This window comes from Chionomys nivalis, chromosome 22 (assembly GCF_950005125.1).
Source record: "Chionomys nivalis chromosome 22, mChiNiv1.1, whole genome shotgun sequence".
Classification (NCBI taxonomy): Eukaryota; Metazoa; Chordata; class Mammalia; order Rodentia; family Cricetidae; genus Chionomys; species Chionomys nivalis.
This window is the reverse complement of record NC_080107.1, coordinates 40,895,014-41,001,076: the sequence shown is the minus strand read 5'-3', so window position 1 is coordinate 41,001,076 and position 106,063 is coordinate 40,895,014. Positions and strand designations below refer to the sequence as shown.

Below are 106,063 nucleotides of genomic sequence, written 5' to 3'. Positions count from 1 at the left end.
CTGTTGCTTAGACTGGCACAATCCAGTCCCAGAATTAGGAACAAAGGGAGCCCTGTGGCTGGAGCTAATCCAATCAGGGTGAGGCTGCTGAGAAGGGCTAGTCCCCACAGTGTTCCCAATGCACAGTGACATGCCTGGCTTCTGCTCCACATCTCTGGAAAGCCAGGACCATGAAGAACAGCAGAGAGTGCAGTAGGCAGAGGATGCAGCAAGTAGAGGCCCAGGCCCTAGCCCCCCATTGCTAGAGGCAGCAGGGGCGGGCATGTTTCTCATGATCTCAGACGGCTTGTGTGCTGGAGGACACTGCACTGGACAAGCCCAGCCCACGGCCTGGGAAGGCCGACCGACACAAATTCCACCAGAAGCCACACTCACTTGGCAGACGTTTTATTTCTGGGTAAAACCAAAACGTACCTCTCGGGTTGGAAAGAACCCGTGGATAACATGGCAAACACGTGTGAGCAATAAATACGCATGTACATTCAAGTATGCAGGCGGCCACTACGTCCCGCCCGAGACCCTGTGCTCTGGTATTTGTTCCTGCCCTTGGGGTGCTGTTGCCTCTTAAGAAGATGGATCACAGGGCTGGCCCTTCAGTTTCCCTTACCCTGGCCCCCTCCTAGGCTGCAGGGTAAGAGGCCCTGGGTTGTACAGAACCCTCCAGTAGGGCTACCTGCAGGATCTGCAGGCAAGAGCTGGGACAATAGTCCCCCAAAGGTCTGTCTCGTGGATGCTCCAGCAGTCCAGCCTGAATCTCCACCCCAACTGCAGTGCCCTGTGTCCAACTCAGATGTTGCAGCTGGACCCCTTGAGGAGAAAGCCAAGGTACCATTTCCCTAGTAGAAAGGGGTGTGTGTTCACTGAGGGGACTGGAGGATCTAGCTGAGCAGATACCTCGTGAATACCCACTGCCAGCCGGCAGGACAAGTCCTCCTAGGACAAGACCCTGCCTGTGTTTTTGGCTTGGAAGCTTGCCCTGTCCCCTTGCCCTGTGCCCTTGCCCTGTCCCCTGCTGGAGAAGGTCATCTTTCTCCAAAGGCCAGGTGCAAGGCTGGGGACTACTTGGTCAGGGTGTCTGGACTTTGCGGCTGTCAATCTCCTGCAGCAGAGTTGGGCACAGACAGGCCAGGATAGGCCTGCCCTGGGGAGATGAGGCAGAATACAGAGTGTACCTCCTGCATAGCCATCCCAGGACCAGCTGGGGGACAGAACATGCCGTGCCACTGTAGCCCCCAGAAGAGTCTTTGAGGCTCCCCTGGGGAGCTTGGGGGAGTTGGCAGAATTTCACATTTGGCAGGGCAGGGCTTGAGGGAGAAGGGTCTGGACAGCACCGGGGCTTGGGGCCAACATGCTGAAGGCCCAGCCTGGAGCAGGGTAGGGCGGGGTCTGCAGGAAGCTATGGTCCATATGGGGTCAGAAGCATGCCCTCCCCCATACAGCAGCTCTAACCTGAGCCCACCACCCTGGGATGGGGGTTCCTTGAGGGCTGGGTGCCCACCATCTGGCTCAGTGGGAAGGGGTTGGGGGCTGAGCTGGCTCTCCATCATGGCCTTGGGAAGATTTGGCTTATCAAGGGGTTATGGCCACTGTGGACAACTGAGTCCCCAGAGTCCAGGGCAGGGCATGCCTGGCTGGAGGGCTGAGGCCTTAGCTGGCACCTGGTGGACACTGCTGCCGGGGCTCGTGCAGCCCACTGGCCTCCTGCTCCGGGCTCCCAGCAAGGTCCACACGCTGCTCATCCATCCGCTTAGCCTGCACTCTCTGGATGAGGCTGAAGAAATCCTCATCAGGCATGGTGGGGCCTCGGGGCAGCACATCTGGGGGTGGGCAGCGCTGGTCATCAATCCTAGAGGACTGGGCAGACACAGTGGAGATTGATGGTCTTACATTTCTTAGGCCTTATCCTAGCACTGGGTGGGCAACGGACTTACTGAAAAATCTAAGAGTAGCAAACACTGGCTCGAGAAGAGTAGTGTACTCCAAGTGGGACCTGTTTTCAGTCACCTCTTACCTCCTTGGTTCTGGGATAGTGTTAGGAACCCTGCCCTAGCAATGTCTCTTGATGACATCTCCCCAGAGCTGTGGCCGGCCAACCAAACAGAAAGGGCTAGATAATATATTCTGGGCATAGAGCAAGCCAGAAGCTACTAGGCAGCCCTAGGGCCAACTCCCGGAACCCGTTGATCCAGGGACTGTACCCCTAAAACTACCCTGGAACCTAGCACAACCCTGGGCTGCCTTGGGGGCCACAGCTCAGAGCCTGTTCCTTGGAAATCACCCCACCCCCCACCCCGCCAAGAGTCTCCTTTGGATCAATCAGCTGACACCGCGGGCTCTGTCTGCCTGTCCCGATGTGGGCCTGAAAGGTGTTTGTTTTTTCTTCAGAGCCTGGAGCAGAAGGGACTGGAGCCGGTGCAGCTGATGGCCCAAGTATTGGAGTGGGCGGGGCTTCTCGGGAGGAGCTGACTTAGAGGAGGTTGTCTGGACGCTGTTGGGGTTCTGTCTCTGTGAGAAGGAACATCAATCTGGAAGCTTAGCCTGATGCAGAGGTGGGGTGCCGGCCCCCGCCCTTCCTGCGTCTGACCAAGCCCCACCACATACATACGGCTCCAGCTGGAGGGCAGCTGGCTCAGCCCAGCAGCACCCTAACCCTACCCCATCCCATATACCGAAGCCCATCCCTGGGTAGCCCTACCCTGGTTCTGTCTTCACAGGCCTGGGCTCTCTGTTTTACCTGTCAACCCCATAGTGGTAGCCATTCTTGCCCCCTAACCCTCCAGCCAGCTGTTAACACCCCAGCTCTTCTTCCCTCCCAACTCCAGGGTGTCACTTGACCCTCAGCTTCCTCTGCCCAGATGTGGAAGCTGAAGTGGGCATCCCTGGATTTGGGAACCTGGCAACCCAGGCTGACCTCTGGCACCAAAATGTGCTGAGGCTGGTGTCTCAGGACATGCTCAGTCCCTTGGCAGAAGGCGGGCTTCGGGCCTGAGCTTCTGCGGGGTGGTCCCTGACTCTGGCTGTTCCATCCTCATCACCAGCTTGTTACTATGTCTCCCTCCGGCATCCCTCAAACAAGGCAGAGAGAGAGAGAGAGAGACCAGAGCTTGCTGTGGGCCTGCTAGATGACTATACTGCAGCGGGCAGAGGACCACCAGAAGGCTGGCCTAGAAGAGACCCCACCCATTGTCTCCTGAGTGCAGGCCCACCTGGTACTTGATAAGCATGTTGAAAAACTCATCCCCTGGCTCCTGAGGGTCCCCGTCGCCTCGGAGGTGTTCCACATTGTTGAGGGTGATGCGTAGCCCAGGCAGGCTGCCCACGCTAGCCCTCTGGTCATCCAGCCGACGGCTCTGGGAGCTAGCAATGAGCTCAAAGAACTCCTCAGTCTGTGGTGAAGCTGTTACGGAGGGCTGAGCTGCAAGAGACAAGCAGAAAGCGAGGCCTGGAGAGGCGACCACTGGGAATGCTGGCACCTCGAACTGGCCCAGCTCTCTTCAAAGGGAATATGGCCCAGTAAGTCTTCTATGTCTGGGGCTGCTCCTAACCATCCTGCCCCTGCCCTGCCTCCCAGGACTTCAGGAGCTGACAGGAGAAAGCTTTGGCCTCCCACACGCTCAAAGGCTGAGAAGCATAGACACTGTGTGTTCTTCAGGGTGGGGTAATTACATACTTCCCAGGATGCCGCTTCAGGGACAAGTGTGGAGGGAGCTCTGGGTGATGGGGGCACTTTGCAGCTGGCCTCCCCTGCCCCCCAGACTAGCTTGTTGGGGGCTAACAGGATTAGCGCTGGGTCTGGCTGGTGGGCTCACCTAGGATCTGTCCTCACCTGCCCTCTCCTCCAGGGTTGGGGCAGCTGTAGCCTCAGCAGCCCCTGCCTGGCCTTCCTCCAGGGGGCAGCGCTGGTCATCCATACGACTGCTCTGGAACTTACTCAGCAGGTCAAAGAAGCACTCCTCGTCCGAAGATGGGGCCCTGGGAATACCCTGGATAAGAAGGGAGGCCACAATTTAGCCCTTGGTGCCTCAGTGTCCTAGACCCACTGACAGGGCTGCCCACCCTAACTATACACATTCCCAAGACGAGGTCACAGGACCTTCCAGGATGCCGCCCCCATGACACAATGCCCCTAAACCTGCCTGTCTCCTGTCCCCACTTCTGTGGCTGTCTGTCACCCCTGCAGCCAGCCTCAGTCACTTCCTGTCTTGCTGCTACCTTAGCCTGGGCCACCCCTACCCAGCCTCAGCCTGGACTTTCCCCAAGCTGACCCAGGTCAGAAACCACCATCTTCAGGAATGGATTCCACCCCAGAGGGCCCTGTCAGTCATACAGAGCTCCATTTGTACCTGGCCCCCAATCCTGTCACCCTCCAATGTCCAGTGAGCCGGCCTCTGCAAGCATGGAGCCAGGATGGCCACTAGCTATGTGACCTCAGTGGCCAATCTGGCTGCAATGATAGAAGAATCCATAGGTTTTATCACCAAGGGCATGGAGACCCAGGTGGGGAGATGATGGTCGTCTTGCCTGTTTCTGGGCTTAGGCCACACAGAGATGGTAGACCAATGTCCAGTTCAGAAGACACCAGTGGTGTGGGGGCCAGTGTATAAGGAAGACTTAACACCCCTAGGTCTTCTGCGAGCTGGCTGGGGGGTGGGAAGGGCCTGGGGTTGAGGATGGGAACACTGCTGAGAGTTCCTTCCTGAAGAGAAAGAACTTTCTGGAGTTCGTACTGGACTCTGGATCTATTCTTCAATATATGGGTAGCTGAGTGGGGGTCTAGTCTAAGGCCTAGGTCATGGGTCACTGTCCTGAGTCCAGATAAGTCATGGGGGTCGGGGAGGCTACTTCCAAACAGAGAGTTTGGTTCTGTGAATCCTCAGCATCAGGTGACTAGAGCAGGCTGCACCATCCCAGATTCAGCTTTCACAACCTTGGATGGAAAGGCCTACTCTGCAGGGTGGATCTCAGAAGCCTGGCCCAGGGTCCTAGACTAGCAATGGACGGAATGGAGGTCCAGAACCACCTGCTGCAAGAAGCTGGAACCTGCCTCTAGCCCATCAAAGTCCACACAGAGCAAGGAAGCAATGCCCGGGAAGGCCTGATTCTACAAAGCTGTGGCCTTCCGAATGCAGGAAGATTTCTACCATAAGGGGCACTTTCCACGCCTGGGATTGCCCAGTCCATAGAGGCACAGGCACAGAGGTTGTATGGCCTCCCCAAGGTTACACAGAGGTAAGAACAGAACTGAGACCTGGATATAAGCAGACTGGGTAGACAAGCCCAACACAGGACTAGATTCAGGACTCCAAAGGCAATGCAACCCAGTCACGGGAGCTATGGACAGGGCAGTGACATGGCAAAGAGACCCTACTGGGACCTCAAGTTGACCTTGCTCTCCTTCAGGCTTTGTCCTAAATGAGCCCTGCAGCCCAACACTGTCAGAGCCAGGAGAAAAACCAGAGCTGTAAGCAAAGGAAGGCTAACATACACAGCTCCTGCCAGAGGACAAGCAGTACTTGGGCTGAGCCAGCACTCCTCCAGGAGTAGGGGCTACACAGTATGTCTGGAGAACTGGATAGCTGCAGGGTCCAAGCTGCAGTATAGAGTGGCTCCATGCTATCCCCCCGTTCTTACACACACACACACACACACACACACACACACACACACACACACAGAGAGAGAGAGAGAGAGAGAGAGAGAGAGAGAGAGAGAGCTTGAGGGAAGCCCCTGAAGGACTTGCATTTGTTCTGAGACTCCTCTTGCCCTCACTCAACTGTCAAGATATAGTAGAACCATATCCAGGATGGAGACTTGGGACTTGGGCTCCCTTACTTACTGCCCTGCTTTCCCCCCATACCCCTCAGGAGCATGATCTCATGTCTGAGAGGGTCCTGTGAGGACTGTAAAGGCCTCCCTGTCCCCTGTCCCCTGCCCACAAGTCTCTGGCTCTTTCCCAAAGGTCTGACTGCAATCTCAACTACTTTAGTTTAAGCCCAGGTTCTAGAGATGTGTACAGCTCTAGCCCAGCCCACCCCTACCCTGGCTGACCGAAGTCCCGGCATGCCCGAGGACCCACACTCACACAGAATCACAGGCTCCCTCCAGCAGCAGCAATCAGGAACTGTATAGGCACCAGGCCACGTGCAACCCAGGCAGGATGCCAAGGTGCCAGGCACAGTCGCCACCACCTGCCCAAAGTGCCAAGTGTCTCCTCACTGCCGCTGCTGGGACCCACGGTGTTCTCCAGATGCTTAAATAGGATCCAGGGAGAAGGCTGGGCTCTCCTAGTACCCGCCCTCACTGCTGCAGCTCACAAGTGGTTGAATACACTCTCTCTCTCTCTCTCTCTCTCTCTCTCTCTCTCTCTCTCTCTCTCTCTCTCTCTCTCTCTCTCTCTCTCTCTCTCCAGGCTCCAGGGAGAAGAAGGCTGGGCTCTCCTAGTACCCACCCTCCCTGCTGCAGCTCACGAGTGTGCAAGCTCCGTCTCTCTGTCTCTCTGTCTCTCAACAATGAGCTGGCTTCCCCCAGCTCAACAGAGCACACCCCTCGAGGCCTGTGGGTGGGCAAGCTAAAGGCTGTGGGGGTGGACAGCTTATTTGAAAGCCCTTTCCCACCCAACCCCTTGGCCCCTGGGCTTCCTTCCAAAGCTAAATCTGGGCCCCTGGGAGAAGCAATCTCTCTTCCCTCAGCTTTGCTCCTGAGGCCACCCCAGGTGGACTTCACTCTGACCTGGGCAGCCCCTGACATTTGCAGGGTGGCCCCTTGGCTCTACCACAACCTTCCTCTAAGCCCCATGGATGAGAGGCTATGTGTTTCCTTCATAGCTCCCCTCCAAAGCCTCCCTGTGATTGCAATAAAGTGGGCTGGAGCGTGGGGTTGAAGGCAGCCGCCCCGGCAGGAAGGGTGGGCTCCAGGCACTAAGAATAACCAAGGCCCCTATGCAGCACAGGCCGCCAGAGCCTGTGGCAGAGTGAGGGTGTTTAAGCTACTTCCTAGAGCCTCAGGACCTGAGTGCCCTTCACAGGGACTTCTAAGCCTAAATACAGACTCTCTGCCTCCGGACCTCTGCCAGCTCCCAGTGCCTGGAGATACTGCCCAGGCACAGTGGGGACCTACTGGCCCTGACAGGCCCCACCTTCCACCCGCTGGCCACCAGTCTTGTAACTGGCCATTGAACCTCCCATCTTGCCATCTCTGTGTGCTGCCAGGAATGCTGAGTGCTCTCAGATCTGAGCATCCAGGCTGTGCTGTGGGCTCCTGCGGGACCACACCAACCCCCTACCGGGTCTCCAGTTTAGCTTTGATCAATACTAAGCCCAGTTGGAGTAGGTGGCACCTCCCAGCCCAGACCTGTTGGAAACTGGGCAGATGCTAGCTCCCTGCTGTTCCTTCCACACCTGGCTCCACAGCTGTGCACTGGCCACCCAGCATGTCCTCCTACATGATGCCACTCCCCAACTCCAGGGATGGCGCATGTGCCCCCTCTCACACTGAACTGCCCCTAGTACTAAGGTCTTTTCTTTGGGGACCTGCCTTATGGGCAAGCTTGGGGACTTCCCATCCATCTCCAGCCACCTCTCCCGTCCCTCAGCTCAAGGCCACCACTCCCCAGGGGGCCTCTTAGACTCTGAGCAGTACAAGCTGTACCACTTGCGCTCGAAGCAGACGACTCCCCCACTAGAGCCCCTGTGTCCAGGCACTCTGGGGCCTCTAAGGTGACTGCTGAGGTACAGAGGTAGGCTGAATCTCTGAAGTAAGCTGTATAGTCCAGCTCCGTTAGCTTGTACAGCCAGGTATCAAGGGTCCCAGTAAGGCAAAGAAGGGGCTGTGGTACAGAGGGGGGTCACCTGAAGACTGGTGACAAAAGTGGAAACTTAGCCCCAGAGACAGAGTGCCCATGGGGGCTCCCCAAGGTGCGGTTATGAGCTCTGTACCCCACAGAGTGCCTGAACTACAAGGCCAGGTGGAGGGCCCAGCAGCTTACAGCTCTGCCTCCCCAGTAACGGGTTCAGTGTTGACCCCACCCCCACCCCAGGCTGGATGGTGGGAGAAAGGGAAGGGAGGGCTCCGTGTTCACAACTGTTCCCTCGACTCAGGCGGCACCTACCGTACGAGGCACCTGGACCCTCACATCAGCGCTGTCCAGTGGAGAGTGGCTGCCCTCCCGCAGTCTCCTCTCAGTGGCATCTGACCCTTCCTGGTACTTCCTGCTCCTCACGGGAAGGGGGAGCGAGTCCCTGCCTGGCCCCCTCCAGTCCCCTGTGTGGTGGGTATCTCCATTCTGCTCCTGGAGAGGGAAAGGCAGGTTGGACATGAGCTAAGGAAACTGGAAACCAAAGTCCCCTCTCAGCAGCTGGCCCAGCTGCCCACCTTCCTGGATACACACAGTAGGGACTCGGTCTCTGAAGGACGGAATACGAAGCAGAGAGGGCACAGACAGACATTTGAGGCGTGTCAGCTTCCTTAAATGTCAGCCCTCGAATGCTAGGCAACAGAGGTGACCACAGGTGTTCCTGAGCTTGAACTCATGTTATGCCCCAAGGGTTATTTACAACTAGAAGATCAGAGAGTCCAGGCCATATAATACCCATACTAGTCCCCCCCAGGTTTGACAAAACCCACCAGCTTCTCCAACAATAATAGCTGTGTCCCCTGCCCCAGACTCAGGCCAGTGGCAGGGAGCAGACAGGAATCCTGGACATGCCACCCAGGGAAAGCTCATGCTAGAGGGTAGAGTTGGAATACCCACAGGGGAATGATGACAGATGGGCTCCCTGTAGGGTCTCGGGCTGCTGGGGGAGGGACATTTATCTCCCAGGGGACAGGGCCCTTAAGAGGGTGCTGACAGCTCAGCAAACACTGCACACTGGACTCGTTAACCTAGAGCCCACATGCTGACCATGTCTCCACTGCCATCTGCTCCTCAGGCCCTGGGCCACCAGCCCTGATCCCCAGCTCACCCGGTCCAGGGGGAGCCGCAGCAGGTCCCAGGTCTCGGCGCTCAGCCTCTGTGTCCTCTTGGGTCTAGCTCCTTGAAGAGATCACAGCCCATCAGCCTGAGCTTTGAGGTCACTAGCCAAGCAAGGGACCCGGGAGACCAAGAACACAGTGGTACCGCGCCCTGGGGCTAGAGTTCATAAATCCCCTCTTGTGCAGGGAAAATATAGTCTCTGAGTGTCCACTGGGTCATGTAAAAAACTAGGCTGTGGGCACCAGACAAGGCAGGCAAGGATTAAGGACAAATGTAGCCCCGAGAAGGATGTAGCAGGGGTAGTTTTGGTGTCCCCCCCAACAATCAAGGGATTTTTCCCTGTCAAGCGATGCCCCATGTACCGTTCCTTCTTCCCGGAAGGCAGCCTGTGTAATCCATAGCATCCCTTCCATGAAGCCACGCTTGAGCTCCCTAACTGACCTTCTGCACCCACATGGGGATGAGGCAGAGAGGAACCTCTGGGTCCCTGGGGCTCATGTGGGCCACCCAGACTGGAGCAGCAGTGACGTGCCTCAGGGCAGTCCTGCTGCAGGGGACTCTGGACACTGAACAACCTGGGGCGGGTGGGGGGGGGGGGACACGGGACGGGACGGCCTGGCAGATGATTTGAACTAGGCTCTGGGCGCCCACAGGAGACAGATCACCAGCCCTCAAGTCCACAACCACAGTTGGGTGGGAAGGAGCAACTACCTGACCCCATACTGCTTAGCGCTACCACCAGCCCTAGGGGTCCCTGACCTTCGTTTCTAGGTGGGGTCGGGAGCTACTTCACCCTGGTCTTTCCCAGCACAGTCAGTGATGAGAAGACTGGGAAAGTGAGCCTGGTCTGGGCAGCTATTGGGAGCAGTGAGACCCCAGATCCTGAATTTGTTGTAATCCCCTGATCTGAGTGCCTACAGCTGCTCTGAGCATGAGACCTTCAGGAGTTCCTAATGGCAGGAGAGTGGTTTCTGGTGGGTTTGGCTGGGGCGTGGCTATCTCTATATAATCTGCCCCTGAACACAATAAAGGGGGCATTCTTGGGGAATTCAAGGATGACCCGTGTCACTGTCAAAAAAAAAACAAAAACAACTGTCTGTGTGTGTCTGTGTATTTGTATTTTAACCTCCAGCCCCTTGCCCGAAGCTCGGTAACTGGGTGCCAGCGCACAGAGCGCAGACACAGAGCGCAGACACTACCTGCAAGGCCCAGGTCTTGGGAGAGCCAGCCAGGTCAGCCAAGCCACAAATGGACAATTCAAGGGGGACACTGGGTAAGGGCCAGTATTGGGAGGACCCAGACCCTGAGGGGGTGGTGAGAAAGGAGTGTAGTGAGCCTGGCTATTTGAAGATGCAGCCTCTTTCCTGCCCGTGATGTACCAGTTCTCAAAGGACCTGTTGGCCTGCTGCAGAGAACAGGACCTCATTAACAGTCCAACATTCCAGCCACCATTCCCACCCCTCGCTGGGTCTGCCAAGCATCCTTCAGTCACCGGACAGGTGCTGGACACCTACTGCTCGTGAGCTCATCATACAGTGCACGAACATCCAGGGCGGGGCTTGTGAGGCAGGGAGTGCAACGACGAGGGGTTAGTACAAGGCAAGCCAGGTCTCCAGCATGGTTGCTAGGCCTTTAGTCAGAAGGGTCCAGACCACCTTCAGTGAAAGCACAGTGCATCACACACCCAGTGAGATACGGAAGGCCATCAGAAAGGGATGTGTGACTCCATCCGCTGTCCAAGATGGGTTTTTTTTTTTTTGAGGGAGACAACCTGTGTCCTGCTCTCGAGTGGTTCAGAAATAAAACATCCCAGGAGGAAAAGCCACTGAGAAGGACGTAAGGTTGGGGGTTGGGGGGTGGGGGTGGGGGCATGACACACAGTCTACAAACAAGTGACACATAGAGGCATGGCTCTGGACATCCAGGAGCCCCCCCAACCCTGCCACTGTCTCTACTGTCTTCAACACAGCCTCTGCAACTTTAGGCACAGGGGCAGTTACAGCAGCCATGGGCCCACTCCGTGTCCAGGTTAGGAGAGAAAGTCTAACGCACAGAGCACAGAGACATCCGGGTCCTCATGTGTCCTGATAGGACTACCAGGATGAGTTCTCTGAAGAGCAGAGAGGGCCCTTTCCTGCGATGCTGCACGGGTGGACCCAAGCTGTGGCAGTGACTAAGCAGTCCTTCTGAACCACAGCACACAGCTGGCTCAGGACGGGCATCCTCCTGGAGACAGGGTGAGGCCCACTGGACCCAGCTAAATGAATCCTCTGTCTAGAGTCAAAAAGGTCAGGTACGGCCAGTACTAACGGCCAGGCCTCCTTGGCTGTGACACCTCCACCAAGGCCTCAGACCCTAACCCCTCCTTTAGCTTCCTGTCCGCCCCACCTACAGTACAAGGTCTCGAAACTTCTCTATTATGTCTACCCACACAAGGTGGACAGTTACTGTCTTGCGAAGGCTCCTGACCACTATGTCTGAGGGAAAGTCATCCAAACGTATGTGTTCCTTGTCCTAGCCCTCCCTACAAGGGAAGGTACCCCATTCCCTGTTCATGGTGGCTGCTAATGGTAGTTTTACCTCCACACATAAAGACTGGCTTTCTTCCAGGCAGACCTACGTCAGTCTCTCACCTGACCCTGAGTGTCTTCTCCATGCCAGGGAGCACAGTGAGCCCCTGGTTAGATCTGCTTCCCGTCTACCGAGTCTGCAGGTCCGTAGGTCCCCTTCACGGCTCCCAACAGCTGCGGACACATCTGTGCAGCAGACTCGGCACTCTGGAGATTTGCCAGGCTGCCACTCTCAGCAGGTCTGCCTCCCAGACAGGGCAGTGACATACAGGACTATGGCAGCCAGGGCCAAGGCTAGAGTCCACAGCCTACACCGCCCCTCAGACACCACACCAAACACAGCACATCCCTGACCGTGAAGTGGAGAAGGACCTCTAGTGCATTTCCCAAAGTGAGCTGCCGTGTTCATACCACAATGCTGGGCCCAGAGGACGAGAAGGGCCACAGACCATCAAGAGCAGAGGGCTTCCACCATGTCACTGTGTGCACTGGGTAGCCCAGGTCCGTCACACCTGGCAGGGGTCAGGACTAGCTCCCTTTCTTCCTTGCATGCTCATCGAAAGGTCACTGGGAAACTCCGCCTGAATGCTCCCCATACCACTGTATTCTGGGTGGCATGGGCAGAATAGCCAAGTATGCTATAAGGGTCTCAGACAGCCACATAACCAGAGGGACTGGGCAGTGGAAGCAGCTGGCAGGGTAGTGCCCCACCGACTAGGGCAGTCTGGGGCTGCTGCTTTGCTGGCTGAGAAGACACCACCAAGGGGAGGTAAAGGGATCTGTCTTCCTTGTTTATGTCCATCAGCTCTGGAGAGAAAACCTGAACCTTTTCCTGCCTCGAGCCCCTGGCCACCATTACACCTACAGAGCACACCATGTTCCAAACACACACTACTCAGTTCAAAACACACATGGATCACTGCCCAAAGCCCAAATGAGCGTTTCCCCCCACAGCCCACTCAAATCACTCCACTTTCGCAAGGCCACAATGAGTACCTTGTGCTACAGTCCCACAGGCCACACCCACACGTAAATACCACACCAGATTGAGTTTAACAACGGAAGGCTACATCTCCCCTGGCTGTGACTTCCCTCCAGCCCTAGCAGAATGAATTCCCCAGGCCCAGGAGGCCACCTATCCCCAATCCTGCTGGGTCTGTGCCCTTTGGGGTGTCCACTGAGCCTCCGAACCAGAACTACTGGGTAAGCACCTGCCTAGCTCCTGGTCAGTTTATAGGAGGCAGGGCCAGCCCTTCTCAAGCGTCTCAGCTGAGTCCAGCTTTCTCCTGGCTTCCTTACCCTGCTCCTTCCTTGCTCACCTGAGTTGGGGTCTCCCTCAGGGCCACCCAGACTCTCACAGTGCTGGCCTGGCTTCAGCAACTGCATCCCAGGACTTCAGGGCACCAGCTCCCTCTCCCTGATGTCCTCCTTGGAGGATAAACTTCTCCAGTGTCCAGGGCCCGGGCCTTTGGCTGCAAGTAGCCCTGTGGGGAGGAGACTTCCGGGGGCCCCAGCTGGGAAGGGTCTGGCATGCAGGGCAGAGCAGAGAGGCCAATGTGGGAAGGACAGAGCTGCCTTGTCCCTGGCCATTCATCGTGACTTACCCGCCCCCCCTTTTCCCTTAGCTTGGAGGAGGAAAAAGAGTCAGGACGAGGAGCTGGCCGCCTCTGTGGGACTCTTTCCAGAAGCCGCCCAGCCCTGCTCAGGGTACACAGGCTGGGGGCTGTGCTAAGAGCTCTATACAGAGATATTTACTCCAGGAAAGCCCCCGCCATGGGCCCACACCGTCCAGTTCCATCCCACCCCATTCCCCGCTGCATCCCTTGCCACATGGAATGGCTTAGGGTCCCAGAAGCCTTTGCTCCTCTCCTCTCTCCCCAGCCTCCTAATTCCACACCAGGTCCACTCTGAAAACTCCCAGGTTTGAAGCACTAGGGGCTCTCATGCAGCAAGTATCCCTTCTCGACATCCTGAGAGCTGGAATCAGCGGGTGCCCCTGGGAAAAGACCCATGAATAGCTGGGGCTCCACTCCTGGCAAACTCAAGAAATGGGGTGTGGGGGAGGGGGCAGCTACGAGCCTCCAGAAGCCAACTCAGCATAGCAGCCTGCATCCACCATGCCCCTCCTTTGTTCGTATTAATGTATTTGCTTTGTGGAGAACAGTCTGTCCTTCCATTCACTAAGTGTCTGACCTGCAGGGGACAATCATCAGTCTGAATGAGGTCACTGAAATGGCTTTGCCTGATTAGTACTCCAGGCAGGCGCTGACTGGCTCCCTCCAGCCTCCCAGAAGCCCCTCCTATAGAGCAGGATGATGGACACTCTGGCTGCTGGGCTGCTTGGGAAGGAGCCATTTCCTGCCTTCTGGCCATCAGCCGTGTGGTGCTACCAGGATCAGGGAGGGAAGGGCTCGAGGAGACCACAGGTCCTCGCTGTCTCAGGGAGAGTGCAGAGCAGGCCACCATCCCTCTGTCATTGGTGTTCCTGGCTACTGACTAACCTTTTTCAGTTTCCCCTTGGAGTGGGTGGTTTGAATGGGAATAGACCTCAAAGGCTATTTTTATATGCTTATTGTTAAAGGCTATGTTTGTATGCTTGGGCCTAGGTAGTGGAACTGTTTAAGAATTAAGAGCTGGCCTTGTTGGAGGAGGTATGGCCACTTGGAGTGGGCTTTGTGGTTTCAAAAGTCCGCATCAGTCAGGCGGTGGTAGCACACGCCTTTAACCACAGCACTCAGAAGGCAGAGGCAGGTGGATCACTGTGAGCTCAAGGCCAGAGAGAGGAGTTCTAGGACAGTCCACGCCTCGCCTCACAGAGAAACAACTGTCTTGAACAAACAAACAAACAAACAAACAAACAAAAACAAACAAAAAACCAAAGAGAGAGCAAGAGCTTCAAATCAAAAGCCCAGCCAAGTCCATTTGCTGGACACACAACTTTTAGATCAGGTGTGCACTCTTAGGTGTTCACCCGCACCACACCTGCCTGCCTGTCACCACACTCCCCCACCGTGATGGACAAAGCCTCTGAAACCGTAAAGTAGCTCCCAATTAAATGCCTTTCCCCATGGGAGTTGCCTGGGTCATGGTGTCTCTTTACAGCAACAGAACAGTAACAACTAAATTAACACTGGTTTACCCCAGTGGGGTCTGTTTGAGCCCCAGAACTTTGGACACCCTGTCTATCCCCCACATCACAGTGCAACACAGTTCTGTGTCCACTTGTCTCTCTCCTAGCATTGTGAGCTCCCCGGGGCAGTGGGCAGTGGTCTCCCCTTATGGAGCAGCTGTAGGTGCCTCCCTTTCTGGCAGACCTGTTCCCTGAACCAAGGGCCAGTCCTGTTGATGGAACCCTGTCTTTTCCCCTGAGTTTCTCTCTTGCCATACCCCTGCTTGGATGGATGCTGCTTTGACTGTCCCTCAGGCTGAAGCCAGAGCCCACGAAGAAGCAGACACCAGCCCTCAGGACCAGAACTCACCTTGTGCCTCGTAGCCAGCCAGATCTGGCTTTTCTGCCGCTGCTGGGCTCGTCAGCCGGCCCAGCGCCAGCTGCAACTGGGCAATATTCATGCGAGCTGTGAGCTCTCCGTTCCGGTCTCCGATCTGAAGCAAGCGGGGGTGGGTAGACGGACAGGTGAGGCCTGGGACTGTGCTCTGGTGGTGGTGACAGGGCTCCAGCCACCATCCTTGGCCTGCCAGACAGCCTAGGCTGACCCCAGACCCTCGGGTTTCTTAGAGAGCCAGTCCTCACTAGCAGAAGTTGATTCTAGAGGTCGATTCCTAGGTGTTCTGGATGGCTCTAGCCCACCCTAGAAGTACTCAGGGTCTAGGGAGATAACCTGTGAGCCGTCAGTTTGTCCTTGCCCTGGGCTATACCTGTCTCAACTCCAAGGGCCAGTCTCTTAGGCTCCATCAGTGGGGCCCTTCTGAGTACAAGCCCAACATGAGGAACACAGGGAGTCACAGTCTTTGGCGACTTCTGCGTGCACTTCTGGGGATGGGGGGCTGGTCACCCTGTGGAGGTACTTCCAGACAGGCTCTCTTCTGCTCTAGACCATCCTGGCCTCCCACCTGAACCTGGGCGCCCAAGAAGCTCCTTTTGATGCTGTGGGGGCTTGAGGCCCACCCTTAATTAGGAAGGGCAGGTTTCTTGGGATATCTCTGCACTGTCCACAGTAGGTGACTGAGCAAAGAGGAGGGAGACTCAGCTTCCTAGGGATGTGTCCAGGGAGTTCCTGAACAGTAGAACCTCTGTCTCTCTGGTCCCCCTCCAAGAGGTTACTCCCAGCATCCCCATAATCCAACACTGTCCCACACACAGGGGACACCAGCACTCCAAGGATGGGAAACAGATCCTTGCTTCTCCATAGACCCACTGACCCCTGTACACATGAGTGGCAGTTGTTCATTCAGGGACCCAACGTTCAGAAAGGCCAGTGGGGTCCCCCAGAAGGAGATGACAGGCTGCTGAGGCACCAGCAGAGGCCTAGGGGAATGGGCCCAGCTCACCTCCTGGGAGATCTGCAGATGTTTCTTGGCAAATGTCAAGGCCTGTGCGGGGCTCCCCATGGACACGTAGGCGTTCCCCAGGCTCCAGCATGCCCGGCCCTCTCCCACCCTACAGAAGGTTAGACAATCACACCTGCCTCCCAGGACTGCCTGTGGCCCCAAGTCCCTGACAGTCTCCCAACCCTGGTACATAAGGTACCAACAGCACAGTGACTCCTCGACTGCCCAAGGGGCCCATGGGCCCTGGGCACAACCAGCTGCACTTTCATTCTTTCTTGCTGAAAGAATTAACTTGATTAACTGAATTTGTGACCAGATTACCCTGGGGCCAGCTGAGGCCTCCATAGAGCCCTCAGGACTCAGCCTTTGGGTCCTCTTGCTCAAAGCCTGGCTCGCCCCCTAGTGGCCAGCAAGGTAATATCCCCTGCTCCATGCTCCCTCACCAGGGTCCCAAGTGAGTCATGACTTTAGCTGTTCCCATTGTTGTACCGCCACTATCTAGTTCTAGGACACTTCCATTATTTGCCCCTCCCCGGGGTAGAAAGTCCTGGGGAAAGGGCAGCTCTTGGAGAGAATCCCCCACACTATAGCTGGCCGCAGGCCTGTGGCCCCGAGACCCTGCCTGGTACAGCGGATCTGCATCTAAAGCTGCTGTTTCAGAATTGGAGGCCATGAGATTTATGTTGCCACGGGGAGAAGGATGCAGGTCTAAGCGATGGAAAAACCTTCCTCCGTCCCAGGTCCTGTCAAGGGCCTCTGCAAGCCTTGGATTCACCTGTTTGCTTAAATTGTGTCCCCGAGGGCTAGGCTGAGGGCCTGGGTGGGAGGCTGCTCTGACCTCGCTGTCGTAGCAGGGGAGCAGGGACTCACACCCAGGCCGTCACTGTACCAGTCCCGGCCAAGGCCTCTTTGGCACACACACCTATCAGCCAGCTCCTGGGCAATGACCAGGTGCCGCAGGTGGTACTCAGCAGCACGCTCGTAGTCCTGCAGCAGCGTGTAGGTGTTGCCCAGGCTGTAGCAGGCCTGCGCTTCCACTGCCTGGTCCCTGAGCTGCCGGGACAGCTGCAGCGTCTTCCTGTGCAGAATGAGAGAGTCAGTACCTAGGCGGGTGGCAGTGTCTCCTTTCCTCCCCGGGAACGCCTCTCTTCAAGTGGCCATAGCTTTTCATTCGCAGTCCCAGATGTGCGTGGGTGTGTGGGTTAGGCTAAGGAACGGGTAAGGCCACTGATCACCGAGCTGATGACACTTCACAGGGGAGCCAAGACCAAGTGTCCACAGCTCAGCACCACAGATGAGCACATAGGTCCCACAGTAGGCTCAGTCCTGAAGTCCCTGTTACGTCTAGAGGTCACCCTCTACCCAGGAAGCAACTGACTAAATACAGCAGCAGAGGTCGGGAACACCTATGAGCTTCATGAATTGGCCTTTTTCAGGGCAGCCAGGGTCCCCAGTTGGTTCCTGGGAATGCTAAGTAATGAGTGATCCCCCTGGAGCACGGGAGGGGCATCTCTGTAGCCTGGTGGTCAGTGCACCCTGGGGCTGCCCTCTGGGATGGGCATTTCTGTGTGGTCTGTCATCCAGTGCACCCAGGGCTTACTTGTAATGTTCAGCAGCCACATCAAAGCGCCCCAGGAAGATGTGGGCATTGCCCAAGTTGCTGTAGGCCCTCCTCTCAGCCGCCTTGTCTCCAAACTCCTTGGCAATGGCCAGGCGCTGCAGACAGACCCAATCCCAGAGATCACCACATAGCCCTGGAACCCTAAACACACAGCCAGGGATGCCTTCCTGCCCAGGGTGCTGATTTGATCTGGGTGTCCAGGGGAGCAAATGGGAACCCCAGGACCAAATACAGTAGGAGCTGGGGGATCAGTGGGGCTACCCGGTTGTTGAGGACTCTGAGGAGGTAACCCTAAGCCTTCCTGTTGTAGCATCCCTGCCCCAGCACCCAGGCCCAACTCACCTCTTTGTGGAAGGTTGTGGCCTCAGTGAAGTTTCCCAGTAGGTAGTGGGTGTTACCCAGGTTGCCATAGGCCCTGCCCTGGGCTGCGCGATCACCTAGTTCCTTCACCAGGGACAGGTTCCTCCTAGGGGGACCAAGTCTGTCTGAGCTGTGCCCTTCCAAACACCAGAAAAGTAGCTTACAGTCCCCCCCTCCGAGGTCGGAAAGTACGGAGGGGTCCTCCCAGAAGACAGGGTGGCTCAGGGTGACATCTGAGCCTCAGCCTGGATTGGTCAGACAGGTGTGTGGGAGGGGAAGGGTGGCCACAAAGTGTTAGGGCTGATGTATGTGGGGATATTTTGTGTCTGGGATCCTGCCCGGTCCCTTGCCTGGCACATATTGGCTCAAGAAGTGTCTGTGGAACACAGGGGCGTTCAGACAAGCCTGACGCCAGCAGTTCTCGCCCCGTGACGCCGGCCCTCCCCATTCACTCACTCATAGAACTCAGAGGCCCTGTGCAGCGTCTCGCGGACGTCAGGTGGCAGGTGCCCGGGGTCCTGCGCGGCATTCCAGGACAGCTGCTTGCCCTTGGCGTGGTACACATTGCCAATGTTGTAGAGGGCCCTCGCCTCCCCAACCTGTGGGCAGCAGCAGGGTATGAGGGCATGTTCTATAGTCCCCCAGAGAACTCACCCCGAAGTACACCTGCAGGGGTTGTAAAGTCCCCTGGCCTGCTAGGTCCCTGTGGAAGGGCAAACCCAGTTCTACCCCCTACCCTTTCTGTCCTCTGCCAGTTGGGTGGCAGAGACGGCCGGGGTCACTGCTCTGTCTGCTAATGTTTGAGGTTAAGAGCCCCAGCAGGAATGGGAAGGGCAGTACAAGGGGCCAACCACCCACCTTGTCCCCCTGCTCCTGGGCAATGTCCAAGTGTCGTTGGCAGCAGACGATGGCCTCATCGAACCGGCCTAGGACCTTGAGTGTGTTGCCTAGATTCCCGCTGGCCTTGGCCTCCCCCATGCGGTCGCCAATGGCCCTAGAAGGCAGCAAGGAATGAGGAGCAGACAGGGGTCTAGCTGGTCCCTGAGTTGAGCAAGGGCCAAAAAAGTCTTAGAGAAGGCCTGGCAACGGAGAGTTAGCTCAACATGCCCATCAGCAAATCCTTGTTCAGGCTACTAGCGCCAGACCTGGACCCAGTGTTGAGGCCAGGATGGGCTCCCTGGTGAGCAGGGCTGGCAGGATGGGCTGTCCCCCAACCCCCTCCCTGCCCCCCGCCCCATCTAGGAAGTCAGGGTGGCTCTGAGGTCTCAATAAGGAGCTGGGCTGAATGTGGAACAGGGAAGGGCCCTGTAGGACACAGTAGAAAATAACAGTCAGGTTGGATAAGACTGGAGACATCAGGGTAGAAACTCAGGAATGGTGGGAAATTTGAGCAGGGTGTGTGCAGGAGGGAGATCATAGACCTTTTTAAAGGGGTTAAAGTTCACAGGGAGAGCAGGGAGTCCCTGGGGGCAAGACCACCAACAGAGGAGATGGCAAGGAAGGAGTAAATCTGAACTCAAGACCACAGAAAAGGAACATAGGCTCAGGGAGAAAGAGTCCCAGCAGGCGCAGGTGGCCAGACAGAATACATGGACAGACACATGTACACACACACACACACACACACACACCATGACTTGAATACAGACCTCTAAGAGGCCCCCAGATACCCCTTCCAGGTCAGGGCCACCTGCTGGGCTCTGCAGGCTCAGAGAGACCGGCACCTTCCAACCTCCTCAAGGGCAGGGAACCAGGCTAGTACCATCAGGCCAAAATTCCCCAGTACTTACCGTGCCAGCAGGAGGTCATGTTTGTGGAACTGCAGGGCCCGGGCATACTCCTTCAGATAGAAGTAGGCATTGCCCAGCTGGCTATAGATGGCACTCAGTGTCTTCAGGTCCTCAGTGCCCACCTGAACGGCAGCCTCAAAGAAGGCCACACCTGCCTTGAAGTCCCCCGCCTTGCACAGCCGCTCGCCTTCCAGTGCCAGCTCCAGACAGGACGCCTCCATCCTGGGCAAAGAAGGAGTATTACGGCCCATCCCTTGGGACCTTCTGTGGTCACAACAGAGACAGTGTGCTTCAGCAGCTGTTGCCCATGCCACAGCTTTGTTCACCGATACGCCTGCTGGGAATTCATGCCTCCAAGCAGATACAGTGCCCCAGCTGTTCAGTTCACTCTGACCACATCTTTTTGTTTTTTTGTTTGTTTGTTTGTTTTGTTTTTTGTTTTCTGTTTTTTTTTTTTTTTTTTTTTTTGATTTTTCGAGACAGGGTTTCTCCGTAGCTTTTGGTTCCTGTCCTGGAACTAGCTCTTGTAGACCAGGCTGGCCTCGAACTAACAGAGATCCGCCTGCCTCTGCCTCCCAAGTGCTGGGATTAAAGGCGTGCGCCACTACCGCCCGACATCTTTTTGTTTTGTTTTTGTTATTTTGAGACAGAGTTTCTCTGTGTAATCATGGCTGTCCTGGAAATCACTCTGTAGACCAGGCTGGTCTCAAACTCAGAGATCTGCCTGCCTCTGCCTCCCAAGTGCTGGGACTAATGGCGTGCGCCACCACTGCCGGGCTTCACTTTGCACTGTTGGAGTCGGAGTCACTCTATGCTATCCAGGCCCAAGCAATTCTCTTGCCTTAGCCTTCCCAAAAACTAGAATAAAAGACACGTAGCATTTGACCCAGCTCTGATTGAATAATTTGTTGTTGTTGTTGTTGTTTTGCTTTTTCGAGACAGGGTTTCTCTATGTAACAGCCCTGGCTGTCCTGGAACTTGCTCTGTAGACCAGGCTGGCCTCGAACTCACAGAGTCCACCTGCCTCGGCCTCCCGAGTGCTGGGATTAAAGGTGTGTGCCACCACCACCAGGACTGATTGAATAATTTTAAGGTCAACTTCAAGTGCCTTGTTGCCCAAGATGCTGTCCCCTCCTCTGTGTCACAAGAATCAGTCAAATCCAGAGCGATGCAGGGAAGGGATGAAAAATGGGGCTGGAGAGATGGCTCAGTGGTTAAGAGCACTGGCTGCTCTTACAGAGGTCCTGAGTTCAATTCCCAGCAACCACATGGTGGCTCACAACCATTTGTAATGAGATCTGGTGCCCTCTTCTGGCATGCAGGCATACATGGAGGCAGAGTGTTGTATATATAATAAGTAAATAAATCTTTAAAAAAAGAAAAGGGCTGGAGAGATGGCTCAGCGGTTAAGAGCATTGCCTGCTCTTCCAAAAGTCCTGAGTTCAATTCCCAGCAACCACATGGTGGCTCACAACCATCTGTAATGAGGTCTAGTGCCCTCTTCTGGCCTTCAGGCATACACACAGAAAGAATATTGTATACATAATAAACAAACAAACAAATAAATAAATATAAATATTAAAAAAAAAAGGGAAAAGGAAAATCAAGGACAGAGACGCGAAGCATTTTAACCAAAGGTTCTTTGACACAAACTGCAAAACACAGTCTCTGTATTCTGTGTTATCAAGAAAATGGAGTGTTTTGAACTTTCCTAAGATAAAAATGTCATGTGAATGGATGAGAAGCTGGCCCACACACCTCCATCCCTGGGCTCAGAGTGCTCTAAGTCCCACCCTGCCCGTGCCCACAGGCCAGTATCCTGGGAACCATGCTACAGTGTCAAGTCCCTTTAGTGTTATCCCAAAACCCACAGCACCTATGACTTCTTTTCTATAGTATAGTCACCACTTGTAAGGTCCTTGACTTTCCAGAAGCCAACCACTGGCTGTCCTGCCCTTCTCTTCTGACACCAGAAGAACAGGTGCCTCCACTCTCCCCAGGGAATGGAACGTGAATTCTCAGGATGGGTGGGCAAGACCTTGTTTCCTGACTCTCAGGCTTCTGGTAGCTGCCTTCGTGGTCCAGTCTGGGGTTTTATTGCTAGGGCATCTCTGGCTATCACCCAGTCTGCTTACCACACACTCCTGCTGTGCCAGCTAGGACCCTGTTCAGTGTGAGGGTCACTTTCTGGGTCTGTCAGGTCTGTCTGCCATAGAGAGACTGTGGAGGCCTGCCCCTTCTACACACAGTCCAGACATTTCTTACCAGGGCCGAGGCCCAGGTGTGACATTTGAAGACAGTGACATAATCAGAAAGGGGTATGCAGGACATTACAAACACACCTGGCATCAGGGAGAATGGGCTTCTGGCTGAACCGTGGCTCAAGGATTCCCCCGCCCCCCCACTTCTCTATTTCCTCCCAGAGACCAGCAGAGCCCTGTCAGGGAAAGGCATGTGGCCTTGACACCAGGAAGTCAGGCCCTTGGGCTATTCACCTACCCTGCTATTTCAGTGACTCCCATCCACACTTGCTGAACTGCCCAACAGCCACCTTACCAAGCCCTCTGGGAAAGGCCATCAGATGCCACGTTGGCCACAAGAGGCATGGTTACCGTGGCAACCAGCCACAAGCCATCATCTCTCCTGTGGCCAGTGCCAAGTTCTGGATTCTTAATTAAGGCCTATCTGTCCCTGCCCCATGGTTCTCAGCAGCCAGATACGGCTCCGTTCTGCCGTCCTTCTAAAGGACTGCACAGGAGTGTCTGCTACATGGGCGTACTGCTGACTGTGGGGAACTGCCATCCCACCCTGCCATCCAGAGATCTGGCACCCAGAAAGGAAAAGTTTGGGAGAAGCTTGGGGCTGAAGCCCTGGAGAATATGCCAGGAGGGGCATCAATGTGGTTACTTTGTACCAGACAGAGAATTGACTCGGGTCATGACACAAAGAGCCCCTCCCCACAAGACACCCCTGAACCATGCCAAGCACCCACCTTGACACCTGTCACCTGTCCACCTTTTTCTCTGCAGGTTCCTGTCCCTCCCCGATTCCAAGACCCAAATTATGCCTGGACCCACCCTCTTTTTGGGAAGCCTGGTGCCTTCCTGGTCCCCACCTCTTTCTCTGTAGGTTGCGCATCTTCTGCACATACAGCCACAGCTCCAGGCCCACAGGCAGTAGCAGGGGGCGGGGGCGAGGGGCACCATAGACCACCTTGCACACAGCCTTCTCTGCCAAGCTCAGGGCCAACGGCTGGCCCTCTGTGGTGGCAGCCTGCATCACAGAGTTCTGGCTATAGTCCCAGGAGATGTGCCAATCTCAGGATCCAAGGCTTGGTTCCAGGAGACCCCAAGCTCTTCAACAGCACCTCCCTCCTTCCCTGACTATGATGTGGATCAAAGGATCAAGGGCAGCTCAGGCTGGATGGATGAGCACTATGGTAGATGGGGGTGGGGCGGAGAGCCTGAGGTAATCCTCTATTGCCCTTCTGTCCTCCTTGGGGGCTGGGCAGCGAGCATGGCACCAATCCTTTGGTTAACTTTTATGCAGGTCAGACCCAGGACCCAGGGACTTCAGGAGTGTTAGGATTGCACATAGCTTCTACTGACAAAACTAGAGGTGAAAGATGGTTGGATAGTGCATAAGAGCCCCCAAATCCAGCTCTGCACCCCACCACATGCTGACAGAGGCTGGCAGAAAGCCGGAGCCTCCCACCAGGGAATGCCGGCTAGGAGAGCCTGTCCCACGGCTGGGCAAAGCTAGGACTCTGGACAAGGTTGGTACTTGGCCTCTTCACTCTCTCCAGCCCCTGGCGTTTGTTCTGCCCTGGATCCTGGCATGGGCAACTCATCTGACCTGGAACACAGAGTCCTCTTCACCCTGCAGGACTCCTGCCTGCTGTTACACTCGTCCAGCTCTTTAAGGTAAGCTCCAGGTTCCAGGTCTAACCAGGGTGTAGGGCCACGCGGGGTCTGCAGAGGCTGTTTCCAGGGAAGCTGAGATTTTCCTCTTAACTTCTAATTTCCCAGACACCTTCTCAGTCCGACCAGAGCAAAGGGAGGGGCTCCAAGAATGGAGGGGAGTTACCAATGCCCACCTATGGATCTATTGGGCCCCACAGGATGAGGGCCCAATCCAGTGCCTGGGGGCAGTGTGCTGGTGGGCTTTCAGAGGCCTTCTGCTAGACCACTGCCCCGTTTTGGCCTCATCCCAGTGATGACAGGACCACCCCCGGGAAGCCCTCCAGCCAAGCTATAAGCCTTTTGGCTGTGGAACCCAGAGAAGGGGTATAGCAGCAGTCACAGGAGATTGGACAGCACTTTGGGCTCTTAGTCCTGGAGATAGAAACTCCAGGGTGGAGAGGTCCTCTAGACCCTGGGTAACTCAGTTCTGCTCTGAGGCTCTGTAGAGACAGGGGTTCCATTCATGGAATACCTTGGCCAAGAGTATCAGGGTACAGCCTGGAAACGCACCCCCCCGGGGGGGCTCTCTTGGGTCTCCCTGCCTCCTCACTAACATGCCCGCTTTGCTTTTCACTCTCTCCTGTCCTCTTGGGGCCAGCCAGACTGATGTGGCTGGGCAGAGAAGTTCCTGGAACCTCTGTGTTCCCACATCACCTCTCAGACCCGCAAGGGACTGTTCAGCTGTCACCCGTCAGGTGTCCATATGCCCAGGTGCTACAGCCATTTGAACAAACAGATGCTGGGTTATCTGAGGCCTCTGAAAGACCTGCCTGCTCCAAGGGTCACCTAAATTACTACCCCTGAATTTCTGGATCGAAGTTTAGATCGAAGGGGTTTAGATCTTAGTGTCTCCCACCAGCCTCACTACCCCAACCCTGGGAGTGAGCAACTTCTCCCCGGGGTTTGTCGTCTGGCTAGACAGACCTATTGCTGAACAAGTAAACAGCAATCCTTCACCTCACCAACCCAACGGATCCACCTCCACACTGAGGTCCTGATCCCAAGCCATGTCACCAACCGAGCCACTTTAAAAGATCACAGCCGTTCCACTTAAATATACTAGATCACAACAACCGGGAACCAGGTACTGCCTGCCGTATCCCAGCCGCTGAAGCAGTAATTGACTCCCTAGTGGCCAGACACATTCTGCCCATGTCGCCCTGGCCTTCTGATCTTACTTGCCTGTCCCCTTAAGGCTCCTGGTGTCCTCTGGTACCTACAACCAACTGGCCCCTTAGCTCTCCAGTTCTAGCTACCCGATCTTTGTCCTGCCTCCTTCATCAGAGAGCAGTCACCCAGCAGTGGTCCCTGGCCAAAGGCTTAAGAGCCACTTGCTACTGCTCAGTCCTAGAAGGAAGCACCACCACTGACCCTCCCTCAACAGCCGGGGAAAGAGGGAGAGAGCAAGAAGCAGAAAGGCTGGGAGGGAGCGTGGCGGGAATAGGAAACTGCTGGAGGGGAAGGGAGACCTTCAGGAAGGTACCGTGATCTGGGGCTAGGATAGGGAATGGTCCTGTCCGGGACAGTGCTGGGGGAAAGACACAGAAAGAGGTGGTAGGGTGGATGGGGCCAGTACTGCTTGGCCATGCAGCCACAGAGGATTTGCCCATACCTAGGGATACCTTTGTAAGGCCACCCCAATGTATGTTCCCCTTCCACCCCTCCTCCCAGCCTCTCTTGGCACTTAGCTATGTGCCTTCTGGGTCTGGGAGGCCAGAAGAGGATTTGCAGGGATTTCCTAGCTGCTCGTTCATTTCTCTGGGAACCCTCTATCCCAAGCCCCTGCGCTGGCCCCAGTGTTAGTGGACCACGGAGTCTCAACAGTGAGCCTCCCTCCTCTACCCCACCCCTCGCAGTGTCCCTGCCTCTCCGAGCCAGCCCCTCTCAACACTCCACGCGGAGTTGGTAGTTCGGTGGCACATTTGTGGCTCTTCTCAGCTCCTCAGCCCCATCTCAGACAGACGTCAGTGAGAGTGGGGATGCCTCTAGGAAGATGGATGCCATCAGCCCAGAAAAGCCACAGGACTTCTTAGACACGGTGGATCCAGTTCACCTAGGCACCCATGTACCTGAGCAGCCACAGTCCTGGCTCCTATGTCAGCATGCAAGCTTCCCTGGTCACCCTGGGGTTTATGTGGGAACAGGACACGCATGGATTTCTTTCTTCTTAGTTCCAGTGGCCACAGGTTGTTGGGCCTGATGGCAGAGGCTTTTCTTCTCAGACCCCTCTCTAAGACCTGCTTCAAATCTTCACATCTGCCCAGCCTATCAAAGCCAGGGACTGGCTGCCCAGGCCTGGCTGGAACCCCTACATGGAGACCAAAGAGCCCATGGGCCTCCTGGAAGGCCCTGTGGGAAGATCTCTTGGCTGTTCAAGCTTAAATCTGGTCCCAGCTCAACCCTCTGAGCTCAGCTTGGGTTTCAGCTTGGAGGGATGCCAGGTTGAGCTCAGGGCCTCAACCAGCATCCTGAATACTGTCCCTAACCAGTGAGAGCTACCCAGGGCCTGGATTCTGCCTAGTGAGTCACCACAAGGGAAAACTGGGGGCAACTGACATGGCTTGGAGCCCTGTGCTCTGAATAGTGCCCCCCCCTCTCTCTCTCACACACACACACACACACACACACACGCTGCCTCATAGCACCTCCTCCTCACAGGTGGCTGGTCCTGAGATAAATGTGACCCTGTACAGCTTCCATTCCCAGGGGACTCTAGGAAGAAGCTGCCAGCAAACCTCTTACCCCTCCACTATAACCAGAAGGCAGAGACTAGGGCTCAGGCTTGATCTCAACACCACACAATAGGGATACTGTCTCTGAGCTGCAGCGGAGTGGAATGGGGAGGGGCAAGCCTCTCTTCACCAGCCACCAAACCTTCATTTTGATCTTTGGGGGGACTGGGTAGAGCTAGCCGATAGGCCATCTCACTTGGGGCAGATGTCTTCAGGGTTGGCCCCTAGCAGAGAGGCCCCAGATCTGGGGAAGGGTTAGAGGAGGCGGGAGTCAGAAGCTCACAGCAGGGAGCTGGGCCTTCCTCGAGGGCTAGTGACAATCTGTAGACCCTGCCCAACACTCAGGCCCTTCCAGTTCAGCCTGAGGCCAGAGTGAACTGGCAGCACCCCGGCTACTGTCCACTTCTGGAACCAACACCTTATGGGGAACACCCTCATCAGGACGGAGTCACCAGGGAGGCACGCAGCCAGAAGCAGGGCTATCCTGTCATCCCCAGTGGGCGTGGGTACAGAGCACACACCGCTGGATCACCTGTGAACCTGCCTGGAAGGCAAAAGCCTTTGTGAGGAGGCACACCCACCTGCCTGGCCGAGGCCCAGGTCCTGCTGGCCCGAGGCTGGGGATAGTTAGTGAAGGCAGGGCCCCATCATGACAGCCTGGATCGTGGCCATGTCACCCCAGCACCGGGTCATGGCAGTCCCAGGCTTGAGAGGCAAACTCCTCTGGCAACGAACCCTGCCATCTCTGGCTATTCAGGGGCCCGCAGAGCTCGGTGGAGGAGTGCCCCCCTCGTAAGCCCTTCTGGCACCGGGACGGGTTGCAGGCAGAACCCAGCCCCCAGCCCCTCTACCGCGGGGCCGATCTTTGGGCCCCGCGTCCCCTCCGCTCTCTGCGCAGAGCTAGGGAGGCGCGTCCTCGGCCACGTTGCGCGCCACCGCCGCAGCCTTTGTTCTGGGCCGGCAGCCTCCCGCCCGCACCCGCCGCTCGGGTCCCCGTCCCCATCCCGGTCCTCGAACTACCTGGAGTAGAGGCGCCTGGCGGCCGGGCCCGGGAGCTCGTCGGCCGCGGGCGGGGCTGGGCTCGCCATGAGTCGGGGACGCGCCGAGCAGGAGCACCGCCCCGCGCTGCGGCCGTCCGCCCGCCGATCTGCCCGCCTGTCCGCGCGTCCGTCTGCCTGTCCGCGCGTCCGCGAGAGGCGCCGAGGAAGTGATGTGCTGGGGTGCCACCGCCCCTCCCGCCCGAGCCGTGATGTCACCGCCGCCAGGCGGAGGGAGGGTGGGGAGGGGCAGGCGCCCACCGGCCACCACTGCGGCGGTCCCGCCTTCCGCGGGGTGGGCGGGGCCCTGTCTTTGAGGTCCAGTGCAGGGAGCTTCCTAGGCTTAGTGAGGGCAATGCTGGATGCCCTTTTTTGTTGTTGTTGTTGGCAGAAGACCTGGTAAGCCCCTGGAGTGCCTACATGCTATCCCCCTTTCTTACACCACACACACACACACACACACACACACACACACACACCACACACCACACATTCACTACATCGTACACTCTGGTTTGAGGTGTTGAAACCTCTTTTTTGCCTTTGCTGTCACACACACACACACATCCTGTTCCTTTCCTGTCACCTCTTGTGGGGTAGGCGTCACGCAGATGCACCCAGGGCTAAGGAGAATTCAGGTCTTCCTGACCTGGGGGAGGGGGATGCTGTGGGGCCCTGGGCAAGTCCCTACCTTCCTAGTGCTTTTACCACCAGACTTCATGTTGCCAGTACCTGTGAATGCAACCATTTGGAAAGCATACTGGTAGAACACCAGGGGCCCACCAGGGAGCCTGGTACCATTCATCTACCAGTCCTCCTGGGACTCACCTAGCTCTCTGCTCCGCTCTCCAGCCCAGTCCCAATATTCTTGGAAAAGTAGCAGCGACCCTCAGTGGTACAGGGTTGAGTCAGGGTGCAGTAAAAGGCTTACCTCCTGGGCAGCTTTTCTTCATCCCTGGCCCCAGGCCTGAAGAGGGACACCATGCCAAGGTCACCCTAGACAGACCCTGCAGGCGCAGCCCACAGTGGCTTCAGGCAAAGAAAAAAACCGGCAACAAAAACAAACATGAGATAAAACGGGTCTGTTGGCCCCGAACTGGTTTGTTTTCCTAGGAAAGAACAGGCAGGAGCAATGAGAACCATCTGTGCCTGGGGCGAGGAGGCTCTGGCTGACTGCTGTCCCCACACCTCCCCCTAAGACCACAGGAGCCAGGCCTTGCTCTCACTTGGCTGAGGTAGGGTGGGTGTTGTGGCTGGCCAGGAACCACCCACGGTTGCTGAAGTCTCCAGCATGGAGGCCCTGGACTGCAGGCACTTCCTGATTTCCCTCAAAGGGCACCAAATGGAAGTAGCTGCTGTGGTCCACTGGGGGTCAGGCTGGACTTATATCTCCAGCTCCTGGCTTTAGGAGGCCCTTAGAGACACACTACAGCCATACAATCCCCTGTGGGTCCCCAGCTTTGCCAGGGACCAAACCAATAAGCCCCACACATAGTGTTACAGGGTTCTGAAGTTAAGGGGATATGTGGGCTGCAACATTGTCAAGAGGTACCAATTGGGGGCTGGAGAGATGGCTCAGCGGTTAAGAGCATTACCTGCTCTTCCAAAGGTCCTGAAGTCAATTCCCAGCAACCACATGATGGCTCACAACCATCTGTAATGAGGCCTGGTGCCCTCTTCTGGCCTGCAGAAAGAATATTGTATACATAATAAACAAATTAAAAAAAAAAAAACTATGATTAAAAAAAAAGAGGTACCAATTTCCTTCTTCTTTGAGGCGGGGCTGGGGGGCACAGGTTGTGAGAGTCCATATTTGCAGGGATCCTCTGAAGCATGATGGCTGACAATTCTGGCTCTGAGTGAGAAAGACCTGAACTTTTTTTTTTTTTTTTTTTTTTTTTTTTGGTTTTTTGAGACAGGGTTTCTCTGTGGCTTTGGAGCCTGTCCTGGAACTAGCTCTGTAGACCAGGCTGGTCTCGAACTCACAGAGATCCGCCTGCCTCTGCCTCCCGAGTGCTGGGATTAAAGGTGTGCGCCACCATCGCCCGGCTTGAAAGACCTGAACTTGAAGGCTACCTCTGTCCCCAGTGACTAGAAACAAGCTACTTTCTCTTAGTTTCAGTTCTGTCCCCTGCAAAGGGGCCAACCCCGTCCCAGTCGGTGTAGTGCATATTTCCTGGTAAACAACGCACACTGCTGGTATCAGAAGACCATTACACTTGTACTGGACTCTGGGGAAGCCCTGCCCTCACGCCGGGCACACCCTCCACTACACAGACAGGCTAGGGTAGCTTCTCTCATCAGGGGCCTTTTCAGGTGGAATGTGGTAAGGGATGAGGGAATAGGCTCAACCTAGGGGACTCTCATAAAAGAGGGCAAGGTGGGTTTATGGCAGGAGGGATCCTTGGGGTATCCACCCACATCTCTGCCTGTCTCCTGCTAGCTCTGAGTACCCCCTCCCATATCTGTTCAGCCTGAAAAAGAGCTCCTTTCTCTGACCCCTCCCCATCACCGTTTCCTTGCCTGTGCACAGCAAGGAACCTAGTTACCTCCACCCGTAAAGATTCTGGAGCAGCAGAATGGAGAATTCTGCCTCAACCTTAATGCTTGTATTTCCTCCCTATGGAAGATTTGAGGAAAGAAAACGATTTCCCATTTGGGCATATCCAATAGCTATCCTACTGATGCTGGCCAAGGGTGGGTGATGGGTGGCTTTGTCATCACCGCGTGTCAGGTGAGCGCCAGGGGGTTCATGTCAGCTCCAGTCATCTTCACACTACACCACCAGATGACTTCCTGTGGTAGTCACCTGATGGCCTGTGTCATGCACAAGGTGGCAGTAGTGACTCATTCCAGGTCTTCTGCCAGACTTGGGTTTCTCAAGCCTAAACTTGGTCTTGTCCTGGGCCTGTCACCCTCAGTCAGGAGTGGATTTGAATACCCCTGTGATAAATATCTAGACCCTGTCTTCCACCTGCTGCTTCCTCAGGCCTCTCCCCCAGCAGAGCTGTTTCTTCAGGGTCTTAAGGGGGCTGCGGCTACCCCAGAGGCCATTGGCTGTGCTACCAAGTCCAAGTCTTTTTTTTTTTTTGGTTTTTCAAGACAGGGTTTCTCTGTAGCTTTGGAGCCTGTTCTGGAACGATGGAACTAGCTCTTGTAGCCCAGGCTGGCCTCAAACTCTGCCTCCCGAGTGCTGGGATTAAAGGCGTGCACCACCACCGCCCAGCCCAAGTCCAAGTCTAACTGAGGACAACGGCACCTAGACAGCCTCTGCCAGATATTCCAAACTGATGTGTGTGAGAGAGAAAGGAAGACATAAGTGGAGAAGAAAGGAGACATGTCGGAGAGAGAAGGAAAAGAGAGCTCGCCTGCAAAAAAAGTGTACTCAATTTTACCCTGGTCTCCAAATAAGTGCACTGGTCTGAGAAAAGAGTTGATTTTTTAAGATGTAGGTCTGAATTATTCTTTGCTGTCCTGATCAAACACACACTCCCATGACAGAATCACCCACTGATGGTCGTTGGGGTCTTCAAAGCCTTGGGGAGGTGGAGTAGCAAGTAGATAGATGGGTCTATGTTATTTTTCCATAAGAGCCAAGAAGGAAATGGTCTGTCCCACCCACGAGAGCCTCAGGGAGATGACATACCTACAGACACACACTCAGGAAAATAACTCCAGCCCCACGTGAGACTGAATGCCACTGCCATCACGAGACACCTAGTCACACAGCGTTCCTGGGGCTCTCACTGACTGTTGTAAGCTTTGTCACCTAGACTGTCCCTGAGGCCTGCAGGAGCAGGTGGAACACGCAGGAAGTGGGCCTACACTTCCTCATTGTCTGTGGGTCTTGTCCTTGTCCCGCTTCCCGCCCATCTGCGCCCTCCTGGACCTCACAGACCAGTGACGTGAGTGTGTCCGAGAGTAACACACCCAGGGATGCACTCACCAGGGCCTGGAGGCAACTGGCTCATGAGTAGTTTGAGATGCTCCTGGCTTGGGGTGTATGGTGGGAAAGACTTGACAGGTGCCTAAAGCCAGAGGAGTCAGGAAGGTGCATCTGCTCTCCCCACAAATCCTGGACACTCCCCCCCTCCAATAGCAAACAGAACCCAGTAGGTTTCTCCTTGTACAGACAGGCTCCGGATCCCCAGGCTTGGAGTGGGATGATGGAATACGAACTTGAAGCTTACTAGAAGTGGGATTGTGCAATGAGCTTCATATGCCTGCGGGCCCTCCTGTGTGTGTGGCCACTAACGCACCACCCAGCTCTTATTCTGACCTCCCAGAATCTTGAGATGGAGTGCACGAGGGTGGTGATGTAATGGGTAGTAAGTACTCATTAACTGTGACCAGGAAGAGGCATGTGCCTCCACATGGTTGTCTCAGGGCTGGTGCAGTCAAGGACCGCAACTGGGTGGCTTAAAATAGATATTTATGTCTCCACAAGTGCTGGAGCTAGATACCCCAGATCTGGATGGCAGCAGGACCTGCTCCCCACAATGTGTGCTTGCCCGGGACATGCTCCTTCCAGAGATTCAGAGCAGAAGCTATCTGCATCAGGTACAGTTTGGGGCTCTGCAGACATCTCTGGGCTTGTGGCCCCACTTCTCCGTGTGGCCTTCTCTCCTCCCTGTGTCTTGTAAGAAGACATGAGCCAACCAAATCTAAGATGATCTTATCTGGAGATCCTTCATTATATCTGCAAACACGTTTCTCCAGGGGGTGTCTTCTGAGGTGCCATTCAGGGGGTACCATTCAGCCACTGCGCCCATGGCTCAGCCTACTCACCTACAGTGGCTGCTATAGAACTTGGGTCATATAGTACCTACCGATATGTATCCCTTTTTATTTTTTTTTACTTCTTACACTATACTGTTATTTTTACCCAGGTTTTGGATCAAATCTGTACAACCTGATTTGACAATACTAAGAGAACCTGGAACTGGAGAGATAGCTCAGCAGTTAAGAGAACTGGCTGTTTTTTCAGAGGGACCCTATTCAGTTCTCAGCGCCCACATGGAAGCTCACAACCATCTGTAACTTCAGTCCCAGGGATCCAATGCTCCCTTTTGGTCTTCATGGACAGTGAACACACATGTTGTGCATGCATACATGCAGGCAAAACGCCCATACACATAAAATAAAAATAGAGAAAGAGGTGGGGCTTGTGGGATATTACTGAATCAGAAAGGATGGATCCTTCCCCATCAATAGGACTTAGCCACACCACCAAAGTATTCAGGGGGGCCAGCCATCATTTGGCTTTTACCCTTCAGCTTTCACCATGTGAACACAAGAAAGTGTCGTGTTGGAAGCAATGAGTAGTTCTTGCCGGAAACCAGATCTGCCAGCGTCTTGAACGCAGACGTCCCAGCCTTACTACAGTAAGAAGTAGACTCGTGTTATTTGCAGATTGTACAGGCTAAGGCATTTCGTTCTAGCAGCTGAAATGGACAAAGATTCATCAGTCTGAGCAAAAATAATAGGGGCCAAAATCTTCTGCACTTTGTGTGGGTGCCTGCTGTGGTTGCACGGCCAAGCCTCGAGGGTGGATCCAAGGCTGGCTCCACCTGACCCTGTAGGAGCCGAACTGAACATTCCAGAGCACAGCAGCTCCCAGCCCAAAGCGGACGTGCAAACACTCGCTGAGAGCAGAGCCAAGCTTTCTGTTTGGACAGTGTCCTGCATGGAAGGTAGAAACTATTGTCTCTGCTGTCCCTAAGCTGTGGGGGATCAGATTCCTGGGCTTAGCATCAGTGCCATAATTGGGATCACTTTTCAACCATGGCATGAAGATGACCTGGGCATTCTCTCTCTCTCTCTCTCTCTCTCTCTCTCTTCGAGTCTTGGCCAGGATGTTTGAAATCCTAGGTTGTGTCACTCTGAGAACAGGCCGGGAATCTTCAGGACGAGTGGTGCATCAGAGAGAGCCGGGCCACACTAATGCGGTCTATCTGCTAGAGAAAGGAACAAAATCAGGAGGTTGGGCCAAACCCTCCTCAGCTGTTACACAAAGCCCATATAGCTTTGCCTATAGCCCCACCCACAGACTCCTGTGGGATTCATCGGCTTATCTGTGTGTTCAGGGGTTACAACCCCCTCAGGGGCAGCTACTCCATTTGATAGAAAACCCCCAGGGAACCTGGGCACCTCTGGAACTTCCAGCCTGAGAAACAGGAGTCCTTTGGTCATAATCCTGGAAAACTTCTGAGAACACAAGGAAGTCCTCTGGTCCCTGGTCCGCCCATAACCACCTGTCTGATCTCACGTAAGCTCTAGCACCAAGTGTTTGAGGACCAGAGTCACTTTGCCACAAGATGGGAACTTGGCGTAGGTGCTGAGTAGGGTGGCATGTTCACCTTGTTGGGGACCCGTAGGGACGTCTGAAGGGCTGTGAGCAGGACCAGTATTGCAGGAGACAAGGAGACAAGGTTCTCAGAATGTAGCCAGGATGCTCATTATACCTCCCTGGACCTCCAAGATTCAATGTGCCAATGAATCCAATGTGTGACTGGCTGTGGACAGTCTCTCCCCTAGTCATGTGACAGGAAACTTCTCAGCTGTTCCATGTGCCTTATTAAGTCCCTGTGCACCTCCTTCTGATTAACTGACCTCCAGAGCGAGGACTTGAACCCTGTCTCACCTCCAGAGGGTCTCTCTCCCGAGTCTCTATCCACCCCACCCCGCCCACCCCCAGGCCTGGTGACAAGCTTCTGGCTGTCCTTTTCACAGCGCCCCCCTGGCCGCTTTCCTTCAGCTTGTTCTCAACGTAGCAGTCAAAGTTGGCCGGCTGGCTTGGTCTTCAGTTTTCCCCTTTTGTTATACTGCATGGGATGACCCCATAGGCTCACGTGTTTGAATGATCGATACCCAGTTATTTTAGGAAAGATTAAGAGGGGTGGCCTTGTTGGAGGAGGTGTGTCCTAGGGGTGGGGGTGGGTATTTCTGCATCCCCGGTTGCAGAAGTGACCCCTCAGCTAGCTGTTCCTGCTGCCCTGCCTTTGCTCTGCCATCAAGGATGCTAACCCTCTGAAACAACAGCAACAACAAAAAGAATCCAATTAAACACTTTATTTTATAAGTTGCAGTGGTCATAATGTTTTATCACAGCAATAAAAAAGTAATTAAGACTTTCTTCCTGCAAAACCAGGGTACCAAAGCTTACAGGGGGGATTCTGCAGCTGGACAGAATTGGATGTTCTTATCACAGATGATGACATCCCAGGATCTAAAGCCAATTAAAATGTGGTCCCAAGTGGAGATGCATGAGGCTGAGGGCACCTTGCCTGCCTATGAAGTTTTACTTCCAGGCCAGACTTCCTGACGCTTTGGAAACACCATTGAAATCACAACAACAGTTTGTTGGCTTTTTAAAAAACTAAACTCATTCATTCTTTCATTTACACACACACACACACACAGAGGCTCGTACACAGTGTGTATATATGTGTGTAAATAAAAGAATGAATTAGCCGGGCGGTGGTGGCGCACACCTTTAATCCCAGCACTCAGGAGGCAGAAGTAGGCGGATCTCTGTGAGTTCGAGGCCAGCCTGGTCTACAAGAGCTAGTTCCAGGACAGGCTCCAAAGCTACATAGAGAAAGCCTGTCTCGAAAAGCAATAAATAAATAAATAAATAAATAAATAAATAAATAAATAAATTTACTTTTTAAACTTATAGCCCATAAGTTGTGTGGTTTGTTTTTAAATGATATACCTACAAAGACCAGAGAGAATGGGAGATGGGACAAAATGACTTCCTCCTGTGAGTAGGAAAGCTGAAAGAGTTCACAGGCTGAGTCACCTCTCCAAGCCCCTGTTCTCTCTCTCTCTCTCTGAGACAGGATTTCTCAGTGTAACAGTTTTGGCTGTCCTGAAACTGGTTCTGTAGATCAGGCTGGCCTTGAACTCACAGAGATCCGCCTGCCTCTGCCTCCGGAGAGTGTTGGGTTTAAAGGCATGTGCCACCACCACCAGGCCTGCTAGTTCTTCTTATAAGAGCACTGACCTGGCCGGGCGGTGGTGGTGCACGCCTTCAATCCCAGCACTCGGGAGGCAGAGGCAGGTGGATCTCTGTGAGTTCGAGACCAGCCTAGTCTACAAGAGCTAGTTCCAGGACAGGCTCCAAAACCACAGAGAAACCCTATCTAGAAAAAAAAAAAAAAAAAAAAAAAGAGCACTGACCTGGCAGACTGGGATCACACCCTTAGGACCTTTTTTAATTTTTAATGACTTTCTTGCAACATCAACTTGGGGGATACATTCAGACGATCACAGTGTGTGAGGTTTCATTGCTCATGTGAGCCCCGAGTCTGGGCTGTGATTCTCTGTCTGGAGCTAGACACAAACCCATCCCTGCTGCATTCCCATGTCCACCTGCCACTCAGACAGAAGCCTGGCCTGCTGGGAGTCTTTTCCAGTGCTAGGCCATACTCAAAGTTGGATGCTTCTGTCAGTGTGCAGATGGTCAGAGCACGTCACTAGTGTGAACTGTACTGCCTGTCTAGTCTGAGCAGGTGGCCAGATGCCAGTCTCCTCTGTCACCACGGAAGATGACTTCTGCTGGAGAGGGGACGCCCAGAAACACTTCTGAACACTGGCTCTGGAATTGGTAAGGTCAGGGCTTCAGGATCTCTGAGTCTGCTGCAGTCATCATAGCTGGTGAGCGTCAGACGGGGATCTGTCACCTGAGGCCACCACCCTTAGTGTGTGCGGTTCACGGAGGCCTGCTGCTCAACCGGCCCGGCAGCATTTCTCATGAGGAAGCCAGTGGCTATGACACTTAGAAGAATGCTTACACAGCTGGGCAGGAGATCGAAGCCAGGTCTGGGCAGGGCTTTATGGAGCCCAGCTTCTTGCAGGGCCGTGTCTTGAGAGCAGTGTGCCAGATGGGCCACGCACACAGCCACACAGCATAGCTTGGAGGATGCCTTGGAGCCTTGTCAACCTGAGCAGTGTGACAGCATCAGCCTGGGATTAAAGGAGTGCGCCACCACCGCCCGGCTCCCCAGGAAGTTTTGTCACACAACATGGTATAAAGACCATTACCTTCTGGAAGTGAGACAGGAGGCTGAGTCGGGACTGCTGAAGATGAGCCCCAGAGAACCCAGGCCACCCTGAGAGGTGCCTCCATCTTGTTTTGCTGACTTGGGGACTTCGCCCATGCTGAGAGAGTTGCTGCTGCTGGGGATGACCCAGGATCTCCCTCAGGAATATTTTGGGTCCTCACAGATTGGCCTCTGTCTTAGTTAGGGTTTCTATGGCTATGATGAAGCACCATGACCAAAAACAAGTTAGGGAGAGAAAGGTTTACTTGACTCACATATTCTGAATCACAGTCCATTATGGGAAGCCAAGGCAGGAACTCAAAGTGGGTAGGAACCTGGAGGCAGGAACTGATGCTGAGGCCATGGACGGATGCTGCTTACTGGCTTGCTCCTCATAACTTGCTCATTTTGCTTTCTTTTAAACCCAGGACCACTTGTCCAGGGGTGACACTGCCCACATATGAGCTGATCCCTCGCACAACAATCATTCATTCATTCATTCGTCTTATTTATTTGTTGTTTTTTTTTTCCAGGCAGAATTTCTTTGGGTAGCCCTGGCCATTCTAGAGCTCGCTCTGAAGACCAGGCTGCTCTCAAACCCAGAGATTTGCCTGCCTCTGCCTCCTGAGTGCTGGGATTAAAGGCAGGTGCCATCACTGCCCAGCATCAATTATTAATTTTTAAATATGTCCTGCAGGCTTGCCTACAGCCATATCTTAGGGAGGTATTTCCTCAGTTGAGGGTTTCTCCTCGCAGATGACTGTAGCTTGTGTCAAGATGACATAAAAACACTAGCCAGCATAAGGTTTGTTTAGCGTTTGGGTCAGAGGATGTTTTGCTTTTCTGACATCAAAAAGTCTGAAAGGATCGGTATTGGCTCAGGACACAAGACCAAGTTCTCAACACAAAGGAGATTAGTTTGCCCCAGAGGGACAAAAGGCAGGGAATAAGAGACAAAGACAGGAGACAGGGAGAAGGGAAAAGGAACAAGGGAGAAGGGAAGGGTTATTTGTTCTAGGGGTGGGTGTGGGTAGGGCAAAGAGGAGACAGATGCAGGCCATAGGGAAATGGTGGTTTATATCTGTAAAAGGGGGGACCCCGTGCTAGGATGAGGTGTTTAATTTTAATTGGGCATGTTAATTAGGGTAGCCAAAGGGGACTCTTGTTGCTGGACTCAATACTTTGGTAGCTGGAGCTTGGTAGTCAGCCTCAGGATGGGGAAATGACCAAATAAAGGGCCAGAGCTTGGGGGCTAGCTTTAGGAGCGTAATCTAACGGTTTTTCACAAGAGCAAGGCCTGCCAGAGCCATGTTTGCCTTGCTGGGGCCGTCTAGTGACCCTTCAGGGTCACCTCATCTCCAGGGACCAGCACACACCTGAGGCCTGTCCACACGCAGGAACAAACCTCAGATGTTGGGGCCAGGTCTTAGATAGACTAGGGTGATCGTTGGCATGTCCCCAGAACTCTAGAACTATGGGCTACAGAAGACACGTTTTCAGGATTGCCTGACTAGTGCCCCGTGAGAGCAACCTAGAGTGTGGTCTTGCTGCAGATGGCGGGGCTATGCCTGGTCAGCACTGAGTCTCTACCCACTTCCCGGCCATGCTCCTTCTAGGGAACAAGGAGTGCCCTGTGTATTCCAGGGGCAAAGCCATCTCCCAGTCTTTGTCCTAAACCGTATTTTTTTTGGACACCCAGAGGAATTTTTTTTATTTATTTATTTTTTTTTTTTTGAGAAAAGATTTTTTTTTTTTCCCCTGGAATACTTTTTGGGTGAGAGGGTCTCTTTTTGCAAATGGGACTGTGGGTGGCAGGAGTGCTCTGCGTCCTTCAGCACCACCTACTGGCATCATTGGGAGTTGCAGCTGGAGAGGAGCTTCATCAGACCTGGAGTCCTAGGAGCAGGGAACGGAAGTCGGGCTAATAGCTCCCACAGCTGAAAGTTCAAGCGTCACGGCCTTGGGAAAAATGTAAGTTTTTTACTCCAAAGATCCAGCACGTGCAGAGTCAAAGTAGCAGTGTGTAGGCGGAGCCTGAGTCCAGCAGCTTGTCGCCCCAACATCCTCCTATCACTGCTCCGAGAGATGCCCATTCCAGCTACAAAAGTGGCTTTGCAGGCTTTGAGTTTGGTATTTTCAGACCCGGGAGTCTTGGGACTTTGGACCACGTGGGTCTGTCTACCCTCCTGAAAGGTTCCCGGGCTGCTCTCCAGGCCTGGTTGTGTCCAGTCTGCCTGAACCCACAGTTCAGAAGCTGTGGGTTAGCAATCTGGAGTCCTGCAGGTCTCCAGGCTGCTGCTGCCGGAGGAGGCAGGGATTGAGGGTGTCTGCAGCGGGGAGCATACAGGAACCAGGAGCTGAGTCAACATCAGAACCCGGGGGGAACCCTGGACCAGGCTGAAGATACATCACCACAGCCTTGGGGTGGGGAGCAGTGGGGTGTGTACAACCCTTTCCTTTATCTCTCCTTAGTGACTAATGGGGTTGAGAGGCCCAGGTGTAAAGCCCCACCCGCACACCACCCACAATCCCGCATGGGGCAGCAGCACAGATAAGGCCCCTCCCGGACACTGAGTCTCCCAGGTGCTGAACAGGGATTTAGGGGGAGGAGTCAGGGTTTCTCTGGCAACTGGTGTACTGGTCTGCCTCCCTCCCTGACTCAGCCCTGGGCTCCAAGACTCTTGGCCCTTCCTGGCTTGGCTTCCAGTGAGTGAGTACCTGGCAGGGGATCCTAGCAGATCCATGTCCAGTCTTTCCCAGGTTTCTAGGGGAGGGTCCGGGAAAGGGTGGTATATGACAGAGGTGGGCAGGAGGAGACTTCGGTTTCTCAGCTTCCTCAGCCTGAAGTATTCTTGCCCCTCCATTCTGCAGGTTTGCTCTTCACTGGGCTCAGGCCCCACTGTTGGGGACCCCCCCCATTGTCATGTCAATTGGAGGGCTCTTGGCTGAAAGTCCTGCTGGAATGCCCCCCAGAGGGCGGGGTTCTGTGTGTTGAAGGCTAAGGGAGCACTGGATGGAAACCCAGAGCTGTGCCTCCCAGACCCCTGTTCTGACCCTTTCAGGGAGGGTCGCCCACAGGCTTCTTTCATAGTATGCTCCCTGGCCAGGACCTGGCATAGTCAAGCCGCTAGGAGCAGAGCTCTGAGGGCTGCCATTCCAGGAAGTGGTATGGAAAGTGGATCACGGCTAAAAGCGAGGAGCCAGAGCCTGGTGACATGCTGAAATAAGTCTGAGTGCCCCAGTGGTGGCTGCTGAGAACTGTCGTCAACAGTAACCACTGAGGACTACCAGGGGCCTGGTCAGCAGGGGCTACTGCTGTGGGCTATGAAGGTGGGGCAGAGGACGGGTACCAGTACTGGAGGGGCCGGCAGGCCTGTGCTTCCTGTGGAGCAGGCTTGTGCTGGTGCTGGGTTGGGGTTTCTTCTTGTTGCCTTCTTCACTCTTGTCCACATGGGTCCCCAGTCATCTCTCTCCTTGGCCGGGCAGGGATAGCGTCTCCAGAGCTTTAGCGGGGCTGCTGTGTCACGGTTGCTAAGCAGAGGGTCTTTGCGGGAGCTGGGCTCTAGGGGTGGGGGCTGGAGGAGCATTCCTGGCATCTGTGCCTGCATCTCCTGCCAGCCACCTCCTCTGAGGAGAGGACAGCCAGGTGTCCACTCCCCTTATCTGCTTCATCTCCATTCTTTCGGCGCCTCCTCCTGCCTGTTTAAACGGCAGCATCCTTCCCAAATCATCGCTATTGTTCTGGCTCCTTTCCACCCTTGCAGCTGCCTCCTCTGTGTGGCCTTTGTCTCCTGGGGCTCAGATCAGACTGAGGCGGCAGCTGACTTCCCTGGAGAGCAGTCGGTGTTGGAACAGGCTGGGGGGCTAGAAAGACAGACTCACGGGATTTAGAAGTGCACCCAAGTCAGACACTTCCATCCTATCCCCAGCAATGGAGCCAGCTAACCCTCGTGTGTGTGTGTGTGTGTGTGCGCGCGTGCGTGCGTGCGTGCATCTGTGTGCTATGTGTATGTTGTGTGTCATGGAAGAGAATTGTGTTTATACACAGGGTGCCCCTGCCATCTGCCTGTTATTCCCAGCTGTGACCTGCTTTGGCCTGCGGAAAGTAAGATGCTTTTGTTAGAAGCCTGAGGCTCCACTCCTTTTCCTTGCCTTCAGCACTCTGGTGTGTTCCAGGCAGGGCTATGGCAGCCAGAGGTGTTGATCCGGCTGTAGTCCAGGCGGTCATGTTAGCAGTTGGGTGCCATGCCAACGTGAGGACGCCAGACTTGAGTCAACGTTGCTGCTGAGTGCGCTGTCAAGCCCTAGGGGCCCCCAGGGTGGTGGGTGTGGTGCCCTGCTCCCCTTCACGGTTCACTGGCTGCCCCCAGACTGCGCTGGGTTTTGCTCTTCCAGGGAGGAGGCGGTGAGAAATAAACAATGGGGCTAATTAGAGTCATTGCAGGTTTCCAGAAGAAAGCCCCTCCCCACCCGCTGCCACCTGCCCACCCAGACTGCAGCCTAAGCATAGCATATGCTGCGAGCTGAAGCTTGTGTACTTTTCGCAGTCGCTGGGGACGGATGGGAGGGAGGTGCCTCTTGGGCTATGCTGCTGAGTAGCTGTCACGCTTAGCTGTACCAACCGGACAGCGAACTGGGTCCCGGCCAGCATTCCTGGTCCTGGCATGTTTTCAGTTATTATCCTATGCCCAGCCAGGTGAGTACCTTGTAATCTGTGCACTTCTGACCTCACAGGAGCCCTCCTAAGGCTCGGCCCACTCTTCTGAGGAGCATACTTAGGCCGAGAGCTATGAATGACTTCTTTGAGGTCACTGGACAGAAGACTATTCTGCTGGATGTTCCTATCCCTTCCCTGACAAGTAGCTGCTCCTCAGGTGAAGTTCTGCATGGTCCCGAGGACCCACAGGTGGCTGCTGCTGCTGGCTGCAAGGGTGTGGTGGGTGGACTGTAGCGAGGATTTAGTATTCTGGACTATGGCCGAGCCAGGACCTTTGAAATATGACTTGGTCCCTCTGTTACAGTGAGCTTCACAAGGCTGTCAAAGTATGATGCAAGATCAAACTCCCCAGTGGCTAGCACAGCCCCTCACAGGAGGCTCTGGGATTGCTGTAAAAGGACCTGGCCAGTCTGGCGGCTAGCAGGGTTGTGCTCATCCCTAAGGGGGCCCTGCCCTTTGAGGGAAGCAGAAGGGGATGTGGTCAGTAGGATGGCAGGGCACCGCCCTCCCAGAGAGCTGAGGGAGGATGCAGGAAGGATGGGGACATGTGGCCTCTGAGACTTCACAAGCATGGGGACAAAGGGAATGGGAAGTACCAGGAGCCCAAGAGCAGGGTCCTGAGGTTCAGACCTCCAGGCCTTGCGATGTGTTTCCAGGTTGGCTGGGATGCTGCTGACACTAAGAGCAGGCGTGGCCTGGGTGGGGAGGGGCGTGTGCCATTCTTTTCCTGGGCGATGGTTTGCTCAGAGGCCACAATGCCTTACCCATAGATCCCCTATGGCAGACACAGTACAGTTCTGTCCGGTCAGCTGCTGGAGCAGTCCTGGGGCAGGACGGGCCGTCTATGGATTTTATCCTGCCATGGACTGGATATCGGCCGAGGGCACGCTGACTTTGACCTTGGCCTCGGAGCTGCAGCTGAGGCCTCGGGGGTGAACCTGGTCACTGAGAATGACATGGTGGCAGCCTCCATTGGGCTGTTTGCCAAGGCTGAGGGAGTCAAGGGAGGGCAGAGTGCCAAACCCGTGGGGTGGCATGGGAGACAGAGGGATAGGCACTCCTGGCCTACAGCATGGTGGCACTGCTCCCACACAGTGGGTGGGAGCCAGCCTGCAGGGGCTGCTGCTGCTTTTGTTCACTGGGTTTTATTTTTCTGCTCACCAGGGTTTTGCTTTAATAACTTAGTTGGAAGCAGCAGTCAAGGACTTGCTACGGCTAATCCGCTGTGTTTACGGTGCGGTTTCTTCCAGACAAGAAGAACCCCAGTTAGTGGAAACAGCTCAGCCCCAAGGCAGCTTCCTGTGGGTGGGAAGTAGGGATGCTAGTCCAGAGAGAAAATACTGTCTCCTGAGCTCAGAACCACCCTGTTCCTCTGCCTCTAGGAGAACATAACAGGACCTCATGGGCTCCCTGGTGCCAAAGGTAACCATGATTCAAGGGTGTTGTGTGTCAGATCTTTTCCTGGGGAGACGCAACACTCACCCCTGATAGGGAGCCCACGACAAACCAAAGTAGGGATCTCACCCAAGTTCAGCTTGAGGAAACAAGGAGTTTTACTGGGGTTACTTATAGGAATATGGGTGAGGGGTGACTTACAGGAGCAGAAATGACTCAAAAACAGCTAAATTACCAAGGCTCTCCTCAGCATAGCTGACAGCTCACACAGTCTGGGAACCTGGAGCACACTGCACAGTCTGGAGGCAGCGCAACAGGCTGGGGAATGTCCTTTCCAAGTGACTCTTGTCTAAAACTCTTCTACGCTTCTTGGCTGGTTCCTGCTTTTCCCAGGCAGCTGTGCATTGAAGTTTGACTTCCCTGAGAGAAGTCTTTTATTGCTTACTCTGACATAAGGGGCCTGGTAAATCTGGTATGTTTCAGGGACTTCCTGAATCTATTTTGAGTTGTTTGCCTTCCTGTCTAGAGAGCTTCCCTTCAGTTTGTAATGTTTCAATATTGGTAAAAAAAAACTGTTACATAAATCTGGTTTGTTGGTGGTAGCACAGGCCTTTAATCCCAGCACTCTGGATGCAGAGGTAGGCAGATCTCTGTGAGTTTGAGGCCAGCCCTGTCTACAAGAGCTAGTTCCAGGACAGGCTCCAAAAACTGTAGCGAAACCCTGTCTTGAAAAACCAAAAAGACAAAAACAAAAACAAAAAGCTGTTACATAAAATAGTTCCAAGCCCCTGGAGATTTGATAGCCCTAGTACTTCAGGGCTGCCCACCCCCCAATCTTAACAGGCAGCAAGGTTAGGGACAGGATAGCAAGGCTGCAGAGGCCCTTCTGGGAAGGCTCTCTGGAGCAGAGAAGTCTAAAGCAGAGTTCTCTGAACCCCAAGGGTGGTGTGGTCATTCCCTGTTATTTTGCTTCCTCATGTCCTGGCTTGGGCTAGCATGCCCCAGTCTGGCATAATCCTCGCTGGCTCTCTAGTCAGAAGTACATGCCACCTCTTGGAGCATGTTTGAAAAAGCCTAGAAGGTTTACATGTTTTCCAGACATCTAAAAATACCTGATGCCACCCTGCAGTTTGCTCATAGAGACCACTGGTCTCTTAAAAATGTCATCTGGAACACATGAATGGGGTTTGCTCCAGGTCTGCCGATGGAAGCAGATAAGCCCAGGCAGGATGACTCTAGGCCAACAGTCAAGGCAGAACCATGTAGTTACTACTGCCAAGAGGAATATTTGACTGTTCTAGTAGACCTGGGCCCCCAGGTGGCAGGGCTCACCCACCACATCCCCTTGCCTCTGTCCCAAAGCAATGTCAGACCCCTGTCATGGGTAATGCTGCTCACCTCACTAAGGGTATCACACCCGCAGACCTTTCTAGAAACAGCCAGCTAGAACGCCTCTTCTCCCTCAGCCCTGGGAAAGCAGTAGATGGAGAAGCTGGCACCAGGTCTGTCCAGGGCCCTGGGACTCAACTCTGGGTCCCATCTTTTCTGTGCCAGAATGTCCTGGCTATGAGGGAGAGCCTAGGAGTTGGTGGGACACAGGTAGCCTCGGCTCACAATTAGGCAGTCAGTCCTTGGATTGCTGGCTTCAGGGATTTGTGTCCCTTTCCCTAGATCAGCCCCATTAGTAACAGTCTTAAGGATGGAGTATAGCTCAGAGGTAGAGGCTCACCCAACATACGCAAGCCCTGTAAACCATCTCCTGCACCGTTAAGGAACAGAAACATCAAGTCTTGGATATTTTTCATGCTGTGGTCTTCTGTTCTCTGGGAACTCTTGGGAAGAAAAGCCCCAAGTCCAGTGGGAGTCCTGATTCTGTCCGCACCTTCCCTTCCCAGCCAACAGGGAGGAAGGAGGCAACAAAGGGTCTCTGGGTGGGGCGTGGTCCCGGTGTCCAAGGTTATCCTGCTTAGAGCTGGGCTTTGAGTCCTTTGTTTGTGGAACTGTGCTGAGCACAGGGCTTACCAACCTCAGAACCCAATCCTTCCCACCATATTAACTTTCACAAGTCTCTGTTGAATGTGTGCTCCCCAGAATGTCAGGGGCAGCCGGATGCTGGCTAGAGCCACACATAGGGGTTGATGCCCAGGCCGTCACTCAGTGACACGGGGTTATTATGCTGTCATGGGTCACCTGGAATTCTCTCCCACCCCATGAGAAGCAGCCCATCAGGAAGTCCCACAGCCATTGTCTACCCAGGGCTAATACTCATTGTCCCTACCCATCTCTAATGACTGTTCTGAGGGCCGGAGGACCCATACTGGACAGTACCCAGAGCAAGGCAGTAGCCAGTCCATGATGGGCACTGGGTGGTAGACCTACAGGCTACCATGTGACTATACCGTTAGACCTGGGCCCCCAGGTGGTGTGGCTCCTCATCCATACCCTCCTGCCTTGGTGCAATGCCAACACCAGCCATGGGTGTGCTGCCCACCTTCCGAAGGGTAACCTGGCAGACCTGCCCCAGGGACAGCCAGCAAGAAGGTCTCTACTCCCCCAAGGCCTCAGGGAGAATGGCCAATGGGAAAGCCACCATCAAGCCCAGGTAGTGTTTGTGCGGACGTGACAAAACTATCAGCACTGTTACTAGTCCTGTGGTCACCTTCCCCCAGGGGCGGCGTCTTTGTGGGAGGTGGGAAGATGCTGAGGTCCAGTGTGTGGGTCTCTGACCAAAACCTGCTTGTGCCTTTGGCTTGGCCTGGCTCCTCCTAACCTCAATTTATTCATCCATAAATTGAACTTATCATGATACCAACCTTAAAAGTGAGTTAGAATGTCAGGGCATGTCCACGTGGTGGTGGCATTTTTCGGTCCCTCCTGTCTTCCTCAGGCTTGAGGTAGAGATAAGGAGAAAGGGGTTCTGGGGATCACAGGACTCTACCTGAGATCTTCCTCTCTGACTGGCTGTGCTGTCACTCTCTCCAAGGGAAGAAGAGTTCCATCCTCATGCAGCCAAGGACAGCTTTCTGAGGTGGCCTATGCTTTCCCAGAAGCTGGGGACTCTTGGGGCAGCTCCCTCTGTGGCCTGGTCTGATTGTATCAAGGAGCCAAGCCCCTATATGAAGACCTGCAGCCTGCCCGTGTGGTCTCCGTGCTTGGACACCAGGGATGCGAACAGCTCAGTGTCATCTGGCCGACTCTCTGGCTCCTCAGGGGGGCATGATTCATGCGCACTTTTCCATGGGCCCTGGAAAGAAAGGCCACCCCTGGTGTTGGGGCCCCAGCGTCAGCCCAGGAAGAGCAACCCTCGTCTGGAGCAGTTGAGGGACAAGATCCGGGCCCAGGCACAGTGGCAGGCTAGCTGTGCCTCCCTGGGCACCTCTGTCCCCTCTAGTGCCTCGTGCCTCTACAAGACCTCCTCAACAGGGCTCCAGAGGAAGACCCCAAGGATTACAAATGACCTTCCGGTGGCTGCTTGCCCAGGTCAGTGGCTGCTTTGCCCAGCGGGTGTGGACCACAGACTGTGGGAAAAGGGGAGGGCTGGTTCCAGGAAGGTAGTGTTTCAGACCAGGCTATGGTGGTGACCGAGGCACATGGGACAGACAACCCTCGAGACAGACAACTGGGAGCTACATGTTGTATGGGAGGGATGGAACCTTGGAAGACAGAGACCCAGAGGGCCTGTGGGAGATGAAGAAGGGACCTAGTTTCCTGGGAGTGGGATCTTTGTTTTGTCTCCGCAGCCTTGGGGGCTGTTTAAACAGACCTGGGCACCATTAGGTGCAACCAGCAAAGCCCACCTACTACCCACAGCAAGACAGGTTGTGTTTTCTGGAACGGGAAAGGCGGGTAGCAGTTAAACAAAAACCTCAAGAGCTTCCTGGCAGAGACACTGGAGGCCAGGCAGCTGCTTAGGGCTTCTTAGGGAAGCAGTGGCAGGCAGATTTCTGTGAGTTCGAGGCCTGCCTGGTCTTCATAGTAAGTTCCAGGACAACCATGACTACACAGAGAAACCCTGTGTTATTATTTTTTATGCGGGGGTGTTGTTCGGGAGGGGGAGACACGAGACGCGCGGGGTTGGGGAAGGAGAGACAAGACACGCGGGGTCCCACGTGGGTAAACTTTAATGGGGGAGGGTAACGTACAAGGAACGGGAGTGAAGAGACAAAAGGGAAAGAGGAGGGGAGAGCGCGAGAAAAGAGAGAGAGGGCGGGTTGGAACGCCCATTTTTAAAGGGCTCTGGGCATTTTGGGGTTTGTAGTCCACTTGGAGACTGTATTTTCTGTGCATGTGTGGCCTTGTCTCCAAAGGAACAGCATTCCACCCTTTTGGTTTTATTAAAAAAAATTGAGGGGGGGGGTTGAGGGTCTTAACGGGTAGGGAATAGGGGCGTAGCCCGGTCTCTCATGACTGCTTCCTGCTGACTTTGGGCGTCGAGGGGTCCGGGGAGCGTCCGGTTGTCCTGATGTCATATCGATGTTTTGTCCGCTGGCATCAAGTGGCTGATTGAAGAAATCGCATCTGTCTGGAGATCGCATCTGCCTGGAGATTGTATCTGTCTGGCTCTTGAGTGGCTGGGTCACCGTTAGGATGCTGGAAAACAAAAGTTGCATTAGTAGAAAGAAAAAAAGTTAGAGGGGAGATTTGGGGTGGAGGGGGTGGGCTTCAGGAGGCCAGGGGTTAAGAATAAGAATAAAAAAGGTAAATGATACTTATTCCGTTGATTGAATGATACTTATTCCGTTCTGCTTGTGTCTGCTTTGTCCAGGTGGGTCCGGCTGGTGTCTTGGAGCTTAAAGAAAATGTCTTAAAAGAAATAGATTTTAATCATATATTCCTTAACATTTTAGGGGTCACTGCTGCAGTCAGTGACAAACCTGTTATGTCAGGAACTTGGTTAAGCATTTGCTTATCACCTGAACCTCTTGGCTCTGTGTTTGATGATGATTCCTGTAGAGACAACTGGATGGTTATTTAGGAATTTAGAAAAAGGGGGGGTGTATTAGCACAGGAGGAAAAAATGAAAAATGAGACCGTTGTTTTCCTTAGGCTGGAGTAGAGGGGGTTGGACCTGTTGTCCTTTGGAACTTGAGGGAACATGGTCCCGTCTGAGTTACCGTGTAAGGAGGATTGTTCTGAGCTGTAGGGATGAACGGTTTCAGATGTGACAGGTGAATCCAGTGAGGAATTCCCTCGAGCTTGGCAGCTGTGGGAGTTAGAAGAATTACCCTGAGAGGACCCTGCCATTTAGGGGAAAGGGGTAAGGGACGTTGACCTGGAGGTGAGAATAAAACCTTATCTCCTATTTTAACCGGCGGTGGGCATGCGTTGGCACATGGTTGAGGTAGTGAGTGATCCGTGAAGTCCCACAGCAGTGAACGTAGGTGGAAAAGGAGGGGAGTGAGCAGGTGATCAGGAAGGGGAGAGGTTCCCGATGGGAGGCCAGGGGTTAAAACTGGCCGCCCATACATGAGTTCAAAGGGTGAAATGAAAAGAGGGCCCTTTGGGAGAGCCCGAAGCCTGAGAAGGGCTAGAGGCAAAAGTCTTACCCAGTCGAGGTGTAGTTCTTGTGACATCTTAACGAGGGCATCCTTTAAAGAGCGGTTAGTCCGTTCTACCTTACCTGAAGACTGGGGGTGGTATGGTATATGAAAATTCCAGGGGATTCCAAGTGCCCTAGACAGATTCTGAGAAATCTGGGAAGTAAACTCTGGGCCGTTATCTGACTGAAGAGAAGTTGGGAGCCCGAACCGCGGAACAATTTCTCGGAGGAGGATATCAGAAACTGTCTGGGCTCTCTTGTTAGAGGTGGGGAAAGCTTCAACCCACCCAGACATTGTATCCACCAACACCAGGAGATATTTAATTTTTTTAACTGTGGGCATATGAGTAAAATCCAGCTGCCAGTCAGTTCCCGGAAGGGAGCCCCTGGCTTGGTGAGTAGGGAAAGGAAAGCTACGATATTTGGTCCTGGGATCTGACTTTTGGCAGATCTTACAGGAGGCAGTCAGTGGTAGCCTTTAGGAACCTGATGTCCTCAGGGAGTGAGCGAGGCGGCGGGCGGGAGTGGAGCCGCCTCGGAGGAACTGGGCGAAATCCCTGTAGATCCAGAACGGGAGCTTATTGGGGAACTAGACGGAGAACGGTTAGGTGACCTGGAGGAGGATTTTCTGTGCCTAAAAGAAACTTTGGAGGAAAGGGGAATGGAAGAACCATCGTTAGATCTGGCAGAACGGGAAGGAGTAGCCCCGCGAGGCCGGGGAGGTGGAGGTTCGTCCGCAGGGTCCATAGCAGGAGCAGGAGGTTCCGGGTGGGGCGGCATTGCTAAGAACATGTGAGCAGGTGAGCACTGAGAGACAGTAGAAGGATTTGTTTTTAAAGCCATGTAAAAGAATGCCATAATATACATCATTTCTTTCCATTTAGCAGAACGGTGGCAAAAGTTAGCTAGTTCCCGTAGAATATCGGGGTCAAAAGACCCGCAAGATGGCCATTTAAAGTTCCCCTGTAGGCCGTAGGACGGCCACCTCTTAGAGCAAAGGCGGATGAGTGTAGATAATTTAACAGAAGGAATTAAGGCGTGGGGCTGTAGGGCTTCCAACAGCTGTCCCAGAGGAGAGGAAGGGGGAATTGGTTTTGAAGACTTAGCGCCCATGGCTAGAACCGTGAAAATATCCGCAGAAGGCACCCGAAGATGCCCCGAACACAGTTGCTCTGGACACAGGCGTCAGAGTACCCAGGGGACCGTGCTATGGGCTAGCTGACCCAGTCCTAGTTTTCGACGGGAGACGGGGGTCTAGGCTAGGAGGGGACAGTTACGCCCGAAGGCTGCCCGTTGCAGCCGAAACGAACACCCAGGCCCTGTGAAAAGGCGTCCGATTTCACAGGGGGGGGTGGTAGGACCTTGGCTGAGTCGAATTCAGCCAAGGTCGGGCCGCACCGTAGCGGCGGGCCGCACCGTAGCGGCGGTCACGATGAAGAAGAAGAAAGAAAAGGAATGAAACAGAGGACAGAGAACCAAAAGCCCCGGGCTTTTGGGCGCGGATAAAAACAGGTCTAGCCTAGGGCGGAAGGTCGGGGGAAGAGGGGGGGTTAGCAACCACACCCAGGACACGCCAGAGGAAGCCGGGAGCTCGGCCGGCCTCCTCCAGGTGAGAGGGGATGGTTAGCCAGCCCAGGTAAACTCACGAATTAGCCGCTGATGGTTGGAGAGGGAGGGCCGTGTCGAGATGGCTGGAACACGTGGAGTGGTCGCAGGTCGTCCGGTTCTGACCTTGTCCCGGGGGAGGCCCCGAGCTCCAGGAGGCGCCAAAACCCAGAGCCGAGGCCTCAGGTGAGGGCCCCGGGGCGAGAAGGTCCCCGAGCAGACGGCACCAATGTTATTATTTTTTATGCGGGGGTGTTGTTCGGGAGGGGGAGACACGAGACGCGCGGGGTTGGGGAAGGAGAGACAAGACACGCGGGGTCCCACGTGGGTAAACTTTAATGGGGGAGGGTAACGTACAAGGAACGGGAGTGAAGAGACAAAAGGGAAAGAGGAGGGGAGAGCGCGAGAAAAGAGAGAGAGGGCGGGTTGGAACGCCCATTTTTAAAGGGCTCTGGGCATTTTGGGGTTTGTAGTCCACTTGGAGACTGTATTTTCTGCGCATGTGTGGCCTTGTCTCCAAAGGAACAGCACCCTGTCTTGAAAAACCAAAACAAAACGAAAAACTTAGGCGGAGAGAAGGATCTCTTTTCTAAGGCAGTAGGTTTGTTTTCAAAAACTGTGGTAAAGTACAGAACATAAAATTAGTCATGTTACTGTTTAAAAAATTGATTACATTTATTTATTTGCATGTGTATGTGTGTGTGTGTAGGAGCGTTGCCACAGCCCAGCTGTGGAGGTCAAGAATGGCTTGCAGGAGTCAGGGGCTCTCCTTCTATCATCCATCCTGGGAATGGAACTTAAGATGTGGGCCTTCCCAGGAAGCACCTTCACCTGCTGAGTCATCGCGCCAGTCCCGTCTTTACCATTTACAAGTGTTCTGTTCACTGTAGGCGCCTGCTTCTTGTTATGTAGTCATCACCACCATCCTTCTCTAGAATGACCCATCCTTCATTCCAGCCCCAACAGCCTATCCCCTTCCCAGCCCCTGGCACCTGCCTCTTTCTACTTCCTGTCTCTATGGGTTTGATGACTCTGGGTACCTCAGAAATGGGAGCCCAAGTGACTTGTCCTTCTGTGACTTTCTTTCAAGGAGTACTTTTTTTTTGGGGGGGGGGAAGTACAGTTAACTACAGAGGAAGCAACAAAGTTCGTCACCAGTCGCCGTGTACCTTACCCCCACGACTGCCCTACTCTGCTCTGAGATGCATGTTAGTATACACTGTGACAAAATATTGGGGGAAAAAAGAATCTAGAAGAGGAGGATTTTCTTTGGCTTGTGTTTCAGAGGGCTCTGTCCACGGTCATCTATTGTTTCTGCTATAAGGCAAGAGCATCATGGTGCAAGGGCATTGCAGAGACACCCTGCACACGTGGTGCGAGGGTGTGGCAGAGACACCCTGCACACGTGGTGCGAGGGCATGGCGGAGACAACCTGCATGCATGGTGCGAGGGTGTGGTGGAGACACCCTGCATGCGTGGTGCAAGGGTGTGGTGGAGACAACCTGCACACCACGTAGTGAACGTGAAGCAGAGACAGAGATAAGGACCCAGGGATAAAATGTACCCTGCAAAGACATACTGTGTCCTCCTATCAGGTTCCCCTAGACTATTTGGCTAGAAACCCATCAATGGATTAACTCATTCCTAGAATTAGCATCTGGTCACCTCAGATGCTGTCACCATTTGGGATCAAGCCTTCAACACAGGAGCTTTTGAAACCTTTTTTTTTTTTTAATTAATTTATTATGTATACAATATTCTGTCTGTGTGTATGCCTGAAGGCCAGAAGAGGGCGCCAGACCTCTTTACAGATGGTTATGAGCCACCATGTGGTTGCTGGGAATTGAACTCAGGACCTTTGGAAGAGCAGGCAATGCTCTTAACCACTGAGCCATCTCTCCAGCCCTTGAAACCTTTTAATATCAAAACCATACCATTCTGCCCTGGACTCTGAGGTCTTACCTCAGAGCAAAAATCCACTTAGCCCATCTCCAAGAAGCTCAAAGTTTCTAGAATTGCTAAAAGATCCAATCAAACTTTCCTCTGAGACTCAAGGCAGAAAGTTTTGTTTTTCTAAGATACAATGATACGGGCCAAACACGTCCATTTCAAAGAAAACAAAGAAACATCAAGGAGGTCTTAGGCCAAACTGAGATTGAAACTATCAGGAAAATATTATATCCTATAGCTTAAATTTTTAAAGACATAAGTAATGTTTTGCCTGAGTGTCTGAATGTGCACTACATGTGTGCCTGGTGCCCACGGAGGCCAGAAGATGAGCTCATATAAACACATCAGTATGAGGTGCCTGTAGTGGCTGCTGGGAGCCAAACCAGTATCTTCTGCAATAACAGCAAGTGTGCTTAATCACTGAGCCATCCGTCCAGCCCCTGTAGTATGTAGTATGTAGTATGCACGGGAACATGGTGTGAGCTCCAAAGGGCTTGGGCAGTCCCACCTCTAAGCCCTACTTGCTGCAGCCCCCGCATTCTCTCTCCTGGGCTGGTTGTGCTGCTGATGGCAGCTTTCCTCAGCACATCTACTGTCCAGGAAGCTCTAACTTTCTGGGGTCTCTTTTGCAGCTTAGGTTTCACTTTCGGAGCTTCATCCTTCCAAGGGCAAACAATTGCAAAAATCTTGACCTTGCCTCCCAAGACTTTGCTTTGAAATCTCATCAGGAACCCTCCACAAGCTCATTATCTCTGTGTTCTCTGTACCTCAAAACTAGCGTCTTATGGACAACGCTAAGGTCTGCCACCAACCTAGTTGTAAGTGGGCCCACTTGGACTTTGGCTTCAGTGGCCTTTGAGTGCCTAGGTATCCCTCGGCCAGCAGGCTGCCCCAGCAGCTCTCTGCTGAAATTAGTCTTCATGCAGATCGTCCTCGGCTCCGACTTTGCGAAAGGCTCTTTTTGGGCCAAACCGAAGGCTTTTCAAATCCTTCTCTGCTTCTTGCTTCTGATTTTCACTGCAAACCTGGCTAAAAGCCAGCGATACCCATGCTATAGCCTGAACACCAGGTTGCTTGGAATTTTTTTCTCTGAAATTAAATAATTCATCACCTTTAAACTCAGCCTCATACACAGTCTCAGAGAGAAAGCAAAGTGGAGAGTTCTCTGCTACCATACAACACACGAGGTCTCAAATCAAACTCCTTGCAGAACGCAGACTCTCAAGAGCACAGGCTCTGTTGTTTGCATTGCTGTCAGTACTGTGGCCTCTGTGTTTATGCCAAAGTCACCTCGTGTGATGACTAATCTCACTTGTCAACTTGATGAGCTGTAGAATCACCTGGGCAATAGGCTTATGGGAGATGAACTTTAAAAAAAATAATAATTTTTGGGTTGGAGAGATGGCTCAGTGGTTAAGAGCTCTGAGGGCTCTTCCAGAGGTCCTGAGTTCAATTCCCACCAACCACATGGTGGCTCACAACCATCTGTAATGAGATCTGGTGCCCTCTTCTGGCCTGCGACCATACCTGTAGGCAGAGCACTGTATACATAATAAATAAATAAATAAGTAATCCTGCCGGATGGCGGTAACACACACCTTTAGTCCCAGCTCTTGAGAGGCAGAGGCAGGTGTATGTCTGTGAGTTCGAGACCAGCCTGGTCTACAGAGGGAGTTCCAGGACAGCCAAGACTGTTACACAGAGAGGCCCTGTCTTGAAAAACCAAAACCAAACCAAAGCAAAACAAAGCAAAATCCTCTCTGTGTGCATGATGTATGTGTGTGGTGGCATGTGTTCCATGACAAGCGTGTGAAGGTCAGAGGGCAACTTTGTGGCATTGATTCTCTCTTTCCACCGTTATGAGGGCTCTGTGGATTGAACTCAGGTTACCAAACTTACATGGCCATGTGGTTTTACCCCCTGAACCATCTCGCTGGCCCTAGGATTATCTCAATTGTATTAATTGAGTTGTCCATGACAGGTGGCACCATTCTCTGGGCTTGGCTCCTAGAATGTGTAAAAGGAAGAAAGTTGGCCCGTTCGAGGGCTCTGCTCATAGTTGGCCTGAGAAAGCTTCCCGGGCCAAGATGTTTGTGCTGGCTTTGATGAGACTGGGTGACTTCTTTGCTAGTCACTGTAGTATGTGTTCAGATGGCCTTGTGGGATGTGTTTTCTGGCCTGAGGTGTTGAGCAGAGGAACAATTTAAAGGCTTCCAGGGGCTCTAAACTGGAACTCGATTCTGGAAGTTACTTTGCTCTGATCTCTTCTTTCCATTCTCCTGGCTCAGGCATTCTTCGTGCAGCTGAACATAGAAGCAAAGACCGGGCACCTCTCAGCCTGAGACGGGGGCCCTCAAGGATTCCCCAGCACCATGCTTCAGGTGAGTGGCTCTAGGTTGGACCCTGAGACTAACAAGGACGCTTGTGGTTAGAAAGGACCCTGGCTAGAAAGAAGTCAGTCAGGGAGTTGGCGACATCCTGCTATGCTTAGGAGCTTGGATTCTTACTCTCTACCTCTCCAACGGAGGAGTCACGGTTGGAATGGAAGCAGGTGCTATCTTCCAGCAAAGGCACCCTTTGTGCAGAGAAGAGCCAGGTCCTTCCTACAGCCTTATAGGCCCACCCCGTTCTGAACCCACACCTCTAGATCCCTTCTAACCTTGAGGCTTGTTATTCCATTTTGTAGATGGAAGGCAGTGCTCAAGATGACCTTGCCTGGCCCTGGCGGTACTAAAGGATGGGTGGTGGGGCTGAAGACTTTTAGATTCCAACAGCTATGGTTTTGCTCAACAAAAAAGGAGCCTGGATGGAGAGATAGCAGGAGCCTCAACCCTATCTGAGGATGTTGGGCTCAGGGGCTGCTGCTTAGACTTCATGTTAGACTCTGTGTAGACATTTAGGAGGTTTTGTAGATGCAAGGGAGGGGATGGAGAGGGAGGGGCATAGGTGATAGCTAGGGTAAAGGCTGGTCAGTATTCCTGCTGGCACCTCTTGGACAGCAGGCACAGGTGTATTGGGGCACACCCTGCCTCGTGGTTGCGAGTCAATGGCAGATGTAGGCAGGGTCCCAAGCTGGCTGATGGACAGGTCAGACAGGACCTCCTTGAGCCTTGCCCTATCTTCTCTTCTGTCTTCCACAAAATCCTGTTCTAGCAGTTGTCAGATAAGCCATCTTTTCTTCCACACCATGAGTGTGGCTGCTAGGCTACAGGCCAAGTACAGAATGCAGAAGTCACAGCCCTCCCAGGCCCACTGGTCCCCAGCTCTTGACTGTCACACTTTCCTTTCCTTTTCCTCTGAAAGCAAGAGATTCAGGAAAGCCTCATGCCTACTCTTCCTATCTCTGTAGCTCTGATGACGCTGGGCATGTCACAGACAGGAATCCCACAGGACATGTCCTCCTCCTCCCCGCTCTTCCTCCTCCTGCTTCTCTTTTCCTCTTTCTCCTCCTTTTGGTCCTCTTCCTCTTTCCTGTTTAGCTAGGACCTCACTGTGTAGCTTAGGTTGGCCTTGAACTTGTCCTCCTGCTTCAGCCTCCCAAGTGAACAAGTTCACTCTACTTGGCCACTGAACTTGCTGTGGAGCTTTGGAGAGGCTCTCCCCCATCAGAGTGATGCCAACATGTCTGTCAATCAGAGTGGATTCTTCATTTCCAGCCTCCATCTTCCTTCCCTGGTAGGAATCATGTCCAGGGCAAAGATGCTATACCTGGATTTCCTTGGGGCTTGGTTTATTCAATCATTCATTCACTCAGCAAACACTAACCCAGGCCCTGAGGTCAAGGTGAGTGTGTTGCCTGCTTGCAGGTTGTCTGATTAAGGTTCCCCGCACCCTCTCTCCCCTTCTCCTCTCTCAGTTCCAAGGACAAACATCAAAAGGATCAGAAGTGCTTCTTACAAAAGAGAAACTCCAAAGTCATCTGTCCCCCGTAAAACTGTCAAAGGCAGAGGTGAGATTTGCTACTTGGGACCACAGAGTCTGTGATTCTAGCTGGTGAGGGTGACACAAGGCTCTTGATTCTGTGCTGGAGACATGGCTGCCAACTCTATCACGTGCAAGGAAGCTTGGGGGTCTTAGGATCTGAGGATTCCTTATTGTGAAGCGGAAGTCCACAACTACCCAAGTGATGTGAGCTGTCCTTGAAGCCCCTGTACAGGATGGGAATGACATAAAGCCATTTGGCCACACGCCAAATGTTGTCACCCTGCTGCTCTCTCAGTAACATGCTGAAAGATGGGGAAGGTGGAAGCCCCGGCTCTCCCCTTTGTCTGAGGTGTGTGGACACTTTGCTGTGTGCCTTCCCGGATTTGGGATCCGGGATTATAGGTGAAAGCATGTCTGGGCAGTGGGGGGTGGGGAGGCTCTGTGAACTGCCTGCAAGGGTTCCGCCCTGACCCATGGGGATGGCTGTGAATTTTATGGCAGGTCCTCAGGGGATCGAGATAGTGACCTGTGGGTGGCAGGTGAGCCCGGTGGGCTTCTATCTAGGGCACCTCCTTTATTGAGCTTGGATCCTTTTTTTTGTTGTTTTTTTTTTGTTTGTTTGTTTTTGAGACAGGGTTTCTCTGTTTCAGTCCTGACTATCCTGGGACTCGCTTTGTAGACCAGGCTGGCCTTGAATTCACAGGGATTTGCCTGCCTCTGCCTCCTGGAACTAGCTCTGTAGACCAGGCTGGTCTCGAACTCACAGAGATCCGCCTGCCTCTGCCTCCCAAGTGCTGGGATTAAAGGAGTGTGCCACCACTGCCTGGCCTGAGCTTGGATCCTTATAGATACCCAGCCTCCCAATCAGAGTGCTGCCTCTATAGCTTGTGGGGGTGAACCGAAGGGTTCCCTCCATCTAGCTGGATCCATGAACCCCAAAGAAAGGCCATATGTGAGTGTTTTCAGATGTTGGGGGGTCAGGAAGAATCTAGGATGTCTTTGAGACTTGCTGAGAGAGAGGTAGCTTGGCTCCCATTTTGTAGATGTGGGAACTGAGACCCAGGGAGGTTTGGCAGCCTACTCAGGGTCACAGGGGCAGAGACCTGGGCTGGGCCTTGACCCATCTAGCTCCAGGCTGTGCGCCCTGCTGGAGAACCAGATGTATTTAGAAACCATGCCTGAGCCCTTGTCAAGACCTCCTGCTCCAGCATGGGCTCAGCAAAACCATTGAAACTTCCCAGGTTCTGCAGATCACTTCCCCCAGGGGTTGAGGTCAGTTTGTCAGGACTAAACATGAAGGCCACACAGGGCCTGGGAGAACTTTCTTCCTGCCTCAGTTTCCCCACCCCTATGAAGTCACCATTCTGGAGCCACCAGCATGGGTAGTATGGGCTCTGTGTACACCTCCATTTCAGCTCAGGATCCTGCCGCCTCTGCTCCCAAGCAAAGCCGTGTCTTCTAGGATAACGAGTCTCTGCCTAGCCCACTGCGTCTTAGCAGAGGATACACACAAGTCTTCCAGAGATGATACAGGGTGGGGAGGACAAAAACCTTTGGCACCCAAGAGTGAGAGACACGGAAACTACAAGAAGGTTCTGGAAGGTGCCCTGAAAATGCATAAAATACAACCACCTTCCGCATCATCATCTTCTATCCCCCCCCCCCCCCCCGCTTTCTGTTGTTTTGTTTTAATGGCTTGCTTGAAAAATGACCTGCCGTCTGCCTGACACAGGGTCAGAGGGCGTGCCACCAGCTCCATTCATCATCGTAGTCACCTTGTCACCCTGATGGTAGTGACCATTAGTTTCTGTCAGTGACGAAGCCACAGCTGGGCTAAGGAGAGATGAGTTTAGGTTCAGGGGTCAGAGCCACAGGACTTGGGAATTGGATGAATTAGAAATTTGCTGTAGTTAACAAAAAATTAAATCACAATAGATATAAAATATTCATCCATCCGGGCCAAAGGAAAATGAAGCCTGATATTTAATTTCAGATTATATCACCTCGCTTTGCATTTTTTATCATAGATTAGGTCGGTCTGGAGCTTTGACAGGGCACTTGGGGACTCCATCCATTTCCACAGATTAAAAATCCTCCCGTAAAAAAATTAATTGCCATTAAACTGCTCAGCAGAAGAAAAAATGTGCCCATCAGGACCCATTTATCGACCAGGACTCCTCTGGTGGGCTAATGGGGAGGCTGGATGAGTGTGAGAGGCCAGTGGGGGCCGTCTTCCCTACATGGGGCCTCTGGCCCAGTGCCTGGCAGAGAGAACACATGATCAGGTGGGTGCGGCACATAAAGGCAGGACTGAGATACTTCTTCGGAAGCTCAACCATCCCCCTCCCTACTGAAACCTGGGTGTGACCAGCCTGGCCAAACACCTTACCCTGAGACTGCAGAATTCTGCTTTTATTCTCACCGGCCTGAGAAGGCAGGAACCATGCCCTGTCAGGAGGCACTGTTAAACACAGTCCCCTCTTATAGATGGAGAAGTCCAGGCACTAGCCCTATAGCCATGGCTGATGGACAGCAGCTGGGATTTGCCCCAGGTCTGGACTATGAGGCCCCAGGGTTAACCTTTCTTGGCCTGGTGTCCTGTTCTGCAGCAGACCGTCTTAAATGGTCTCTGTTAAGTTATGCAAGCATCCGCTATAACAAAAGCACATTTGCATGCTAATGGATGCCTTGCTTATTTATTTGCATATTTTGCATAAAGGATTAAATCTCTCCTGAATATTTGATAACGCAGGATGCGAAAGCATCCTCAAGATTTTTCAAACTTGATTGATTTTCACATAAATATGTGCCAGGAGTGTGCTTAGGGCTTTTTCAGAAATCGTTGGAAATTCTGTCCTAACCCCCAGGCAAAATCCACTTGACTGTTGTTTTAAGTCTGTATATGAGTGTTTTACCTATCTGTATATATGCACCATATACATTCCTGGAGCCTCTGGAAGCTAGAAGAGGATTGCTGATACCCTGGAACTGGAGTTACAGACAGTTGTGAGCCACCATGTGGGTGCTGGGAATTGAACCCGGGTCCTCTGGAAGAGCAGCCAGTGCTCTTAACTACTGAGCCATCTCTCCAGCCCCTTAAAGATTTTTTTTTAAAGTGAAACTCAAGTCAGCAATTCAAAGAGCAGTTTTTTAATTTTTTTTTTAATTTTATTGACCTATATGTTTTTTTCTGCTTCCTTCCCTTTCTACCTCTCTCATGGTCCCCATGCTCCCAATTTACTCAGGAGATTTTGTCTTTTTCTACTTCCCATGTAAATTAGATCCATGCATGTCTCAGGGTCGTCATCGTTGTCTAGGTTCTCTGGGATTGTGAATTGTAGGCTGGTTTTCTTTGCTTTATGTTTAAAAACCACTTATGAGTGAGTACATATGATAATTGTCTTTCTTTTTTTCTTTCTTTCTTTTTTTTTTTCTGTTTTTTGTTTTTGTTTTTCGAGACAGGATTTCTCTGTAGCTTTGGAGCCTGTCCTGGAACTCGCTCTTTAGACCAGGTTGGCCTCGAACTCACAGAGATTCACCTGCCTCTGCCTCCCGAGTGCTGGGATTAAAGGCATGTGCCACTGATTTTTTTTTTTTGAGCTAGTCTTGTTTCCTGTTACATAACTGAAGGTGTTTATGAGTTGTAGAAGTTCCTTGGTAGAATTTTTGTGATTGTTTATGTAAGCTATCATCAGCAAATAGTGAAAGTTTGACCTTTTCTTTACCGATTTGTATCCCCTTGATCTCCTTTTGTTGTCTTATTGCTCTAGCTAGAACCTCAAGAACTATATGGAATAGATATGGAGAGAGTGGACAACCTTGTCTTGTTCATGGTTTCAGTTGGACTGCTTTGAGTATCTCTCCATTTAGTTTGATGTTGGCTGTTGGCTTGCTGTATATTGCCTTTATTATGTTTAGGTATGTTCCTTGTATCCCTGCTCTTTCCAAGACTCAAAGAGCAGTTTTAAAGATCAAATACTCTATGGGGCAGTAGTGGCACACACCTTTAATTCTGCACCTGGGAGGCAGAGGTAGGGAGATCTCTGAGTTAAAGGCAAGTCTGGCCTACAGAGTGAGTTCCGGGACTACAGAGAGAAACCCTGTCTTGAAAAACTAAATCACTCTAACATAATATAATTCAGCTGTACTGATTTGAGACTCACATACTGATGAATGGTCATAGGGAAATACAATTTTATAATAAAACCACTTTGTCTCTAGAAAGACGAAATGTTTTGTGAGTATAGTAAAATCTCTGTGGTTTATGAGATGCAATGGTCTGGGATCTTGCTGAGGCACTTCAGGTATATCTGTTGGAGTTGTGTGGAATGACGTCATGCACCGTGTGTCTGCCATGGGTTCAGAACTGAGGCTGCTGTGAATCTTTGTGACGTATCATGGGGAAGCACTGCCAGAAACATCCTGGATTCATGATGCATTGGATTTTTTTAAATTGATTTTGCACTAAATAGGGTTTCCATTGCTGTGAAGAGACACCATGACCATGCAACTTTTATAAAGGAAAACATTTAATTGGAGCTGCCTTACAGTTTCAGAGGTTTAGTTCATTATCATCATGGTGGGACACAGTGGCATGTAGGCAGACACGGTTCTGGGGAAGGAACTGAGAGTTCTACATCTTGATCTGAAGGCAACAGGAAGTAAACTATTACACTGTGCATAGCTTGAGCATAGGAAACCTCAAGACCCACCCTCATGGTGATACACTTCTTCCAACAAGACTGCACCTACTCCAATAAGGCCATACCTTCTAATATTGCCATTTCCTATGAGCTTATGGGGGCCAATTACATTCACACTACCACATTCCACTCCATGGTCCCCATAAGCTTGTAATAATATCATAATGCAAAATGCACTTAAAAGTTCAAAAGTCCAACTTCAAAAGTCCCCATAGTCTATCACAGTCTTAACAATGTTTAAAAGTCCAAAGTTCAAAGTCTCTTCTGAGATTCATGCAACCTCTTAACTGTAATCCCTTATGAAATCAAATAAAAAAACAGATCACATACCTCCAACGTATAATGATACAGGATATGCATTACCTTTCCAAAGAGGAATATAGTGAAGAAATACTGGACCAAAGCAAGAATGAAAAACAGCTAGGAAAACTCCAAACTCTGCCTCTTTATGTTTGATGTCAAAACACTCTAGATCTTTCAGCTTTGTTGACCGCAATGCACTTCTTCCTCTTGGACTGTTCATTCCCTGTTAGTAGTTTTCTTCAGCAAGTACCCCATGGTTCCAGCATCTGCAACATCTTGGGGTCTCCAAGGCAATTCAGGCTCCACCCCTGACATACGCCTTGGCCTTGGGGGCAAGATCCTGAGGTCACCACTCACTTTATTTCATTTCCTAATCTGTTTGTCTCCTTGAACACAGGATTCAGCTCCATTCCACTTCCTGGTGCCCCTTTTCTCAATCTGTACATTTTGCTTATTTCCTTTCTCAGCTTGCTTCTTTTCATTATAAATCTACATTAGCGTTAACACTAGTAACCACATGACAGAGTCTCTGCTAGATGGTTTTGAGATTCCTTTAGCTGATGCCATTAATCCAGAACTCTTCACTTTCACCTCAGGTAGACTTTAGGACAGGGCAAAGGCATTCTGTAACCATGGGCTCTCAGTGTGCTCTATGGATGTGCTCTGCTGCATCCATAGTTTACAATAAGTTCACAGCCTTTACACACAGGCTTCCATGGAGCATGTGGACCTGTGTATGTGTGTGGGTCATGTGAAACTGAGCATTATAGCTTGTGAATGTGTAAGAGTGAGCCTTGTAAATACGAACCTTGTAAAATATTACATGAATGATCTCTAGGCAACATACTAAAAATCTTCTCCTCTGAAACCTCTTCAGCTAGGCTCCCAGAGTTCATCAAATCACCTTCAGTGCCACTGTCTTCCATGCTCCTGCTAGAATGGCCCATTAAGCAGCACTTAAACGGTCTAATTGCCTTTCTAATTCATAGTCCCAAGGTCTATATTCCTTCTAACCAAAGCATGGTGAGGCCTCTCACAACAATACCCCAGTCCCTAGTACCAACTTCTGTCTTAAGGTTTCTATTGCTGTGAAGAGACGTAACGACTACGGCAGCTCTTATAAAGAAAAACATTTAATTGGGGTGGCTTACAGTTTCAGAGGTTTAGTCCATTATCATCATGGCTGGTGGGACATGGCAGCATGCAGCAGACATGGGGCTGGGAGAAGAGCTCAGATGTCTACATCTTGATCTCTTGGCAACAGGAAGTGAACTGTCCCCTACATTGGGTGTAGCTTGAGCATAGGAGACCTCAAAGCCCACCCCCACAGTGACACACTTCCTCCAATAAGACCACACCTACTCCAACAAAGCCACACCTCTGAATAGTGCCACTCCCTATGAGCTTATAAGGGTTCATTACATTCAAATTACCACAGATGCTGTGTGTCTAGAAACCTTTTACTGTAGCCATTGTTTTCTGCCCCCACATTTCAGTTTTGCAGAGCTAGCTGGACTGGGGGTGGTATGTCTGTGACTGTGAGTATGCGGCCCCATATGGGACCAAGACCTACAGTTTAAGAAGCTGGGGCCTAGAGAAAGCATGGCCTGGAAGCCTTGTCCCCATGGACAGAAGAGGGTGTAAGCTTTTTGGGAACTGCAGTTAGTGTACTGCCATGTGGGTGTCGGATCATAGCCAGGAAGCAGCCAGTGCTCTTAACTGTTGAGCCGTCTTTGCAGTCCCCAATGGCTTAATTTTCTAAACTATGTCAGATGGCTAATCCAGTTCCCAGCTGTCAGGTCAGTGGAGGAGGAGGACTGAGAAGGACTTAACTCAGGTACGCTGCCCTCAGGGGTCAGTGCTCTGCATCGTCCGAGCTGTGATGGGCTAACCATAGGAAACAGGGCAAGTCCTGCCTGAGTCCACATGGAGATGTGATTCCAAGCCTCAGAGAGTGTCACCTTGAGCAGGAGCATGGGCGGAGTGCCTGGGAACACACCAGGTGTGATCTGAGTTTTGCAGAGCTGGTTGGACCCAAAGTAGTATGTCTGTGTCTGTTAGCATTTGTGTGTGTGAGAGCCTGTGTGTGCATGTGCATTGCACACATGCGAGTGTAAAAAGCATGCGTATATGGTTGCTTGTGCATTTGAGTGTGTGGTCTTGTCTGTGAATGAGTGAGTGCATGTTTGTGAGCATACGAGCATGTGGAAATATGTAATATGTGTGCTAATGTGAATGAGCATATATGAATTATGTGAGCCTGTATGTGAATGTGTCAGTGGATTATCATGAGCTAGGAACCTGTGTGAATGGGTGTGTGCAAGCATGTGAGCATGTGAATGTGCGAGTCTGTGTGTGAGCCTTGTGTAAGCCCGTGTAAGAAAACTGTGAACTTACCGTGAACTATGGATGGGGTGGAGTGGAGAATGTTCGTCCCACGAGGTGGCCTTCTAGAAAGAATTGCGGTACATTTTGATAGTTGTATGCATTTTAAAGCAAGGACATGATGGGTGTACCCTGGCATGTCCACATTCTTTGGAGACAGAACGTTCTTTTGTTGTTGTTGTTTGTTTTGTTTGTTTTATTTCTCTGTGTAATCATCAGCCTGGCTGACCTGGAACTCACCCTGTAGACCAAGGCTGGCTCCAATTCACAGAGCTCTGTCTGCTTCTGCCTCCCAAATCCTGGGATTAAAGGCGTGCGCCACCACCACCCGGCAAGGAAGAACGTGGTCTGCCACATCTGTAATTTGCAGTAAGTTCACAACTGTCCTGCACAGGCTTCCACGGAGCATGTGAACCTGTGTGAACCTGTGTGTGTGTGTGAGCCCGTGGGAAACCGAGCAGTAAAGCTTGAGAGTGTAAGAATGAGCCTTGTGAGCACGTGGGAAAGTGTATACAGGTGTGGGTGAAAGGCCTGCTTCCTTCCTGCTTTTGTGGAGCCCTGTGACTGGGGTTGTCATGGTGGCCAGTCAGTGTTGGTATTGGCGGATGCAATCTGAGATCATGGATTGGCCATGTTTGTCATATGACAGTGTCTGTTAAGGGCAGCTCAGCCATGCCGGTCATTTATTTCTGACCGTTTAGGGGGCCTAACGCCATCTCTGATCCTGGCCCCATTGCTGTGACTCTGGCCAGCTTCAGAGCGTATTAATTTCTCAGCTAAGGTATGTGGTTGTGACATGGCTGCCGTCGTGGCCCTGGCAGGAGCCCCTGGCTGAGTGGCTGGTTGCGGGTGCCACCTGAGGCTGCAGCTGCCACCTGAGGCTGCGGCCTTGCCGTTGTTCCTGGTCAAGTGTGGGCTGTGTGCCCAGGCTGGTGTGGAGTGCTCATGAGGAGAGTTGTTGTTGGGGAGTCTTCATTACCCTCGCCATTGAACAGGATCCTGGGGTTCACCATCAGTCACCCTGGGTGCTCCTCACCCACGCTGGCTAGTGACTAAACATCTGGCTTTGTTCCCACAGGGGTTTGGATGTGAGGGGTTTCCCTGTGAGCCCTTGCGGGGTATGCCAAGTTGTCTCCAGAAGTGGTGTGATCCATTGCCAGTGGTCTGAGGGCCGTGGCCCGGCTGTGTGTTTTCTATTTAAGATTCTGAGTTGACTGGTGTGTACGCCTGGAGGAAAGGACAAGCCCTGGTGAGGCGGCTGCTTGGGCCCCCTCCTGCCCTCTCCCGGCTCCAGAGCAAGGCCCCTGCCACGGAATTAGGTACCTCTTGCCTCAGCCTTAGCCTGCTGTGTTTTGCTGTGGCATTTGTGAGTAGGCACAGAGATTTCTGTGCTGCCCCCACGGGGGGAGGGTGGTAACTGGGCAGTCTCTCGAGATTTCCCTGAGAGATAGACATTGGGAGTAACTACCTTTACAAACCTGAAGAGAGCTTTCTCAGCTTTGAGAGCAGATGTTCTACTTGGGCTTCTGTGGAGAGAGTGGATGGAAATGGCCACTCCTGTGGGGGACACCTGCCGCCCTTCCGTGTACTCCGCCAACACATGTGGAACTGGAAAGCAGCTCCCTCGAAAGCAGCACTTGCCTTCCTGTGCGCTGACCATGAGGGCGGAGACTGAGAGGGAGCTTGTGGGGCCAAGGCCAGGGTCTCCCTGGTCACCCCCATGATGTCCCGAATGGAGGAGCAGGTCTGTTCTTTCCCCCAGCCCACAGAACCCAACACTCCTTCATTGCTCGTCTTTGCAGGCTCTGACAAGGAAGCAGGAACCGTCGGGGACACATCTGTCCACACCTGGTTCTCTAAGCTTCCCTGTGCCCGTGGTGACCAGCAGGTTTCTGAGCACACACCCAACCTAGCTTTCCATGATCAGTCAGAAACTATCCAGGGTGCCATTGAGATCCTACAAGACCTGCGCCAGCAAATCCAGACTGGTCTGGAGCTTGCCAGGCGCCCCAGGGTGGCAAGGAAGCTCTCATCAAAACCAAAGCCACAGAACCTGGCAGGGAAGAACCAGCAGGGACCCCAGAGCCCCTGGGACATTCAGGGCTCCCCAAAGAGTGCTTGGACTGCAACAGAAGGGAAATGCTCTTCCTTGGGCAGGGCTGGAAATTTGCACAGCCAGCAACACTGGAAGAAAGCGGCGACTGAGCAGGAGTCTTGTCCACAGAGAGCCTGGACAACACAGAGACAACACACCTCCTTCCAGAAGCCTGGAAGCACCCCAGAAAAGCCAGGCTCCTTCTCCCAGCGGCCCTGGAGTGCCATGGCTTGGCAAACCAGTCCACAGAGGGCCTGGGAAAATCTAGGACAGGATCCCTCCTTCCAGAGGTCTGGAAGCCCCCCTAAAAAGTCAAGCCCCTTCTCACAGCGACCCTGGAGCGCTCTGGCTGGCCAAGCTTGTTCACAGAGGACTTACACAGCTGGTACAGACTGGGAGGTTCCTGGGTACAGCCCATGGAGCTCCATGGCGAGGTCACATCCTGTTCCCCAGCAGCCTTGGAGTAGTGCCTCTGTTCAGAGTCCCTATAGTAAGGAAAAATGTGCTGGCCCTCCTCCCTCAAAAGTCAAGCCAGCTTGGCCAGAACCTGCCCAGGACTTCCCTCATAGCAAACCAGCAAAGGAGCAAGACACCCTGGAGACCCCACCCTGTCCAAGGCCACGGCAGTCTCTGGGCCAGCCACGTAACTCTGAGTCCTTGCGTGACTTCATGCGCCGGAAGGCCCAGGCCCGACGCCAACAGGCCATGGAGCAGAAGACCTTGGCTGCACACACTCTGGAGCTGAGGAACCAGAGGCTGCAGGAGCTATATCGGAAACAGCGAGAGGCCATCCTGGGCAAGGCTGTTCCTGTGGTTTCCCAGAGGAGCCCTGGCATCGTCACCTTTGTTCCCAGTTCCGTACAGTCTGAGGTATGTGCTAGGTGGGTGACGAGAAGGGACTTAGCCAAGCCTTTGAGCCTGAGGCTCTTTGCTACCCCTGCCTGCCTACTCCCCATCAACAGGTGGGTGGTTGGGTGCCACTGGGCCCTGGGGGGTGAGATGGCATTGACTCTGGGCAGCTTGCAGGAATATCTGGGATGGAGACCATGCTAATGAGAAGAGGCTAAGCTTGGGACACCTTTGTCCCTGGCTGGGATGGTGGCAATGTTGGGGGATGTTCCTAGCTGAACTTAGTTCCTGTTTGATTGTCTGGGGGGAGTTCCAGCACAGTCCCCACAGATAGACAGAGCTAGAGGGACCTATTTGCCTCTTCACCCCTAATTCTTTGAAATGCCCTGAGAGTCCAGGCTGAAGCCCTGGTAGAGGCTGGAGCCCAACTCTGACCTGAAATGAGGGTGTGGGACTTATGTGTCCTCTCTGCTTTAGGACCTGGAAGCCCCCGGGAGTCTCAGGTCACCACTGCAGAAGTGGAGCAAGGTGACATCTGGCATGGTACTTGGGAACCAAGAGGCTCCAGACAGGTGGGTGCAGATGTCAGGGATGCTCTGCCTGGGCAAAAATACAGGGAGCTCGGAGTGGAGGAGGGGAGGATGGATGCTGGGGGCTCTCAGGACATTGCTCATGACAGTGTGGCTCCTTGGGGACCGGCCATGGCAACCCCAGTGTTTTACAGAGCAGACACTGCTGTGTTTTGCTGAGGTGGGAAAGTCACTGTGAATAGAAGCAACACATTTGTGTAGATATGTGTGCATGCACGTGAATGGACTTTGTGTGTATACAGTTCCACATGTTTGTGTGTTTGTAGGCCAGAGGTTGACCTCAGATATTGGCACTCAGGAGTTATCAACATTGGGTATTTGAGTCAGGGTCTCTCCCTGGTACCTGTGTCTTGCTGATTAGGATAGATTGGCCAGCCAGTGAGCTCCAGGAATTCTCCTGCCTCTGCTCCCCTAACATTGGGATTATAAAGATGGACCACCATGTCTGTTTTGTTTTAATGTGGATTCTGGGGAGTAAATCCATGCTTATATGGCAGGCATGTTCCTGACTGAGCTCTCTATAGAACAGCCTTTTTGTTTCTTGTTTTTTGTTTTTCAAGACAAGGGTTTCTCTGTGTAACGGTCCTGGCTGTCTTGGAACTTACTTTGTAGACCTGGCTGACCTTGAACTCACAGAGATCTTCCTGCCTTTGCCTCCCAAGTACTGGAATCTTTTTTTTCCTTTTTATTTATGTATTTATTTTATGACTGCATGTACGCCTATGTAAGGATGTTGTATCCTGGAGCTGGAGTTAACAACAGCTGTGAGCTGCCATGTGGGAGCTGGGATTTGAACCCGTATCCTTTGGAAGAGCAGCCAGTGTTCTTAACCACTGAGCAATCTCTCTAGCCCACCTTTTTAAAAAATTCTTCTCTCTCTCTCTCTCTCTCTCTCCCTTTCTTTTTGTTTGTTTTTGTTTGGGGGGGGTGTTTGTTTTTCAAGACAGGGCCTCCTGGTGTAGTTCTGGCTGTCCTAAAACTTGCTCTGTAGACCAGACTGGCCTAGAACTCACAGAGATCTGCCTTCCTTTACCTCCCGAGTGGTGGCTGCCCAGAACAACTTATTTTTAACATATAAATGTACTTAGTTAGTATTGTGTGTATGGAGGTGAGGACATGCTGTATAGTTTGCCTGTGGAGGTCAGAGGACAACTTGGTGGAGGTTGTCTCCTGCCACCTTCACATGAATTCCAAGGATTGAACTCAGGTTGCCAGGCTTATGTAGCAAGAGAGCCTTTACCCACTGAGACATCCTTCCTGCTCCCAGCCTGTTTTTAAATGCACAGGATGAGAACACTGTGGTCTGCAAATGTTACCTGTCTGCTGCCTCTAGCATCCCTATAGGAGATCCACACTGTAAGCTGCCACCTCCACCCCCTACTCCACACTGTAAGGTGCCAGCCCCACCCCCAGCCCTCAGAAGGTAGCTTCTGACACTGACTGGCAGTGGTGTCCTGAGTGTCCTTCCCTTGGCTCCCTGTTGGGAAGATGTAGATGCAGCTTTTGTAGCCTGCTCGTGTACCAGGGTCTCCTCACATTTCCTTTATCCGGTACTGTGACTCAGGTTAGTCTCCCATTCAGCTACCCCAAGGGATGCTCCTGGGATCCCTGCACTTGTCAGAACATCTGCCTTTGTTTTTCCTGATGCTCTCCCTGGTGTTCGTGCCATACAACAGTCCAGAACAGCAGACCTCTAAATGCCAAAATACCCAAAGGAAAACAGATTCCTTTCTTTTCAAAGATTTATTTATTCATTATATAGACAGTGTTCTGGCGTGGAGGGCACCAGATCTCATTACAGATGGTTGTGAGCTGCCATGTGGTTGCTGGAAATTGAACTTAGGACCTCTGGAAGAGCAGCCAGTGTTCCTAACCTCTGAGCCATCGCTCCAGCCCCCAAAACAAACTTCTAATATTGAAAATTAAATTCTGGAAACACACAAAAATTGAAGTCTTTAAGAGATATATTGGCATTTCAAAGGGAGATTTACTTGAGAGACATAAACGTGGCAGAACATTTCAGAGGCCACTTTATACAGTATAATAGGCAAGCAGGACACAGGCACTTGTCATTAGTATTCAGGGACAATCACAGTGAATACATGGTGGCTGTGGGCAGACAGGCCACACTCAGTAGGAGACAGGGCACTATCTGTGTGGCTGAGTACCCAGCTTTCTCATCTTAGTCATCTGGATAAGGGATAGATAAGCTATCCTCTGGGGAGAGATGCCACCCAAAGAGTGGGTCCCAACAGTTTAATCTTTTGCCCAAGTGGGTCTGTCTGTAGGAAGGACATTTCACAGGCCAAGGAGGCCTCGGTGTTTCCTGGGTGCACATTTTGTTCACCCAGGCCAGTGTATGAACGTGCTCTTTGCAGAGCCACACTGGCAGAAAGCGCCAAGAAATGATTCATTAGAGCTCTCTAGACGTCTTTGTGAATTTACATCTCCCGCCCTGTGAGGATGTGAGTGAAGAGAAAACACAGATGAAGGACAGCATTGACAAATCAGATGTGGGAAAAGAACCCCACAGAATAAAATGAGGCAGAATGCGAAGGGTTTGTGACGAAGGCCACAGAGGCCACAGGGCGGACATGGACAGCGTGTACAGCCATCTCTGAGAGATGCTACCTGTCTGGACTTGGGCTGGTTTGGGAGTCTTAGTCACGGCGGGAAGCTTCTGTTTTTCTGTTAGGACCTCGCCTCTTGGGGACAGTTTTCCTGTTAATTTCTTTCGAGGGTCTCCCAAATACTGGACTTTGGAGAATCCTTGCAGGTACAAATATGTCCCCAGGATTCTAGGCATTCTTCGGGGTGCAGGAGCCGAGGCCATGCAGAGAGCAGAAGGATCCCAGCCACAATTCCTGGCTTGCCACCCTCTCATGCAGGCTTTCCCCCAGGAACTTAGGTTTTCCATTCACGAGCTCCCAGGGCTTTGGTTTCAATATTCAGAATTTTAATATTTCAGGACAAGGATTTTATTTTATTTTTTTTTAAATATTTATTTATTTATTATGTATACAATATTCTTTCTGTGTGTATGTCTAAAGGCCAGAAGAGGGCACCAGACCTCATTACAGATGGTTGTGAGCCACCATGTGGTTGCTGGGAATTGAACTCAAGACCTTTGGACGAGCAGGCAATGCTCTTAACCGCTGAGCCTTCTCTCCAGCCCCCTGGACAAGGATTTTAGACTTATGAGAAATTAGTCTTTCAAGATTTCAACATTTGGGTTTGTGATTGGCACTGAGTACCTGGAAGAGGACTTCACCTGTGTGTCCAGCTTCTAACCCATTATTCCTGTCCTGGGTAGCCCACCTGCTCCCACCACAGCAGGCTGGGAACACATGGCCCAGCCACAGGGACCCAGAGGTCCACTCCAGGATGATGTATGGGGTTTGTGTGCACTGTATTTCTCTGTGGAGTTCTTTGAGGAACTTGCAAGCTGTTCGCCACAGTGGCTTTAGCATCTCCCATCCCCACCAGCAACGTGTGCCATTCTTTCCTTCCTCCTCCCCTCCTTCCTTCCCTTTCATTCCCTTCCCTCACCACCAAAACAGGACAGCTCTTTCCCTCCTCCACCTCTGGATCTTGCCAGCCACTCCCTGGCCTGGTCTCATTCTGGCCACCTGCTAAGGTACTGTGGCCAGCACAGGAAGACGAGGAGGAGGAGACACAAGGGATTGGCAGCTCCTCATAGGAGATTGCTCCCAGAAATATCCTGCCCTAGGCTCACTAGGGACATTCGTGGATATGTTTTTGGCATTAGGGTTGGGAGGAACTTTGAGATGGCCTCCTTGGTGCCTGCTCCTACCCCTCTGTATATACCTTTAGCCAGGTGGGATGGACGCTCCTCCTCCTCTTGATGTCTCTCCCCAGCTCCCTCCTTTCTTCTGCCCAGTGTTTCCCCGGCTGTATCCTGAGATAACATGTCTGAAGTGCAGCCTAGATGCCTGGATCTGTGAACTTCTAAAGCAGCCTCTATCTCCAAACAGAGGAGGACTCATGTCCAACCAGTTGTTGTACCCATGGGTAGCCCTCAACAGCCTGCATAGCTCCTCCAGCGTCCTGCAATGTTAGATGGGATGTCCCCGTCACTGTGGGAAGCTGTAGACCTGTCTCTACTGCATCCTGGCCCCTTTTTTATTCCCACTTTTTAAAACTATACTAAAATACATATAACATTTACAACGATAACCATTTTTTAAATCCTCAATCCATCTGGATTTTGTTTTAAGTTTATGCTTAACTGATACATAAAAACATAAAAATTGTACATATGGATGGCTGGGGTACATGTGGTGTTTTGATACATGCACACATTGCATGATATTTAAATTAGATTAAATGCATCCATCTCCAAACATTTATCATTTCTGTATGATAAAATATATTCAACATCCTTTTTTTCTAATCTTTTTTTGGTATTGTATAGTATATTATTATAAAGGGCAGTTAGAATAACTTCAACTATAGCCCAGTTGATCGGCTCCTTTCTGCTGGTGTCTCACACACCCTCCCCTGGTCTTCTATGTTGGGAACTGAACCCAGAGCTTCACACCTGTTAGACAAGCCCTCTACTACTGAGCTACATCCCTCTCTTTTGTGTTTTTATATACTTACTATGCCCTGGCTGGCCTCAAACTCGCCAAGATCCACCTGCCTCTGTCTCCTGAGTGCTGGGACTAAAGGTATTTACCCCCTTCCCAGCCTTAAAACCACAACAAAACAAACAAAATCAGCCTTTTATTAAGTTGTATTAAGTTTATTAAGTTGCCCAGGCAGGCATTAAACTCTTCCTGCCTCGGTTGCCTAGGAAACTGGCTTTTTCAGGCCTGGGCCGCCACCTAACTTCTTCTGTTGTTTGTTTTGATTAGCTTCTTTTTTTAATTTTTATTTGTTTGGAGACAGGGTCTCTGACTGGTCTAGGGCTCATAGAGATGCTCCTCCCCCGCTAAGAGGGGTTAAAGGTGTATAACATCACATCAGCATTTGCTCTTTTAGGTGAGGGTCTCACTGTGCAGTTTTAAGCCTCTCAGAGTGCTGAGGTTGCAGACATACACCACCATGCCTGGTTTAACTTTTAGGGGCACAGCCAGGGGCATCAATTCGTATTGCTATGCAGTCATCACCACCATTCATTCCCAGAACGTTCTCTTCTTCCCCCCAGTGGGTCCTCTGTCCCATTAACCCCAACCCAGAAGCCCCTGCCAGTCCCTGGCATCATCGTCTGTTGATCTGATGGCCTACGTGAACTCAGATGTGTGGAATCCTGGGAGACTTGTCCTTTTGTGACCGATGTCGCTCAGCTTGATACCTCTGAGGTTCACCCCTGGTGTAGCAGGGCCCATCCCCTCTTCCTTCTTAAAGCTGAGAAACATCCCATTGTGGAGCACAGTTAATAAAAACCCAGAGACAGATATTGGGGTTCAACCTAAAGGTCAGAAAAGCAAAATAGTCAGCCACTGACTCTGATCACTACCTCAGTCAAAAATGGCGATCCTGCCTCCAGGAATCTCAGAATAAGACTGACTGAGAGCTGTCTCCTCGCATTTTATTTTATTTTATTTATTTTTTTATTTTTTTTTTTGGTTTTTCGAGACAGGGTTTCTCTGTGGTTTTGGAGCCTGTCCTGGAACTAGCTCTTGTAGACCAGGCTGGTCTCGAACTCACAGAGATCCTCCTGCCTCTGCCTCCCAAGTGCTGGGATTAAAGGCGTGCGCCACCACAGCCCGGCTCTCCTCGCATTTTATATTCTTCTCTAAGGTTGGGATTAAAAGCGTGCCTGATTTCTATGGCTAACTAGTGTGGCTACTGAGAGTAAAAATGTGTGTCACCACATCCTGGTCTGTAAGGCTGTCCAGTGGGGCTATTTTACTCTTGATCTTCAGGCAAGCTTTATTTATTAAAATACAAATGAAATATCACTACACCGTTGTGTGGATGAGCCTCGTTTGCCAAACCATCATCTGCTCATGGACCTCGTTTGTTTGTTTGTTTGTTGTTTAGCATTGTCTGTTGGGAGCATTGCTGCTGGGAGCGTGGTGTGCAGACATCTGTTCACACCCTGGCTTCTGGTACTTTTACCCAGAAAGAGAATTACCGGCAGTTGTATTAATTTGGTGTTTGGTATGTAAAGACTCACCAGACTATTTCCCAGGGACAGTGGAGTCTGACATTGCTGCCAGCATGTGTCTCCATACCTCACCCACACTTGGTCCCCATTCTACTGAGCCACGTGTGATCTGATATGTGGTGTCCTAGCCTTGACCTCTGGTCTGTGGTGAACCCTGACTCTCTCACAGATGGCCTCATTGTCTCTCCTTGCTGCACAGTGTGTTTTGCACATACGGTTCTACGCCGTGTTGCTGGGGATGAGGGTCCAACCACTCTTCTCTCTCTGCAGCTTCTGTCTGTGTTTGAACAAACCATGGAACCGTGCTGAGACCCAGAACACTGGATGCCCCCGGGAAGGCGTAAGTGGTGCCCCTCTGCTACTGTCTACTGATTCCTCCCCTGACCCCATAAAGCTCCAGGACCTGCCCGGGGTGGGCTGTGTGTCTACCTGGACCCCCAGGACACTGAGCATCTGGGCCCATCGGGCCTCCCGCACTTCCAGTACAAGCAGGCCCGGCTGCAGGCACTGGAGACCATGGCCGATGTCCTCAAGCAGCGTATCGACATCTTAACCACCAAGTTACACAAGTCGACATCGCCGGACACAGCTGGTGACCTGGCCTCCGACATGCCGCCCTTGGGCCCCAGCACAGCACCTACCACCCCCACTCTCACGCCTCCCTCTTACCTCAGAAGTTTAGTGTCTGACGGGAGCAGAGAAACTCCCCAGGACTGGGTGGACACGCAGGGCAAGCCCCTTCTCCCAAGCACCTACTTCCAGGACAGCCCCAGCTGGAAGCCTCTGAGCTCAAACCTGGGGACTCACATTGAGAGCCAGCCCCAAGGTGGGACTGGGCAGTGGGCATCATGCCTATTGGCTGATCCTTGGGCTGGGAGCGACGGGGCCCCATTCCATTTCCTGTCTGGGGATCAGGATGGGAGCTGCTCAGACGATGAGTAGTGATGAGAGCTGATGCTCCCTGAGTCACATATAGCAAGACCATGTCGGGGGAGGGCGGAGGTTCTTCCCAAAGCCTGCTGCCTATCTGCCCCACCTTTCCAAGGGGCAAGAAGGCCAGCAAGGCCTCAATGCTCTGCAGGTCCTGTATCCAGCACCCCTGCCTCAGTGTCTCAGGTTCAACCTTGCCTTGCCGGCTCATCAAGTCGTGGCGCCCTTTCCAAAGGTGCCATAGAGGAGAGACATCGGGAGCTGGAGAAGAAGCTGCAGAGAGAGATGGCTACTCTCCAGGCCCTCAGTGCCTGCATGAGAAGGTGAGAGCCCACCCTTCACGTCCCCTGTGGAGGGTCCTCGTGTTAGCCTAAGGCCCAGAGCACAGAGTCTGGGTGCATCGGGCCGGTGGAGAGGGACACGGGTTGTACTGATTCTGACACTGGCCCACCTCACACATCTGGTTGACCACTGGCCTGAGCCACTCTGGTCAGGGAGACATACTCACCGACAGACACTCCTTTGTGCCGGCCCGTAGTTAATGGGAGATGCATTTGTCCTAACTTCCTCTTCGATTGCTAGCAGGGTGACCGAGTCTGAGGATGCTGACACAGGGTTCGCCAGCCTGTCTGGGTTCACTGTCCCGGGAGTTCTTAGGACTTTTCCCTGTACCTTCTTCTGGCTGTGTCCCCATCCCTGGCCCCAGCCTTTTCTTAGTGCGGTCCACACAGGAGCTTAAGATGTCCCTTCTGTAGTCTTCATGGCCCTCACACCCATCTCACCCTGTTTCCGTCCCATTCCTGGAAAGGCCTGTCCTGCCCCACCACACTCAGCCCTCAGTGGCCCCACTGAATCCAAGGTTAGAGAGGACCCAGGAGGGTTTTTTCCCTGTAGGAATCAGCAATTGCCCAACAGAAAGCTAATGGCTTCCTCTATGTGCAGCTGTGGTTTCTGTCCTCTCCAGAACTTGGAAGTATGTTTGGTCACTCTCTAGAAAACATCCTCTCCCTCCAGTATTTCCCAGCACCTGCCTACTGTCCTTCCGCCTGGGCCTTACCCAGGGCCTCCTCCAGCCTTAGAAGCTCTGTGATCCCCAACACCCACCCACCCCGCCTCCTTCTTGGGACTCTTTGTGCCATGTGCTACCCACCAAAGGGACAACCTATGTCCTTCTCACTTTGCCGTCCCAAGACGGCAGCACCCTCAACAGGTAACTCCAGCCTCTCCGCGGAGCTGTGGCCAAAGCAGGGGTGCACAGTCTGGGGGAGACCCGGAGGCCCTGTGTCTGTGCTTGATGGAGTTCACCAGAATATCCTGTGACCTCGTCTTGGTTCCCGGGCACTGGGGCTACGTTACACTGCTAACTACAGCCTGAGCTGCCTTCCACTCGGCAGCTGGCCCCTCTCGTGCAAGCGGAGGCTCTCATGCCAGGGGTGAGAGCGGAAGCCACATTCTCAGAGCAGGGAGAACGGACTGTGAAGGAGGCTGTGGTTAAGGCAGCTGCTGCTGGGAAGCTTCTCCACTTCTGACCCAACGCTGGGGAGGGTGTTTATGTCAAATCTCGCTCAGCTGTGTGTTTACCTTGATCAAGTGCATGCTTTCCTCCCCAGGTGAGGTTGCCGAGTGCAGCCACCTACGTGATCTCCCCAACCCCCATCCCTGCGCTTCCTGGAGCTGGAACACATCCTTCCAGGCACCACCTCGCTAGGAAACCCACCCCTCCTCTAAGGAACCTCTTGATAGATCTGGTATTTCCTGGATGGTAGAGCCCGTGTCATCATTGATGCGTAATGGCCATTAGGGGGCAGCATTGTACTGAGGGTTTCCTCAGCTAATGTGACAACCCCATAGACTGTTCCAGAAATTGGAAAGATTTAATTTCAGTATATCAGGTTCTTACAGGCTAGGTGACCCCAATATCCCAGACCCAGGCCCAGATGGTCCTGGTGCCGACATTCCTGGTACAAAGCCACAGGGGTTGTGGCTTCCCCTCTAGGGGTATCCCACTTGTGAAAGTCTCTGGGCCACTTTATCTTCTCCATAGTTCACCCTAAGAGTCACCAATAGAGTTTCTTAAATGCTAAAATATAGCTCTCCTGGGGCACATACTGTCTGTGGGCTGAGGCTGGACATACCTGTGCCGTCTTCCACTGTGCTCCTGCCCCAGATGAACACACCTGTGTTGGTCACAGAGTTCTACCGGACCAGCACAAAGAGCCCAATAGCCAGGAGAGACCAGAAGAGACAGAAATCATACTCAAGTTCTGTTTCCCAGAAAGGTGGGGCCCGGGAGAGCAGGGAGGTCACTTGCTGGTCGCAGCCAGGTGGCCCTGCCGGGTTTCTTTTGAGGATCAAAGTCAGCCTTCCTGCGTTCCAGGCTGTGTTTCCCCTTCTGTTGCCCTCAGCTGCACGATCAGGCTGAGTCTGCAGAGGTGGGACCCTCTCCCCCACCCCACAGGCACTTGGTGATGGGTGAGGGCCCAGTCTGTCACCATCGTCGCACGGTTAAGGACACCAGGGGTCTAGCCAGCTCTCCATGGGACTTGGTCCCTCTTATCTTCACACTTAATTCTATCCAATTGTTCCTGGTTTCTGGAAATTCTTTCCATGTCTGTGTTCCCATAGTGCCTTGCAGCCTTAACGTATATCCATATATTCAGAAAGACCTTTACTCCAGGCGGGGTTTGGGTATGGTCATGCCATACCATAGCCTTGCACAGCACCTAACCCGAAGAAGGCCAGAGACAGAGGCCTGTGGGCCTCAGGGGCTGCTGGACACAGGTATGGGTGACATGTTTGGTGATTCAGGTGGAGTCCAGGTCACTATGTGCTAGGGACAGATGGTGCCTCGGGGAGAGTGAGCTGAGGCTGTGTTCACGGCCCACACCAGCCAATTTACATACTCATCCTCTGTGTTCCAGAGCCTTCTAATCCCTGCATCTGCTGCAGGTCCACCTGGACCAGACAGCTTGCCGCCCACTGTGGCCGCTTTGACCTTTCCCATCTGAGGAGGGCAGCTGCCTGAGACCATGCAGAGGAAAGAATTAGGGTCCTTAGTCATGGCTGTACCTCTCCCCGATGGCCCAACTCTACATCACAGGCACAGCCATAGGGCAGAGCCACAACAGTAGCCGTGCGGTGTCTCCTCATTCCACACAGCCTTGTGGGTGTGTCCTTAGCAGCCAACAGGGATGAACAGGAGAGCTACATTGGCACACTAGGCTGTGTGACCTCACCTGCAGAGCTGGTAGTGATGGAGCTAACACTGCACACTGGATAGGCTGCTACACACACACACACACACACATTGTGACCATACTTGACTGATGGACCAGACCTTAAGCCCTGAGGTCTGGCTCTAGACACACTGCCTGGGTCCTAGAGCTGCTGGCGGCCATAGGAGCCCAGATTCCTGCTGAGTTGGGGTACTTGCGCTCATCCTCTTCCCACATCCTGATCCTGACTTTACTCATCATTGTCTTCTAGCTCACTTGGGTTACCAGCTGCACCAGCCCCCACCTGTGGCTCCCTTTGGCAGGAGGAGAAACTGGAAACCAAAAAGGCAGGCTTGGTAACACCCTGGACCACCCAGAGCTGCGGTAAGGGTGAGCCTGAAGACAGGCCCTGGGCTGGCTGGTCGGGTGGCCAGGGGGGCCTCCCATGGGCCTCTTCAACTGCCTAGCTTGAGCTTGATCTCGCAGGGTAGAGACCTTGTTTTATGTGGACGGCAGCCACATGTCCATATTAAAGTGTTTTGAGGCTCTCCAGCCCCCACTGCCGACTCTGCTCCTGCTGCGCCTGTCATGACGTATGTCATCGCTGGTCTCCAGAACAGTCACACTCCTGCAGCCCGAGAGTGCCACCCTTCTTTCCTTCCTTATGACTGTCACCCAGGTTATTCCTTTTGCTTGGTACTTAAGTGTCCTTGTTCCTAGATTTCAACTGAAGGAACTCGGGACTGAAGAGCTGGCACCTGGAAGGGGTATGAGGCATTCTCTTGCTGACCACAGTAGCCACAGAATCCTGGGGGAGCCTAACTGCCCTCAGGGTGCATCCGGGTAGCAATCTATAGGCTGCAGGGGGAGTCTTCCTGCACAGAACGGTCAGGAGATGGGTGCCAGGTTTGAACAAGCCTGAGACTCTGTTCACTCTTTTGTTACTATCTGCTTATTTTCTGCAGAAAACAGGTTTTGAATATGGTAGTAAGATATCCCGTAAGCCCAGCCCTTAGGAGACCGAGGTAAGAGGATCACAAATGTAAGGCCAGCCTGGGTAAGACAGAGTTCCAGGCCAGCCTGGGATGCACAGTGAGACCTAACGACCAAACAAGTAACAACAGGGCAAACACACACACAATAGGTAAACAGTGCTGGAGATACAGCTCAAGCATAAAGTGCTTGCCTAGCATGTACGATGCCATGGGTCCAGTTCCCAGTACTGCACAATGAAACCAAAGCAAACAAAAGTGATCACACCTGTCTTAGAGAAACATTAAATGTGACCCTTAGCTCTGCCCAGACTCCTCAACAGAGTAACCCTAGGGGATTGTAGGATAGGCATCAGGCCTGAGAAAGGCCCAGGCTTACCCTCCAAGGTAGAGCGGCAGCAGGGTGGGTGAGGAGTATCTCATATTGGGTTCAGAGCTATGGACATAGCTGGTAGGTGTGAGTCAACTCATATGTATGAGCTGAGTGTGTGTGTTTGTGTGTGTGTGTAGGGGCTACCAGCTCTACACAATGTGAGGACCAGCAGGTGGAGTCTTCTGGCCTCTGGACCCAGGGGACTCACTCTCTTAGGGTAGGATATCTGGGGGCCTTCATGCAAGAGCTGGCAATCCTCCTAGGCTCCAGGGCTACAGTAAAACCTCAGGGGTCCACAGACTTATCGCTCCTGCCACACTGACTGAGCATGACCTCACCCCTGACACTGATCAGGGCTCAAGTCTCTATCCCAGCAAAATCTACATTTTGGGGGCACCCGGAGATGGCAGGTGAGACTTCTGGGTCAGGAGAGGCAGGAAGGGTTGTGGAGATCCTTAGCCAGAGAAGGCCCTGGTTGATTTTTTTTTTTAAGTTACACGCCTCATCGCTGTGACAGGATGCCTGACTGGAATTAAACCCAAGGGAAAAAAGTTATCAAAGGTAGAGACTGTCATAGTGGAGAGCCAAGTGGCAGGCGCTCAGAGCAGCTGGTCACATAGCGTCAGCAGTTAGGACGCAGAGATGGCGGGTGCTTGGTCCAGAGATAACTGGTAGAGATGTGAGGACCCACAGTCAAGGTGGATCTCTCACCTCAGTTAGCCCACTCTGGATAGACCCCACAGATTTGCTGAGACTTGTCTCCTCAATGACTCCAGAGCCTGCCCAGTTGACGGTGTTCCTTGGATCTCCAGCCTGTTTCTGGGCGGCTGCTCTAACAAGCTGGACTTTTGATGAACAGAGATGTGTGGGCTCACGGTTCAGAAGGTGGGGAGTTAAGAGCACTGCTGTGGGCTCCTGCTACCCTATCACAGCAGAAGGCCACAGAGCTAAACCCTCCCATTGGTACTCGTTTCTTTCCGTTTGAGACGAGGTAGCCTTTATTTAACCCACTGTGTAGCCATGGGTGACCTTAAACTTCTGATTCTGTTGCCTCTGTTTCCCAAGAGATGGGATAACAGATATGTGCAACCAGACCTTGTTTATGGGGTACTGCAGATGGAACCCAAGGCAAACACCTAAAGCTCTACCCTCACACGCCAGCCCTCCCCTTTATAATCAGTCCATTCCTGATTTTAGTGTAAGGCTTCACCACTTTATAGATAAGGCTTCATCAGTTATTCTGTTACCATGGCTACTAAATGTTTACATAAATTTGAGAAAAATCATTTAAATCAGAAGAAAACCCTATCTTTCAACAGAAACTGTAGTCCAGAGAGTCAGTGAGATTTCCAGAATACCCTGGGCGCTGCCCACCCGGGGCTGGGTTTATACGCTCTCCTCCTCCAGACTGACTGGGCAGGGTCTGCTTTTGTGCGGGAGTCAAGAGCAATTCCTGATCACAGCAAGGTGGCCCTCTCCTTACTGGGGTGCGTGGGGGGGGGGGGCTACTGTATCCCTCAGCCTCATTTTGCCGTTCCCTGAGCAGAAGTGCTGGCCGTTCACAGGGACGGCAACGAGAGTCCCAGCCTTTAGAATATACAAGCAGCGTTGTCCGGTGGAGCTTTCTGAACTTCAACACCCGGACATCCCTGCTCGGTGGGATGTCTGTTGATGGGGGATATTGTGGTAGCTATCAGACATGTGGCTGTCAAGACCTGGAACTGTGAAGAGGTGGGACAGAAAATGTTACGTTTTATGGAGAGAGATAGACAGAGAGAGAGAGAGGGGGAGGGAGGGAGAGAGAGAGAGAGAGAGAGAGAGAGGAGAGAGAGAGAGAGGAGAGAGAGAGAACATGCTCACATGCATATGTAGAGGCCAGAAGCCAACCTGGGGTAATAATTCCTCAGACACTCCCAGCTTGGTTTTTAAGACAGAGTATCTCGCTGGCTGGGACTCGCCACACAGGCTAGCCTGACTGTCTGGTGAGCCCAGGCTCTGCTCTCGCTCATCTCTGAAACATTGGGATTACATGTGCAGGCCACCACACCCAGGTTTTTTTTTTCTTTATTTCTTCCTCTGATACACAGGTTTTGAAATCTAACTTGGAGCCCCATTTTCCTCCCCTAAATGTACCAAAATAAACGCTATCTGTGCCTTTCGCTGCTTCTCTGGGGCAAAGCTCTACCCTCAGGCTCAGCGACTCCGCGGGGGGGGGGGGGGGCAGAGAAACCAGAGTCTAAGCACTTACTGTCATTGTCCTTCCTGCCATCAACCGGCTGCCGTGGGTGCTGGGCACTCATGAGGTCATCTTACTGGGTCCCACAGTACTGGCTTTAGGAGGTGCTGAATTCTGGAGGCTCTTCCCTAACTGTCTTTTGAGGGGAGTTAGGGATTAAGGCACATGGTGATCTCAGCTGGGGGCTGACCTAGTTTTCTTCTGGGTCACAGGTCAGTGCTCAGGGACATGCAGACTGTGGCCTGTGGGGTGCTGGTATGGCCCAAGAAGACTAGGAGATATGCCCTCAGATGCATGGCTTAGAGGCTTTAGGCTTCAGTCTTATTATTTTTTTTTTTTTTTTTTTTTTTGGTTTTTTTCAAGACAGGGTTTCTCTATAACTTTGGAGCCTGTCCTGGAATAGACCAGGCTGGCCTCGAACTCACAGAGATCTACCTGCCTCTGCCTCCCGAGTACTGGGATTAAAGCCCGACTGGGCTTCAGTCTTTAGGTCCGTGGAAGGGTGATGGAGTTGGGCACCTGCTCTGGCCTTAGAATCCTCAAGGGCCTTGACATAGTAGTGAAACCTCTTCTCTAAAGGAACTGGAACTCAGTCAACCCAAGAATTGTGCCAAATTACACAGGGGTCCTCCGAGAGTCCTCGAGTGCTTGTTGTATGTCTTATGGCTGCATCCTGCTACCACCTGATCTTTTCTGTCAGTGGTAATACCCAGGGACTTGTAGCTGCTGTTCTCAGCTTTTCTTCTGCTCCTTCTCTGTCCATGATGGCATGCAGTCTGCCAGGGAAGATGGTTCTCCTTGGGCAGAGGATTGAGAGTTTCTCTGTAGCCTTCCCTGTATCATGACTGGCCAGTGACTGAGGGCCATCGAGAGCCGTCAGGAAGGCCTTCTCATCCAGGCCAGAGGGTTCAAGTCAACCATCCTCTGAACCCTCCCCTAACAGCTAACTCTTAGCAGAAATGAGGCTGAGGATAAGGATAAGGTCAGGAGGGAACAGAGCCAACCCCTGAACTTAGCTCTTCCCCAGAGCTCCCCTGGTGGAACCCTCTACAGCAGTGTGTAGAGCCTTGGCCATGGGGGGGGGCGGGGAAGAAGCCTGCTCTGCTACCCTTGGAGACTTTGTAATCTAAGGGTGAACACCCCAGAATTCCAAGGAGCATCCTGGATTCACCTCTGTAGCACATACCCACCTGAGCACCACTGTCAACCACCGTGACCTTTGGGCCCTGTTAAGCTATTGTGGAATCCTTACATGAGTAAGCTGTACCCCCCCCCCAAGGCTGTTTGACCAGTGATCTAGGGTCCTCTAGAAAGTGCAGGACAGAGCGGAGACTGATATCTGGGTCTGCCTGGTGGCTCCTGTCACCTATGCTAACTCGATTCATGCTTCTGAAATGAATGGTGGAAAGAGGGAGGCACAGCCAGCTTGAGAGAGGGAATGCAGCCACGTGGCAGCCACGCCATCTTGAAGGGCTGCAGGGAAGGGGCCCTTCTTGAAGTGCTGGCTACCAGTGCAGCCCTTGCGTCGTGTGGGCTTTCCCTCCCGGCCTCTGGCCTGAGTTTCCTTGCAGGCCAAGAAGCTGTGAGTGCTGAGGCTCAACCAGGAGAGAGGCTCAGAGCGTACCTGCCACTCAGGTGCCCTCCTCCGTGGTCCGCAGGTCAACAGGAGCCCAAGGGGCCACATTCTGGAGGGCACCTGACCAGTTTCCAGCTGAAATCCTTGCACTTTCTCCAGTCACTGAAGGTATGTTCTGCCCCATGATGCTAGGCCAGTGACAGCTGTGTCCCCTTTAGGCATCTTCTGTTTGGAGATTAGCTGTGAGCAGCCTTTGCCTGAGGCTGAGTAGAAGGCTCCAAAACACAGAACTGAGGGTTTAGAAGCAGCCCCCACCCCTGGCGCTCAACCCAGATAGGGAAGTCCCAGGTAGAAAGAGTAGTCATTCGCTAAGAGAGGCAGGCCCTGCCCAGGCGTAGGATCTACCAAAGTGGTCCTCATAGTCTGTCGCCAGCAAGTCACAGGTGAACCGTGGGGTATGGGTTCTCATGACAGCTGGACCAGCAGAAGCAGGAGCAGGCGCTGGCCCTTCTGCGACAGCGGGCAGAGCAGGAGGTATGGGAGACGCAGATGGCACTAGATGAACTTGTCTTCAAACACCAGCTGAAGGTCAGTGGGATGCCCCTTCTGGGACTTTAACTGGTGTGCTACGCCTCCCAATGTCCCTTCTACCCCACCCCACCCAGGCTGAGGTCCTTCTAAAGTGGGCACCGTCGCATGGATACAGAGAGGCGCCACTAGTCTAGGAGAGAGTACAAAGCCACATGAATTGGGGCCTGTGGACTTGTTTGAAGGGATTGGAAGCTTTGGCCACTGACGTCCTGGGAACACCCACACTGGGGTGCCCATGGCTGGTTCCAGACCTGGGTCACAGATAGGGGTCTTTGCCTCCCACTCATCCCAGTCTGGGGTCTATTAGGCCCCGAGCAGCGAGGTCTCTGTTGGAGCTCAGAGTTCATGATCTGTGGTGTTTGTGATATACAAAGCCCAGTATGCCTCTCTTGCCTGATTCTGGGATCCAGCCTGGCCTGGCTGGCTGTGAAACCTCCTCTCTCACGCTCTGCAACATCAGACTCTTTCCTTGCAGCAGCGGATGGAGAAACCCCTCGTCCAGCAAAAGCCAGAAAAGGCTTTGAAGCTGGAACAGCAGCAGACATGTGGTGGCCTAGAGCCGAGCACACCGTCTCTCAACACAGTGACAACGAGCACACCATCTCTCAACACAGTGACGACCAGATCTAGGTGAGGCCAAGGCTGGGACCAGATGCCACCCCACAGGGTAGAGGAGGGCGAGGGCGGGGTTAAATTCAGGTTTCAGATGCTGGCAATGACAGTGACCTTTGGTGGTTTCCTGGTCCTTCAGATCACCACCCTTCCCACAAAGAGACAACAAGGAGTCCTTGAAGCATCCTGAGGAGGCAAGGGCAACTTCTGCAGGTGAGCGTCCTGTGTGATGTGTGCTGGCAGGTAAGGGGTAGAACCTTGTAAAAACCTCCCAGATGAGCTTTGGGCCTTGAGGAGCTAGGTATGCCATCCTACAGCTTCATCCCCAGCCTGACACGGCCACTTCCCTGGAAAGCTTGGCCCCTCTGCTCATTTCTGGTGGCCATAAAGTACATTTGTAGACTTTTTTTTTTAAAAAAAAGGTTTATTTATTTATTATGTGTACAACATTCCTTTCATGTATGCTCGCATGCCAGAAGAGGGCACCAGATCTCATCATAGATGGTTGTGAGCCACCATGTGGTTGCTGGGAATTGAACTCAGGACCTTTGGAAGAGCAGTCAGTGCTCTTAACCTCTGAGTCATCTCTCCAGCCCCATTTGTAGACTTTTGATGATCTCCACACTCAGGCTTTTGCTGGGATATGCCACACGCTCTGTTGGGTGGAACATTCTGTTACCAGTTGGTGACAGAATTGCTCAGACCCACCCCATGTTCGTGACTTTTTCTTCTTTGTTTCTACTGTTGTTGGCTGGGAGACACACTATGGAACCTTCAGAGTGTAAGGTTGTCTAGACCCCTGGGCAGTTCGATTAGTGCTATAGCACGTAAACATTTAGGATTCTGATGAACTCTTGATGAATTGACCCTTTTGATATGAAGACACTTCTGCAGTGTGCTTTGTCCTAGAGTCCACTTTGTATGTAAATTTAGTTGTGTTTTTTGTTGTTGTTGTTGTTTGTTTGTTTTGCGGGCAGGGGGATACTATGCTTGCATCTCACCTTGGGTCACCTAGTCTGGCCTGGAACTCACTGTTAGCCAAGATTACCTTAAATTTCCGACCCTCCTGCCTCTGCCTCCCAAGTGCTGGGGTTATAAATATGCATTATTATGCCAGGCTTGGTAGTGCACGCCTTTAATCCCAGCACTTACAAGGCAGAGGTAGGCGGATCTTTTTGAGTTTGAGTCCAGTCTGATCTATAAGAGCAGATGCCAGGACAGCCAGGGTTGTTGCACAGAGAAACCCTGTCTCAGCGGTGAAGGTGAGGGGCACCTGCTCTATGAAACTCACTATAGCAGGGTGGTAGGCAGGGGTCAGCAGCAAGGGAGCTGGGTAAGCAGGGAGTCTGGGCTCTGTGTGTCCCTGTACCAGCTTTAGTGCTCGACTCAGGACATCCCCTCTGGTCTCAGTGTCTCCTTCTGTGTGTGAGAGCAAGGGCTGTTATTCTGAGAACATTGTGTTTGGTCTGGTCCTGTGGGTTCCATTTCAGAGTTTCAGTTTAGGAAACAAGAGGCCACCAGTCCCTTCCAGCATTGCCTTGTGATCTGGTGGGAAGCTGTGTGTCAGAGGTTGTGTGTAGATGCATGAAGTATGTTCTTGCCTCGGACATACTTCATTTGGGAGGCCCTCCTTAGGAAAGGCCCTAAGCACGTGTTAATGGTTCCCTCAGGACCCCACCAAGGCCTGTTTTCTGGCTTGGAGTCGGTGCAGCAGGACCCAGCCCCCTCCCAGCTGGCTCTAACCAAGTTCTTCCCTTCAGACAGAACCACCTACAAGGTACAAAGAATGGGGCATGACTTTAAGGCTATATGTTACTGGTGGTGGGTAGAGGGTCCCCACTGGCCCTGATCTGAGGAGGGTCACCTCGTCATCCCAGTGTCCATCCTTGCAGCTGGTAGCTACCCCAACTCTCTTCCTCTCACCCTGGGTGATAGCTGAGGACCTGCATGACAACAGGGTGCTTTGGACAGGGCAGTGCACAGCCCAGCCTGCCTTGCTAAAACCCTGCAGAGCATCAACAAGTGTCCTGCCTAGCTTGGGATGGGCGTGAGTCCAGGATGATGAGGACCCTGCTTGCCCTCTGGGAGCTTACAGTCAGGAAGGGGTGCCTTGCCAGGAAGGGAGCATTGGGAGGGGGATAAGCTGGTGGGCATTTAGGGAGGACTTCTTGGAGTCTGTGGCATCTTTCTGAGACAGCTCCCAGCCCTCGAGAGGAACTAGAAGTGATAAGACTGGGTTGGTCTGTGTCTCTGCAGTGGGACATAGAGAGACCAGAGCCAGGAACAGAAAGGTCCAGAACCTTCCACCGCTTCACTATTGCGATGCTGGAGCAGAGTCTGAGAGACGAAGAGTTGCGTGCCCAGCACCAGGCTGCAGTTCTCCGACTGCGTGAGATGGCGCTGGAGGAAAAAGCCCGTGCGGAGCTGGCCTGCCTGGAGCATCAGATAGGGTGAGCTCTACGTGTGGTTCTGACCACCCCGTCCATGTGCCCACCCCTGTCCACGTGCCCACCCGTCCACGTGCCCACCCCTGTCCATGTGCCCACCCGTCCATGTGCCCACCCCTGTCCACGTGCCCACCCTGTCCACGTGCCCGCCCCGTCCACATGCCCGCCCGTCCAGTGCCCACCCGTCCACGTGCCCACCCCTGTCTACGTACCCACCCCTGTCCACGTGCCCACCCCGTCCACGTGCCCACCCACCCACACAGACACAGACACAGAAAGATGACTGTAGTGATCCAGGCAGGGATAGGCATTTGGAGAAATTTAGGGAAGATAGTAAGTGTCCCCAATATACTAAACGAGCAGCCATGGTCCCTGTCTCTGTAGTGTCTACAGTATTTCCAGAGTGTTCCAGAATGTTGCTGGGGGCTTAGGCTTCACATGCTGCTGCATGCCAGGAAGCCTCACGTCACCACATACGTGCCAGCACATGGGCATTGCAGGCCATCAGCATTCCCTTGGCCCGTCTCTAATTACAGACCTCACTGTGTAGCCAACGTTTTGCTATTATGACTACCAAGAAACGTTTTCCTTAGAGTGATTTCTTATACATAGGACTTTCATATATAAATGAAACAAACCCAGAATCCTCTGGCCTTGCTGAGGCTGGCCTCTGGGGGTTCCTCTATTCACAGCCCACCACCCCCCTGGGCATGACATGTCCTTAGTGTCTGTCAGTGGGGAACCCCTTGTCTGGATGTAGTGTGCAGGTAGGAAACTCCGTCACCTCAGGCCTTCACACCCTTGACCATGAGACAGTCATCAACATGGTGGGAGGGAAGATTGACAGCCCAGGTTGAGGCCCCTGGGGCTCCCAGACTCTGCTCTGTTGGGGGACATGTAGGTGTACCTGGCTGCTGGAGCTGTCTGGTCCTGCTTTGTGAATCTCCCAATCTGAAGAGACTCTCAAGACTGCCTGTGGCTTTTTCCCTTCCCTAGGTGTCTGGGGCTCAAGGGGCGCGAAGCGGCACGGGCCACTTTGTGGGAGAAGCAACAACTAGCCCTCAGCAGGCTTGAGAAGGAACGGGTAGGCACGGACAAGGAACGGTCACACAGAAGCAGGCCTGCAGCCCTCCCGGTGGGGGCACCAGAATGCCCCTGTGTCACAGAACGTCCTTGAGCTCTTGCGACCCTCCAGTAATGCTTACAACTGTATGGGGCCTGGAAGAGTCCACGGTCAGAGGACTGCAAATCTTAAGTGGGCACATGGCCCTACGTCCCTGAGTCTAAACCACTCTTAACCTCCTGCTAAATGTGGCCTGCGACAAGTCGCTTAGCCTCTGGGAGCTTCAAGTTCCCACTGTAGAGCAGTGTCTGTTTCCGAAGTCTTGGCGAGGCTTTTATAATAAAGGGGTGGTACAGAGGCAAGGCAGTAGCCAACACCTGGGGCGAGGGGAGGAGGGGGGAGGACAGAGAGAGGACTCCATATGGAAGTCATTGGTGCGTGATTACCCCAGCTTCATGAGTTCCCTCCTGCCCAGACCAAACCCAGAGGAGAGCAAAAGCTAAGAGGCTGAGCAGGGAGGGCCAGGCAAAAGGCCTGGGAGGGGAGAGGTGGGTCAGGCAGCATGAGAGGCAGTCCCCTCCCTGCCCCGCTGTCCTAACTGGAATTTTCTCCTCCGGAACTTCAGAGGGAAATCCAGTACCTGAAGAAGGTGTATGCATCCCTGCACCGTGACAGAAAGCAGCTCCTGCAGCACCAGCAGTCTATCCTCAATGTGCAGAGGTCCGTGGCTCACTTGCGGCAGGAGCTCCAGGCCCGGACCCAGCTGCTGCAGGTGGGCGCTCCCAGCCTCTTCGCCTGGTTCCTTCGTGTCCCACCTGCCACTCTTGGTGGAAAGGGTCTGGGACAGGATGATGGTACAGAGGGAGATGACCTGCCTGGGCCTCTGGGGGAGGAGCCAGGCTTCCAAGCTATGGCACTTATTACAGACCAGGGGGAGAAGAAAGGCCCTGCGGGAGGTGGAGAGCCTGGTGGGGGTGGTACCACTCAGATGGGCCAGCGGTAGCGATGGGGACCTCTGTGTCCCTAGCAGGTCTGGGGTGTGCTGGAGAGGCCAGCCACTCAGACAAAGCACCCACTGTGTCTGTGGAGCTAAGTCCCTGCTCCTCTCACCCGGATAAGAGCATGAGAGGGTATACAAATGAGGGCAAGGGACCCTTGGACACTCTGTGTTCCCCTAACTCTGTAAACAGGACGGTGACCTCACTTCTCTCTGAAGCACCTGCCACAGGCCAACCTTCAGGAGAGGGGGCTCTGACTACCTGACTCTAGAGTTCTCTATGCCTCTGGGCAACTGTGGGCAGAAAAGCAAGCTCTGTCTTCTGTCTGTACCTATCAGCAGGTGTCTAGGCCTGGTAAGGGAGGGCAGCTTGTCCCAGCTGGTGCCCACTCCATCTACAGTGCTAAGGGTGCCCTGCGGTGGCCGTTGCCATGGGCTCCACTTCCTGCTTCTCTGCAGAGGGCACCAGGTGAAGGTGGCCATCCCAGGCTTGCCCTGTGCTATTTTTCCTAGAGTTCCAGCTCCAGCGTCAAGGTTGCCTGGGAAGGGGTCTCTGACACAAATCAGAAAACAGAGGAACACAGACCTGGGAGCCCCCAAAGCCACAACCCCCAGGAACTCTCAGACAGCTTGAAAGTTTCAGAGTGAGTGGGGGAGGGTGGGAGTGAGGGAAGTTGGCCCTGGCACAGGCCATGACAAGCCTTTCGTGTATTTGTTTTCTGCTGCATGGTTCCATTTCACTCAGCTGCTCCCAGGAGGATGGGGGGTAGAAGGGCGTGGGAGGACCAGACCTGCCCTGAACTCCTCCAGGAGGATGGGGGGGGGTAGAAGGGCATGGGAGGACCAGACCTGCCCTGAACTCCTCCAGGAGGATGGGGGGAGAAGGGCATGGGAGGACCAGACCTGCCCTGAACTCCAGGACAGATCAAACTGCCGCCACAGTTACTGGCTCTGTGGTTGAGGGATATGAGCACATGACGCTCCCTAGAGCACTCTGTGGGGCGTAGGGTGACAGAGCACACAGACAGCCTGGCTTGGGGCAGCAGAAAGCATGTGTGTGACCACTCCAGTCTCTGGAACTATAGGAGTTGTTCTATGGCCAGCAGTAGCTGGACTTTCTTTGAGGCCTGGCCATTTTGCAGCAAAAGGGGGTGAGGTTCCTGCCTGCGTTCGGAGGAGGGACACAAAGAGTGTCCCTTGACCACAGATGGGTGAAAGGAGCAGCAGGCCTTTCCCCATAGGACCTTCCTGGCTTCCCCATGCCGAAAACTGTAGCAGCTTTTCTCAGACCACCAGCCCACAAAGCAGGACACAGAAACTCATTATTAATGAATGAATGCCAGGCCTTATCTTATGCTCGTCCCACTAGCTCTTAGAACTTAATTTACCTGCTTCTCTTCGTCTATGTTTTGCCTTGGGGCTTTTTACCTTTCATTCTGTATGTCCTGCTTTCACTGCTTCCTCCTGGCTGGCAGCTGCCTGGCTGGCCCCAGCGCTCGCGCGCGCTCTCTCTCTCTCTCTCTCTCTCTCTCTCTCTCTCTCTCTCTCTCTCTCTCTCTCTCTCTCTCTCTCTCTCTCTCTCTCTCCCTCTCCCCCTTTCTGTCCCCCAGCCCCTCCTATCTCTCCCTCCACTGCCTTGCTATTGGCAGCTCAGCTTTTTATTAGACCAATCAAGTAATCAAGTTCCTTAGGCCGACAAAGCAACACATCTTTGCGTGAACAAATGCAGCACAGATAAAAGCAGCAAATCTTTACAACGTTAAACAGACACAGTGTAAACAAATGTAACAGCCTGCACTGCACACAGTTAAAGTGCTAGTCCGCAGCAGGAAACACTCTGCTCCACCCAGCAGCACTGTTGGAGCGGAGTGATCTGAGGATGGTTCTCATCCTGGCAGTCCCCTCTTCCCCAGGCACCCACTGCCAGTCCTGGGAAGGCTATCACCCCCCCAGGCCCTAGCGATTAGTTCCTCCGCTTCCTCCCTCCACCTTGAGGGTGGGGTAGGGGATGGAATGAGCCCACCTCCATGAATCACCTCCCTCAGGCTGGCCTGCAGGAGAGAGGATCTTTTTTTTTTTTTGGTTTTTCGAGACAGGGTTTCTCTGTGGCTTTGGAGCCTGTCCTGGAACTAGCTCTTGTAGACCAGGCTGGTCTCGAACTCACAGAGATCCGCCTGCCTCTGCCTCCCGAGTGCTGGGATTAAAGGCGTGCGCCACCATCGCCCGGCTAGGAGAGAGGATCTTATAGAGCTTTCTCTGGTACCTCTCAACCGCCTTGGCAAGAACAGTCACTCTGGACCCTCCTCTCTGTGCCTGTCAGCAGAGTACAGACTGGGCCAGGATAGCATGCGTGTTCCAGGCCATGAACAGACCTACAGCACTTTATGTTGGCGAAACTGTCAGGACCCAGAAGCTGCCCCCAGGCAGAGCCCTCCCCTTTGAATCTCTAGAGTGTCCCCAGGGCCCTAAGAGGCAGGCTGACTGGTCCCGACATGATGGTGGGCCCAGGCAACAAGGAAAAGGACCAGAGGCTCCTAGGCCCCCATCCGTGCCCCATAGCAGCTGTTCCATCTGAGGCACAGGCCCTGCTTGGGAAGCTGCTGAGTGAAGAGGGACCAGGAGCCTGTCTTCTGCTTGCCCACTGGTCACAGTTGCCCCTGGATGTAGCTCAAGGTGGTTCTAGGGACAAGGACTTGCTGAGTCTTGTGGTCAGGGATGGGCACCCTGGCTGGAGCAGCTGGAGGTCCACTCACATCTAGTCTGTTGTATCTTGTCCTGAAGCCTTTCTCCAGAGCAGAAGGAAGTGGCACCTCCCCAGGAAACTTCAGCTGCAGATAAGCTCCCGCAGCCTCGGAGGCTGAAGTGGGCAGATGTCACACCTGGGATTGGAAGCCCATCTGTGGAGAGTGGACATGACATCCAAGGTAGTCCAGGGCAGTGGCAGTGACCAGCCAAGAACAGATAATCGCTCAATCTGTCGGCGCCAGCCTTCTGTGGGGGTAACATTAAGCTTGGGGCGAGACAGTCCTACGCACCAGGCCACCAGGCCAGTGTGTGACCTGGGATACCCAGGCCTCCCTGGGCACATCTGAGTTGCAGCAGAGTGCCCATTGGACCACCCCTCACCACACTCGGAGACACAGAACATGGGATGTCACGGGAAACTGCACAGACAGGCTCTCCCGCTGCAGAGGGTTCTTGGCAGGAGCAGCTGCTCAGAGCTAATGTGACCGGCCATCACTGCAGGCCTGGGGCTGTCAGAACACAAACCTGTCAGCAGCAAGGCCTGGCCATGTCCCCCTGCTGCCAGGCAAAGACTGAGGCTGAGCCATATCCCCCTGCTGCCAGGCAAGGACTGAGACTGAGCATGCCCTTCCCTGGCATAAAGGGAGTCCCCATCTTGCCGTGGCCTGGTAGATTTGCTCTCTGCCCCCCCCCACCCCAAGAAGAATCCAGGAAAATGAGGGTTCTGCCTCCAGCACTCTCTGCCTCCATCAGTCCACGGGCTGCTGGTGTGACCACTTGGCTTGTACCCCATTCTGCCTCCACCATGTTCCTCCCCTCCCTGACCTCAGTCTCTTCCTTATGAGATAAATGTCATATTCATTTTTGGAGGCTGCCACTCAGAGTTCTGCAAGCTGAACGACTCAAACAAATGTGTGTGCTCTCGCATTCTGGAGACCAGAAGGGGAAAATCTGTTCCCTTCAAAGGCTCCAGGACAAGGTCCTTCTAGCTCCTTTTGGCTCCAGATATTCCCCAGATCTAAGGTTGTCTCCAGACTCTGTCTCCCTGTGCCTGTCTCTTTTCTTCTGTGTCCATTTCCTCTCCTGTTTCTATTTATTTATTTATTATGTATGCAATATTCTGTCTGTGCGTATGCCTGCAGGCCAGAAGAGGGCACCAGACCCCATTACAGATGGTTGTAAGCCACCATGTGGTTGCTGGGAATTGAACTCAGGACCTTTGGAAGAGCAGGCAATGCTCTTAACCTCTGAGCCATCTCTCCAGCCCTCTCCTGTTTCTTTAAGAGTTACGACCTGCCGAACTCTAAGATGGGTTTGTCTAGAGATTCCTTTTTTTTTTTTTTTTTTTGGTTTTTCGAGACAGGGTTTCTCTGTGGCTTTGGTGCCCGTCCCGGAACTAGCTCTTGTAGACCAGGCTGGCCTCGAACTCCAGAGATCCGCCTGCCTCTGCCTCCCGAGTGCGCCACCACCGCCCGGCTAGAGATTCTTATTATATCTGCAAAGGCCCTCTTACAAATAAGCTCTCGTTCCCAGGTTTGCAGCTTATGAGTTGAGCACCCCAGAATACTTAAGCACACAGTTTGGGAGAGACAGGGTGGAGTAACCCACCCCCCAGACACTAGCATCTATGTCCAGTGATGCTGAAGAGGTTTGGGCACAGGGGCAGAGAATTAGACAACATAATGACCAGAATATGAGGCAGGTGTGAAGGGGAGGGTGTTGGGAACAGCAGCGGAAAGCAGTAGAGAGCCTCATCTAGCCTCCAAAGCAGCAAGCCATGTGGTGTATCTTAAGTCGGGGGTTCTACACAGGCTGATCAGCATGAGTGACCCCAGGAATTGTGTTTTTCAGGGCCTGGAAAACAGCCTTGTGTCTCTCCCCCTAGTCTGCTGCACTTGAGCTCCCTGGACTCCGAACATCAGAAACACTCAGCCTTTCCCGTATGCAACCCTCAGGAAGTCCCTCTCCCTAGCCCTGCTGGTTTGGGGCACCTCCCGTACCATTCTCCCAGTCTATAGCTTGATCTTGGTTGGGACTCCTGGGTGCCCGTGAGCTAGCGCCCGTGGTGCTGGTGGCCCTGATGGTCCTAGTCCTTGGAGTTCTGTTCCCAGGTGGCTCCTGGACTCTCGTCATGACTCTCCTTCTATCTTGTTGACACAGGTCATCGAGAAAGATGGTAACCCAGTCTCTCAGCTGAAGCCACAGGAGGCCAAGGAACTGCTTCTTCCAGGTAATGCCCCTGGAAACTGTCTGTGGGCCATCCCTGTGTGGATCTTTCCAGGAGCTTCCCCCACATCCAGTGGACCCTGTCCAAGTCTGGTGTCCGGCGGTCAAGCAGGGACAGGGAGGTCCCCAGGGAAAGTCGAAGAGGACGGATGCTCATGGCCCCTTCCCGAGACCACAGACTCTTTCCTGGCTAGAAGACTGGCCAACTCCATTGCCCGTGGGAGGTGACTCGGCTACTCCTCTGGGGACATTAAAGACAATACTTGGTCTGGCTATTTCAGCTGTAGCTTGGTTTATCTAGATGTTTCCAAGAGCTTAGAAACCAGCACTGCCAGAAGCATCTTCATTAGTGGACGCCAGTTGTATCGATATCAAATTCTTTACTTTCTGAACCGTGCACTTGGCCCTGAGGCCTCCCTGAGGGTAGAACTCCTGATCTTCAGGGGGTAGGAGAGTCGACTTCTCACTGGGGGGCGGGGTTGCCCTGGGGCTGACATTGAGAGACTGGCATGGCTTGGCTGGCTCTCTGTGAGTTGATTCCACCTCTGAGTTCCCCACCCCTGCATTGCAGCTCTAGGTTCAGAAGCTCCACCCCTCCACCCACTACTCAGCCTCGACCCTCAGAAGCCAAATCTCGTCAGACTCTGCGGCACCAAGGCACTCTTGTATCTGGGGCTGGAAAGAGTGAATTCCAAGTCAGTTAGGATAGAAAGAAGCAAGCCCTTCCCAGTGCCATAGGATTATCCAGGAGGGTGGGGACAGATGGGGTTTCCCAGCGGTCCACAGGTGACCAGGGTAAGCAGGGGACATACAGAGGACATTTCCATGGCCTTCCTGTCTGCTGAAGTCACACCTCTGTTGGCTGTTGTTCAGGGCTCTGCGGACATTTGTTAGGCCTGGTGCCCCTCGCCGTCCATGTCACTGGCTTCTGCCCTGTGGCCATGTGTAGGCTAGCTGTCGCATACTGAAGCCAACCAGTACCTACACCACACCCAGGGAGCAAGTTGTCTCTTGAGCTGAGCACACTCATTACCCACCCTGCAGGAGAGGAGACTGAGGACGGAAGCACCTGGGTGGTGAGCTTGTTAGTAATGGTCCAGGATACAGCTGTCTGACTGGTGCTAGCTGCTCGCTAGTCAGAAGATGGTTCCTGCAAGGTTCTTGGGAGCACCCCAGTATGGCCATTCGAGAATCCAGGGTCCTACCTGCAATGAGCCTGCCACCTCAGCCTCCATCCCAGGCTCTGGATGAGAGTTTAAGGCAACATAGCTCTCGTCCCATAGGCCAGTGGCCTTGGGCCTTCAGGATCCCAAAAGTCTACCAGGCAGGACTCAGATCTAGGAATATGGAGGTCTAACCTGACTCTGCTGTGCCCTGCTTTGTGCCCACTTGGCTGGTCTTTTAGATTGCTATGGAAGACCATGGCATGGCCAAGGCCTACCCTTGCCTGAGTGCCCATGCCCCTCACAGCACTAAAGGGCCTCAGCACAGTGCTGAGACAAGGAGAGGAACAGCCCTGGCAAAGGTTCCCAGCCATCTGTGGGAGGTTCCTAAAGGCGAGAAAGAGGGATACACAGTTCTTGTTTGTTTTCTGAGACAAGGGTCTCACTATATAAACCAGGTTGGCCTGGAACTCATAGAGATCAGCCTCCCTCTGCCTCCCACGTTCTTGTTTTAATGTGGGTGTCACTAACCGGATTTAAATTTAAAATGATTTTTCTATGTGCTTCACCTCCCCCTAGGACTTCATATCACTAACTAACAGGATAATTTGAGAAACACATGATCACATCTTTTAGGTACTCACACTAATCAAATGCCACAGTCCAGTCTTGCATCCATTTTGAATTTTCAGATAATTTTCCTGGGAGTCACCCCCCACCAAGATCTATACATGCCAGTATTCACAGTCTGTTTATCCCATAGGCGACCTACAGACCAAGCCCAGTGCAGCCTGGGTAGTTGAGAGGCAGCCTACGGACAGCCATGCTTGGAGCTTGCATGGACCGTGTGGAGAGTCCCTAAGTGAAGAAGCCAGAGTGAGTCAGGGTGTGGCCATGTGCTGTCTGCAGGCTCTTGGGGCATTGGCCTGCTGTGCGGCCTCTGGAGGCTGCCTTGTACACCACATGATGCTGTCATGGGATGAGGGCTCAGAGGACATTCCAGGTGCTCCGTACGGTTCTGCAAATTGCAGCTTCTATGGGTTTCACCTTGCACTCAACGCTTGAGCAGAAAGTCTTCCCAGGGTGGAAGGAGGCGTTTGATGATTGGGATCTTTGGGGCCCTCTTCAAGGACCCCTTTTGTCTCTGGAAGCACACACAGCCTTTGATCCCCAACAGAGAAGGTGGGGGAGGACCTAATGGGTATCGTACCTTTCCAATGTGTTTCTTGCAGGTGGCTGAAGAAAGAACAAGTCAAGGCCTGGATGTTTCCAGAAGCCCAAAGGGGGAATCCCAGGAAGAGGCACACTGGAAGTCAGAGCAGCAAAGGTGTGGAACGTGGGTAGGGTAAGGTAACTAAGCATGGAGAAAGACAGTCTTGGTCAGCTTTTGGGACCTCTTAGTGCCTAGACCCCACCCCCATCCCACCTGAACTGGGACCAGCTGTATACCACTGGCTCTGACTCCCTCTTGGTATCAAAGTTGTTGCCCAGTGAAGGCCCAAGACACAGCTGGGGGATGCAGGTGTCTGGAAGTGTTTCCATCTGTCACCTGATCAAGGTAGTCAGATGTCCCCCACCCCCTCACACACACACTCCCACTGCCCTCACCCTCCACCCCCTCCCAGGTAACCCTGTGTGGCAATGGTTGCTTCCAATGGTGGGTGATCGGCAGGGCTGTTCCTAAGAGTGTCATGGGGGTCACTGACTGTGAGCCCTGGGGCAAAGGCAACGGGAAGGCAAGACTCCTTCCCTAGCAGCCAGGACTTCACTGTGTGCTTGCAGGAGAGAAACCTGTCAGCAGGAGAACCCAGACATCCCCTCCACCCACCTGGAAGCTGACCAGGAGGCTGCTTCCCCAGGTGAGACTCTCATCCCTTTAGGACCCTCACCTCCACCCATGGGCTATTCAGAGACCAGTTCTTAGATCAAAGTGAGGCTTTTCCATACTGCCTGGGGTGGGATGGGGAACGCTGCTGACTACCCCCCCCCCGCCGCCGCCCCAGTATGAGTCTAAAGCTTCAAAACAAGCCAAACAGAGCCACCCACCAGATCTTGCAATAACTGAAGTGGTATAGACTGAATCCAGACACTCAGGGATCGGTACATGATGACCCACAAGTAGGAAAGGAGCTGGGACAATTACCTAGGGGTTATCAACCTGAGCACATTAGCACCGACTGTAACTTGTACCAGCGCCCTTGTCAGTGTCTTCTGTTGGACCATCTTTTCGGTTTGGGACTGCTTCCGGGATAGTCTACTATGAGGGGTGTGGGACCTGTGAGCCACTCCCTAATCCGGTTCATCTCAGCAGCTCCTGTGGCCAGCGAGGAGGAGGCACAGCCTGCCTGGCACCTAGACAGCCCTCTGTCCCAGCCTGCTGCCATCTTGGACACACGTTCTAAGTCTGCTTCTAGAAGCTGCTCAGGGTCTTCGGAAGCCCCTGCCTTATCCCTCACCCCCTCAGCAGGCTCAGCAAGTAGCCTTTCCTGTTCATCTCTTCAGGAGTTCCAGAAAGCCACGGCCACCCTCATCCATCTTTCTAACAGCTCCACATCCCTGTCTAGCTTGGAAGCTGAAGATACCCTGCAAGCAAACCCCAGCTGGTCTAGGGAGCTTTCTGCTCATGATTCCTGGGAGGAACCCGGCCTGCCTGCCTTCTGGGGCCACCAGGGACTTCCTCAGCTGGAGGAGGCTCCTGAGGATGTAGGTCCAGTGACCCTGCAGAAACTGGAAGGCAGGGGGACCAGACTCCTGAGTGGCTTCTCTGAGGAGGCAGCTATAGCAGGAGACTTAGAACCAGGGTACAACTTACTTCAGGCAGGCTGGCCATTGTCGTTCCCACGTGCCCCTTCTCCAAGACTGGGGTCCGAGTTGTCAGAGTCCTCCAGCCAAATTTGGGATGAGAACAATGAGGAGAACCTTGAAGAACCTAGCCCTGGTGTTGAGCCACCTTCAGGGAGCTCCTTGCCTGCACGTGGTTCCCTGGACATGGAAGACAATGAAGGGTCCTATGCCACTCATACCTCCCCGGGATCTGGGGAGGAACAAGAAGCTTCCAGAACCTGTAAAAGCCCGACTGGGACATTGAATACAGGGAAAACCATGCAGGTATCTCCTGTGGCCACCTTGACAGTGTTCCCACATCAGACCCCTTTTATTAATGACTCGACTCTGCCCTCCTTCTGTTTGCACATGTCCACCTCAGAAAAAACAGATCCCAGTAAAGAAAACATGACTCCTGAAGAACCACAGGATGTGGACACTGGTCCATCCATACAAAAGAAGCCCCTACAGGCCTTGCCTGATCCTAAGGCCACCATGACCCTGAAGGCTCCTTCTGAGGACAAAGCTCCCCTTGTCACAGAAGTAGCCTGTCCCTCATATGTAGAAAGCTTCCTGACTGAAATTCTGTCTCCTGTGGATGAGGAGCTATCTTATGGCAGTGGGGACCTTCCATCCTCCATCCACAGGGATGCTCAACTCCCTCCGCCTCCTCCAACTGCCCAAGCACAGAGTGACATAAATGAGCCCAACCCCAGCTCAGAAGACTTCCCTTCTCCGCCTGAGGAGGCCATGTTTCCAGGTGACTCACTGGACACCCTAGGAGAGGATATGTCCATTACTGCTGAGAATATGTCCTCCTTGTCTGAGGGGGCTCTGGAGGAAGCCCTTTTTCAGGGTCCCCAGAAGTCAGGGCACTCCCTGGGAGCATCTGAGCACAGCGGTAGCCTGGATGACTCAAGTTCAATACCTCCCTTGAGTAATTGGGTGGTCGGTGCCCCTGAGATGTCCCCAAGACTGTCAGCTCAGCCCCTGAGTTCATCCCCAATGGCTTGTGCGGCCAGAGAGAATCTTGCAGAGGCCTTAGGCAGTCAAGGTAGACCCTGGGAAGCAGTGCGGTGTTCTGAGGGTGCAGAGCACCAGCAAGGAGTAGAACACCTCTTAGACAGAAGGGCAGCCACATCTTCACCCTCCTTGTTTGGACCCTCTGAAAGCCTTCCCTCAGGCCCAGGGCCCTCGGTGGTCAGGGGCCAGGCTGAATCCCTTAAACACACTAGTGTGAAGATGGAAGGCCAAAACTGCTGGACAGAGAACCAGCCCATGCTCCAGGATTTGTTGGACAGACAGAAGCTCCGTAGGAGAGACTGGGCTTTTGGCCCTGCCTCTGGTGCCTGTGTTGATTTTCCAGGGACAGGAGATGCTGGGCCAGTGGATGTGGTGTCCACCCAGCTCAGCAGGAGGATCTTATGCGACTCTCTGGCTGCACTGTCAGGGCTGGCCCCTGGAGACAGCCCCTAGATGATAGGAACTCATAGACATCTGACATGCGACTGTGGGGTGTGTGTGTGTGTGTCTGTCTGTCTATCTGTCTATCCTTTTTATACAAGAACCTGACTTGAGGACCAGTTCTCCCCATTGTGAACTGTCATACAGAATGTTCACACTGCCTCTGGCTGGCAGGATGGTTATCTGAAGCAGTCTGTTGATCTCATGGGTGAGATTCTCTCATGCCCATTACAGGCTGGCTCTGTATTTCCCTGGGCAGAGTATCCACACTTTCTATCAGGCTCTTGAGGGGTCCTAACCTCAGAGATTGAGGCATATGTACATCAAAGGCTATGTGGGATGGTGTCCAATGGCTGGCCAAGGAAAGCCCAGGAGGTCAGAGGCTCCAGCTAGAACTAGGCAGTGTGGGAGTCAGTGAGGCCAAGGGGGAAAAGTAGTGTTGGAGGCCACGGGGAGGAGGGAGTGACCAGCGTGCATGGAGGGAACTGTTCAGGGCTTTGTCTCAGCCTGTGAATGCCCAATGTTCACCTACCTTTGACATGTGTGTGTTTGTGTTTGTGTGTGTATGTGTATGTATCTGCTACATGTGTGAAGGTATACTTGGATTCCCAGAAGAGGGAGTCAGAAGCCCAGAACTGGGGTTACAGGTGGTTGTGAGCCACCTGATATGGGTGCCAGGAGCTGAGCTTAGGTCCTCTGGAAGAGCAGGGTGTGCGCACTTGTGTGTAAGCGCATGCCATGGTCCCTGTGTGGAGGTTAGAGGACAACTTTTGGGAATTTGTTCCTTCTGCAGCGGGTTCTAGGGATCAAACTCAGTTCATGAGGCTTGCATGGCAAGGGCTTTACAGACTGAGCAGTCTGTGTCCAGTTTGTTTTGTAAACACTGGTTCTGGGAACTGAATGTAGGGCCTCATACTTGCAGGGCAAGTGCTCTATCAACTGAACCATCTCTTCAGTCCCATCTAGAGCTTGCTGTGTCTCCTGTTTCCAACAGAGTGCTTCTGACTGGGGGACATTTGTTCATCCCATGGAGATGGGGAGCGGATACCTGGTCACCCTTGACAAACAAGGCCTAGAGCTTGTCCCCAGCAGCTGAGGGTCTCTCCTGCTCTTGATTTTTTTGCTCTCATGGAACTTTCTGAGACAATAATTTTCTCAGGAACACAGTGACTGAGCCCCAAAAAGACATCTTGTCCCTTATAGGCCTGGCTGACTAGACAAAGGCCTAGACTGCCTGCTTTCTTCCCTGGGGCCCTTCCAGGACAGTATGACCAGAGTGGTGATTGTGAGTGTGGGCAAGTGACACCGGTGACTCTTGTAGAAGGAAGCAGTGACCATTCTTCACAAGAATGCCGCTTTCCCTCAGGACACACATCCAAGGACTTGTTGATCCAACCCCGAAGGATTTGCTGTGTGGAAAAAAATCAAGAGGAGGAAATCTGTTTGCAGTGCCCAGGGCTTCATCCAGCTGGGGGTTGGGCTTACCAGGAGTCTAGGGTACAGGATCTCTACAGGAAGTGGAGTGGCCCAGGGATGGGCTCCTTTAGTCAGTCCCCTAGAACAGAACAATTTGGGGGCACGTATAGGGTGAAGACAGGCCGCTAAAGCAGTGACTTCTGTCAGGGAAAACCTTCTCCCCCCTTAGTGTTTCTGCTGTGTTCCTGAGGGAGAACAGGTGCCTGCCTGCCACTTCCTCCTAGCAGCCCTGTAGCCGAGTGCTGTCCCAACCAACTGTAGTTGCTGGGTGCTGGCACACAGCCTCAGACAACAGTGGAAACCTCTCTGCTTTTTTAGTTCCTCGGAGGCTTTTTTGGGACCCAGAGTGATTAGAGGCATGGGCTATCTTTAGGGATTTTAGGATCTCGTGCTAGAAACCCCCGTAGACTCATCTTCCTGGATGCACCATGCAGGTGGGATTGTCCTGGTACATCTTTTTTTTTTAATTTTTTTTTTATTTTATTTTTATTTTTTTTTAAATGTTTTCTTTATTATTTATTATCTATACAGTATTCTGCCTGCATGTACACATGCAGACCAGAAGAGGGCATCAGATCTCATTACAGATGGTTGTGAGCCACCATGTGGTTGCTGGGAATTGAACTCAGGACCTTTGGAAGAACAGTCAGTGATCTTAACCTCTGAGCCATCTCTCCAGCCCCCTGTCCTGGTACATCTTATTCATGCAGCTTTGTCGTCTTGTCTTCAGTACCCTGGGGAAGTGGCACTGTGTGTATGCGTTTCTATGTGATTGGGTTTTGCTCTATAACCCAGGTTAGCTTCAAATTCAGTAAATCTTTCTGCCTCAGCCTCCCAAGTACTAGGATTATGGGCATGAGTTGCCACATACCCCAAAGGTTTTTATACAGACCCAGAAGTCTTTTAGAAGAAGCCGCTTTTGATTCTGTTTTCTCCATCAGGGTTGAGCAGGATTTCGTGGGATGGGCCTCACATAATGGAACTCCTAGAGGTTACTTTCCTATGTCTTAAATCAGCACGTGCATGCGTATGTATTTGTACAGTGTATGCGTGTTTGTATATACATGGGTGTGTATGTCTATTCATCTATCATCCATCATTTACTTTGTTTTAATTCCCTGTTTACGGATGTTTGCTGGATCTCATAAAGGCATTGCTTCCCAAGTGCATCATGTACTTCGACTACATTCATCCTTTACCCTGATCTCCTCCCTCCCCCACTCCCCTTCTGTCCCTCAGCCTCACTCAGTTCGTGACCATGGGAAATTTAGTTCTCTGATCATGAGAAATTCCACACATGAAAGCAGTGGAACACTTAACACAGTAGCCAGGTAATATTGTATTTTTGTTTTATACATAGTTTTTAAAAATAAAGGAACTGCTTGAGTAAATAGTCTAAAATATGAAGAAATTATCTTCAGAAAATCTTTTCTTTATACTTCTGTATATGCCAAGATAGCCCCTGCCACCCAGTACTGAGGATTGGCCCAAGACTTTAGCACGAGCTAGGAAAATGTGCTAACACTGAAATACATTCCCAGCCCCTCTTCACTTATTTAGCATTCATTTACTTGTGTGTGTATCAGTGCCTCAGTGTCTCTGTGCGGTCATAGAAGACTCTCCTCCTCAGTTCTCTCCTCCTACCACGTGGATTTTTTTTTTAAATATTTATTTATTTATTTATTTATTATGTATACAATATTCTGTTTGTGTGTATGCCTGCAGGCCAGAAGAGGGCACCAGACCCCTTTACAGATGGTTGTGAGCCACCATGTGGTTGCTGGGAATTGAACTCAGGACCTTTGGAAGAGCAGGCAACGCTCTTAACCTTTGAGCCATCTCTCCAGCCCTACCACGTGGATTTTGTGGATCCAATTCAGGTCATCAGACTTGGCAGCAAGCACCTTTACCCACTGAGCCATCTCAGCAAGCCCCTTTTACTTTTTATCAGCACCTGGAGAAAGAAACATAAGACCTGGAGGAACAGGTTCTTAGGAAACGCCCAGGCTGGCCTTCAACTCCCTCAACCTCCAATCCCCCTTTCTCAGCCTCCTGAGTAGCACAGGCCTGCGGTGCTCAGCTTACATTTTTACCGCTGATTTTCAGTGTTGGGGATGGAATATAAGGCCTACTGTAGAACTAGTGAAATGTTCCACTGTGAGTCCCATCCCCACCCACCACGACCCCTGCCCTTTTTACAAAAAGATTTTAGTGTGCGTCTGTTTTGTCAGCATGGATATATGTGCACCATGCGTGTGCCTTGGTGCGAGGGTTTGAGTCCCTGGAACTAGAGTCACAAACATCTGTGAGCCACCAACATGGATGCTTGAGAATCAAATCCTGGTCCTCTGCAAGAGCACTAAGTACTCTTAACTGCTGAGCCATCTCTCTGCACTCTTCTAACCAAGTGGTTTTCAGTTTTTGCCTTTTTGGCTTTTTGGAGACAGGATTTCTCAGTGTAGCAGCCCTGACTCTCCTGGGACTCACTCTGTAGATAAGGCTGGCCTGGAACTCACAGAGCTGCCTTTGTTTCAACCTGTAAATGCCCAATGGTCACCTGTATTTGGCAGTCATGGGTGAGATTCTCTCATGCCCATTACAGGCTGGCACTGTCTGTATTTCCCTGGGCAGAGTATCCACACTTTCTATCAGGCTTTTGAAGTGCTGGGGTTAAAGGCACGCGTGCACCACAACCACTGGGCTGCTAATCAAATTTTATGGATTATAATTCACATAACATAGTTTTCTTTTAAAAATGTACATATTAGTGACTAATAGTATTGTCACAGAGTTGTGCAGCTGATTTCTTGGGTGAGAAGAAGGCCCCTTGTGGGTGTGGATTCCCGACAGGTGAGCATCCTGCTAGCCTTGGGGACGTGAGTCCAGTGCAGATCCATCCAGGGCTTGGCCTCACCCACCCATGCTCAGACTCCCAGCTGTAAGGCATGATCTTCTCTGACTAGCTTACGGCCTCTGGAGAACCCAAATTTAACAAACAGGTGAAACGGGCAAGCCCCTTGGTGCCAAGCCATCAGAATCATCCTGCCTCTGCTGCACACTTTGGTGTTGATTTTCAGACCACTTAATTCCTTTCTGGGCCCCGGCTGTGAAGTCCCTTGCAGTCTCACAGTTAACCTGGCCTCAGGGGCATCCCAGCCCCTTAACTCCAATGAGTTGCTCAGTAAGTTAACTTTTTGTCTAGTACGCCCAGTAGATACATGGCTCCAGGGGTCTGCCAGCTAAGATCCTGCACCAGGCTTCCCAGCTGGTACTAAAGCACAAAAGAGGTTTGGCCCAGTCAGGGAATATGTACTCTTCTGTGTACATAATTTTTTTGTTTGTTTTTGGTTTTATGAGACAGGGTTTCGCTGTAGCTTTGGAGCCTGTCCTGGAACTAGTAGACCAGGCTGGCCTTGAACTCACAGAGATCCACCTGCCTCTGCCTCCTAGGTGCCCGGCCTGTGTACATTTTTTTTTTTTTTTTGGTTTTTCGAGACAGGGTTTCTCTGTGGCTTTGGAGCCTGTCCTGGAACTAGCTCTGTAGACCAGGCTGGTCTCGAACTCACAGAGATCCGCCTGCTTCTGCCTCCCGAGTGCTGGGATTAAAGGCGTGCCCCACCATCGCCCGGTGCTGTGTACATAATTTTAAGACACGTTTCTGACCTACAGCTTTCCTATTGACTGCCCTCTGGTTTTTGGAATGAATTGGTCTGTAATTTTTTTTACTTGTTTTTTTTTTTTTCTAATTATCACTAACCCCTTTGGATTTATGAGGCTGAGTGAGAGAAATTATGTATTTTACACACACGTTTGGCATGGCAATAAATCTCCCCCATTAAAACCTTGCAAATTTGCCTCAAATTTCATAGCACCCCCGTACCCCTACCCAGTCTAGTTTCATGGGGGTTGGTGGGGAAACCTAGGCCCATTAGGACTACACACACCGTACAGTCAGGACCGCCCCAGAGCCACCCTCCCTGGGTACGGAGCAGGTGCAGCAGGCTATAGCTTTGGCACGGTGTCCTTGAAGGGAAGCTGGTGACGGGAAACTAATGAGAATCAGGCCAGGCTTTCTGAAGACTGCTGTAGATGCAGGAGCCAAGCCGTAAAATTACTCTTGTGGGCGGAGAGAAAGTATATCCACAGAAAGTGCTAGACACATTTCATCTGGCTAACGTGCGCAAGCAGAGCGCTTTGGCATTCATATGTATTGACCCTGGTGAGCTTCAGCCCAAGGTCCCTCCCTCCAAGGTCTCAGGCTGTACCCGCCCTGGTTCTGATCCTTTGTAACCACTTGGGTCAATAAATCTTGACATGAGCCTCAGGAGAAGTCATTATTTTTCATAGAAAATGGTTATTTCTCAGTTAACCCCGTAATTTTGATTTTCCTGTCATCTGTCTCTGTCAGGGACCTGCTAAGAAGTTCCCTTAGACTCTGCTTTCAGCTTTCCACACCAAAACGTCACATGACTTAGTCACGCGACTTTCCCAAACCCCCAGGGTTCCATTGCCTTGCTCTACCATGACAGTTACTCTCATAAAACACATCCAAAGGCCACCAGGCTTTTACAAGTGGATCACAGAATGTTCTAACTGTGCCTCTCGTCTGAACCCTGCCCCAAGTATCTAGCGTCTGTGGACTGGGAGAAGAGTGGGCTGGTCACCAGTAGACACACAGCCCTTGTGGTCCCTAGCAAGCTGAGGAGTCTCCTTATCCTTCCAGGATTTCCATCTAGATAACTCCAGATCCTTGACTTTGCCATAGATAAGAATTTCAGGATTAGCCAGATGGTAGCGGAGTCGGAAGAAAGCAACAAAATTTTGCCGAAGCGGTTAATAGAGAGCTGCTCAGAGAAAGAACAGGGCACACCTCAGCCGGGGTGTTGGCCTCTCAAAGACAGTCATAGCCAAGTGGTTTAGCAATAGTCATGGATAGGATTTCGGAGGCTGCCAGAACTTCTTGCTCAGCAGGTTCCTAAGGGATTTTTCCCTTCTCTCTTTTCCCCTTTTCAATAAGTGTGATTATAGGGTGGTTCTGATGGCGCATTGGATGGGATTACAATCTGTTAGAAACAAAACCTTGGGCCTCAAGGGGTTTGAGTAAGACACATCTTTTCTTGTAAATGGGGTTCCTTGTGAGATTCCTAGAAACCTGCAGGTTTAGAATGAGAAGGCCAAACATGGCTTGTTACTACTTTAACATCCGTATTTGAAAATGTTGTCTCTGTGTCAGCAAGAAGGTTAATTGCATATTGGAATTCTTATCAGTCAAGACAGACTTCAGCCAGAGTCACTTCCTCATATCCCGGATGCGTTTCCCTATCCTATCCTGCCTTAGACTTTCTTGCCTTCTGGGAGAGTTGGGACCTGAAGCTCTTCTGCCTCAGAGAGGCCTTGTCCAGATCATTCCCACACACCAACCCAGGCTTAAGCAGCCAGTCCTCTCAAGCCTGCTACCCCGAGGCAGTTTCCACAATGGTCTGCTTACTCATCCTCTGGGGGCCATTAAACACCAAATGGCTTCTCTGTATTGGTCTTCCAGCAAGTGTCTCTCTCCCTTTGCCTCAAGCAATTCTCCCCACCCCACCCCCCAATTCCTCCCACCCTCACTCCCTCTGCCTCCCAAGGGCTCAGCAGCCTCCACCTCAGGAACTTTGTACAAAGAGATGCCTGCATGCTCACATATACACAACAGCCCCCACTCGCTCTCTTGATCTGTACGACCCTGGGCACTGGGGCTTGCCTTGGATTATATGTTCTCTCCAGTGTTTGGCACAGTGCAGAACATTAGCACAGGGAAATAGACCAAGTAGCTGTGGAAGCCAGGCATGGTGGTACACATCCGTAAGGCCAGGGCTAGGGAGGCAGGAGGACAAGGAGTCAGCTATATATCGAGTTCCACGCCAGCCATAGAACCCTATCTTAAAAAAAAAAAAAAAAAAGAGGTTTATGTCTCCCTTCTACAATCTAGCAGAAGGCCGTTTGATTTTGCCCTGTGACTCTACCATATCCTCTGGGTTATAAAGGGGTCAAGGTGATCATCGTGAACTTTTGAAATTGACAGATAAAATCACAGTTGGCTTATAAAATCCAGGATTCATGTTACGCATGAATTTCAGATACATAGAGAATAGTTTCCGAGTCCTATTTATGCCCGATTAAAAATGCATTTCAGGCTGAAACTTCTGGCGTGGTGTTTACACAACTTCATATTCATCTTGGCATGGGCTACGTCCCCCTGCTAAATCTGGCTACCTAGGCCTCACAGTCCCTTGGGTGAGAAGTACCTATGGTTGGGAGCGAATTAAGATTGGGGCAGGACCGACAATGACCCAAGGCAGGGG

At 52.6% G+C, this 106,063-nt stretch overlaps 2 protein-coding genes across 6 annotated transcripts; one reads left to right on the top strand and one right to left on the bottom strand.

The window, feature by feature from the left end:
- Nucleotides 1–371: 371 nt before the first annotated feature.
- Gpsm1 (G protein signaling modulator 1) lies at nucleotides 372–28,633 on the bottom strand. 5 transcript variants are annotated; one of them, XM_057754979.1, is made up of 14 exons: nucleotides 28,484–28,633; nucleotides 19,822–20,043; nucleotides 18,890–19,025; nucleotides 18,488–18,630; nucleotides 18,014–18,137; nucleotides 17,651–17,766; nucleotides 16,973–17,128; nucleotides 16,051–16,159; nucleotides 15,021–15,144; nucleotides 8,961–9,031; nucleotides 8,108–8,287; nucleotides 3,827–3,983; nucleotides 3,207–3,415; nucleotides 372–1,854 (listed from the first exon to the last, which is right to left on the bottom strand). In XM_057754979.1, exons 1-14 carry the CDS (start codon nucleotides 28,534–28,536, stop codon nucleotides 1,648–1,650), a joined length of 2,007 nt encoding a protein of 668 aa, XP_057610962.1. In that variant the 5' UTR covers nucleotides 28,537–28,633; the 3' UTR covers nucleotides 372–1,647. The 5 variants fall into 5 exon arrangements, with proteins under 5 accessions (XP_057610962.1, XP_057610963.1, XP_057610961.1 ...); XM_057754980.1 differs by lacking the exon at nucleotides 28,484–28,633 and adding an exon at nucleotides 28,381–28,401; XM_057754978.1 differs by lacking the exon at nucleotides 28,484–28,633 and adding an exon at nucleotides 27,536–27,744.
- Nucleotides 28,634–45,185: 16,552 nt separating this feature from the next.
- Nucleotides 45,186–98,255, top strand: Ccdc187 (coiled-coil domain containing 187). The gene is given in 26 exon segments (XM_057754618.1): nucleotides 45,186–45,313; nucleotides 45,695–46,191; nucleotides 64,323–64,439; nucleotides 64,923–66,085; nucleotides 66,542–66,636; nucleotides 73,061–73,197; nucleotides 73,200–73,616; nucleotides 73,872–74,043; nucleotides 77,207–77,319; nucleotides 82,195–82,280; nucleotides 82,587–82,700; nucleotides 83,179–83,333; nucleotides 83,455–83,528; nucleotides 84,986–85,091; nucleotides 85,637–85,765; nucleotides 86,759–86,846; nucleotides 87,451–87,597; nucleotides 88,336–88,466; nucleotides 90,604–90,746; nucleotides 92,419–92,507; nucleotides 92,728–92,797; nucleotides 94,720–94,832; nucleotides 95,189–95,283; nucleotides 95,739–95,815; nucleotides 96,265–97,833; nucleotides 98,146–98,255. Coding segments are annotated over 26 exon segments (6,135 nt in total).
- The last annotated feature ends 7,808 nt before the right edge of the window (nucleotides 98,256–106,063 follow it).

Excerpts from the sequence above, each read along its gene's own strand:
- Gpsm1 (XM_057754978.1), bottom strand. The coding sequence starts at position 27,603 with ATGGCGAGCCCAGCCCCGCCCGCGGCCGACGAGCTCCCGGGCCCGGCC. Across the intron at positions 20,044-27,535 it reads GCCAGGCGCCTCTACTCCAG|GATGGAGGCGTCCTGTCTGG; the intron begins GTAGTTCGAGGA and ends TTCTTTGCCCAG. Across the intron at positions 15,145-16,050 it reads ATCTGCAGATCTCCCAGGAG|ATCGGAGACCGGAACGGAGA; the intron begins GTGAGCTGGGCC and ends CGCTTGCTTCAG.